General features: G+C 31.6%; 15 protein-coding genes, 1 long non-coding RNA gene, 1 other non-coding gene and 2 pseudogenes across 33 annotated transcripts in view; 11 read left to right on the top strand and 8 right to left on the bottom strand.

The window, feature by feature from the left end:
- LOC123200043 (RING-box protein 1a) overlaps positions 1–5,011 on the top strand; it is a 6,909-nt gene extending 1,898 nt beyond the window's left edge. The window contains exons 4-5 of the mRNA XM_044615129.1: positions 4,608–4,679; positions 4,779–5,011. Of these exons, the coding sequence (XP_044471064.1) occupies positions 4,608–4,679; positions 4,779–4,816 (110 nt within the window). The 3' untranslated portion in view covers positions 4,817–5,011. The remainder of the gene's footprint in view (positions 1–4,607; positions 4,680–4,778) is intronic.
- Positions 5,012–5,491: 480 nt separating this feature from the next.
- On the bottom strand, positions 5,492–5,573 carry TRNAS-GCU. The gene has a single exon. It is a non-coding gene; the product is annotated as a tRNA-Ser (tRNA).
- A 16,145-nt stretch (positions 5,574–21,718) lies between these two features.
- Positions 21,719–24,905, top strand: LOC123200670 (subtilisin-like protease SBT1.8). Its single transcript, XM_044615993.1, has 2 exons — positions 21,719–23,467; positions 23,966–24,905. Exons 1-2 carry the CDS (start codon positions 21,808–21,810, stop codon positions 24,622–24,624), a joined length of 2,319 nt encoding a protein of 772 aa, XP_044471928.1. The 5' UTR covers positions 21,719–21,807; the 3' UTR covers positions 24,625–24,905.
- Positions 24,906–25,082: 177 nt separating this feature from the next.
- On the bottom strand, positions 25,083–27,804 carry LOC123200672 (guanine nucleotide-binding protein subunit gamma 3-like). The gene is made up of 5 exons (XM_044615994.1): positions 27,150–27,804; positions 26,231–26,283; positions 26,082–26,126; positions 25,957–26,001; positions 25,083–25,855 (listed from the first exon to the last, which is right to left on the bottom strand). Exons 1-5 carry the CDS (start codon positions 27,294–27,296, stop codon positions 25,195–25,197), a joined length of 951 nt encoding a protein of 316 aa, XP_044471929.1. The 5' UTR covers positions 27,297–27,804; the 3' UTR covers positions 25,083–25,194.
- Positions 27,805–44,263: 16,459 nt separating this feature from the next.
- On the top strand, positions 44,264–46,151 carry LOC123200974 (protein LURP-one-related 6-like). The gene is made up of 3 exons (XM_044616405.1): positions 44,264–44,607; positions 45,332–45,580; positions 45,748–46,151. The coding sequence occupies exons 1-3, from the start codon at positions 44,374–44,376 to the stop codon at positions 45,925–45,927; spliced, it is 663 nt and encodes a 220-aa protein (XP_044472340.1). The 5' UTR covers positions 44,264–44,373; the 3' UTR covers positions 45,928–46,151.
- A 7,356-nt stretch (positions 46,152–53,507) lies between these two features.
- On the top strand, positions 53,508–55,261 carry LOC123201084 (protein LURP-one-related 6-like). Its single transcript, XM_044616535.1, has 3 exons — positions 53,508–53,853; positions 54,481–54,729; positions 54,886–55,261. Exons 1-3 carry the CDS (start codon positions 53,620–53,622, stop codon positions 55,063–55,065), a joined length of 663 nt encoding a protein of 220 aa, XP_044472470.1. The 5' UTR covers positions 53,508–53,619; the 3' UTR covers positions 55,066–55,261.
- Positions 55,262–55,946: 685 nt separating this feature from the next.
- LOC123199898 lies at positions 55,947–56,603 on the bottom strand. The gene is made up of 2 exons (XR_006498461.1): positions 56,334–56,603; positions 55,947–56,130 (listed from the first exon to the last, which is right to left on the bottom strand). It is a non-coding gene; the product is annotated as an uncharacterized LOC123199898 (long non-coding RNA).
- A 934-nt stretch (positions 56,604–57,537) lies between these two features.
- LOC123200361 lies at positions 57,538–58,353 on the bottom strand. Its single transcript, XM_044615532.1, has one exon. The coding sequence runs from the start codon at positions 58,156–58,158 to the stop codon at positions 57,721–57,723; it is 438 nt and encodes a 145-aa protein (XP_044471467.1). The 5' UTR covers positions 58,159–58,353; the 3' UTR covers positions 57,538–57,720.
- A 2,482-nt stretch (positions 58,354–60,835) lies between these two features.
- On the top strand, positions 60,836–63,889 carry LOC123200141 (protein STRICTOSIDINE SYNTHASE-LIKE 5-like). The gene is made up of 6 exons (XM_044615282.1): positions 60,836–61,125; positions 61,207–61,419; positions 61,651–61,718; positions 62,892–63,128; positions 63,212–63,344; positions 63,429–63,889. Exons 1-6 carry the CDS (start codon positions 60,931–60,933, stop codon positions 63,699–63,701), a joined length of 1,119 nt encoding a protein of 372 aa, XP_044471217.1. The 5' UTR covers positions 60,836–60,930; the 3' UTR covers positions 63,702–63,889.
- Positions 63,890–64,530: 641 nt separating this feature from the next.
- On the bottom strand, positions 64,531–67,628 carry LOC123200874 (annotated as a pseudogene).
- Positions 67,629–69,316: 1,688 nt separating this feature from the next.
- LOC123200736 (protein trichome birefringence-like 16) lies at positions 69,317–74,219 on the top strand. 4 transcript variants are annotated; one of them, XM_044616093.1, is made up of 6 exons: positions 69,321–69,588; positions 69,795–69,894; positions 70,103–70,327; positions 71,367–71,573; positions 72,167–72,362; positions 73,205–74,219. In XM_044616093.1, the coding sequence occupies exons 3-6, from the start codon at positions 70,174–70,176 to the stop codon at positions 74,028–74,030; spliced, it is 1,383 nt and encodes a 460-aa protein (XP_044472028.1). In that variant the 5' UTR covers positions 69,321–69,588; positions 69,795–69,894; positions 70,103–70,173; the 3' UTR covers positions 74,031–74,219. The 4 variants fall into 4 exon arrangements, with proteins under 4 accessions (XP_044472027.1, XP_044472028.1, XP_044472025.1 ...); XM_044616090.1 differs by having other exon boundaries at positions 70,117–70,327; XM_044616092.1 differs by lacking the exon at positions 69,795–69,894 and having other exon boundaries at positions 69,317–69,588.
- Positions 74,220–77,643: 3,424 nt separating this feature from the next.
- On the top strand, positions 77,644–84,389 carry LOC123200722 (von Willebrand factor A domain-containing protein DDB_G0292028). 7 transcript variants are annotated; one of them, XM_044616070.1, is made up of 15 exons: positions 77,644–77,794; positions 77,938–78,312; positions 78,418–78,573; positions 78,663–78,875; positions 78,964–79,053; positions 79,236–79,352; positions 79,450–79,719; positions 80,030–80,186; positions 80,430–80,507; positions 80,760–80,860; positions 81,167–81,337; positions 82,189–82,263; positions 82,712–82,816; positions 83,420–83,821; positions 84,023–84,389. In XM_044616070.1, the coding sequence occupies exons 2-14, from the start codon at positions 78,022–78,024 to the stop codon at positions 83,765–83,767; spliced, it is 2,172 nt and encodes a 723-aa protein (XP_044472005.1). In that variant the 5' UTR covers positions 77,644–77,794; positions 77,938–78,021; the 3' UTR covers positions 83,768–83,821; positions 84,023–84,389. The 7 variants fall into 7 exon arrangements, with proteins under 7 accessions (XP_044472005.1, XP_044472007.1, XP_044472004.1 ...); XM_044616072.1 differs by having other exon boundaries at positions 77,938–78,146; positions 78,431–78,573; XM_044616069.1 differs by lacking the exon at positions 77,644–77,794 and having other exon boundaries at positions 77,801–78,312; positions 83,974–84,389.
- A 10,884-nt stretch (positions 84,390–95,273) lies between these two features.
- On the top strand, positions 95,274–96,156 carry LOC123200875 (protein DEEPER ROOTING 1-like). The gene is made up of 3 exons (XM_044616256.1): positions 95,274–95,349; positions 95,468–95,892; positions 95,983–96,156. Exons 1-3 carry the CDS (start codon positions 95,274–95,276, stop codon positions 96,154–96,156), a joined length of 675 nt encoding a protein of 224 aa, XP_044472191.1.
- A 4,064-nt stretch (positions 96,157–100,220) lies between these two features.
- On the top strand, positions 100,221–103,233 carry LOC123200165 (sm-like protein LSM1B). Its single transcript, XM_044615312.1, has 5 exons — positions 100,221–100,524; positions 101,592–101,660; positions 101,751–101,866; positions 101,959–102,021; positions 102,700–103,233. Exons 1-5 carry the CDS (start codon positions 100,464–100,466, stop codon positions 102,775–102,777), a joined length of 387 nt encoding a protein of 128 aa, XP_044471247.1. The 5' UTR covers positions 100,221–100,463; the 3' UTR covers positions 102,778–103,233.
- A 1,512-nt stretch (positions 103,234–104,745) lies between these two features.
- Positions 104,746–111,545, bottom strand: LOC123199966. Of its 2 annotated transcripts, none has more exons than XM_044615027.1 (3): positions 111,320–111,545; positions 110,147–110,268; positions 104,746–105,287 (listed from the first exon to the last, which is right to left on the bottom strand). In XM_044615027.1, the coding sequence occupies exons 1-3, from the start codon at positions 111,441–111,443 to the stop codon at positions 104,964–104,966; spliced, it is 570 nt and encodes a 189-aa protein (XP_044470962.1). In that variant the 5' UTR covers positions 111,444–111,545; the 3' UTR covers positions 104,746–104,963. The 2 variants fall into 2 exon arrangements, with proteins under 2 accessions (XP_044470962.1, XP_044470961.1); XM_044615026.1 differs by lacking the exons at positions 110,147–110,268; positions 111,320–111,545 and adding exons at positions 106,023–106,144; positions 107,197–107,508.
- A 1,920-nt stretch (positions 111,546–113,465) lies between these two features.
- Positions 113,466–117,149, bottom strand: LOC123200195 (ubiquinone biosynthesis protein COQ9, mitochondrial-like). Of its 6 annotated transcripts, none has more exons than XR_006498518.1 (5): positions 115,729–117,149; positions 115,545–115,647; positions 114,679–115,219; positions 113,947–114,012; positions 113,466–113,868 (listed from the first exon to the last, which is right to left on the bottom strand). XR_006498518.1 is itself a non-coding variant. In XM_044615344.1 (4 exons), the coding sequence occupies exons 1-3, from the start codon at positions 115,854–115,856 to the stop codon at positions 114,826–114,828; spliced, it is 495 nt and encodes a 164-aa protein (XP_044471279.1). In that variant the 5' UTR covers positions 115,857–117,147; the 3' UTR covers positions 113,466–114,012; positions 114,679–114,825. The 6 variants fall into 6 exon arrangements, 3 of the variants coding, with proteins under 3 accessions (XP_044471279.1, XP_044471278.1, XP_044471276.1); XR_006498517.1 differs by having other exon boundaries at positions 113,466–113,623; positions 113,740–114,012; positions 114,667–115,219; positions 115,729–117,148; XR_006498516.1 differs by having other exon boundaries at positions 114,667–115,219; positions 115,729–117,147.
- Positions 117,150–117,891: 742 nt separating this feature from the next.
- On the top strand, positions 117,892–122,084 carry LOC123200876 (annotated as a pseudogene).
- Positions 122,085–125,866: 3,782 nt separating this feature from the next.
- LOC123201023 (protein TIFY 10A-like) lies at positions 125,867–128,107 on the top strand. Of its 2 annotated transcripts, XM_044616470.1 has the most exons (6): positions 125,867–126,241; positions 126,687–126,867; positions 126,947–127,133; positions 127,176–127,263; positions 127,357–127,414; positions 127,709–128,107. In XM_044616470.1, the coding sequence occupies exons 1-6, from the start codon at positions 126,118–126,120 to the stop codon at positions 127,812–127,814; spliced, it is 744 nt and encodes a 247-aa protein (XP_044472405.1). In that variant the 5' UTR covers positions 125,867–126,117; the 3' UTR covers positions 127,815–128,107. The 2 variants fall into 2 exon arrangements, with proteins under 2 accessions (XP_044472405.1, XP_044472403.1); XM_044616468.1 differs by having other exon boundaries at positions 125,870–126,241; positions 126,947–127,263.
- A 10,794-nt stretch (positions 128,108–138,901) lies between these two features.
- LOC123200934 (FCS-Like Zinc finger 13-like) lies at positions 138,902–140,049 on the bottom strand. Its single transcript, XM_044616322.1, has 2 exons — positions 139,452–140,049; positions 138,902–139,363 (listed from the first exon to the last, which is right to left on the bottom strand). The coding sequence occupies exons 1-2, from the start codon at positions 139,988–139,990 to the stop codon at positions 139,204–139,206; spliced, it is 699 nt and encodes a 232-aa protein (XP_044472257.1). The 5' UTR covers positions 139,991–140,049; the 3' UTR covers positions 138,902–139,203.
- Between the last annotated feature and the right edge of the window lie 3,419 nt (positions 140,050–143,468).

Raw genomic sequence — 143,468 nt, forward strand, 5'->3', positions numbered from 1 at the left:
GGGGACCTGGAACAGAAGTTGTAGCCATAGCTAACCTACACAGGAAACAAATAGTTAGAAAAACACACATCCTTCCTCCTTCATAACACTTAAGAGCACCATCACCATCACTTGAAGATGCAGTTCAGAAAATACCAAGACTGAGCAATTTGATAATTTTCCACAAATTTAGTGATTTTTGAAAGGTCCAAAGCCTTATCCCAAGCAGTGAATTTAACCACAATCGACAAATTTCTGCTTTCATTAGAGAAGGTCCTTTTATTTTGTATATGGGAAATGGAGGCGCCCAAATAGATTTTATTGAGAGTGTACTTCAAATTTTTTGAATTCCAAGAGAAGACCAAGTGGCGGATGTAGTCCTTCGAAGGTCTCAAATCATACCCAAATTACTAGGTGAGAGGATTTGTTTCCACACTTTAGAGGTTTCAACACAAGCAAAGAATAAATGGTCTTAGGATTCGGTGGTGCTCTTATAGAAACAACATCTATCATCAATTGGAATGCTATAGCTACAGAGTTTATCTTTTGTTTGGAGCCTTCCTTTGATAGCAAGCCAAGTAATAAAAGCATGTCTCGGGATGTTTCTTTTATACCACACAATGGAGGACCAATCAACATGGGCAGCCTTCATTCTCATCTCATTTCAAGCGGAATTAACGCTAAAGCAACCGGCCTTATTGGGGGTCCAAATGACTTGGTCCTCACCACCTCTAGGGCAAGGGAGAGGGTGATTTTTAATGTCCATAATAGCCCAAGAGTTAGAAGGAGGCTGCTCCCAAATCCCATCGTCAATGATCTCTTTAACTTTTGCATTTTCGGGGAGACCTGAATCATTAATAATACCATTGCCATATCTTTCAACAAGAGGGCCCTTAGGGTGCCAATTGTCAAACCATAAAGAGATGTTATCCGCATTGCTAACCTTGAAGGAAATAAGACTTTTGGCCTCACCTCTAAGCTTTAGGATACTCCTTTAGCTCCAAGAACAATTTTGAGGGATTTTCACCTCCCAAAAGGAATTGTCTTTTAGGAGATTAGTTTTGGCCCAATCAATCCATAAAGAATCGTATTTCACCTGAGAAAGATTCCACATGTCTAAGCATGGTCGCTTTGTTCCAATCCTTGGATCTCATAATGCCAATGCCCTTCTCTTGGGTAGGGAGACAAACATCCTCCCAAGCAACTTTAGCTTTATGGTTAGAAAGTTTTTCTCCCAATCAAAGCTTACCTTCAATCTCTTTATGGATTCATGAGGGGAGGATAAAAATAGGAGACTAGTAGATTTGAATACTCTGAAGAACAAACCTGATAAGCACAAACGTCCCTACATAAGAGAGGAATCTACTTTTCCATGAGAGAATACGACCAAGGATCTTGTCAATAAGAGGTTTGCAATCCCCTTTTCCTTAGCTTGGTAGTAATAAGAGGAACACCCAAATACTTAATAGGAGGCAATCAATATCAAACCCCATAGTTCTAGCTAAATTTCTTTTTCCCTCATTGCAAGTACTTGTAAAGAAAATTTGACTTTTGGTGTCTTTATCATCAACGCGGGACCAATGAGAGAAAATATCAAGAGTATTCTTTAACAAGGCAAACGAAGCCTCATTTGCCTTACATAACAATATTAAGTCGTCAGTAAAACATAAGTGACTTATTCTCTTCTTCTTGCATTTAGAGTGAAACAAGAAAGAAGGGTGAGCAACCACGTGCTCAAGTAAGCTCGAAAGGACTTCCATGACAAGGATAAATAAATAAGGAGAAAGAGGATCACCTTGGCGAAGCCCACTGTTACGACTAAAAAAACTAGCTATCTCACCATTAAAAGAGCATAGTCAATAATGTTAGGCAGGAAAGGTTTAATTTTGTTTGCCAAGATTTTTGTGATGCATTTGTATATGGTATTGCAAAAAGAAATAGGGCGAAAATCATTGCAAGAAGAGGGATTGGTACATTTGGGGACAAGAGCAATGGAGGTGCAATTAATCTCTCTCAAGAGCTTGCTTGAGGAAAAGAAACTTTTTATAACGCTAACCACATCCTCATGCATAATGCTCCAAGCTCTTTTAAAGAAGAAAGCATCGAACCCATTATGACCAGGGGACTTATCATTGGGCAAGCTAAAGATGGTCTTCTCAATTTCCTCCTTGGAGACTTCCTTAGTAAGATCCAAGGCCTTTTCATTAGAAATTTTCTTTTTGGTGATTCTTTCCATACCAGAGAAGTCCCCCTTGTTCATTTGGCCATTAGATAGACTCTTGAAGTAATTAATAAGAATAGCCTCGATATTTGAAGGGTCTCTGACAAAGGTCGCATCTGAGTCTTGAATATACGAGATAGTGTTAATATTACACCTACCATTCACACACTTTAAGAAATACTTGGAATTACCATCACCTTCCTCTAGCCCCTTAATTATAGACTTTTGTGGCTAAGCTTTCCTCCACCTTGCTTAAGGAGATAAGTTTACCCATCAAGTCTCTTTCCATGGCCCCCAAAGCGTCATTATTTGGGTTACGGCTTAGGCGACTTTGGGCACTAGCAAGCTCCTCCCTTGACGCCTTTGCCCTCTCTAAAATATTTCAAACTCTTTTTTGTTGAGATTTCATAACTCCACCTTGAGCTTTTTGAGTTTAGAAACCAACCAAAACATAGGATGACCATTAACCTCTATTTCCTACACCCTTTCCACCAAGGGAAGGAAATCCTCATGGTCTGCCCAAAAGTTGAAGAACTTGAAAGGAATTTTCCGGGCAGCTTTAGTATCCCCACCAAAAACAATGCAAGGACAGTGATCTGATAAATTAGGCTCACCAAAGTAGGCATTTGCATGAGGGAAGGAACTAATCCAAGCATCATTAGCAAGGGCCCTGTCCAACTTATGACAGATCCTCCTATGCCCATTGCTTCTATTGCTCTAAGTGAAGAAGTTTCCATTATAATTTAGGTCCTCCAAGTTTGCCTCACTACACATGTTATTGAGGTCATTACTATAAGAGTTATCCATGTTATTGACACCCAACTTCTCATACGAATTCCGAGTCGCATTAAAATCACCCATCACAATCCATGGGTGGTTTGAAAAAGTCCCTACTGCACCCACAATGTCGGTCCAAGCTTGCTTTTGGTTGATAGGATTGTTGGAAGCATAAACAAAAGAGCACTTGAAAGACTTATTAGAAGACTTCAAGTGAATATCACAGAAAGTAATTTGATTTGTAATCTTCCAGACTATCAAATTAACTTTTTCCGGATTCCACATAATCCAAATTCTACCACCGTCACAAACAACATAATTATGGGCAAAACTCCATTTTTTGTCAAACAAGCTAGCTATCAAGTCAAAATTAACACTTTTGACTCTAGTTTCCAAAACTCTTTTATACTTCAAAACTTTCTAAGTGTTGTGTCATTTCATCTTTTACTCTAAAATTTAATTTACTAGTACTTTGTCATGGATCCTTCTTCATCTGGTATGTGTTTGGCAATGTTATTCAGTGAATTTTTTTCCTTTTTGAAGTCCACAAAGCATGGATACATTAACTTCTTAGCCCTATAATTAAGCATGTTTTGTCTTGCAATATGATGTCCCTTCCTGATTCGCCCTGTTCTGGTTCCTTAACTTATGCAAACTACATCAACTTGGTAGTTAGGATTTTCGTTTGGTATATAAATGTTTAGTTTTTTGCGTGTCCTACTTGTGTTGCCATTGGTAATGTGTGTGAGCATGTGCCTGTGTATGCTTCTGTATATGGTGTGCATATGCATGTGTTCTTGTGCACTTGCATATGATTTCTCTCTTGTAGTAGATAAAATTTCTCGTCTTGTTCATCTAGATTTGAGGCCTTGGCTCATGCAAACTACAGTGACAATAGGGAGGGTTAAGTGTTTCGATTATCAATAGAAGTTTGAGATCTTCAGGTCTTTCATGTCCAGTGTGAATTTTCTGTTGGTTGCATCCCTATGATAATATGATGTTACATTATATATTTTGTTCAAATTGAGGCAGTTGCACTGATGTGCAGTCGTACAGAGTTGAAGTATCAATGAGTGATTCTGAGCATTACATTACCAAGCATGTAGTGGCCACAACTAATAAGTTGTGGCAGATCTCTTTTACTTTTCAAAAGTTATGGATGGGGACAGTAATTTCATGAGATTCCATTACCTTTTATCAGTTTTCTTTTACTTTAAATGCAATTTCCTAACAAACTTTACTATGGTTATGTCTGCACTCTGCTACCAAATAGACCATTTTAATATGGGTGTAAAGTGCTCCAAAACAATCAGATATACCATGTTCGGCTTTTGACAAATGCCTATCAAAATGCATAGCTGTTTTAGCATCACCTTATTTCTTTCTAGATTTTTCTTGTTGGTAAATCTTATTTTATGTATGTATGTAGAACTGTACTTAAACAGGTTGGAAATGAAATAGAATCATGTATTTACCCTTTGACCATGGTTTGGGTCTTTGGTCATTACCTTATTTCTATGAACAATGGGCATTTTCCATTGTTCATTGACATAAGTAAATTATATTGGTTGTTACTTCATCCACTTAATGATCCCGTTACAATTTGAATAACATTGGATTGTATCTGTAGGGGTTTGCAATCATGCCTTCCACTTTCACTGCATCAGTCGATGGCTTAAGACTCGACAAGTTTGCCCACTAGGTATGCTTATTTTTCCTCTTTCTTTTTGTTGTTTATTGAAATTTTTGGTTGTAGTTTATGCATTCTCACTTGTTCTATATGGTTGGCTTGTTCATGTAGATAATAGTGAGTGGGAGTTCCAGAAGTATGGGCACTAGAGCCTTTGAAGCTATGTAGTGCATATTAGAAATAGAGAAATGGGGTCACTGCGTACCCTTTTGCCCCATTGACTTGCTGTCCCTAATGAGATGATGCTTTTATGATTTATAAGATTGTTGGATTTGACTTGGTTGTGAATGATATATTCTGGTAATTGCAGTTACATTAAAATGGAGCCATATCTTCTTCTGTGATTTCCTGTTTTGTACCCTCTTGATGATGTGTGTAATGTATACTGGATTTATATGACACAATATCTGTGTATCCATTTTATGCACTCAAACCCTCGTCTTACAAAAAACAACACCCAGTTTTCAACTGAAGGGTAAGCCAAGAAGCAATGGACAACGTGTTACTTTGAGAAAATAATACCTCTCTTGTTGAAAATTCTTCAAAAATTACGTATTTATACATGAATCTGAAGCATACAACTGTAAAAGATAATCATTCCTGACGATCTTGATCGGAATTAACACTAGAATCTTCCATAATCGTTGATGGAGTCACGATTTTCATCATCAGAGAGATTGAGGAGATAGATGAAAAATGTCTCAGGCAAGTGGGGTGGGGGAGTCAAGAAGCTTCGCTTCTGATTTTGATGAAAGTAAAATATTGAGATAAAACGACCACGTTTCTTCCCGTCAAATATGGTTTTCTAAAAGGAAAAACAAAGTCGTCGGCTGAGAGATTCGAACTCTCGCGGGGAAACCCCATGTGCTTAGCAGGCACACGCCTTAACCACTCGGCCAAAGCGACTAATTACAGGTGGCTCACGTCTTCTAAGTTAGAGATTAAACAATAAAATTAATTCTTTCCCTAGATTAAAAAATAATTCTGTCCCTAGATTAATCTTTATATTTTTAAAAGCCAAAGCACTTCTTCCCTCCCAAAGTTTACTTTTTTTTAAATTCTCATAAACCTAAACATTAACTTATCTGTTAATTTTAATTGTTATTATCAAAAGTAAAATTATTATTTAAATAAATAATAATTTATCTTAATTTTTTATTTTAATAAAAAAAAATTTAAATAATAATTTTATCTTTAATAATAATAATCAAAATTAATAGATGAATGAATATTTAAATTTTTAAAGATTAATAGTGAAAATTTAAAAAATGAGTAACTTTACATCATAATAAGTCTTTGGCCTTTTTTTATTAAGTAATTCTAGGAAATAAATAATAGGCATTTCCACTGGGAAGTCTTCGGCAGGTGTTTGTTACATGTGCATTTGACTAGAATGATTTCATGTTTGTTCCCATTGAAGTTCAATAAACAGGGCATTGCGGACAGGTCAGCCCCACTAATAGAGTGAGGCCGAAGGACTTATTCCCACCCAAGGCAAAATAAAATCTTAATTCATACCCCTCAATTTTTTAAAATTTAAATAACGATCAATTACCTAATTTTTATTAAATTTTTTTGTTAAAATTAAAGATAAAACTATTATTTTATTAAAAATATTAAAAATATATAATTTTATCTCATTTTCTCTGTATATTTTGAAAATTAATATTTTATCCATCTTAACTTTTTTAGTTTTGAAAAGAAAATTTTTTCTCCCTAAATCTCTAAGTTTCATTCTTTTTCTCTAGCAACAATCTAGCTACAACAGTTCATCTCCAACAGTCGTCTCTGTTGAGGAAAAGACGACGTTTTTTTGCCAACAGAAACAAAAGGATGACTATTAGAGATGAGTCATTGTAACTAGATTGTCACTAGAGATGAGTCGCTATAGGAAGATTGTCATCGGAGAGAAAGAATGAAACTTAAGGATTTATGAGAAAAAATATTACTTTTCAAAATTAGAAAACTTGGTCATAGTGACTATTTACTTATACTAGTGTATGGTTTCTAAATTATAGAATAAAAAATAAAATTAATTCTTTTCCCACATTAACCTTAATATTTTTAAAGGCCAAAGGACTTATACCCTCCCAAAGTTTACTTTTTTTCAAGTTCTCCTATATTAACTTTTAAAAATCTAAATATTAATTTATTTATTAGTTTTGATTATTACTATTATGGGTAAAATTATTATTTTAAAATTTTATTTAAAAAATAATAATTTATCTTTATTTTCTATCTTAGTTTTGAAAATAGTCTGTGCAATAAAAATCTATGGTGGAGGTGAAAAAATATTTTTTTTAAATTAAGTTAGAGGAAAAATTGTTAATTTTTAAAATTAAGGTAAAAAATAAAGATAAATTATATTTTTTTAAATAAAATTTTAAAATGATAATTTTATTTTTAATAATAATAATCAAAATTAATATATAAATAAGTATTTAAGTTTTTAAAAGTTAATAATTAACTTTCCACAATAAGTCTTTGGCCTTTTTTAATTAAGTAATTCCAAGAAATAAATAATAGGCATTTCCACTGGGAAGTCTTTGGCAAGCGTTGGTTACATGTGCATTTGAGTAGAATGATTTCATGTTTGATCCCATCGAAGTTCAATAGACAGGGCATTGTGGCCAGGTCAGCCCAACTAATATAGTGAGGCCGAAAGACTTATCCCCACTCAAGATAAAAGTAAAGGCCAAAGGACTATTTCCCACCCAAGGTATGCTACAATCTTAAATTTTCTCCTTTTAACTTTGATAACCCCAAACACCTATCTATGAACAATTAAAATTAATGATAGTAAGAGTAAAATCGTTATTTTTTCTATAATATTAAAAATAAACTAAAGTATAATTACTTTTTACCCCCTTAAACTTTAAAAACTAAAAGTTTCATCCAGCTTAAATTTAAAAAAATGACAGTTTTACCATAGAGTTTCATTTTGAAATCTCTAACATCATCTCCGGCTCCATTGTCGGTAGCCTCTCTCTTTTGAAGCATCCTCTTCCTCTGACGGTCTCTCTCCTCCCATTTGAACATCTGATCGACGTCCTCCTAGACGAAGACAAAGACGGTCATCTTCCCCAATGAAATTCTTCATCTTCCACCACTTCTTCAATGTCGATTGGGCATCCAAATGGGAGGAGAGAGACAACCGGAAGGAGAGGATACTTCGGGAGGGAGAGGCTGCCGACAATGGAGTCGAAGATGACGTTGAAGATTTCAAAAAGAAACCGTATGGTGAAACTGCCATTTTTCAAAACTTAGGCGGGGGGAATTTTTAGTTTTTAAAGTTTAGGGAGGTAAAAAGAGATAAAATTTCAAGGGAAAGCGTTCCGTTAATTTTAATTGCTTCTGGGTGGGTGTTTGAAATTATCAAAGTTAAAGGGGAGAAACTTAGGAATGCAGCATATCCGTTAATATACTGCATTTATTACCTTGGGTGGGAAATAGTCCTTTGGCCTAAAGTAAAGTCTTAAGTTCATATCCGTTAATTTTTAAAAATTCAAATATTCATTTATTATCTAATTTTTATTAGAATTTTTTGTTAAGATCAAAGATAAAACTATTATTTTATTAAAAAAATTAAAAAATATAATTTTATCTCATTCTCTTATATTTTGAAAATTAATATTTTACTCATCTCAGTTTTTTCAATTTTGAAAAGTAATATTTTCCTTCCCAAATCTCTAAATTTCGTTCTTTCTCTCTGACAACAATCTAGCTATGATGGTTAATCTCTCTGTTGACAGAGAAACGAAAAGATGAAGAAACGTTGTCTTTTCATCATGGAGACAAAGAAATGATGTTTCTTCGTTGGCAAAAACAAAGCGATAGCTATTAGACATAAGCCACTACAGTTGGATGGTCACTGGAGATGAGTCGTTGTAATGAGATTGTGATCGGAGAGGAAGAACGAAACTTAAAGATTTGAAGAAGAAAATATTATTTTTAAAACTAAAAAAGTTAAGATTGAAATAACATATTAATTTTTAAAACTTAAAAGGTAAAAATATGATAAAAATATAATTTTATAAATATTTTAAATAAAATAATAATTTTATTTTTAATTTGAGTTAAAATTAGATAATAAATAAATACTTAAACTTTTTTAAAATTAATAAATATAAATTTAAGTTTTTGTCTGTATCTTGAATGGGAATAAGTATTTTCGCCATTTAGTAATCTTATGGGACTTGGTGCCAGGTACATCCAAATATAAAGAAAATTTCCATTACCAATAGTTTTGTCGGGTGATGTCCCATTCATACGCAAACAACACACAAAACGGGGAGCCAGCTTTCCTTTTTGTAATTTTCTTTTTTAAATGGGAATCCCAGTTGGATTGGTTCAATGCTTAAATTTCAGTTTTATAAGATGTATCATAATTAATACGATATAATAGATATATTATATGATATAACATATATTTTATAATATGATATATATTATCAATAAAATCGATGTATTTTTTAGAAAAAATAATGATAAAGTAAAGATGTATGTAAAAATTTTTAAATTTTTAAAGGTATTTATGATATTTTTTAAAATGATTACATATCAATTATATTTTTTTATTTTTTAAATATTATATCATATAATATAATACGATACTTAATATATAATATATAAAATTAGCTTTCTAATGCACTACAAGATATATAATTTGATTATGATACCTCTGATACAAAGTCAAGTCTATTAATTCCAATCGGGCAATTAATTAAAATAAGTAAAATTTTAAGCGTTTATACGTTTTTACGTCACTCTAGAAAAGTTTTATGAAAATAAGCAAACCATATTTTTTTTACCCTTTTTACCCTTATGTTGAAAAACTAAGTAAAAATATTTTTTTCTGAGAATGTGCGTTGGTTTATGGTGGTTACGATGGTAGCTAGAGATTTTACAGTGAAACCCTAAATATATCGAATTATGTATATGAATGTTTTTGAATGTTTCGAACGCTTAAAATGATGTAGTTTCGATGTTAATGGATGTCTGAAAGTGTAGCCGTTGAGAGACAAAAACGCAAAAAGTGAACAGTATCACACAAACTACGTAAATTTACAGTGCCGTGCAAATCGCGTAAACATTGTTCACACTGCGTTAACACTGTTCACATCGCGTAAACACTGTTCAACTGCACAAACTGCTTGCAAAATTGCGCAAAAATACTGTTCACAGACTATGATATCTACTTTTGCGTGATATGAACAGTGTTTGCGCGATTTGCGCAGTTTGCGCGACACTGTAAATTTGCACAGTTTGCGTGACACTGTAAATTTGCGCGCTTTTGTCTCTCAACGGCTACACTTCCAGACATCTATTAACATCGAAACTACATCATTTTAAGCGTTCGAAATATTCAAAAACATTTATATACATAATTCAACATATTTAGAGTTTCAGTGTAAAATCCCTAGCTCCCATCGTAATCACCATAAATTGACGCATATTCTCAGAAAAAATATTTTTATTTGGTTTTTCAACATAAGGGTAAAAATGGTAAAAAAAATACGGTTTACTTATTTTGATAAAACTTTTCTAGGGTGAGCTAAAAACGTATAAACGCTTAAAATTTCGCTTATTTTAATTAATTTCCCATTCCAATCTCATATTTCTTATTTTCTCATTCATATAAATGTTTTTGTTTATTCCCATTTATAGAACGATTTACATTTGAAGTCTTTTTGCTTTCTATGACAATTATTTTCAACAAAGTGGTTGGAAATACATGTTATTCTTCATTTTAATTATTTTCAAATATCATATTAAATTGAGCTTATTGGTCAAATTATATATATATATATATATATATATATATATATATATATAATAATATATAATATATATATATATATATATATATATATATGGTATATTTTATATTTTATCTTTTTGTTTTCACACTCACTTACTACCATACTATGCATCAATTTCAAACTTAATCATTTCAAGCATTTGATTAAACAAATTAAAGCACATATGCATGTGATGAAAGAGAAGGGCTATATAAACAATTTTTATATATAATTTTATGTATAAATAATAATGTATTATTATATAATTAGATAATTAAAAATTAAAATTAAAATAACATCTAATTACATAATGATATATTATTATTTATACATAAAATTGTATATATAATTTTATTGATAATAAAATATCATAATTGATCCTCTATCACAAGTCTAGTATTAGAGTACAAATCAAGTGGTGTAAAGCTCTGGGTGTAAGAGAGTCATAATGAGACTTGACTCCCTCACACCACTTATACACCCAATCTCTTTATGGAATGTAGTGGAGAAAATTCAAGGAACTAGCTTGCCTACAAAAGTTCATGAGTTATCTACATCAGCAGTTAGGAAGCTACCTTAGTATTTCCTTCTTTACTTTACAAGAGTCCTTGTAAGGTGCATTAATTGTTCTTCTTATGCATATTCTTAGCATGCTCTCTTTGCTTTACAAGAACATTTTCTATGTCCTCTTAAATAGCGATAAAACAATAAAGAAGAATGACCAACTTGAGAAAAAGTTAGAGGTAAAAAAACTGTTGAAAATATAGTCGACAAAATACAACAGGCTCAAAAGTGAGTTGGAAGGGACAAAAAGAGAATTGGAATGATGTCGGATGGACATAGGGTCTTTACAACTTAAGAAGCTCAAGCTCATGGCCACTATAAATGCCATGAAGACGTGGATGTGGATTCCTTGAAAATAAGGTTGTCTAGTCCAAGTTTAATGAAAGGCTAGAGAGAAGGATTGAAGAATATGGAATGAGTCACATGTGGTGTGCTACACAAGGAAGAAAGTGAAACAAAAATAAGAGCTTGATGGGAGATTCCAAGAGATACAAGGGCAACTTGCTGCTATCATTGAAGAATTGGTTGATAGTATAATAGACCAAGAGAAAAACATGGTTTATGTTATTTGGTCTCACCATTTAGATATTATAAAACCCTATTTCAAAAGTGCCACCCTTTGAATAAAAATGCTACTACACTTGACTTAGAAGGTATGATATCTCATATTAATTAACGTGGAAATTAAACTCTTATTCAAACGATTGAAATACTCTTCATCTATTAATGATCAACAAAAGTGTTAAAAGATGTCCTTGATTATAAAATACCCAAACATAAAGAACATAAAGTGTGTAGTTAAAAAAAAAAATTTTTGAAGTCAATTCGCTGAATAGTTCAATTTCTAGAGATATATACATTAAGGGTTACTCTACTTGTGGTAATTTTTACCACTGGACTTAATATGTCATCATAGTTTATCTTAGAGGTCTGTTAAATCCCTTTAACAAATAGTTTGGCTTTTAACTTTTGTACAGTACCATGAGCTTTGAACTTGGTTTTAAATATCCATTTGTTATCCACCACATGCATATTATTAGTTATTGGTACTAAAGTCCAAGTGTTATTTTTTAATAGAGCATTATATTCTTCTGTCATAGCTTGAACCCATAAGAGGTCTTGAAGGGCATCTTTTATAGATTTTGATTTATAGGTGTGATAATAGACAAGGTAGAAAAGAATCTCAGAGTAAGAAGAGAATTAGTCTTTGATATATAATCATAAGGTAAACATTTTGAGTAAATTCGATAACACAGTCACCAGAGAATAATTGTTTAAATGTGTCTTGGATTGTAATATGACGTAAGAATGATAAAGATTTACTTGATACTCTGTCATTTGGAGGGAGTGCAACCTCCAAATGGACAATAAAGAATGAGTTGTTAGAATTTATTATGTCTTTTTTACCAGAGAATACTGTTTGTTGAAGACTCCAACTGTTGTGATTGAAAGTAATAACCTTGAATAAAATTGGGATTTGACTTGAATGGAAACTTTAATTCATGAACATTTACACTGATGGTTATATATATACAACCAATAGGACTTAGAGATTTATATCTTTTATGCCCTAAGTTGTATCCAACAAAAACATATTTCTATGTGTAAAAGTTAGATTTGTGTTTATTGTAGGGTCACAAGTGAGGATATTATGCACACGTGAAAGTTTTTTAAAACTCATAGTTTAGCTTTTGATTAAACAAAATATGAAAGTCAACACACGCTAGAGATGGTTAAATGTAATGTCATCACTTTACATAATACGTCCATCTTGCATGAAATACAACGTAGTCCACTTGGTCAAAAATATTATGATTATACTCGACTCTAACAAACTAAATGTTTTATCTAATGACAGACGTATAGTTATAATCTAATAGTTTAAATTTTTCCTTATCAAATGGAGATACATCATTCTCGTCATATTGACGTAGAAACTTGTGTATACATTTTACATAACTCTATGTGTTTAGCTAGCTAGCTAGCTTGAATTATCTTTACACCTTAATGTGAGTTGTTTGTGTGCTCAATATAGTGTACCGAGTTGCTAATTGCTAAGTTACCATGCTTACCAAATAAGAACCACAGGGTAGTGGTAGTTAGACATTAAACAAAGTATATTATCGAGGGATACTTTTAAGGCACAAGAAGATGCGATACCATATATATACACGTAAAATTGTAAATAAAATAAATAATTTACTCAAATTAAATTATTATTTTTAAAATTAAACTAATTATAATAAACAGGATAAATCTTAATTTTAATGATTAATTTCATAATTATTAAATTAAATAAATTAAAATTTTAAATTTCATATATTATAAAAAATTTAAATTTAAATTTCTATATATATAAAATTTTCTACTTTCCTCTGTCGGATTGTCCCCACTAATTTTAGTTGAAATGAATAAACTAGTTGAAGCACTGTGAGGTGGCAGCCATCTTCAATAAATGATGAGAACAAAATAAAGCCTAGCAATGATGCTCTTTTCCAAAAGAAAGAACCGTGTCAGCCCATCCATCATTAAAACCCCACTTTTCGGGTCAAAAGAAGAAGCAAAATTCAATTTTTGGGATATCGAAGGCAGATCGCTTTCACATGCCTTGAAATGCGTTAAATAGGAGAAACCGCGTGGCGTGGGGTTTCGATTTGATTAGATTATACATCGTGAAAAAAGAAAAAAGCATGCGGTTTCCAGAGTTTTTGTTGGCTCAATTGGCGCCATCATCTGCGCTGCTGCCCAACTTGCCTCTTTTATTAATATTTTTTAAATAAATAAATCGCTTCTATTTTTATAATTCAGTCCGACTGGTTTTTATTATAATAACTAAATCATTTGTTATATTATATATTAAAATTATAATATATATATATATTATGTTATACAATATATTTATTTATTATATTAATTTATTATATTATATTATATATTATATTATATTATATTTCAAAATACATATTATATGTTATAAGATATTTATAATATCACATATGATGGAAGTGGGCTGATTGATTTTGCGGATTCTTCGTTAAAAAATGAGTTGTCTAAATCATTTATGGGTTTCTAAATTAAATAAATAAATTTATATTAATAATTTAATATGTCCATAATTTAATAAAAAGAGGAAGAAGAAAAAGTAAAAAATGGAACATGATGGGAAACAGAGGAGATTCCACTTTGGCTGGATAAGGCTGCATTGGGTTGGTGAAATATTTTTATTATTATATTATTATTTAATAAAAAATATGTCTAAATAATTATTATATTTAATTATATATAACAAAAAATATCAATATATTATTTTATTTATATATTTTGGTACATCATTATTATAAAAATATATTTTATATTATTTATTATATTAATTAAAGATAAAGATATTATTTTTGTAAAAAATTAACAAGCACTCAAAATAAAGATAATAATATGATTATTTTTTTATATTATTATTGATAATAAAAATATCAAAATTATTTTATTATTGATAAATCAAATAAAATAATCTTAATAATAAAAAATATATTATTAGCATAATTTTATTTACTCCAAACCAGTCCCCTTAAAAAGTAGTTTGGTTTCTTTATAAAAAGATTATTTTGATAATCTATCTTTTATTATTTACATTACTTTGTTTGACTTTTCAGTTATAAAAAATTATGGTACTCTTATATTAACAATAGTGATATGACAAATAATATAAAATATACTCTGATTACTGTCGTTATTCTAAATATTAAAAAATTATCAAAATAATCTTGATTTTATTATCATTTTATTTTTATTTATTAATTTTATTAGAATTAAAATACATTTTTTTAATTAATATAATAAATAATATGGTATATATTTTAAAAAATTATATGTAAAATAATATTTAAACATTTTTAATATTTTTAATTAAATATAATATTTATTTATATTTATCTCATTTTATTAAATATAATAATATTTTTATCAATAATTATCAATATATTGTATTTCTAAAGTAATTTTTTAATTACGATTATAGAAGATTTCCCAACCTTGATGCCCCTAGGTATTATGTTATGTTGCATCAGTCAAAAGCCAGAACCGTCACAAATATCTAGCCGTTACCGTACTAGTCTTTCTCTCCACCACCGCCTTGATTGTCGTGTTTTTTTCAAGTTACTTAAATGCCATTCTTAATTCATATAACCGTTGCTACTAACCCACCCTAAAATCAAACTGTAGCCGCCAATTACCTGGAGTAAACGCAAAGTCGTGCACTTGCGCTCATCTTGACTTTTAAAAACCCTAATTTAGAACGTTCTACAAAAAACTCTCAATTTCAATTCATTAACTTTAAATTAATGATATTGTATTGTTCTTCGGTGCATTCATCAGGATTAGATTTAAATTAAATTAAAATTGAATTTATTTGAACTCAAATTTAATTTAATACTATAATAAAAATTAAAAAAATGTAAAAATAATATTATTTTAATATATATTAATTAAAATAATATCATTTTAATTAATATGTATCAATTTTTTTGTACTCGAATTTAGCTCTAATATTGATTACATTTTTGTAAGTATGAATCAAATTTCATTAATATGCGTAATTAAAACCCGATATGTTAAAAATGCAAACGAGTCGAATCTTGTTTAGCTCGAACACATATATATAGAGCTCAAGCTCATCAAATCAATGGAATCTCGATTCGAGATCGACTCAAAAAAAAAAGATTTTAACCTCTAAAACCTTTAATAGTTTATATTTTTATCAATTATTTTTATTTAAAGCTAAAAAAAGATTTAAAGATGCAAGTGTAAAATATGAAACTTTTATGGGTTTACTAACATGTTACTCGAATCAAGCTATATGCTTGCAAACTTATCGAGCTAGTTAACGTCAAGCTTGATCTTGACTAGTTTACAGCCCTAAGTATGTGTATAATATATACTAGAGTTCCTAACAAATTACAATGTGTCATGGTTGGGGGTCTTTCTGACACTATACCATGTGTAATATTCAAAGATCTTATTGAATTTTTACAATATGTAATGCATGGAGATTTATTCATATTTTACCATGTGCAAAGTGTCAAGGATTTTATTAAAATCATATAATGTGTAATGCAAGGAGAGCTTAATTGATTTTTACTATGTGCAATGTGCAAGGTTTTATTGATATTTTCTGCATCACATGCCATCTGCGATATGTGTAAATCCTCTGGTAAAACTGAACATTTAACAAAGTTTAGTTTTCTTTTTAAATTCATAAATAATTTATTTATATATTATAAATTACAATTGCACGATTCATCAAAATGTTACATGTTGTTCTTTTGGTTGGATAAAGAGGGCAATGGACTAGAACAAATAGTTACATAGTGAATTATATTAGACAAAAAATAAATGTAATAATAATTCAACTGAAACATAATACATGAGGGTTTAGAGTAACTGTTGACATGAACTATAGAGTAACTACCGACATATTAACTATAGGTAAAATTATATTCATATAACCCTGAAACAAAAAAATACTATCAATGGGATGTTATACAACATATACGATGATAATGTATCATTCTAGTTTTCAATATAAACTTTTCAATCAACAAGATATAAATAGGAAATTAAATACCTTTATGAATGATGTTAATGGTGTGTAAGGGCAACAAAGTTGAAATGTTTTGAGTATTTTCAACCTCGACGTAGATATACTCAGCATTCATGTTTTAGAGATCAAATCATATCATAGAAAGAAACAAAAGGTGTTGTAACCCAAAGACTATTACACATTGAAATGGATATGAAGCATTAGCTTAAGTATTTTTTTAATGTTGATAGGTTGTTTTATAAGAGTGTTTCAAGGTTATATTCATCTAATGATTTATGTTGACAGTACATTATTAAAGAATAGATATCTCAGAAAATAATTAATTAATATAGCTAAAGATATAATAATCAGATTTATCTATTAATTTTTGATATGAGAGATAGAAAGAAAAATGAACTATGAACGTCATTCATTTACAAATTTCGTGGTTGCATTGCCCATGCACTTGATTTGACAATTATTTCATATCAACAACTTGTTATTATAGGTGTGATCACAATGCGTGCCATAACTGTTATCCATAGAAGACAATTTATGTATTGGAAAACAACTAAAATGTAACATCCCTCCCTAGAAGTACTACCCATCGAAGGAGAAATGTTACGAATTAATATTCGGAGCGTCTATTTTTTTTCTTTTTAAAAATACTTTAAAATAAACGCATCATTAAAAGTGTTTAGGAAATATTCCAAGAAAACTGAAAATCTGAAAGCGAACAAAAGATGTATATACTCATATGAAAACTCATCTGAAAGTATCTGAAAACAGAGAGTAATCATGTGCAACTGTACCATAATCTCAAAAAGTCAAAAGTCGACAAGAACATGCCACTGTATGCATGTAATATAAACCAGAGATAACCTGCCCCAGTCGGATCTACCTACGCTGACCTGACCCTGTCTCGAAGTTACCTCGATCACCTGTACCTGCAATCAGGAAAGAAAAAGGAGTAAGTGATAAGAACACTCAGTAAAGGGAAAGAATCAAGTAAACTATTTTTTTTTCCTGTTCTAACTCACTTTTGAGACTCAACCTCACATCCTAACCTCTATAAAAGATTGAGGGGGTAATTTAGTTCACTCTTTACTATTTGGGTCATACTTTGTCCCATCTGGTGTCTATTTGATACTTTCTGGAAGCTAACTATAGGGATTTGACATTTTTCTAAGCTTAAGCTCTTTTTCTTACACTACACTATTTCTAAATCTGAATTGAGCTCTACTGCGAGCAGACCCTACTGGGGGTCTATGTCCTACTACGAACGTGTCCTACTGTGGACGTACCCTACTATGGACGTGTCCTACTGCGGACGTGTCCTACTGCGGACATGCCTTACTGCAGGCGGTGTAGTGTAAAGTGCCCCCTCATAGTTTATAGCATGCATGCGAGTCTTATATCTTACTAATTTTGCTTCCATCTAAATTTATTCATAACTCACTAGACATTACTCTTGGGACAACCCTTGAATCTTGAGTCCCAACCTTTTCTTGCTTTTTTTTTTTTCTCTTTTTTTTTTTTCCTTTCTTTTCTTTCTTTTCCTTTCCAAACTGTGAAATACTGTTCACACCATGTTCATTTGACAGGGCAGCCTTCTTTTTCATACAATTTCACAGTCCAAATAGTTCCTAATTCATACAAGCTATATATAGTTGAAAAGAGGATTCAAAGAGTTTTCTAACAAGCTATAATAGCTCTCATAATTCATTAAATCAGGCATTCAAAACAGCAGATAAAGTCAGTGGCAAAAACTGCCTCCTCTGTTTATTTGATAAAGCAGTCCTTGTGGTTCATGCAGTATTTAACAATCCAAATGATCCCCAATTCATACAAACTATATATCACTGAAAAGATAATTCAAAGAGCTTTCCAACAAGATATAATAACACTCATAAATCCTTATATAAGACAGTCAAAATGTGAGATGAAAGCAGTGGCAAAACTGCCTCCTCTGTTTATTTGGTAAAGCAGTCCTTTTGGTTTATACAATATTTAGCAGTCCAAATGATCTCTAATTCATACAAACTATATATAGTTGGAAAGAGGATTCAAAGAGCTTTCCAACAAGCTATAATATCACTCATAATTCCTCAAATAAGGCAGTCAAAACATGAGACGAACTCAGTGGTAAAAACTGTAAATATTATGTAACTTTCTGCTAGGAACAAAATTACATACATAGACATCCCAAATGGCAAAACAATATTCCTCAATATCAAAATCATCATTTATAACATAGATCCAAGGAACCAAAAGCCTAAAACATGTCACATATCAAGGATGATATCCCTTACCTTGTTTCAAGCCAAATCTTTGCAAGTTGACTTCCTCCTCTTTGTTTTGCTTCCTTTATCACCAAGACCACTTTAAAGCAATACCAAAACACACTAACATATTCACATAACATGCATATAAACATAGATGAAAGAGAAAGGAAGGAGATCTTTGGTTACCAAAACTTCAAAGTGCTTTCTTTTCTTTTCTTATCTTCCAAACTCCCTCAAATCCTTCCTTTTTCTTCAAGAAAGCAAAGAAAAAACATGAAGAATGGTGGCTGCTGGAATATGGACGGAAATGATGGAAAAGTCTTCTCTTTCTCTTTATATATAAAACCTTATCTCTTTCTCTTTTTCTCTTTGTCTTTTTCCTTTTCTTTCCTTTTCTTTTCTTTTCTTTTCTTTTTCTTTTTCTTTAGGCATATATATATATAAACACACATATACATGTAAAACAAATATATGTACTTAAAATGAGAAATATCTCTACATAGAGTCAAAAGACATAAATACCCCTGAAACATACCTGAGGGTATTACATAAAACCTATAGAATTATTAATTTTTGTGATGCAACAAGGACAATTTATAATGTGAGACCCAACTATTTATTTTCAAAACATAAATGTTAAAAGGTGGGTAAAGACATATTTTTGTGGTGTTAGATATAATATCATAATAACAAATATTGTCAAATCATTCAATACATTAATTAAGAATATTTATGGTTTGTCGATGAGTATACTTGTTGAATTCATCAAAGGTACTTTATAAAAAACAATTTCATAATAGATAAGACGATGCATTTAAACATATATCAAAATCTCATTTTAAGAGTTTAATTTGATTTATTTAGTATCGTTCTCTCCTCGTGCTTTAGCATCAAAGATGAACATTAAGTTATCATATTTATTTTTAAAATAATAAAACTATACATATTTACTTTAAATACATTAATCACCTGTCATATGATTAGGTGGTTATAAATTAAAGATAAAATAATATTTAATCATATAATAACATACATAAGTTTGTATCTATTTGTATATTTAAACTAAATACGAATTGTATTACTCTTTTTAAAATTAATAAAACTATATGTATCAATTTTAGATATATAAATGTATATACACTTATATGTATTCTCATATAATTAGATGACTTTAAATTAATAATAAAATAATACTCAATCATATAATGACACGTATGAATATATATATATATCTAAAATAATTATATATAATATTACCCTTTTAAAATTTGTTTCTTATATTTAGTGTGTCATTGAAGTTGGAAGTCAATAGTACACATCCACTTGATGGCTGAATCAAAAGCTAATTGTTAAAACAAACTCGAACAGGTTGTACCAAACATCAACACCATTTATTCGAAACTAAGACTTATTATTGCAGTTCCTTATGATAACCTCTAGTTCCAGTGATTATAATGCAAAGAATATGATTATTTCTAAGTTGCCCGCTTGAAAATAAACAATTTGAATTGATAACCTCATTAATAATATGCCTAAGCACTTGAGAAGGAATGCCATGATAATGTTGGCGTGCCCAAAGTAGTTGATGACTAATAATTCAGTCGGTAGATGAAGCAGTGGTGGCTAATTATAATATCCCATAGGCCAAAGGACTATTTTCCACTCAAAGTTTGGTAAAAAGATAGGAGCAATACTATGTGTACCCACTTTGAGTACACAAATGTATACACACTCATATGTGTCATCATATGATTAGTTATTGTTTTATTCTTAATTCAAAATCATCCAATCACATTATGACACATATAAATGTGTACATATTTGTGTATCCAAAGTGGGTACACATAGTTTTATTGAAAAGATAAATACGTAATTATGTATACAAAGTTTAATTTATTATTACGCACTAAATAATTTTCAGTTAAAGTTAAGAGATAAAATAGTTATTTTATCAATAATATTAAAATAAATAAAATATATATCATTTTTCATTTTATTTAGAAAACTAAAAATTTCTTTTCAAGATTAAATTTTGAAAAATTCACTTTTCTCCCTGGGATTTCAATTTTCCAGCGAAACTTCTCTCTCTCCACCAATCGGCATTGTTCGACCATCTCTCTCCCTTCTTCAGGCCTCGATTTTCACTTGAGAAGATGAGTCATTGTCTGGATGAAGTTGAATTATCTTCGTTCGAATGAATTGATGAGACCATCAATTTGGCTTCATAGATTGGAATCGATGGCCACATTTGAAACCATGGGTTAGGAGAAGACTAGAAGGTGACGAAAATGCGACGAGTTACAACTGGTTCGACGGAATGTGATGAAAACGTGATGGTTTTTGATTGGTCGTTGGGTGAAGTTTCTTTGCATGTCAGAGTCGTTGGTAATGACAAAAGGAGAAGGGAGGATGGAGATGGTGGCCATTATCATCGGCATCACCAGAGAAGAAAAAATCTGGGAATTTGGAAGTAAAAAGATTACTTTTTAAAATTAAGATTATAATAAAATCTCTATTTTTAAAACTAAAAATTAAAAAATTAATTTATATATATTTTTTTTAATAATATTATTAAAATAATAATTTTGTCTATATATTTAGAGTGATTTTAAGAAAATTAAAAAACGGGTGAATATAAGTTTTTATACTTTCACAAATATGTTTTTGTCTTTTTATCAAACCATTGGGTGGGAAATCGTCCTTTGGCCTATCACAGAAGAAAAAGCCAGCGGCTCCAGCGCATCATCCACAACGCCGTCAACGCAAAAGCCGTCAAGCTGACGGCGTTACTTTAAGGTAAAAGGGTATAAAAGGGGAGAAGAGAACCTAATTTGATAAAGAGGAATGTTTACAAATAAGAGGTTGTTGACCGTCACAACCACAAGCGACTGTCTTTCTTTCTACTTCACACCTAAATGATCTCAAATACTCCTTCGTCATCTCTCAGCAGATCCATGGCTTCCATCTCTTCTTTTTTCTTCCTCCTGACTATTTTTCTGCAATGCTTCACACTCTCAGTCTCTTCCAAACAAACCTACATAGTCCACATGAGGCCCCAGGACAAGCCCTCCTCTTTCCTCACTCACCGTGACTGGTATTCATCTAGTCTTCAATCTCTTTCTTCCACTTCGGATTCTCTTCTTTATACCTATACTGATGCCTACCACGGTTTCGCTGCCTCTCTCGATCCTGCTCAAGCCGAGGCGCTCCGCCAATCTGACTCCGTGCTCGGCGTTTACGAAGACACTCTTTACACTCTTCATACCACTCGCTCCCCTAAGTTTCTTGGCCTCAACTCTGAGTTTGGGCTGTGGGAGGGGCATAGCAATCAGGATCTTGGCCATGCCTCACGTGACGTTATTATCGGCGTGCTTGATACTGGTGTTTGGCCGCAGTCTAAAAGCTTCGACGATTCTCAGATGCCACAAGTTCCGAGCAAATGGCGCGGTCAGTGTGAATTGGGCCCTGATTTTAGCCCTAATCTTTGCAACAAGAAGCTCATTGGTGCTCGTTTCTTCTCAAAAGGCTACCACATGGCTTCCAGTGGTAGTTTCTTGAGAAAATCCGAAGAATCGGAGTCTCCTCGTGATTACGACGGTCATGGAACTCACACGGCGAGTACTGCCGCGGGTTCACACGTTGCCAATGCCAGTCTACTCGGTTACGCCAGCGGGACGGCGCGCGGAATGGCCAGTCACGCGCGTGTGGCCACGTACAAAGTTTGCTGGAAAACCGGATGCTTTGGATCGGACATTTTGGCGGGTATGGATCGGGCCATACAAGATGGTGTGGATGTTCTTTCACTCTCTCTGGGTGGTGGATCCGCTCCGTATTATAGAGATACCATTGCTATTGGAGCATTCACAGCAATGGAAAAGGGCATTTTCGTGTCGTGTTCTGCTGGAAACAGTGGGCCCACTAAAGCCACGCTTGCAAACGTGGCCCCGTGGATCATGACCGTCGGTGCTGGAACATTAGATCGTGATTTTCCTGCTTATGTATTTCTGGGAGACAACAGTAAGGTTACTGGTGTCTCGCTTTACAGTGGAAAAGGAATGGGAAATAAACCGGTTTCGTTGGTTTACAATGAAGGCTCAAACGGTTCAGCCAACTTGTGCTTGCCCGGTTCACTCGAACCAGAATTCGTACGTGGGAAAGTAGTCATTTGTGATAGGGGGATAAACGCACGTGTGGAGAAAGGAGCCGTTGTACGTGACGCTGGTGGAATTGGAATGATACTGGCGAACACGGCTGCAAGCGGTGAAGAACTGGTGGCTGACAGTCACTTGCTACCAGCTGTAGCGGTGGGTAAAAAGGCGGGTGATAAGATCAGGGAGTACGCCAAATCAGCAAATCCAAAGGCACTTCTTACGTTTGGTGGGACGGTGTTGAACGTGAGACCGTCACCAGTGGTGGCAGCGTTTAGTTCAAGAGGGCCTAACACAGTAACTCCGCAAATATTAAAACCTGATTTGATTGGGCCTGGAGTCAACATTTTGGCTGCTTGGTCAGAAGCGAATGGCCCCACTGAGTTGGAGAAGGACACAAGAAGAACACAGTTTAATATAATGTCAGGTATGTCCTATTGCTCAACGGCTATCTTCTTACTCGTTATATTATAATTCACAACACATAATAATTGTATGATTCATCATTTTCTCATTTTAGCAGCAGCACACATCAATTATAGTAGATACAGATGGAGTCTGAGTTTAAATATTTTTTAGTTTAAATTTGATTTAAATAAAAATAATTTAATTTATGTTTATTGAGCTAATTGTAAAGGATGTTTGAGTTTAATTCGAATTGAGTCATAAGCTAAATTTGAATGAAATCAAGTTATTTACTGAACTCGTAAGTTAAAATGAGATCAGCTCTTTCTAATTTGAATTCGGTTTAATTTTAAAACAAGTGAAATCCTCTAATTTGAATTGAATCGAGTTAATTTCACCCTGATTCAGATTTAATCTTATTTGTAATATATAATTAAATATTATTTTATTTTTAATTCAAATTTATATAATCATTTATATTGTAAAAAATAAATTTGTTAATTTTTTTTGGGACAATTAGGTACATCTATGTCTTGCCCACACATTAGTGGATTAGCTGCTTTGCTGAAAGCGGCCCACCCAGATTGGAGCCCAAGTGCCATCAAATCGGCTCTTATGACGACTGCATATGTTATAGACAACACCAACTCTCCTCTTCGTGATGCTTCAGATGGTGAATTCTCAAACCCATGGGCTCATGGGTCGGGCCACGTTGACCCACAAAAAGCCCTTTCTCCAGGCCTTGTTTATGATATTTCAACTGCAGAGTACGTTGCATTCTTGTGCTCTTTGAACTACACAACTTTACAAATCCAAGCCGTCGTCAAACACCCTGTCTCCTGTTTGATTAAATTCAATGACCCTGGCGAGCTGAACTACCCCTCATTCTCAGTCTTGTTCGGAAACAAGAGGGTTGTTCGATACACTCGGGAGTTGACAAACGTTGAACCTGCAATGTCGATGTACAATGTGACTGTCACCACCCCGGCCAATGTGGGGGTTACTGTGAGGCCCAGAACACTTTTATTTAGGGCTCAAGGGGAGAAGAAGAGATACACAGTTACCTTTGTGGCGAAGAAAGATTTTAGTCCGATGGGGAGCTCTGGATTTGGTTCAATTGTGTGGGGAAATGCTCAACATACAGTTAGGAGCCCAGTTTCTTTTTCGTGGACACGGTGAGCTAATAATAAGTTCGGCCTCAAATACCTTCAAATAGTTGAAAAAAAATCCTGGGGATTGCAGTCGAGAGGTGCTTGTAAAATTATTTGAACGAAATGACCACTTTCTTTGAGATATTGCTTTCAGATTATGAAAACTACTTGATAATTTGTAGTTTAGTGGAAATTATGAGACCCAAGTGAGCTCATAAGCTTAGTTTATTGAGACCGAATGATTGTTTTTAAAGACATACAGCCTGTAGAAACTGTTTTGCAGACAAGATAGAACTGTTGTGACAAGTAGAAACCATGAACCATTCAAATATTGCCTGCAATTTCAATTATTCACATCAACAAATTATTGAGTTGTAGGTCCAGGGAATTGCATTATGAATGATGAAGAGTTGGATTATCAAGTCTAATTTGGATGGCCCATTTTTTCATGTAAATTTCTACATTCAATCAGAGGAACCGTAAAAATTGGACAGTAAAAGCAATGAAATGTATATTAAAAAAACCCTTATGATGATAATGTAGTTGTATTATAAGCAGATTAGCAAGGTGACAGCTGAAAGTTCCCTAATGATATATGCTAGAAGAATAGACATGGATTACAACTGCAGCAGGTCTTTTTACAACTGCAACAACTGCGTACCTTTGAACATTTTGGGAACTTGAGGCATGAGCATTTCCATTGGCAACAAGAGCAATCTAGGCAACATGAGCAGTCCGGTAAACATGAGAAACTTGAGCAACAAGAGCATTCCGGACAACAGGACAAGCACTTTGGGCAACCTGAACAGTTTGGGCAACATGAACAGTCTGGGCAACATGAACGGTCTGGGCAACATGAACAGCCTGGGAAACAACAAGAAGAGCATTTTGGCCAACATGAACATTCTGAGCAAGTGAAGCAGTCTGGGCAACAAGTGGTGCAGTTTGGGCAACGTATGCAGTCCAAGCAGCGAGAGAACCAGTTTGGACAACAAGGGGAGCAGTTTCGGCAACAAGAGCAATCCGGGCACTTAGGGAACCCACAGACAGAACAATTTCTGCTGCATGAGGTCTTTCCACAACTGCATGATTTCGGACAAGAGAAACATCTACACTTTGGGAGTGAACAGCAAGCAAATGGATTACAACTACAAGGATTGCAGCAATAGCATCGTGGCAATTTTAGACAAATAGAGCACCCAGAATAACAGCAACAGCACATCCAAGAAATCCAAGAGAAGTTAAAACACAGCCTTCCACTGTACAAGAATGAAAGTCGGATCAACATTTAAAGCAGTTAATTTTCAATGCACTCCAGTTCGATGCAAAATCAAATGACATAAAGAAGATTAAATTGTACCAAAGCCACTTCCAGAAGCGCCATGACTTGTGATTCTTCTGGCTTCTGCTTGAAAGGGAGAACTATTAGAATTTTGATCTCCTAATGAAATGTTAAAAAGATAGTGAAAGTGATTTCAATCTTACAGAGGTATAAAAGGATCTGCATTTGCGACCGTAAAATCAACAACCCTGAGAGTTTTCAATTGCATCTTATTACAACTTGGATTAAAATAAATGAAAGATAAACAAATAAATTAGATAGCAATGCAAGGCATTTGCAAGACTGAACATACTCTTTGCAGCATCTGGAAGCTGGTTGAAGGCCTTCAACTGATTTTAACTCCTCCTGCTCAAAAGTAAATCGTTAATAGAATTTTTCTATATCAGAAGAAATATTTAAATGATTTCAACTATTGGGCTGCTATCTCTAAATGCAGGTTTTTCCATATAAATTGGCAAAACCCAAATCTTTGCCAAAAGTTCAGGAAGTATAGAAAATCCCAGATTACTGCTGGAAATCAGCAAGTCCTTGAAGTGGTTCAAAATGAAACAAGATTCCCGAAATCATCAGGACAGTAGTTTTGAGTCACTGAGTTAAAAACATTGCATGACGTTAGACGGGTTTTCTAAATTGAAAAAAAGATTTGCCAAAGCAACAGTGATAGACAAGTCTACAGTCAATATGTTGCATAAAAAAGGAAGCTCTGCAGTCTGAGGGAGATCCAGCAAGAGTCCATTAGGTGCTGGCTAGGTGGACACAGTAGTCGATCCTATTGATCCGCTTCCATTTTCGTAGTAAAATCAGCAAACAATTAGAATTCTGTGCCATGATAAGCCTATTGTCAATGACCGCTTATTATGGAAAGCTAGCTACCAAAAATGTACAGAAAAGCTTGAAAAAAGACCATAGAATTGATCAATCTCTTCAGCTAAATCGACACATGCATCTGTTTTAGCTCTTCTTCTCAACTACACGCTTAAATTTAATGTTCATAGTAATCAGAGTCCTGCTTATAGCTTGCAAAACGACTAGTGAAAAAGCTCACTAAATAAAATAGTTAAACAGAGTAGTAAGGCAAGAAGAAAAGGAAGCAAAAAAATTTACAGCGAATGAAACTTGCAACATTTGAAGTTTTTATTTTCCATTTTCAATCCATAAGTAGTGTTTATTCAATAATTATAACTGGGAAAATACTACAGGCTTAAACCCACCTGAAGAAAACCAATCTCTCTCTCAAGAACCTGAACCCGGGCCATTTCCCGGCGCTTCCCATACAAATCAGGATATTCCGGCGGGGATTTGGGACGCGGTGGGGGCAGCGAAGGTACTGAAGAAGCAGAGCCAGGATGAGCCGCCATTAACTAGAAACTTTAATTACCAGTGGGTGCACCTGAAAACGTTCTGTATTCTTCCGTCACCTAGCCAAAAATAGAAGAAAAAGAAAAAAAAAGGCCATTTGAAAGAGAAAAGAAAGAAAAAACCATAGTAAAAAACAAGTAAGAGCAGGCAAGCAAGGGACAAAGAAGAAGGGCGCAAGTAATTTTAGGTGTGAATGAAAATAAGGAAAGACTGTGTTATGGAAATGGCAGAGGCCAGTAATTAGTGGGTCTGACAAGGATAATTACTAACGCAGAAGAAAAGAGTCCTCCCTCCTCCTGCTGCTGCAGCAGAAGCTGAAACAAAAGCAGAGTGACTAGTAAGTAACAGTAGTGATGCATGAAAGTAGATGTCAAACATTTACAGTCTATGATTTTTAACATTATTAAGAATAAATGTTGATTTAAGGGTGATAATAAGAACAGAAGGAGAAATTGTTCAATCAGAGACAGTGTGAGAGAGTTTAAAGATCTGATCTTTCTCGAGACACAACCTTTGTGCATGGTAATAATGATGGTAATAAGAGTGGTAAAGACGGCTGTGAAAAAGGCTGCTCGTTTTTGTACGAACCCATTTGGCAAAAAAAAAAATAAAAATAAAAAAAATACAGAGCTCCGTTTGATTGAGGGTTATTTTTTGAGGAAGAGTTTATATTATATATACGATAGAACTACGAAAGGACCAAGTGGGAAGAAGAAACTGTAACATAAAGGTCAAAGGGCTTTTTCCATCCGAAGTATACTATATTATCAAGTTTTTTAATTTAATTTAAAAAATTTTATTTACCTATTTATAAATAATTAAATTAATTAATTTTAATAATAAAATTATAATATTAAAAATAAATTAAAATATTATTTTTTATTTTAAAATTTTAAAATTGATAATTTTTATTTCCTCTTTTCGAGTTTAGTTTTGATATTCAACCATTCTTTTCAACATTATTATTGTGGTTTTTTCTTTCTTATGGTTTCTTTTCCTTTGACAGTTTATCTTAACAAAATTTTAACCTTTCTTTTGTGTGTGATATCATATAAAAAGACAAATCTTCTTCCTCAACAACAAATATGAGATCGATTATTAATTTTGTCTTCTTCTAGGAAGACAAGTCATCTTGTCTTGTCTCATTTTCATCTTGTTTTTCTAGACGACTTCATACGACATTAGAGAGGTTAAGATTTCATTGAGATAAATCGCTAAAGAAAGAGGAATTGTAAAAGGGAAAGACGATTGATGATGAGATTAAAGAGAGTGGTTGGATATTGAAAAAAACTTTAGGGGGTAATGCGATTTTTTAAAACTTAACTAAGAAAAAAATTGTTAGTTTTTACGATTTAAAAAAAAAATAAGATAAAAATTTTTAAAGATTAGAGTTTTATTAACTTTAACTGTATATAAATGAGTCTATAAGATTTTTAAAATTAAAAAATGAGAATTTGGCAGTGTCATATAATTTTTGGAATGGTGGGGAGGAACCCACATAAAATAGTAAATTACAATTTCCCATGCTCTAAAACACTTTTCCAGGCTTAAATTATATGTAAATAAAATTAATTTTATATTTAATAATTAAAAAATAAAAAAATAATAATTTTTTATAAATTCAATCTATATATTTTTAATATGTTTATTTAACTGTTAAAAATACTAAAACTTACCATTCAATTTTTTAAAATTGCAAATACTTAAATACTTTTAAACTTTTTTAATTTAAAAATATTTAAATATATTTTATATATCTCATTATTTTGAATATTCTATTGTGCCCCTAAAAGTTTGTAATATAATTTTATATCCCAAATTTATTGTGTTCAATTTAATTTTTTAGAGGTATATTTTTTTTTTTTTTATTATTAATAGGTATATTGAAATTAAAAAAATTCAAACACCATAAACTTTTTTTTTTAATTTTCAAAAAACCTTGAAAATATTTTATTAACATGTCTTATATTTTTTAAATTATAGTTTACCCCTTAATACTTTTACTAATATAATTACTATTATCATTTTTTTTTATCATTTTTGTCTTGAAACCAAGTAGAGAGTAAGAAGGGAGCTTGGATAAAAGAAAAGAAAAATAAATAAATTCTTATGTAATTTAGGTAATTAGCAAATTTATTTTTATTAAATTAAGATTATATAATAATTTTAAAAATTAAAATAATAAAATAATAATTTTATTTTCTAATATTTTTTTTATTAATAGAGTTTGTTTCAAGTGGGAAAGTGTTGTTTCTACCACTTAGGGGTTTAACAGGTTTTAAACAAAACCTTGGGTGGGAACAAGTTATTTACTCAACGTACAGTAAAACAAAGTTAGCGTATGTGTATGTGTATGTCGTCTCTGTCTTCCTTTGTGTGTGAATATGTGTGTGCATTATTTGCGTTGTGTGTGTTTTGGCGGTGGGTGGGTGGATAGATGGCAGAGACAGAGGCAGAGGCAGAGGCAGTGGCAGAGGGCAGACTGCAGAGAGCGGAAAGCACGATGAAGTACCTCAGATCGCACGTGACTTGTGCGTAGGAAAGAGAAAGAAGATCTGAAATTGTGTGTCTCTCAGACTTGGATTCTTTAAACCAAATAGAAAATACCCGACTTTGAGAAGAAAAATATTGCACCGCAGATGGCACAATCTGGGTAATTTTCTCATGAACCATCTTTCCAATCTATATTCATAACTTGTCCTGTTCCATATAAATCTCTGGTAATACAAAGGGTTGTTTCGTTGAGGAAATATTTTATTATAAAAATTAAGATATTATTTTAAAAATAGGATAATTTGATGATTCCTAAATATAAATTATTATTATATTTAATAAAATTTGATAAATATAGATAGATATAAATAATTATTTTGTTTATTTAGATAACAAAAAATATTAATATATTATTTTATCTAAATATTCTTATTTTAATTAAAAATATTTATTTATATTATTTATTATGTTAGTTAAAAATATAAGTATTTTTATCTTAAAAAATTAACAAATAAAAGTATAATTATAATAAAATTAAGATTACCTTGAAAATATTTTAATACTTAAGATGAAACTGATAATTAGATTATTATCACCCATGGTAATAGAAGATTACCGAAATCTCTTATTACTTATAAATCGAATAAAATAATGTAAGTAATAAATAATAAATTACATGAGTAATATTTAATCCCTTCAACCAAGCGCCTTCAAAAGGTATATGTAAATGTACCCATCAAATTCAAGTCTCTAGTTCTTTAATACACATAATTTGATTCAAACTATAAAATAAGACCAAATTGTTTAAAAATTATAATTTTATTTGATTTAGTTTGTAAAATGGGTTGACTTGAATTGATAAATTTTTGAAAAATAATTTTTTAGTTTGGATTACAATTTGAGCAATTTTTAAACCGAATCAAATCGTAAACCATATTACTTTAAAATGCATATATAAATAATTAAATATACAACTTATTTTTTATATTTATTTTATTTTTTACATAAATATAATATATATATTTTTATATATTTATATTATATTTTAAAAAATTATAATTTAATTAATTTTATTAAATAATATATATTTAATTATGAATAATTTTAATATATTTAAATAATAATTTAAATTAAAATAAATCATTTTTTAAATTTAATTTGACTTCATCTGAAATCTAACATCTATAGATTACTTGGCTTGGAGGTTGAATATATGGATTGGATTATGCCTGTCGTGTTGTAATGTAAAATAGATTGGTTGGAGGTCATTTAACATATTATGACGTTGATTGATGGAAATTGATTGGTAAGAGCAGGAAAGGGACGGCTGAGACTTTCGATAAAAGCTTTCTTAACTATTCTACTTTTTGCACTTTACTATTATTGTCTGCAGATTATGGTATCAGCTTTCTTCTCCTTGTGTTTCTAAATTTTCCCAATGGGATGCTTTCTTTTTTGTTGTCAATGCAGCCTTATGTGCAAAGGGTTTTGCAACTTTCAATATGATTAGCTCATACAGTTGGTGCTGCCTCCTACATTTACCAAAATGGTTGCATGTATAATATTTAAATATTCCTAGTCATTATTTAACAAAATAAAACTCATGCTAAAAATCCAAACCAATAGAAAGAAAATTAGATTTGAACTTAGGATCTTTGACTTTTTTTTGACTTTAGTAGAACGAAAATTCTCCGATAAAAATTAGAACTACGACAAAAAATATGTTTATAATAAAAAACAGGATATATGTGTTCTCTTTTCACCTCGTTTAGCTCTTATCCCATCTCTTCCTCTTATTCATTCTCGTCCCCATCCTTATCCCCATTAATTTATATTAATATCTTTATTTAAAATATTAACATATTTTTATAGTTTTATATTATTTATATTATTTAAATTTATTTATGTATATTAAGGTGATTAGTTATATATTATTTTTAATATTTGAAATAGTGAGTTGATTTTAGTTTTAGTTAATTTTATTATTATATATGTTTATATTGTGCTTACATAATATGAGGAGGTGATTTTTTCTTACGAATATAGAGATAAATAGGAGATTTTTTCTCATGGGTAAGAGATAAAATGAGATTTTTCCCCTCAAATAAAAGATAAAGAATTATTGTTATTTTCATAACAGAGATAGACTGGAGATTGATATCTCCTTTAGAGATAGAGACATAAATAAAAAATAAGGTATTTAGATCTATCCTTTCTTATTGCCATCCTTATAATTAATGTTATACAATCATCCAATTACTCTATTACACCAAACTTGGATGAAACAATATCGTTTAAGTGGAAAGTTTACTTGTGCACTCTGTACCAACTCTGGGTAATAAAAATGTATGAGGTGAAAGAATAGAAAAGTTATTTTTTCTGTTCTTCTTTCTTTACCTTTCTTCAAATCGGATCTCTCTTTCGAAAATGCAACTCTTTATCTTCCTTCGCTCCTCTATTAGATTTGGACACTCCTCTTCTAAATCTATGTTACAAAATCTTTTATTAAATCCAATCATCACACAAATAGAAAATAAAACATTAAAACTTCTTGTAACCCTGACCCACGATAGTTTGCATTTCACTTGCTTCCTTCCCCAAGTGTTGTAGCCTATTTCCAAAATGTCCGAACCTAACAAGTCTCCATATAGGGCACCACCGGCGCTTTTCCTGCCCAAAACCTAACACATCTCCAATGTAACCACTTCACCCCATGCAAGTCCATCATTCATTCACACAATTTCACCAACCCTCGCCCCAATTTATGTAAAAATTAGAACACCATCAATTTCTCAAAACTTGTTGACAGTCACAACCCAAAATAGCCACAATAGCTTCATTTTACTCCTTTTCTTCTCCCAAGTGTTGCATCGTATTAGCTCAATTATTGTCAAATTGTCCAAACCTAACAAGTGTACCTAAGGAACCCCGGATTCTTTCTTTTCCCAAAACTCGACACATCTCAATCACGACCACTCTACGCCATACAACCCCACTATTCATTCAAGAATTCCACCAACAACTCCCTACCCCAATATTTGTTAAAAATAGGGACACTACCAATTTTTTATATTTAAAAAATAAAAGGAAGAAGGCAATGTTATAGGTGGAGGAGGAGTTGACCGAAAGGTTTGGATGTGTTATAGGTGGCAGGCTTGTGTTTTGATAGAGGAAACAGTGAAAAAAAAAATCCTTTATGGATGGAGATAGCTTCGACCTTATGGTGGAGACATTTTTGGAAACCGTTGGCATAGGTAAAGTGATCATTGCAAAGAAATCTTAGTGGTGGCATGGCCATTGATGGCGACCACGGTGGGCATAGGTAAGGAGTTTGTTATATTAATTTCGGTCTTTTTTAAATTAAAAAAAAACTAATTTAGAAGTTGTGATTCATTAACTTAACAAGATCATGTACACGAGAGGCATTGGCGGTTCAATGTTGGGTGATGGAAATGTAAGGGTTGGTATTAAAGGCTCAAGATTGAGCGACAACGGTTAGAGTTGGGTGAGGCAAATGAGGAAGAAGGCAATGGAGGCTTGAGCTTGGCTAATAGGGATGGTGATGGTGATGGTAGTAATGAATGAGATGAAGATGAAAAAGGTTTAAGTTCATGGTTTTTGAGAAATAATTAGGGTTGGTAGTTTAATAATTTTATTAAAAATGGCAATCCAATCATTTAGATAAAAACAAATATTTTTTATCAAATGAAATAGATAATAAGTGGAGTTATTAATTAAAATGGTCATTTTTTAATTTTAAGTGATTAATTTTTTATTAAATATAAATATAATTATTTTTTAATTTTATTTTATTTTTAAAAGGAGAAAATTTTAAGATTTGAGATTAGTTGGACAGGTTGATTAGCCGGCCATAGTTGGTTGGCTAAACTGGACTAACCAATTATCTTATCTATCAATTTTTTATGTTTAACTAATCGACCAATCACCTAACCAACTTTCATATTGTCATTCACACAATTCACCAACCTTCGTCTCAATTTATTTTTTTGAGAAATAATTAGGGTTAGTAGTTTAATAATTTTATTAAAAATGACAAACCAATCATTTAAATAAAAACAAATATTTTTCATCAAATGAAATAGATAATAAGTGGGGTTATTAATTAAAATACTTATTTTTTATATTTATATAATATTTTTTATTATATAAATATAATTACTTTTTAATTTGACTTTATCTTTAAAATATAAAATTATAAGATTTTGGATTAACTAGATGAATTGGCTAACCGGTCATGGTTGGCTAGCGAACTACTCAACCAACTATATTTTAAAAATAAATTGGTTGATTAAGTGTTTAGTCAATTAGCTAACCCCATGATTAATCAATTTTTTAAAAATAAATTAATTGATTGGCTGCTTGGTTGACCAGCTAATTACTTGACCAACCTTCCCATCGTGAAAATTGTTAAAAAATTTCATATTTTTATCTCACATCTCAACCTTAACTGGATAAGTAGATGAATTTTATATCTGGATTGAGTGAGTTTATGTTTGACTAGATGAGTACAAAGTCTAAAGATATTTTAGATATTTTATGTTTTAAGCTATATATATAAAATAAGAAAAAAAGACTATATATGTATACTAGAGAAAAAAAATAAACTATCCTAATTAATATGAGTAAACAAATAGTGAATTACATTTATCTTACCCAAGGTTAAGTCTTAAAACACTTTTTAATCTTTCGTTATCATAAATAATATTCTTCACTAAAAAATTAAGTGAAAATATCAAATTTTCACCAAAATCAAACGCTATTAATGAAATTATAGTAGTAAAAAGTAAAATTATTATTTTATCTCTACTATTTTATTTTTAAAAACTATCATATAACCTTAAATTAATAAAAATTAAAAATATTTTTTAAATATTTAAATTATATAATAAATCACTTATTTTTCTTTTCTTTCACTCTTATCATTTCTTTATCTTTCTTTTATAGATATGATGCATTTGTGTATGATCGTATATTAGAGAATAAATTGTAATTTTTAAAAATATCAAATGTCTTTATAAAATTTTTTAAAGGGTTGTTGAAAATTTTAAAAAAGTTTGAGGGTTTTTTAAAAATTTTTGATATATCATTTTGAATCTAATAGTTTAAAAAATGATAGTTGCACCCGAAGAATTGAATAAAATTCAACATAATTTTTTAAGAGGTTAAATTATCATATTTAAAACGTTTAAATATGATAAAAATTATATATTTTTTTTTATAATTAAGAGATATTAAAATTATTATTTTATTTTTGCGCTCTAATTTTTTAACAAAATTTAACTTTAGATGAAAAAAATATTATTTATGTAAATTAAAGATAAAAAGGTGTTTTTATACCAAATCTTGGATAGGAAAAACTTATATACTAAATAAATGACAAGTGTCAAATAAATTTCAAATTTTAGGATAAAAAATCGTGATTTCATAAAAGTTCAGGGATGCCTTGTACAAGTTAAAATAAAAAACCGAATAAGTGGCGGAGTTCAATTATATTGAAGTCTCTAATTTGGTTATTATTAACCTTGTGATTGGGTGCACGTAATTGACCAGTCAGTCATCATAAAATATATAAAAAAATTAATTATTTTAATTTGAAATACCATTTTAGATAGATTAATTATATCATTATTAACCTAAACAAATTGTTTAATTTGGATGATAAAAAAGAAATTATATATATATAAAAGATATAAATTTAAATTTTTTTGATTTAATATCAAAATCAAAATTTTGATTTATCTGATTTAATAATTATAAAATAAATTACCAAATTTGAGATTTATTTTACTTAATATAATTGAGTCAATTTAAAAAATAATAATTTAAAAATTTATCTTATTTGATATAATTAATTTAATTTAAAAAATAATTATATAAAATTTATTTTATTTAATATAATTAATTATATTTAAAAAATAATTATTTAAATATTAATAACATCATTAATATAATAATTATATGGAATACGGGTCTCACGCAATTCATTATTTTTCAATAAGTTATTGGTCAGGTTAACATACGCGCTCTCGAGTAGCGTGGTACGATTCCCTATATACAATTGGCCCCACTAGTGATGGGGTCCCATGACCCTGTAGGATCGGGGTCCGCTTTGAGAAGAGTCATCTCTACTGCGATGTATTCCCGCTCTTTCTAAAGTAACAACGGTTATAATTTAATATTAAAAAAAATGAAAAATGAAAACACAAGGAGGTTGAAAGTGACGTGTCAATAGTGGAGTAAGATAGCCATTCAAGATAATACAAAATTAACGTGAGCCAGTGTGCGTGTTTTACCCGTGGCAATCATTAAACCTCCCCTTGCTTTAGTAGATACGCACCCAGCTTTCAAAAATTGGTGTTAACTTTGACTTGAATAGGGCATTTTGGTCATTTACGAAATAATGTATATATCATTGAATCAAACAAACCTAACCAAATTCTAACTAGCTTTTTGATTCTCTCCAATATTTTAAGGTATTTTTGTAGCCTTTATAGTGGAATTTGATTGAGTCTTGGCAGGATGAATTTATATCTGACTTTATGTTCAGTGATAGAATTAAAATCAGATGTTTAATTTGATTTTAATATGTCAATATGATATATTTTATTTTTGTTTTTTCATAAGGGGTTCTTAGTGTTCAAGTTTGTTTTATGAAATTTGAGACAGAAGAATATTAAAACTTTCTCTAAAACTTTTGAATTTATATTTTAATGAGCAATTTTTCTTTTTAATCAAATGAATCCAAAAAATTTGAAAAATGGTTCTATTATACCCCTTTACCCTAACTTTGTTAGATTACGTAAAATATTAACAGAGATTATTAGGTGTTAGCACTACTTTGTTGAGAAAGAGGGATGAGTTGAATCACTTGCATCTTCGATTGCTTGATTTGAGCAGTTAGGTCCAGATTGAGTGGGAGCAAACCAATAGGCTTGATACATGGGTGAACAATTAGGGGTTTCACTCTTGAAAGTGGTCCAGTAGAATGACACATTGATGGTTAAGTTGGCCGCAACTAAGAATGAGGTTAAGGATAAGGCCAAACATCTTTTATATGAAGTCTTATGTGCTATTTGGCTTCGGTTCCTCGACTACGACTTTGCCTTCTTTAGGAGACGTTACATTGAGTAAACCTGAGAATGGAGGCAAATTTAGGCTACTAATGAGGCTAGCCATACTTAGCAAGAGGGAGTTGGACATGCATGGCTTATACTCATTGGATGAGTCCATAAGTTCGTTCCAAGGGAAATTGCTCTTTAGAAGGTCTCAAGAGTAGCATGTGGTCCTTATCCACTCATGTGGCAATTAGTGCTCACTCAATATTGACTCCTCAAGCTATATATATATATATATATTGTTGTCACTCATCGTTTCACTTATTTAAGAAATTTGAAATGATATATATTTTATTGAATAGTAAATCTATTTGAGAGTGGACAAATGTAATAAGGAAATATAAGAATATTTTATGTCACCTTATCATCACTATATCAACTTAAGAATTTTGAATTGGCATACTTAAGTGGACAACAACTTTGGACAAGAGTAAATAAAGACTTTACACATGGTAAAAAAGGTTTGAGCATGCATATGTTGCATTCTCATATTCCAAACAAGAGACTTAAATAAATCCAAGCTAAGGCTAATGTTATACAAAATAGTGGATAACAATAAGAGGGGGTTTTATATACTCTTCCAAACGTAAATAAACTTGGTGAAGGTCCACTATTGAGAAGAGAGTATTTAGTCATTGCATTGATTGTGTAAATAGAGGAATGCCACTAAACGAAACTCTTCTTGCTAATTAATCTTATGAGTTGGTTGTTGAAGTCTTGTCTATAAAATCTTCTAGGTATCCTTTTCTAATGTGGTCTTTAATCGCGCTTAGGAGATTGCAATAGTGGTTGGTGTAATGTTCAACGTCATTGTGGTTGTGGCAAATTCTTTTAGGATGTCATTTCAAATGGTCTCCTCTTCTTGCTTTTGTAAAGCAAGAATATCCTAACACTTTTGAAGGTTACATGTAACACTTTTCTCCAAACATATAACTCTAAAAGGAATATAAATCCGAAAATATATGTTAACTTAAAACTTTCCTAATACAAGTCTACTTTAACAAAAATTGATACAATCATAAAATTATGATAACTATAATTCGAAATACGTGCAAAATGTGTCACTCTATAAATACTAAAAAACACATTATCTATACTCATACATCATGAAATCTGAAATCGGGTTTAGAATACATCATGCTATAATAACTACAATTCAATCCCAAATGTGCATAACTAAATACAAATATGTCTCATCTAAAAGCATAAGAATAATAAAATATTTATAAAATGAACAAAACATGAATGACCCATTTTCATGATACTACTTATTGATTGGACTATTGTATCTCTTACAAGCCCTATTACTAACCTCTCATACTTGCAAAACAACACAAGAGAACACGTGAGAGTGAAATCACTTAGTTTATAGATGACCTATTGAGACATCACAATCATAATAAAACAGATTTTAACGTTCCTCTACTATTCTTGTGTTCTTGACATATATGATATCTAGACTCAGATATTTTCCAACATTTTTTATGCCTATTCAAACTAAACTATGACATCTTATATGCTCTTCCTTAAAAGATCTTATCATTTAGGATAATTAATCCTCGACAAATGGTATAAATTAGACACCTATCTCCCGATTGAGATATTTTAAATATCTCATGAAACATATCTTGAAACGACATCCTAAATGTCTAATTAATACTATTCCATATAATACATTACCAATCAGGATTATGACCAACTAAACATTGATACCTTGACCACATGAGGAATAACTGGTCATATTCCCTTCTTTCCATGTATGCATGGCTTTTGAATGTTGCTTACCATAAAGACATACATGAAGCATCTTGCTAATTGTGTGAGAAATAATCTGATGCAATTTTCGTTTCCATACACTTGTGAATGATATGAACTACAAGACTCCTTGGTGTTGAGTGTATAAAACATCTCATAAGTGTTTACTTATAACCTATTGTAATACCCTTAAGTACATTTCAGGGGCATTTATGCCTTTGGGCCCCACTTTAATACATTTCCAATTTTAAATATTTATGTTCAAGTGTATGTATATGTGTGTGTATATATATATAAAATTGTCCTTTGTCTTTTTGTAGTTTTTGTTTTATATATATATATATATATATATATATATATATATATATATATATTATATATATATATATATATATATATATATATATATGTATGTATGTATGTATATATGTATGTATAAGAGATAAGCCAAAAATGTATGCATATATATAAAGAGATAAAAGATAAAAGGAGGATTTTTATGCGTTTTGCATCTCCTTCTCACGTCCCTTCCAGAAACTCAACGAGAAGGTAGCATTCTTCTTGCTTCTTCTTTGTTTTTAAAGGAAAGTGGATGATTTGAAAAGGAGAGGAAACACTTTGGAGGCCTTGGTAACCACAAACTCTCATTCTTTTTCCTTTACCTATGTTTATATATTGGAGTATGTTATATGAATATGTTAGTGTATTTTGGTACTTATTTAAGGTGGTTCTTGGTGAGAAAATAAGTAAGGTAAAGAGGAGGGAGCAAGTTTGGCAAGTGTTGACTTTAAGTAAGGTAAGTGGAATCATTTTTGGTTTCTTATAAATTGCTAAATAAACTCTATGTTTCATGTTTTATGCCTTTAGTTCCTTCACTTTATGTTATAAATGATGATATTATGTTATATAGATGCATCAATCATAGGTTATGACAAGGAACATAGTGATACATATATAGATATGAATAGACATATATACTTGACTGAGTTGAGTTAAATGACGTGGTTGAGGAGTTTTGAAGTTAAGACATGTTGTTTTGCTATTTGAGGTATCTATGTGTATGATTTTGTTCATGGTAGGGAATTGGGAAATATTTACAGTTTTACCAATGATTTCGTCTCACATTTTGATTGTCTTATCTGATTAATCATAAGTGCTATTATAGCTTATTGGAAAGCTATTTGAATTCTTTTTTCAATGATATATAGTTTGTATGATTTAGAGACTATATGAACCATTAAATTGCTTGAACAAAAAGATTGGCCTACCAAATAAATAGTAATTACAGTTTTTGAAAGGAAAAAAAGATGATTTGGAGATCGTTTAAACCGTTAAATTGCTTGAACAAAAAGATTGGCCTACTAAATGAACAGTAATTATAGTTTTTGGAAGGAAAGAAAGAAAGAAAGAAAGGGAAGAGACAAAGAAAGGAAGAAAAGAAAGAAAGGAAAGGAAAGAAAGGAGAGAAAAAGACAAAAAAAAGAAAAAAGAAAAGAAAGAAAGGAAATTTGGGACTTAGGATTCAGGGGTCATCCTAAGAGTATGGTTTGGTGGGTTATAGATACTCAATAGTATCCCACGTACCTAAAGAGAAAGAAAGGTCCTAAGCACAAGTTTCAGTTTTAGATAGAAGCAAAATCAGTAAAAGATAATGCATGCATACTATGAATTATGAGGGGGCACTTTACACTACACTGTTTACAGTATGACACGTTCACAGTAAGACATGTCTGTAATAGGACATAGACCTGCAATAATGTCTGTTCGCAATAAAATATGCTCATAGTAGAGTACAATTCAGATCTTGGGATGGTGTAATAAGAAAAAAAAGAGCTTGAGTCTAGAAAAATGTCAAATCCCTATAGTTAGCTTTCAAAATGTATCAGATGGATACCAGATGAGACAAATGTGACCCAAATAGTAAAAGATGAGTCAAATTATTCCCTCGATTCCCTGAGGAGATTATTACATGAGATTGAGTCCTGTAAGTAGCTAAGAACAGGAAAAGAGATAATTTACTTATTTCTTTCCTTTTATTGAGTGTTTTTATGATTGTAGGTATATGTGATCAGGGTTGCTACAAGGTAGGGTCGAGTCAGTGAGGATAAATCTAAGCTGGAGTAGTCTATTTATGTTTTATGTTACATGCATATAGTCGTATGATATTATTGACTTCTGACCTTCTTCAGATATAGTTTTCTAATAGTTGTATAGTTGTATCTAGGGGTATGTATATGATTACTCCATGTGTTCAGACACTTTCAAATGAGTTTTTATATATGATAGATACATCTTTTGTTTGCTTCCAGATTTTCAGTTTTCACAGAACAATTTTTGAACTCTTTTAGTAACAAGTTTATTTTAAAGTTTTTTTCCTTACACTCTTAGATATTAATTAGTAACATTTTTCTTCCGGAGGGTAGTACTTCTGGAAAGAGATGTTACACTTATATGCTTTCACATGGGTTTATGAGCTAGAGATCACACAATAATGACTCCAAACCCGAGTCAAAGATTGCATAATATTGACACTTGAATTCTTTATCCTATGTCGCTTTGCACACAATAATCGCTTTTATTGATTACTTAGTTATTTCTCATTCATTCACGACTTTTCTAGAATTTAGTTTGAATATACTTTATTTAGGTTTTCTATAGTCTTCCACATGGTTGAGCAGTTTTCCTTTATTACTCACCTTAAACTATCCTTATTAAAGTTGTTCTAACTGATCCCCTCTTTTAGCACATAACATAAGGGTAAAACTATAATTTATGTTCAATGTACCTATGTGACTGTCCATACACACCCTTTCAACATTTTTGCTTATGCATGGGTGTGTACCTCTAATGGTCATGATTGTGCATCCTTTTATAGCTAATGATTGTGATAATGAAGCCTTAAACATTCATGCTGAGTAGAATGCACACCTATTCATGAGTGACGCATGATCTTATGTAAAAGTAAAGAATGAACACGTCTAATATAGATGGATACTCGTTCATAGAGTTATCCCAAGAGATATTTAGGGATTACAAAGGTAGGTTGAAGTACTGATATACCTAAGAGATAGAATAAAAATTGAGATATGTTTCTAGAATGTTGTTTTGAAAGGCATCTGTGATATATATGATGCACTCATAAAGATGTGTTATACCCATAGGAAGGATGCGCCATTTTTTGTATGCACACATAGAGATGTGTGCACTTATAAAGATGTGCTATAATAGAAAGAATCTATAGAGTGGCATACTTAGAGTGATGACTAGACAAATTCATATTTGTTATGAATTGTGATAGCTTGAGAAATTGAGTCACATGGTAATGGTGCCAAACTTTGCCTAAACTTATCTCGATCAACTTAGAGATGAGAAAGAAGAAAAAAAAATGATGTGTTTGAAAAAGCAATGGTGCTTGCATCTATAAAAAGTGTCATTACTAAAGAAGGATTAGGATATAATCAATATGCTAGTTAATTCTCATAATATTAGCATATAATCTAGCATGTATGAAAAAAAGGGAACAACAAAATTGACCATGCATACATAACTATGTGTTAATTCTCAGTCAATTGGAGATTTCACACGTACTATGTAGAGTTTGCATATCCAATTGTGTGTGCCATGCACGAAAATTTTCAATTACCCCTCTTTATGGCAAAATTTCAGTAATCTCCATCATGCATGAATCACCTATCTATAACTAATATAACATAAAAATTTAATCAGCCCAACATGTGCAAAATTTCAATAATTCCCATCATGTGCATCACACATGCCTATAATTCACATATGAACAAATTTTAGCTTCCTTTACCATATGTGACTCGCAACACTATAACTAATTGGATGTAAAATTTTAGATAAAGTTACACATGGTAAATATCATTTAGCTGTACATCCATTTGTTCCCACCATGCATGACTTGCATACTAGATGCGAATCACAAATGGTGAACATTTCTTTAAAAATCAATGAATTTTATGCCGGATTTCTCTTTTACTCAATTCTAACCCTCTTCAATCATAGTAACATTCACACAATTCAAAAAGCCACAATGAATAAAATCTATTTTACAAATAAATCCTACAACCCAAAAGCTTGAAGCTCATAACTGTATCAATATCTTTTTGATTATTGATTCAAACACAAATAAACCTTTACACTCTAAGCAATCAAAGATGAAAACAAATGATGTCTTAAACTTTTTCCCTTTTTTGTCTGAAAATTTGTTGAAATGGTCTTAATCGACAATTAAACTCTTGCATGTTCGACGATAATTCAATATACAGGGAAATATGTTAAATTGAGTTAAGAACATTTTATAGAAGGAGTAATTTCATCTAACCATAGCCTGTAGATTGCAAATGATATAACCCTTGATTGAAAATCATTTTTGTGTAACACCTATTTTAATTAATTACACTATAAGTAAATCCATATTTAATGCATTTTCCCGTGTAAGCTAACATTATTGAGTTTTAGTGATAAAGATGCAAATATCATTTCGTGTTTTATCCCACAAAAGATAAGATCACCATTATTGCATGGCAATTGCCCTTTTCACATTAGCTTCATGCTTTCCGGACGGTCTAGACCGACAATTCATTTATGGGCTTGGGCTTAAGGGTTGCCCTTGTTGCTCTAGTTTTTATTTTATGTTACTAGAACCTGATCCAGCTTGTTAGAGCAGTAAACCCTACAGCATAATGACCAAATCCATAATCACTATATCGGATTCATCAAAGATTCGCATTACATGGTTGCTGCTTTAGTTTTAATATTATTTGTTTAGTTTCGACTAATTTCTCTTTTAAACTTTATATAAAATTAGATGTATGATAGTATATAGTTGAGTGATACGATTATTTATTTATTCACAATAAAATTTAATTTTAAAATATCTTCAAAAAAAAATTAAATTATTATTTTTTTATATTTAGAATCTCTTCATTTGTCACTTAAACTAACACCGGGCTTTAACATATTTTTTACAACATCTTAAGCAGAGATTAGTTGCCACGCAGAGTGATAAACATAGAGAATATTTTGTTGTAGGAAAGCCAGATGACTTTGGTTAACTTTTGAGTGACACAAACGCTAGTTGTAGTCAAATTGAAGAAGATGCCAATATGCCATTGCTCCCTCCCAAAGTAAATTATAATTAGATAAATATACATCCATTTATTAGTATTATGTTAAAAACAATAAAATTCTACGTATCTATTTTAATTATATGAATAAATATATATTATCATACAATTAAATAATTTTAAATTAAAAATAAAATAACACTTAATCATTTAATCACACGCATAATATTGTTTTCTAGAAAATATTCTCTTCCTGGTCATCACCTGCCAAATTTTTCCAAAAGCTCGAATGCCCTTTAGACTTTCATACTTCCTTCTTCCACCAACTTTGTCCATGCATCTTCATCTCCAGCCATAAAGGGCGCGTGTATTTACAATCAACATCTTCAACAAGTAATTCACCAAAATGCTTACATATTCTTCCACGTTCAGTGTTTTATTTATTTTTTCAATATTTAGTCAAAGCCGGCCAAATCTTTGAACCGAAGTAACATAGAACAATAATTGAGCAAAGCCCTTTATATATTGTTTAAACTGAGCAATGAAAAGCTTATAAAACAGACGCTAGGGTTTATTAACATAAAAGAGCTTCTTAACTAAAGATGACAGCGAAAGCGAATATCATGCCTATCATTAGCAAGATATACTGCTCTTCTTCTCAGGCAGTGCTTGTCGTGAGGAAGAGGCCTCATGCCGTTAACGGCGGAGGATTTGTGGTGACAAATTGCAGCCAAAAGGTTGTTTTCAAAATTGAAGGCTGTGGAGTTCTTGGCACTAAGGGAGAACTCCTTGTCAGAGATGGTGATGGAGATCCTCTGGTTCTCATCCGCCGGAAGGTATTATCTCGTTTCTCTAATTTATTTCAAGTTAATTAATTTATGCAGGCATGCATGGATATTTAGATAACTTACATTATTATTTTCATATATATATATATATATAGAACGTAAATGGGTTGCATGCATATAATTCCCTTAGAGAGAGCGATAAATATTGTTGAATGAAATATATTTTGATCTTATTTGATCTGAATATAATTTAATTATATTCTGATTTGATCTTAATCAATATGATTTTAATTTAATCTGATTTGATATGATTCTCATTTATTTTATATTATTTTTTTCTATTTTATTGAATTTAGATTCTATTTCATAACTCTATTCACAATTCTACAAAAATATTGGTTTTTTTTTTTTGGAAAAAAATTACGCTGATTTGTTCATTGCATGTTTATCCAAGCCAATGTTTTTTGGGAAAAAATGAAAAAATCTTAAAGAATAACTTGAGACAGACGAGCTTGGGAAAAACCCACACGATAAATTCATCTAAAACGCAGAGGACAATTATTACAAGTAAGTTTCCTTGCTTCTGATAAATGCTTCCAAGTATTTTTCTTCTCCTTTAGTTCAATGCATACTCGAAAAGTCAAATTAATTAAGCAAAGATAAGCACGTCTATACGCTTTAACAGTCATACTGATAAGGTGAAGATAAATAGGCACACAGAGTTAGATTCTATTGTTATGTTTGAAGCATCTCAATTATGTCTCTTTTTCAGGGAGGTCTGGTTCAGGCCTTAAGCATTCATAGGAAGTGGAAGGGTTACGCTTATAACTATGAAGGATTTCAAAAATCAGTTTTCAGCTTAAAGGGACCCAACTCATCATGCCTGGTGAGGAGCAATGCCATAAGGATCTCCACTGAAACCTGCAGCGACAGCAACAAAGCCTGGGACTATGAGATCAAAGGCTATTTCCCAGACAAGGATTGTACCATTGTTGATTCCAAAGGGAACATTATCGCTCAGGTAAATAATATTATAAGTGATTGGAAGATATATTATCAGTAAAGTCAATGAGGATGACTGGAATCTTGACAAAATTGTATAATTATTGATGCAATTGATATGCCAAAGTTTTTGCTTTATTCCTTTTTCTTTTGTGGTGATTATTGATTTTGGTGATTACATGACAGATTGGAGTGAAGAAAGAGATAGAGGAATTGATGACAAACAAGGATCTGTATCACATAGAGGTGAAGCCAGGAATCGATCAAGCTTTTGTTGTTGGCATAGTTGCCACTCTAGATTACATATATGGCGAATCTACTAGGTGCCAATCAATTCCGAATATAATGAATAAGGAGATTAATTAATCAGATTATGGTTTCTCCCACATAGTGTTAATTATATGAGAGAATTAGGTTATAGATTAAGATTCTCTTATCTGTTGCTGCTACTAATTGTTAATTGTGTGTGCTTGATTTCTTTTCCTTTGTTTAGTGACTACGTAACCTTTGTGGTTTGCAAATGCACATGACTCTTGAAAAAGCTGTTTATAATTATTGCTTAATGAGTACTTAAGTTTGATTGTGCATCACATTATCTCTGAGATTTAATAATATTATGGTTTTTATACGATTTTTTGAAGTGGATATCATATCTAATTAATTAGCTACAATAATATTTTAAGGTTTTTACTTACATTTATTTACATTAGCAGGGGTAGCAATAAGCTAGACCATGTCGAGCAACCCATCGGGCTCGCATGCCAAGCCAAGCAGAGACCTGTTACTTGATAGATTCTTGTATTGAGTCGATTCAACTTAGGGTTCAGGGCACGACCTTAGTAGATTGACCTGCGTTCTTTTGCAAATTGACCTACTAAATTATAATTTTTTAGCAAATCATGTCGGATTGACTCATGGGCTTTATCTCACAACTCGGGGTATAACCTGCTAAGCTTGTGAGTCTAGCATAACCTTTTTTTTTTTTCTATTGTGTTGATGCAGACCATACCAAATTATATTGAGTCAGACTTGGCTTATTCAACCCATTTGACACATTTAGTTAAAAAAAAAAAAACATTGAGAGTTTTAATATTGTAAAAAAGAACTTTTCTGTCTAAAAATTTTGTAAACCTAATATTATTCTTTTTTTTTTAACAAAATAATATTTAGATTAAAAAAGTTCCAAGAAAATACACAAATATTTTGGTCCAAACTAGATTTCACAATTTCTCTGTGTTACATAGCAAAATTCTTTCTTTGCCAAACTTATGAAATAATGCTTAAAAAGCAATAAGTCATTGTAAGGAGATGAACCACTTTAAAAGTGACAAGCTACATAGATGGTGACCAACTAAATCCTTTACACATGGATTAACCAAGCATGCGGATAAATGACCTTTTACCTAGAGGCAACAACCTATCAAAGGATATTATTCATCTCTTATCATGTGTCCAGAATTTGAAAGTTATTACTTCCAACCAAAATGGGATTGCATACTTATCCATTTTCCATATGAAATGGAAATGAAATTAAATTCAAATTTATTAATGAATGTCACATTTAACAAATGTAACCGTACATGTCTATCTTATAAATATAAAAAATTATATAAGGGTCAAGAGGGACAAATTAGATTCTGTTACTGAAAAAATTATACTAGAACAATAGAGAGTGAATAAAGGGGAAAATCAATGTTATTTATTCAATAACTAAAACACTTTTAAAAAATAAGACCCAAAAAAAGAGCCACTAAATTAAAATGTGCAAAGGTCATTAACTTGAATATGCAGTAGTGGGCCACCAACTTGAATGTGCAGAATTGGTTCCTAAAGTCTATGCACAAATAGAACATGGGCAACAAATACTTACATACTAGGACACACAACACAATTAAAGTAAATTAGTATTAAATAATCCCTGATTTAAACTAATGTTTATAATATTAGTTTAATGGCAACATAAAGAAACCCTCCCCTAAATTGAACTTTCAATTATGCAAACTCCAAGTAACTTTCTAAGCTTATGAAATGCAACCAACTTAAATGGCTGTGTAAATATGTCAACAACTTGATCCTTAGTTTTTTAGTAAACAATATCAATAGTTTCTTCTTTTGTTAGATCTCATAGAAAGTGAAACATTATATTGATATGTTTGTTTCTCCCATGTAGGACATGATTCTTTAATAGTTTTATAGTTGAGTTGTTGTGACAGTATATGAAAGTGGGCCCTTCTTGTTTGAAATGAACCTCCTCAAGGATCTTTGAAGGCTAGATTGTTTGACAAACACATGTTGTTGTAGCTATAAACTTAACTTCTATTGTTAACAAAGTTACAATTGCTTGCTTTATTGATGACCATGAGATTGCCCTTGATCCCATCATAAAGATGTAACCAGATGTGTTTTTTCTATCATCCAAATCTCTAATATAGTCACTATCTGTAAAGCCAAACAAATATGATTTCTTACCACTCTTGTACATCAATCCATAATTAGTCGTTCCTTGTAAGTATCTGAAAATTCACTTTGTAGCCAAGAGGTGCATCTCTATTGGACACTCAATGAATCTACTAATGAGACTTACAACATGCATTATATCATGTCTTGTTGCAGTTAAATACATCAAGTTCTTCACTATTTGCTTATAAAGAGTATTGTCCACCTTTCTTCCCTCAGGATCTTTTATAAGTTTTATACTTGTTTTTGTCAATGGGTTACAGTCCTTCATTTGAAACCTATCTAAGATTTCTTACATATACTTTTTATGAGAAATAAAGATGTTAGCCGTAGATTGAATAACTTTTATACTAAGTAAATAATGAATCATTCCAAAATTAGATATATCAAATTTAACCATCATAAACTTCTTAAATTCATCAAACATGGCTTCATCATTTCTAGTGTCAATTAAATCATCTACATATAAGCAAACTATAAGCATCTTCCTATCATCTTCCAATTTTATGAGAAGTGTATGTTCATAAGTTCATATGTGAAAACCTTTCTTTAAAAATTAAGCTTCAATACGATTATACCAAGCCCATGGGGCTTGTTTTAGTCCATACAAAGCTTTTTTCCATTTATACTCTTTATACTCTTCACTAAGCTTAACATAACTAGGAGGTCGATTACTAAATACCTATTCCTTGAAGTCTCCATATAAGAAGGTTGACTTTATATATAATTAAAAGATAGGTCATGAGTTTTTGTGTAGCCAACATAATCACCAATCTGATTATATCATGCCTAACAATTGGGACAAAAATTTCTTTGTAATCAATGTCGTACTCTTGCTCGTAGCCTTTAGAGACTAACTGTGCCTTGTACTTATCAACTTCCCCATTCTCCTTCAATTTTGTCTTATAGACCCATTTCACGTCAATAATGTTTTATCCTTTTGGAAGTTTAGTTAATTCCCATGTTTTGTTTTGTTCAATGGCTGCAATTTCATTGTCTATCACTTTTCTCCACTTCAATTGTTTGATAGCTTATTCAAATGTTACATGATGACAATATGAAAACAAAGCAAAATATATAAGAGAATCCTTAGATTGATCACTTCTTGTTACCTCGAAGTCACTCATCTATACAGGTATTTTTCTTATTAGACGTGGCTTTTCTATTGCCACCACAAGTGAGTTTTAAGGGATTGACTCATTTTGAATAAACTATGGTTATTGTGAAACCTTCACAAGTTGTAGTCCTTTATCTTTTTCTTCATCAAAGTCTATAGGAATGTGTTGCTTAGCTCTTTCATTCCACAGCCACAAATTTTCTTCACCAAAAATTCTTTGGAACTTTGCTCCTCACTAACAGACTTCTCACCATGTTTAGGATTGTACAATTCTTTTTTTTGCATACTCCATTTTGTTGATGGGCGTAACCTGTTATCAATTGTCGTTTAATGCCATGTTTTTCACAAAAAAAAGAAAATTCATGTGAATTGTACTCCCTGCCACAATCTGTATACAACAATTGTATTGAACCTCTCACTTCTTTCTCATCTATTGCTTTGTAGCTTGTGAAAAATATTAGAGCTTTAGTGTAATATCTTCAGGTACGTTCTAGGGGCATTTACGTCTTTTAATCATGTTTCGAGAATATATATATATTCACATGTATGTGTTTATATATATATATATATATATATATATATATATATATAAAGAAATATTAAAAAAAATAATAAAGAAAAGGAAAAGAGATAAAGATCATATAAGAGAGAAAAGTCAAAAACAAAAAGGCAATTCCACTTTTCCATCATCTTCTCCGCCCTTCCAGAAAAAATAGCCCCTTCATGCTTGTTTTCTTCATTTTTAGAAGGAAAGTGAATGATTTAAAGAGTTTGAAAGAAGAGTAAGGAAAGAAAAGAAGAAGAAACACTTTTGAAACTCGGTAACCAAAAGATCTCTTTCTTTTTCTCTTTTTCTATGTTTATATATATATTGAATGCATGTTATATGAATATGTTAGTATGTTTTGGTGTTGATTTAAAGTGATTTTGGTGATAAAAGAAACAAAACAAGAAGGAGTGAACCAACTTGCAAAGATTGACTTGAAACAAGATAAGGGGTATCATCCTTGATATGTTGCATGTTTTAGGCTTTTGGTTCTTTGGATCTATGTTATAAATGATGATTTTGAAGTTGAGAAATGTTGTTTTGCCATTTGGGGTGTCTATGTGTGTGATTTTGTTGATGGCAGAGGGTTAGATAATATTTACAGTTTTACCACTGATTTCGTCTCATGTTTTGGCTATCTTATCTAATGAATTATGAGTGCTATTATAGCTTGTTGGAAAGCTCTTTGAATCCTCTTTCCAATGATATATAGCTTGTATGAATTAGAGACTGTTTGGACTGTTAAATTGCTTGAATAAAAAAACTGTCTTACCAAATAAATAGTGAAGACAATTTTTTGCCACTGACTTCATCCTACGTTTTGGCTGTCTTATCTGATGAATCATGAGTGCTATTATAGCTTTTTGGAAAGCTCTTTGAATTATTTTTCCAATGATATATAGCTTGTATGAATTAAAGATCATTTGAACTGTTAAATATTGTATGAATCAAAAGGACTGTTTTACCAAATAAATAGTGAAGACAGTTTTTTGCCATTGATTTCATCTCACGTTTTGGTTGCCTTATCTAATGAATTATAAGTGCTATTATAGTTTTTTGGAAAGCTCTTTGAATCCTCTTTTCAACGATATATAGCTTGTATGAATTAGAGACCATTTGGGCTGTAAAATTGTATGAAAAAGAAGGTTGTCCTATCAAATGAATAGAATTTCACAGTTTTTGGGAAAGAAAGAAAAGGAGAAAAAGGAAAGAAAGAAAGAAAGAAAGGAAAGGAAAGGAAAGGAAAGGAAAGGAAAGGAAAGAAAGGAGAGAAAAAGAAAAGCAAGAAAAGGAATTTGGGGCTCAAGATTTATGGGTCATCCTAAGAGTATGGTCTGGTGAGTTATGAATAGATTTAGATGAAAACAAGATTAGTAAGATATAAGATACACATGTATGTTATAAACTATGAGGGGGCACTTTACACTATACTGCTCGTAGTAGGGCACGTTCGTAGTAGGACATAGACCCCCAGTAGGGTTTGCTTGCAGTAGAGCTCAATTCAGATTTAGAAATGATGTAGTAAGACAAAGAAAGAAAGCTCGAGCTTATAAAAGTGTCAAATCTCTATAGTTAACTTCTAGAAAGTATCAAATAGACACCATATGGGATAAACTATGACCCCAAATAGTAAAGAATAAACTAGATTATCTCCTCGCTTGATTATAAAGTTTATGATGTGAGATTGAGTCCCGAGAGTGAGTTAGAACAGGAAATGAGATAGTTTACTTAATTTTTTCCCTTACTGAGTGTTCTTATCTCTCACTTCCTTTTCTTTCATGATTGCAGGTATTGGTGATCGAGGTAACTGCGAGGCAGGGTCAGGTCAGCAAAGATAGATTCGATTGGAATATGTTATCTCTGGTTTATATTATATGCATATAGTCGCATGTTCTTATTGACCTTTGACTTTTTGAGATGATTGTACAATTGTATATGATTACTCCCTGTTTTTAAATACTTTCAGATGAGTTTTCATATGAGTATATACATCTTTTGTTCGCTTCCAGATTTTTAGTTTTCTTAGAATAATTTCTAAACACTTTTAGTGATGTGTTCATTTTAAAATATTTTAAAAGAAAAAAAATAGACGCTCTAGATATTAATTCGTAATATTTCTCTTTCGGTAGATAGTACTTCTAGGGAAGGATGTTACATTTAGACTTGTCTTGTAAAAAATAGACCCAAATTTTTGTACTAAAATCATCAATGAAAGTAATGATATATCATTTACCTCTATTCGAAGTAGGAATGATTGGTTGGCAAACGTTAGAATGTACAATATCCAACAACTTTTCACTTTTGAGTTATTCCTTTTGGACATCGATAACACTGGACATGAGACTTGTCTCTTGACTTTGAGTTGTGAGTACTCGTCTGAGATCTGTTGCGTTCACTTTCTTTTCTTTGAGAATCTGATTGTTGTTGCTAATTTTTGTGATCCTTTAATCCTTTGCCTTTGCTCCTCTCCATTTTATTTGAAGCCAAAAACTGATGGTTGGTAGAAATTTGCAATGCTTGTTCATTCTCATCTTGCTGATTGAGTTTCTATTCATGAATCAATAAGGAACTTTGCAGTTCAACAAGTGAAAGTTCATCAATATTCTTTGACTCTTCTATAGTATAAACAACAAAATTAAATTTAGGTGTCATGGATCATAGTATTTTCTCAAAAATGGTGACATCTTCTAACTTGTATCCATGGATCTGCATTTTGTTGGCAATTGACATGACTTGTGAGAAGTAATCTGTAAACGACTCACCATACTTCATTCGAAACGTTTCAAACTCCGTTTGAAGTGCTTAAAGTTTTTGCCTCTTTGCTTTTGCCAACCCTTGATACTTTTTCTTTATAAAATCCCAAATCTGCTTGAAAGTATCTTTGTAAAGAATTGTCTCCAAGATTGAATGATTGATAGCTTGAAACAAAAATTTTTTTGGCTTAAGATCTTTTAACTTTAGTCCATCTACTTTTGTATTTATTGTGCCAACTACTGGCTCAGGTATTCCATCGGAAACGATTTGCCAATACTTTTTAGATCTCAAAAAATTCTCTATCAATATGCTCTAATGATCGTAATGGCCATCGAAGGAGGGAATTGCAACTTGTACGTAATTTTTAGATGCCGTTGATAATATCTTGCTGTAAGAAAAAAGCTACTGTTCTCTTTTTAGGATGACTCTCATACCAATGTTACTTAAAAAATATATATACAGGAACAATAGAGTGTGAATAAAGGGGAAAATCAATGCTATTTATTCAACACTAAAACACCTTTTAAATAGGTTGTACAATAAAAAATATGACTAAAAAAAAACAGCCACTAAATTAAAATGTGCAGAAGCCATTAACTTGAATGTGCAGTGGTGGGCCAATAACATGAATGTGCAGAATTGATACCTAAAGTCTTTGCACAAACAGAATATGGGCAACATATTCTTACCTACCAGGACACTCTATACTCTTACAGGTAAATTATTATTCAAAAGATCATTCATGGAACCTTTTTATATTACTTATTGATACTCTTGACACTTTTTTTTTTTTGGGATTGATTGTGTGAACATAGGCTTCTAAGCAACGGGCTGAAACATGTTGAAATCTCCTTAAATTTAATTCTTTCGCACAATCATTCACTTGTGGATATTTTCATCTACCCGCGAAAGAGCTAATCTTCCTGCTGTTATCAAACTTGATGCATGCATCTTCATCTCCAGCTATATAACACATGCGCCCACGGACTCTTGTTATTCGTTGATAAGTAATTCACCAAAATGCTTTACATATTCTTCCACGTTCAGTATTTTATTTTGTCAAAGTTGGCCAAACCTTTGATCCCAAGAAACATAGAATAATAACTGAGCAAAGCCCTTTATATATTGTTTAAACTGAACAATGTAGAGATTATAAAATAGACGCTGGGATTCTTAACTAAAGATGACTGCGAAAGCGAATATCATGCCTATCATCAACAAGATATACTGCTCTTCTTCTCAGGTGGTGCTCGTCGTGAGGGAGAGGCCTCATGCCGTTAACGGCGGAGGATTTGTGGTAACAAATTGCAGCCAAAAGGTTGTGTTCAAAATTGAAGGCTGTGGAGTTCTTGGTACTAAAGGAGAACTCCTTGTAAGAGATGGTGATGGAGATCCTCTGGTTCTCATCCGCCGAAAGGTATTATCTCGTTTCTCTGATTTATTTCAAATTAATTCATGGAGGCATCCATGGATATTTATGTACATACAAATTCAAGTTCCCTTAATTATGTAGATTTGTAGCTGATGAAATGAATGGTGTGCTTTATTCGAAATCTTTCTTCAGATAACGTGCATTGTTGTTTTCTTTCTATATATATATATATATATATATATATATATATATAGTATTGAAGAATTTATAGGAGGTAAATGGGTTGAATTAGAGAGAGATCAATATCTGGGTTGTTTTTTGGTAAAAAAATTATGCTGATTCATTTGATTATGTTCATCCGTTCCAATGTTTTTGGGGAAAAATGAAAGGGAAGTATCTTAAAACAGACGAGCTTGGGAAAACCCCACGTGATAAATTCATCTAAAACGCAGAGAACAATTACTACAAGTAAGTTTCCTTGTTTCTGATAAATGCTTCCAAGTATTTTTCTTCTCTTTTAGTTCAATGCATACTCGAAAATTCAAATTAATAAGGAAAGAGAAGCACGTATATATGCTTTTACAGTCACACTGATAAGGTAAAGATAAATAGGCACACACAGTTAGATTCTATTGTTATGTTTGAAGCAACTCAATTATGTCTCTTTTTCAGGGAGGTCTGGCTCAGGCCTTAAGCACTCATAGGAAATGGAAGGGTTACGCTTATAATTATGAAGGATTTCACAAATCAGTTTTCAGCTTAAAGGAACCCAACTCATCATGCCTGGTGAGGAGCAATGCCACAAGGATCTCCACTGAAACCTGCAGCTCAAGCAACAAAGCCTGGGACTTTAAGATCAAAGGCTATTTCCCAGACAGAGATTGCAGCATTGTTGATTCCAAAGGGAACATTATTGCTCAGGTAAATAATGTTATCAGTGAAGTCAATTAGGCTGACTGGAATCTTGACAAAATTGTATAATCATTGATGCGATAAGCCAAAGTTTTTGCTTTATTCTTTTTTCTTTTGTGGGTGGAAGCTACATGGTGATTATTGATTTTGGTGATTACATGACAGATTGGAATGAAGAAAGAGATAGAGGAATTGACGGCAAACAAGGATCTGTATCACATAGAGGTGAAGCCAGGAATCGATCAAGCTTTTGTTGTTGGCATAGTTGCCACTCTAGATTACATATATGGCGAATCTACTAGGTGCCAATCAATTCCGAATATAATGAATAAGGAGATCAATTAATCAGATTATGGTTTCTCCCACACTGTTAATTATATGAGAGATTCTCCTATCTGTTGATGCTACTAATTGTTAATTGTGCATGCTTAATTTCTTTTCCTTTGTTTAATGACTATATAACCTTCTTGATTTAACAATGTACATGACTCTTGAAAAAGCTGTTTATAATTATTGCTTAATGAGTACTTAAGTTTGATTATGCATCACATTATCTCTGGGATTGAATAATATTAGGGTATTTAAATATTTTAATTTATTCTCTCACTTAACAGAGATGATGATTTGTTTTAAAGTGGATATCTAATTAATTAGATACAATAGTATTTTAGGATTTTTACTGTTATCTATTGAAGTCAACGTGGCAGGGGGCAGGGGTGCCAAGCCGGTCTTGGTATGGCCTATTGCGCCTATGTGCTTGGTAGAGCCAAGGTCCATCACATGACAAACTTAAAGAACTGAGAGATGGCTTAGGGCCCTAGATTCATGCCCCGATGGGTCTTTAGTAGGCCTGTCCACATGCTTTTACGAGCTAACTCACTAAATTATAAATTTTTAATATTTTAATATTTAATATATTTATTTTTTTAATATTTATTAGTCAATCGTATTGGATCAATCCGCAAACTTTATCTCACTGCCTAAAGTATAGCCTACTAAACCTGTATGCTTGCTACGATCTAATTTTTTCATGTTGGATCGATGTGAGCCATGTCAAATCTCTTTGAATCCTCTAATATACAAGCAAAAATATTGAGGACTTTAATATTGTAAAAGATCTTTTTTTGTATAAAAGGTTCATAAACTTAAGATTATTCATTTTGTTGAGAAATGATTTTCAAATGAAAAAGTTCCTATAAAATACTCAAATATATTCCTCTCCAAACTAAATTTGTTGATTTCTATTTGTTATATAGATAAGGGATACAAATGTTATATTCATATAGCTGAAGGGTATTGTGAAGACAACGGGTCACTATGGGTGACTGTGATTTGTGAAGGATGAAATGGCCCCTGCGGTGTATAATTATTGACTGATATTTTCTTCTTCTTCTTCTGTTTTTCCATTCCCTATAATATCTTAAAATCATCAGTCCGGTTAATGTAGTATTCAAATTATCATCCTTTACAGGACATTTAGTTCAGGGAATTCATTTTGGATGTTGAAAAAGATGCACATTAGAAATTTACAGTGAGAATAGACCTTCCCAGGAAGTTAAAATACACAAGGAAAAGAACAGAAAAACTAAACAACTAAGTTTGACAATTGATACTGTGGAGGGCCAGCCCTATCACCTGGTCAGCTTTTAATTAAACCTTGTATCATAGCTTTGATACTTTTTGTAGCAGTTAAATGAGATGACAAACTCCGTGTTTTAGAGATTGCAGCTTGAAAAGCCAAAACCCAGTTTCTATGGAAACAAACAAGACAAGACAACCGACATCTTCAGCTTAAGCAATTGATTTTGTTTTCCGCTATGCCTTTCTTGGTTGCGGGGCAGCCATTTATGGTTCTTCAATTTTCTATTAAGGAAAGAAATAGATTCTTCAGTTTGATAATCCCTTCCTGTAAATATGACGATGTTACATCATTTATCTAAAATTATAAAATTATTATTTCAATAAATAGAAAAGGAATTACCTCTTTATATATATATGTGTGAGGTGGCAGTGGAAATGCTTCGTTGCAAGTTTATTTATTTTAACGAGAATTTTTATTGGTATCAATTATATTAAATAATATAAAATTTAAATTTAGTTATCAATTTTATAATTATTAAATTAAATAAATTAAAAATATGTGACCAACTTTTTAATTATTAAATTAGATAAATTAAAATTTTAATTTTTAATCTTAATATATTATTAAAAAAAACTTAAATTCTGTAATACATAAGTCTCGCCTGTGTATCAAGTTACAACGTAGAAGAATGAAAAACATGACAGAAAACGCCAATCCAAATCCTGACAGATCCAGCAAACAAAACAATCTCAGCTTTTTTGTCAGAACGGGGTCAGATATTTTCTAGAGTTCCAGACAAGGCAAGTAACGACGTCCAGAAACTTCGCCATAAACGCCAAATTTTACAGTTCTAAGCTCTTGTCTTTCTTGTTATATTTGCACATGGCCTCTCTGTCTTTATCAGAGACCATGCGTAATTGAATTGGTTTCTTATATTACCACCACCACGACCGCCGATGCCGATGCCGATATCCCAGTTTTCTTCTCATCTTTTCGGGAATTTCTCGGCCATTTTCATTATATCTATAATTGCAAAATTTCTATTTAATTTTGATGATAATTATCACTTGCTACCTTCCAAATAAGCATTAAACAGCTGGAAATTTCTTTATCAACCATTCTTTCCATAAATGCAGCCAAGGCATTGATTACTTTAGCTAAGTGGGTTGAACCAGCTTTATCACTACTGTTAATGCTCCCAGTCAACACAAATTTGCAGAATTCAAGGTAAAAGCTATCAGAAAGAGTCAATAATTGAATAAATTATTTACGGTATAGAGAGAGATAAAACCATATTATAATCAGTTTCCGGGTCAAATCTCAAGTTCCAAATAGCTATACAAAAATTCTAAATAGCAAAACGCAGTTACTCTGTTATTTGATTATGTCATATTTACCGTTGAACTGGAATCAGCCATTCAACGAGACAGAGATGGAAAGCAACTCTCTGATCTAACCAGTGAGGAGCCCTTAACCCTTTCAATATCTGGGAAAATAATGCTGGAGTTAGAGCGACGAGGGCGAGGGGAATCCAAGCTCCTTCTCAATATTCTTCCCAAAACAGAGATGGGGTTCTCGGTTTCACTCGGCGGAGATGACGATCTAAACTCCTTGCAAAAACTAATGTGCCGGTCCAGCGCTTCTTCGGTGGAGATCAGCCTATCTGATCGGAGCACCTCTTCCTTCACGGCCTCGGCGCAGAGCCCGCACAGCCAGTGGCCTCTGTAGCGCTCACGCACGCGCAAAATGTACGCCGGCGTGCAGTCCTCCGTGAAGCCACAGGAGTCGCATTTCACTGCCTCGACTTCCAGCGGCGAGACTTGCTGAGTTTGTTTGGTTGCTGGTGACTGTGCCATTGGTTAAAACAGAGCATTGATGAACGAAGATTTTGAGCACTCTGTTTTAGACAGGCTAAAACGGAGTATTATGAGACAAAGAAGAAGAAGAATGAAGAAGAGAGATTTATACTGAAGCGGATGATTGGCGAGGGATTAGTACTTTCCCGAAAAGCCAAAAAGTTTCCGAGTTAGGGGCTTGGTCATGCAATATTATTTAATTTATAACCAAATTTTCAGTATTATATAATAATATTCCTTTACACTGAAAAGCTATTATGGGGTTTCCAAATTATTTCACCCCGATTTTGCCGAAATCTCACCCCCAAAATATATATATATATATATGAACTATGATTTGCATATTTATATTTGTATGTGAATTTGGGCATGCAACAATATGTCAATCCGATTTCAAATTATTTCATCGAAGTTTCTATTAAAATCTCAAAATAATGATATATCATTGAAGAATCATATGATACATTATCGTTAGTATCGATTATTTGTTATAAGGCTTTGAAATAAAAAATCAAAATTTTTAGTGTAGATTCTTGGGAGTGATCATATATAATCAAAGTTTTAATAGAAGATATTACTAAAAATTAATTTTAATGGGTAATTTTATGTATAATAAAATTATACATATTTATATAAGTATATAAATAAATATATATTTAATATCTATTATTATTATATGATTAAATTATTTTAAATTAAAAATTAAATAAAATCTAATTATATAATAAAACATATAAATTAATATTAGTGGCAATAAAATTGAGTTAATATTTAAACCTTGATTTTCAGAACATTTGTTGAAACAATAAAACTATGTGTACCCACTTTGGGTACACAAATATATACATATTTATATGTGTCATCATGTGATTGGATAATTTTGAATTAAGAATAAAATAATAACCAATCATATAATGACACATATGAGTGTGTATACATTTATGTACCCAAAGTAGATACACATAGTATTACTCTTATTGAAAAAGGCACGTGGCAGCGGGTGCATGGGGGTATTGTAAGACAAAGGTGAGAATAATGAAGGAGCTTTTGCTTAATGGGTAAGGTAGGTGAAGAGCCAATGAAAATTTGTGGGGTTGATAAAATGATATCACCACAAAGGACAAGTTTAGCTAGTAAACTCAAATCAATTTATCAAAATACCAATTATTAAAGTAATTAATATTTTTTTAAATAAAAAAATTAATAAAATCGATAAAATATTAAAATTTTTACAAAAAAAAAATCTTGGGCTTAGCCTTTACCAAAGAGTGTATGGGTTATTGTGTCGATACTATGTGTCCTTATGTAAAATTAAAAATAATATATGTCATTGCACCAACACATTCCTCATTTTGGGAAAGGCCAAAAATATGCAACATATTTTTTTAGGCTAATAATTGTTTTGTTGTTTTAAATATGATGTAATTTGTATTTTTTAAATTGCATGTTTGTTCATGTTATGTTTAATATGAAGCAAACTGCTAAATGTATGGGTTATTTTGTTTTTCTCATATTTATGTTGGAACTGTGTGGGTGTTGTATCTTTTTTATTTATTTATATTATACTGTTTTTTCTCTTATTTGTATTAGAATCGTATGGGTTAATGTTTCGTCATGTTAGTGTTTCTCTTTTTGTTCTCTTCACACTCGATAGAGGTAGATCTCGGTTTTAAAGGCTTTAGGTTGTACAAAGTGAATCAAGTCTAGGATTCAAATTATCGATTTCAAGTTCAACGGAATAACTGAATTTAAGTATACTATGTCTACTTAAAGGGTCAAAATGTAATAACGCAAATATGGATGGATTAGAATGAAATTATTGCATTGTTGATATTATCCAATTTGGATAAATATAGGTTAAAAATGAATATGTGTCAAGTCAAATGAACATTCGCTCATGGTCAATGAACGATTATCATATATCTAGAAATTTGGATAGTCACAATTTTCAGTTGATATAATATGATTCGTATTAACAGTCGTGCATGTTATATGAACAATCATTTCTCGTCTTTTATATGACTGAACGAATTTTTAACCTTTATAACTTTTGTTATTTTTAACAACTGTACACATAACCTGTTCATTAAGATTCTATTAGACCATATTACGTTTTTCTATCGCCTCTAACATCGTGTGCCTCGTGTGGATATCAAAGGAGTCATCCTATACTTGGATTGAGTCAGTTCTCGTTACAGTCACACTAGACAAAGACTTTGGAGCCACCAACAGGAGTTTTTATATTCTTAATCCCCTGTGATTGTTTATGTTAAAGCATGAATACACTTTGAGTCCCATAAAATGAATCCTAGAATCGGTTATAGTTGAATGAATGTTGTATTAAATTTTTAAAATATATTTCCAGTGCACCTGCTTTTAATCAATATGATGCTTTAATTGAACATACTTGCATGAAGTTTGTTGTTTATTAATAGTATAGGTTTAACCTTCCAAGGAGTATTTTAGTAGCAAAGGAGTAAAGATAACATAAGAATAAGTGTTCAAAAATCTCATTCGACAATTTTCCAAGGCTATCACTAGACCTTGAGTTTCCCCGCTCAGAGTGACTGAATTATATTGCGTGAATCCCAATGAGGGTGTTTTGTCAGTATTCATAATGCTGACATTTGCAGCTTTGTTTTGATGTATACAACTTTCTGCAACTTGGAACCAATGATTGATCATTCAATCCAAACTTTTTCTCCTCCACAATAACATTATCCTATACTATCTTCCCTACCACATCAATAACTCAATCTGATTCAACCCTTTATGGCTCCAAAAATTGATCAAGTGACCTCTGCTAAGGCAGCAAAACGCTGCTTACCAGCATGTTCAGCCTTTCTACTAGCTTCTTTAATCGCTTTTGCAGTCCAAATCTTCTTCTTCTCGCCAATATCTCCTGACTTGCTTCATCTTCCCCCAGTATCTTCAGCGTCTCATCTGCCTACAAATAACTATTTACAGGTAACCTTAAGCTTGTGTTTAGTTTATTAAAACTGCATGTGGTGCTATTGTGTTGCTACAATTAAGTAGTCATTGCTGTAGAGTGTGATTAAACTTGGAGAGGGAGTAGTTAGAGGTCCAGAAGATGTTTGGGTGGACGCAAAGGGTGTGTTATATACAGCAACTAGAGATGGTTGGATAAAAAGATTGCATAAAAATGGAACATGGCAGGACTGGAAAAAGATAGACAGTGATGTTTTACTTGGAATCACAACAACAAAGGAAAATGAGCTTATTGTTTGCGATGCTGAAATGGTGAGACAATTCTCAATCTTACCACTCATTAAATTACCTTGTAAAGCAATGTTATTTATATACATTTTTTAAGTATATAATTAGATATATAGATAATGTATTATCGTATCATTAGGATTAAAAGATATGATAACAAATCATCTATCTATCTAATTATATACTAAAAAATATATATATATAATTTTATGTTGTCCTGTCGAGTGACAAAGCCCTCATGTGCAAATTCTTTAGGGTTTGCTTAAGGTTAATGATGATGGGGTTACTGTTCTAGCATCACACTTCAACGGATCCCAAATAAGGTAAGAGTCAGTAATAAAAAATAATGCTTTTGAGAGAGATCGATCATTGATAAATAGGAATGTAAATCGAAAATATGATTATTTTGTAAAATTGATTCATATGAATTCTAGCAAATATATTCAAACATAATCTAATTAATCTAATCAATCTAATATCAATAATGATTCATCATACACATAATGATTTATAAGATATTGAAATTAAAAGTTTTAAGGATTTTGATAAATTTGTTGTCACATAGTTAATACAAAATCAACTTTGAATATGATCGATTATGAATCTGGTGAAACTGGTATTTCTTCCTCATATATCCCAAAATAACGATATTTTGATGGATGATATACCACGTATATTAAGAAAGAAAATCTACCCTCTTATATAGTAGTTTAGTAGGCTCTTATGTGAACGGTCTAATAAACTCAATAGTCTACACTTGTGTTGTAATAATCCAGATTATTCTATGAAGTGTATAGAGGCATTCAACAAAATTAATCACAATATGCTCGTAATACTTAATTTACTGGAATATACATTTATCCAAATTTTATTAAATTAAAACAATATCAATGTTTACCCACATTCTTGAAATTTTCTAACATGTTGTTGACCTAGTGTTGTTTTTCGACCCACTTGGTGTATGAAATTTATCTTGATGAGGGACAAATTAATGAAACCTTATGAAGCCATTTTGGAATGAGTCGCTACTCGAAAGTGATAGCACATCTTGTTGGCATTATGGCCAGTGGCTTCAGAAAATGACATATGAACAAGCGTGCTTGATCATTAAAGATAGTGCAAGATATGCCATTTCTGTCTTTATGCGACACTGAAACTTCGTTGGGCAATCTTGGCATGGAGAAGGGATGTGGTACCAAATGTGGAAGCTAAAAATCAATAGCTTTTGTAAAGGAATCTTTCTTTTTCTCGTTGACACTGATAGTAACCTGACATTATAGATCATAGTTTTGTAGTTTATGGAAGTAAATGGATGACTGTTGTAGTCCAACTCTTTGTTCATTTTTGGATTTGAAAGGCGGGCCATAAAAAATTTTTGACTTTTATATAGATCTATACATATTCAAGAACTTGGTTTTTACAGTTTACTGGAAGATTGTACTTTGATATGTATTTTGACTAGAACATTTACTTAATGTTATGGAAAATCTACCCAGGTTTGCGGATGAAGTGATTGCAGCATCAGATGGCAGTTTATATTTCAGTGTAGCAAGCACCAAATTTGGACTCCATGATTGGCATCTAGACGTGCTTGAGGCGAAACCTCATGGGCAACTGCTCAAGTATGACCCCGTATCGAATGAGACATCAATGTTGCTAGATGGTTTGGGGTTTACTAACGGGGTTGCCCTCTCAAAAGATGAAGACTATTTGGTGTTCTGTGAAACATGGAAGTAAGTGTTTGCAAAATTGCCAAATAGATGTTAGATTGTTACTTGCATTTGTCAACATGTTAACTCTCTTTCTGTGGGATCAGATTCAGGTGCCGGAAGTATTGGCTTAAGGGCGAGACGAAAGGGGAGACTGATGCTTTCATTGAAAACCTTCCTGGTGGACCTGATAACATCAATCTTGCCCCAGATGGCTCTTTCTGGATAGCTTTGCTTCAGGTATTTCAATCTGAATTCTCAAGCAGTTTTCAATTAACTTGCAATCTGCGGCTATTCAGATTACAATTTGAATTAATGGTGCAGTTGCATTCTGAGAGGCTGGAATTTGTGCACACCTCTAAGGCAACCAAACATTTTCTAGCAGCATTTCCAAAACTGTTCAGACTGATCAACGCCGTCTACAAGAAAGCATCGGTAGTGAATGTGGCTACCAATGGCAAGATTATCAGGAAGTTTGACGATCCTGATGGAAAGGTGTTGAGCTTTGTGACCAATGCTCTGGAGTTTGATAATCATCTCTACTTGGGTAGCCTCAACTCCAACTTCATTGGAAAATTACCCCTAAAAACAGAGTAATTGTTTTTAAGTTTTAGTGTGAAAGGAAAATAATGCTGTACCACAGACATAAGCTGATGAATTAAACAATCTTGTATATGATTGTAACTGATCTCAGTGGCTTCAGAAAATGACATGAACAATCGAGTGATCATTAAATTAGAAATATATATGGGGTATCTCAATCTGAACTCTAAATCAATTTTCTATTCTGTGGAGCATGCTGTTCAAGATCTTTGGTTAGTATAGTTACACTCTGAGAGGCTGAAATCTGTGCACACTTCAAAGGCATCCAAAATTCTCCTATCAGCATTTCAAAGCTGATCAGACTGACTATTCCCCCACACATGAAAAGCATTGTTTGTGAATGTGGCAGTTGATGGCAAGAAAATCGGAAAGTTTGACAATCCTAACAGAAAGGCGATGAATTGTGACTAACAATATCGAGTTTGAAGATCATCTCTACATGGGCAGCATCAATTCCAGCTTCAGCAGAAAATTGCTCAATGTTTGCAAGTCTAAGGAAAACATGTTGTACCACAGACATGAACAAATAAATAATCTGTCAATCGTTGTTTATTGTATATGGTTTGTAAAATATTCTTGTGTCACAACAAACATAAACGAAGAAATATTCGGCTTCTCAATGTTCTCATTTTATATAGTTTACAAGGCTGTAATGTCTTCAGCATTGAATAAATAGAAGTAGGGTGTTTAATATCTTGTATTCTTTGGTCCCCAGGACTGAATTATTAACCAGATAGCGAGAGAAGCAAAGAAACCATTGTACTGAATTGCTAAGCTCCAGAAGACAAAGAAAAGCCAGAAATACGCAATTCGAATCGAAAGAGACGACTAATCAGATTAGCACAGCGGGTCATTCATAATGACATCATAAGCATCCCACATTTCGTTCTATCTGTGCTTCTTGCTAGAAGTAGCACTCAAGATTTGTCCCGAAAGAAACACGACAGTAGTTGCTCTGATAAAATAAACAAATACAACCATGGCAACCTGTAAGAGTTGTAACTAGACTAAATAATTTCAAAGCTCCATATAGCAACATGAGATAACATTAGTCTGAAGCAGCACAGCTTCGACCTCTAACTGACTTCTGAGTCTCTCTCATTCTGCAAGAACAACATGATAGCAGATTTTCTTTCAGCAGCAGCTATTGCGTTTTAATTAGTCACGCTCACAAATGGCAGTCAAATGTTCATCAATTTCTTCAGTTAACAATGCTTGGAAAACTTGATCATCTGATCTCACAACTCCAACCTGCCGTAAAATAGAAAAAATATGTATCAACAATTATTGATAACTATTTTATTAAAAGTTCACCAATCCCAACAATATGGACCAACATAGGGGAATTACTCAGACCTCAATCTCAGTAGCCTTGAAATCTTCTTGGAGAGCAGATTGCAGAGCAGAGATGGCAGTCTGCATAGTAGAAATTTGCAGCATTAGGCCCTCAATATAAAAAGCTAACAATTTAAGCTCAAAAGAAGCAAAATGCCCATCTGAACTGAATCCATGTAATATCATCTGCAAAGCTGTCAGAAAATAAAACCAAATAATAAGAGTTTCCATTCCCACTTATGTGCCTAAGGTCACAATTGTTCTATGGCAATCGAACAGTACCAACAGATAAGCAGTTGTTGTGCCGGCCATATTCAGATCTTACTACTAGGTTGCATTGAAATAATCTCATCTGGATTCATATTTCGATAATTTCAGGTAAAACTTGCAATATTATTCTTCTGATATTTAACCATCTCTACTACCTTTCAAAACTAAGCCAAAACAAAACTGAAAAGAACTTAATGATTGACAAACACTACAAAGCACCAGTAAGAATACAGGATCATAAGATAAAATATACGAACTGACTTGAGGTCAATGCCAATATTCCAAGGATGCAAAGGAACCAATCATTTTTTACTTAATCTCCTATTATCACATTTCTCTATTTTTTATCACATAATAATTGTCTCCTATCCTTTGTAAAATCACCCCAAACAGCGCCCTTCCTCCGTCCCTCCCTTTTCCTTTACTTATCTAAAATATGACAGGAATCATGCAATGTTTTTTTAGCAACTAACATCTGCATCTTGCAAACACATCGACAAGATAAAACATGTACCTGCACTGTTTCATCATAAGAAACAGCGGGATCATTTTTCATTTTCTTCTCCAAGAAATTTATTGCCTCTTGTTCTTTCAACCCAGCACTTGTCACCTGCAACATATAGTCAATTTAAGCGTTTTTGTTTTTTACTTGAGAAAAGGCATTACCAAAATGCATAACACAAAATTCGCAATGAGGATTCATACGAGAAATCCTTAAAAATCCTAAATAAACGATCTTTTGTGTCAATGCCATGTAATTTATGTCCAACAAACAAGCTCCTAGAAAAACTGAATTGGGTCCTTAGTTGGAATATAATACATGGCAGCACTGTATTAGAAAAACATTGGATCATAATCCCCCTCAGATTTTAGCCTTGAACACCTTGTTAGGCATACTTTAAGTCCATGATAACCATTGTAATACCTATGATGATGACGAGTATCAGGGGTTGACCTAGGAATTAATTTTAGAGGGGGCAAATTCAAAATAATGTAATTTAAAATAGGGAAAAAAATAAATAAGAGGGTAAAATCCAGGAACAATAATACAAGTACTGGGGTGATTAAAGCAAAAAATCTAAATAAATTAATGAAAAAAATCGACTCATTAAGTAGGTCTGCCCTCAACTCATATAACATATAACTTTACTACAAAAGCATAATGAAACCAAACAGTTCAAGACCACTTTGAAGGCCGAATATTGAGAATGAGAAATTGTAGTCCTTGCGGAATGCATTCGGAATGAATTGCGTTAATCAATTATCAAGGATTAGTGATGATAGTTAGAAGAACAATTTGCTAACTACCTTGTGACCATAAAAATGTCCAGCCGGATCACACTTGTAAAGTTGAGGTCCTTTCTCTTCATCAATACCCAAAACCATAGCAACTTTGCAACAGAAGACAAGAAAAACATTCAGGAAAGAAAAGGTAGTGTTAGCAACAATCAGTCTTAGAAACTACAGCAATTCTGAATATGAATAATAATAAAAACAAAAATAAAAAGATCATAAGAAATTTTGTCTAATGTGACTGTAGACTTACTGACACCAAGAGGTCTCATATAAGCATGTTGCATACAAATTCGTGACTTGTCTGCAATCCTATATGCACAAAGGATGATATTGGGTAAGTAACACGATTTCACTTGTCACAAAACAGGAAAAAAGAAAAATTACAGTTTGACTAAGGTGGCATTTAGCAAATACGATTAGTAGAGACATCAAGCAGCTATACCATCTGGCCAATACATCCACAGGCATTTCATATCCATATCTGAAACGAAATTCAGCAGCTTCATTCCTTGCTTGTTAGACCAAGGACCTTGCATCGGCTAGAAATTGACAGACACAATTAGTAGAGAATCCCTCCTGAAATACTTCCACAATTTCAAAGAAAACTTTTTGAGAATATAATCCGAAGAAACCAATCAAAACCAAAGATGATCAAATTATTCAAAAGCAAACTGTGTAGAAAGTTAGCGTCAATCCCAGAACATAAAAATGGAGTGATGGATAAATGGTGAAAAGTTAATAGTTTATTACACCACTAATTTCCATGACTATGCAAAGTAATACGGAATCATACATAATTTAAGCAGTAATGTCAGGCCACATCATCTTAGTATTTGGATCTCTGTTTTTAAAGAGACAATGGAATGTGCAGCCAATTCAACCCTCCCACGTTAGAAAGGAATAAATAACAGAGCTCAAGTTATATAAAAAAGGGGGATAAGATCACATGGAATCCAACTAGTGGCCCTCGATATAAAATATTAAACTGACAATCCAAATATATCATACACTGATCGGCATTTTCGATCATTGTATTTTATGTGCATACCAGTCAAGAAACATACATATAAAATAGGCCAAAGGACTATTTCCCACCCAAACTATGTTGAATTTTCAAAGTTTCCTCCGTTAATTTTGAAAATCTTATTTCTCTACCTATGACCGTTTAAATTTATTAATTTTAAGGGTAAAATCATCATTTTATATTTAATATTAAAAATAAATTTAAATATGATTTCATTCCCCCCTAAATTCAAAAAACTAACTTTCATGTATCATATCAAGTATCATATATCAAGTATCATATCATATGCTATGACTTTTAAAAAATAAAATAATAAATTATCAATAAAATAATTAAAAAATCTAATTGACATGTCATCATTTTGAAAAATATCATAAACACTATTAAAAATTCAAAATTTCTCACATACACCTCTACAACATCAATATGTATCATATTATAAAATATGTATATTATATTATATTAATTTGATATATCTTATGATACATATCATTGTATACTTATATCAAATTATATTATACTATACGAACTATATGTCATAAGAAACTAATAACAATGTATGCATAATATATTATATCTAGATAGTAATATAATTATATAATTAATTTAACACTATTATTTAACTAATTTAGATTAAAATATTAAATTTGTTTATTAGGAGTGTTTAGTCAAAGATAGAAAATTTTTAAATCTTTATAACCTCAAAACTTATTATAAGATGTAAAAGTCAAAGTTATGGTCAAATAATGTATTTTTCCGATCTTATCATGACGTGTTTATATTCTTCCGTACAAGTAATTGTTATAAAATTGGTTAAATTAATTAATATTTTAAAAATATAATAAAATTATTTGTATATTTTTATATATAATTTAAATATATAAAAATAATTTTAAATTAAAAATAAAATAATATTTAATCAAATGATAATACATTATTTATACATCTAAATTATATATAAAAATATATACCTATAATATTATTAAAAAATACTATAATATCTTTCTTTTACATAAAATTCAGATCAAAGACCCCAAAAAACACAAAAAATGTAAATATTATTCTAAATATGAAGTTTTAATATTTTTCATCAAAAGAATTTTTTGTAACCCTATTAATAGATTCTGATAGAATATTAATTTATTAAATATATATATATATATATGTAATATTACTAAAAAAAAAACTATAAATCTTTTTTTTATATAAGATTGAGGTCAAAGGCCCAAATAAATACAGAAAATATAAATATTATTCTAAATCTGAAGTTTCAATATTTTTTGTAACTGTATTAGTAGATTCTGATAGAATATTAATTTATTAAATAAATTTAGACATTTAACCAATAATTTTTTTTGTTTTTTAAAATATATATATAAATTTTACTTGACAATTCTTATAAGACATGCCAACTAATCAATAAAACATGTATAATTTTTTATATAAATAATAAATTATTATTATTTAATTAAATATTATTTTATTATTAATTATATAATTATTAAATTATATAATAATATATTATTATTATTTATATATAAAATGGTGCACAAAAATGGACAAAAGAGTGAACCGCAGGCGCTGGAGACCGTATCAGCATAACTATTTAGGGAAATTAAAAAAAAAAAAAGCGCTTTTCGTCACCAGATGTCAAAATAATTGACTAAACAACAGTTGTCCATCTTCACTTGTCGGTCGCCCAGGCTTTTATTCCTTTCCCCTAATTTCCATGAATTTTGATTTTTCCATCTTTCTTCCGCCGCCTTCATTACACATTCCATTCATTCTCCATAACCATCGGGGTCTCTCTCTGCTTTCACATTCCTCAAAGCTGAAACGGCGCCATCAGACGCCGTTTCAGTTGTTAACTCATCATCTGCCTCTCCCTTTGTCTTTCAAAACCGCGTTTCCAGATATTCGTGAGGAGCTTCTTGTTAATTACAAGCAAATTTGCAGGTATTTCTCACATAAACTGAAGCTTTGTTTGATTTTCTTCTTAGCTTTGTGTATTAAACTCTTGCATTAGATCAGCACCGTCAGATCTATTTTACTATCACATCAAGATTACCGAACCTTAGTATTATAATATGAGATTTGTTTGGTTTTATTTAGTAATTTGTGAACTTAACTAATTCCTTTTTTTATTCTGTGTTATGTGTTAGTTTTAACGGGGAGATCTATGTTATAGCTCTAACAAAATTGATCCGGAAAGTGTTAATTGTTATGCGTTACTTAAAATGATGTCATAGATAATCCAAACAGGTGAGAGTAATTTCTGTACCGAAAGTGTTTTTGGTTTTTTTTTTTTTTTTAAGTTAGGTGTATTGATGTTGTAAATTGGTCTTACTCTCTTGAATCAGCCTACACGTTTGTTAATTTTGACAGTGATTACTTATGGCTAGTTCAGCTTTTGTAACTAGAGTTGATGATGTGTTGTTTTTGAGATGCGATTCTGTTTGTTTGTTTTGAGATTGTAAACTACAGGTAGGAGGAAGCCGAGTAGTTTTTGATGAGATTTGGACTACTTGAAGTTTTTAAAGGATGAAAGGAAGCTTCTTTAAATTCAGGGGTAAAGAACTTTCTCTTGTTCTTATTGTTCTTGTGTCCACAACCATTTTTCTATGGGCATGGGACAGAACCCCGCTTCTAAGTGCCTTTCTCCCACCCAAAAATCAGTTGCTGCAGCTATATGCAGGTGCCTCTCTAAGGCCTTTTTTCTTAAGCATAATTATTTAATTTTTCATTTCCTGTTTTTCTGTCAATATAATGATGACCACTTGTTCCATTTAGTTTTAAATTTGAAGGATTTGAAGAGGGAGGTGAAGAATTCACTTTTATTACTGTATATAGGAATAGAGTCTCCTTCTGGTTATAGGAACAAAACATTTTTTGATGTGTTTGTTGCCAAAATATGTGAGAATGAGAACAGTAACATGTGTGTTGGAATGAAGAGGCATCCCATAAAGTTTTTTAAAGCTAAATTTTTGGTTAAATTTTCAAATAAAAAAACCTGGAAATAATACATTGAATGCACCTTTTTTTTTTTTAATGGGGAACCCTTATATGAGCTGGACCGCCCTTTTGGGTTGAACCGACCATATTAAGCAAGTGAAACCTCAAGTCCAATAACCATTTTCATAATTACTACATTAGGTGAGTCAAGAGGTTAATGTTGATATGCTACTAGCAGGTTTCAAACCCATGCCCTCTTGATTACTTGGGTACTCTCACTTTCGCCACTTATGTTACCTCTTGTGGCCATTGAATGCAACTGTTTTCCCATTAGGCTTAGAATCTTTTTTTTTTTTTTATTTGCCCTTCATATTTGGTTCATATGTTCTATTGGATTCTTTTATAACAAGATTGCTACCTTTATAATCAGTGAACAAAGATATAGTGGCATTTGTAGAAAATGAGACTTTAAATTATCAAACTGAGTCTTTTGGCAGTACAAACTCATCCTCAAAAGAAAGGTTAAATATTTTTCTATTTCCTATTATCAGGATAAAGAAACTTCATGGTGAGTTACATTACTGTCATGGTTATCAGATCACATGGATAGAGGATTATCAAGCTCCTTTGATTTCTTCTTATGAAATTGCTACACTGAACTAATTCCTTATCCATCAATGTCTTATTTATTGATTTGTATGTTGCTGGCATCTTACATTCATTTGTGCATGTATGAATTCATGGTATATCCAAAAATTAACATTTATTATGGTGGTGTGCAGACAATCCCTTAAGTGTGGCAGAAGGATTACCAAAACATGAGCAACGTCCGAAACCAGAAAAAAGCAGCAATGCCAATAATTCCACTATCCTGAAAGAAGTAATAGGAGATGACAAAATAACTTTAGGGGAAAAAGATTTGAAACAAAGAGAACAAAGTCTGGATGTAATAACTCCTGTAAACTCTATAAATACAAGCAAGGCAAAAGGTGAAAAGAATCTGGAAAACTTTTGTTTTATGATTTTTTCTTGCATGCTTTATGATTTTGGAAAACCTATTGGAGTTTTATCAAAATTATATTTTTGCTAGAAGAAATTGTTATTCCTAATTCCTTTGATCATTGACTATTTAATTGATGAGCTAACTATAACTTAAGGTAGGTAGATATTTTGTGCCTGAAAATACAATATTGATCGGTTTTTGAAGACAAGTCTTTAAAATTGTAAATGAGATTTGCCTGTTCTGCTAACAATCTTAAATGTCTGAGGTCAACCTATTGCATGCCCTCTGGGACAGTACAGTAAAATAATAGTGTGCAAAGAATTGATTGACATACTTACATATTGGCTTTGATATACATATTACCTAGCTATGTTGTCAGATTTACTGTTGGTTTTAGAAATATCATAAAATCTTGATTTGTGCATTTCTAATGCCATTTTAGTTGTTGCCTTGGAGAAGTATTGGATTAGCCCAAGTGTTAGTTTCCATATGCTTCTTTGTTATATCTGTTGATAATTATAAATGAGCGGTGTATTTTAATTATTCTATTAAATGATATAGTTTTTTTTCTTACTCCAGCCTGTAATTATGCAAAGGGAAAATGGGTTGTAGATAATACTCGACCTTTATATTCTGGGTTCAGTTGTAAGCGATGGCTATCAGAAATGTGGGCCTGTCGATTGATGCAACGCACAGACTTTACTTATGAGAATATACGTTGGCAGCCGAAGGATTGTCCAATGGAAGAATTTGAAGCAGCCAAGTTCTTAAGGAGGTGACTTTGTAATTCTGCTTGCAACCTTTTTATGAATTTATCAAGTTTTAATTATGATTAGTGTTATATTTACAAATTTGTTTAATTTCTTGTTCATCCACTGAATTAGCTATTCATGTTTTTTAATCCTGTGGACTATAGAATGGTGTGTTTAAGTGACATGATAGTGCTAAACATTTGTTGTTGCTTTAGTTGGCTTGAGTAGTTGGTGTAAAGTTTTTATGGGCAGTAATTCTCCCTTTATACTGAAGGAGATGTCGGACAAATATGCGTGGATGTGGACTTCTCAAGCTCATTTTGGTGTTTTGGACATATATTCTGTCTTTTTAAGGATTTGAAATTCTAATCCTTCTCAAAAGCAGAAGGCCTGAGTAATTATTAGATGTGCCTTGCTTTATGATGAATCTCAATTCTTTCCCTAGGATTGCAGGTCTGAGTAATAGTCACGTGGTAATGGTGTCTGTTGAGCCTGGGTTGTCTGCTGGGCTGTGAGAATATGAAACTTGCATGTCGATAGGTTATACTAATCAACCTGAGTTGAATGGCTGTTAGGATGGAGCATGCAATGATACTTGGACGCCCAAATTTTTTTATTCCTGTATTCCACGTATTCAAGATAGTATCTTCGGAATCCCAGCACTTGCGGAACGGGGTTTTAGATGTTGTTTATATGATGGCATTTGACCTTGATTAATGCAATTATGACTCCTCTCTTTCTGTTCAGTACTTTTGTTTTTTCTGATTCATTAGCATACATAACGATTAATTAATCCTTTGCTTTGCTTTAATATGTGTAGTTTTGGTTTAAATTAATTATGTGATAATTGTATTATGCATTCCAGGATGCAAGATAAAACTATAGCTTTTATTGGAGATTCATTGGGTCGACAACAGTTCCAGTCTCTGATGTGCATGGTCTCAGTTGGCGAGAACAGCTCTGACGTTCAAGATGTAGGAAAGAAATATGGGCTTGTCAAAGCTCGTGGGGCTATTCGCCCTGATGGGTGGGCTTATCGTTTTCCTAGCACAAACACTACAATCCTATATTACTGGTCGGCTTGTTTGTGTGACCTTGAACCTCTTAACTTTACTAACCCTACCGAGTACGCCATGCATCTTGATCGGCCACCAAGATTCTTGCATGATTATCTTCACAAATTTGACGTACTAGTGCTCAACACAGGGCACCATTGGAATCGAGGTAAGATCCGGGGTAACCGGTGGGTAATGCACGTGGGGGGTGTGCCAAACACAGATAGGAAGATGGCAGAGATTGCAAGTGCTAAGAACTTCACAATCCACAGTATTGTTAGTTGGGTGAACTCGCAGCTGCCTCAACATCCTCACCTAAAAGCCTTTTATCGGAGCATCTCACCCAGGCATTTTGTTAATGGGGACTGGAACACGGGAGGAAGCTGCAACAATACCACCCCGATGTCTATAGGTAAAGAGGTACTACAAGATGAGTCCAGTGATTATAGCGCTGGCAGTGCAGTGAAGGGGACCGGAGTTAAGCTCTTGGACATAACAGCTTTATCCCAATTGAGAGACGAGGGTCACATATCCAGGTACACTATTAGAGCCTCAACAGGAGTGCAGGATTGCTTGCACTGGTGTCTACCTGGTGTTCCTGATACATGGAATGAAATCCTATTTGCGCAAATTTAGTCCTATGTTCTGGGCACTTGGAATTTTCGTCGTGCGCATTAAAATGGTAAATAAAATAGAGTTCTAGATTTTTAGTAATCATTTTTACTGCTTATCTGTGAGGTTTGTAACAATTTATTCTCAAATGATACTTAGCAAATTACTAAGTGAATTTGAATTGGGGAATATAGATATTAGTATTTTACGATATACACGATGTATATCTTATGATACAAGTAAAAAATAAATGTATCATAGGGTGTATTATTATATATGTATTTTATAATATAATATATATTATAAATATAGGAAGATATATTTTTTAAAAAATTATAATATAATATGGTATATATAAAAAAATTCATATTTTTAAGAATATTTATGATAATTTTAAAATGATGTAGCATTAATTAAAATTTTTTATTATTTTATTTTTTATAAATTGTATTATATGGTATAATATTTAATATATAATATAAAAAATTAGATTTTTAATAAGCCTATTCGGATTATCGGATTATGGCATTAGCATAAAGGATAACATCATTTAGCCACCCAATCTGAACTACCGAAAAATCATCTCCCCTCTCTAGGAGTAACGTGATCTTATGTAATTTTATTAGACCCCCAAAACGCTACGAAAATAATATCATTAAACTCCATTGTGAAGAACCCAACCCTAGCAGTAAACGTCATTTACGAGTAGGTGTGATCGTGTTTACCGGGTGAGTCACGCCTATTGACAGGTTCTTCATTATTTTCTTGTCAAATATACCTTTTTCTATCGAAGTACACACCCTAAAGCATAACATTCATCAACTACAATTCCTAAACTTATATTCCAAATGGAAAAACATAACTCAAATCTCTCATTAGTAAATACGAAAATAAAAAAAATGATATAAAAATTTTATGAATATAATATGATAAATAATAAAAAATATGTTTATAAAAAACGATTATAAAATTTAGATATGAAAAAAATACGAAATGTCGATATTTGGGTTTAATACGATATATCATTAATAATATATTTTTAAAAATACGATAATACTAAACATAATTTTAACACTTTTTATAGATTTTCTAGTTAACAATTCAAATATAAAATATTTAATTGACTATTTAATCTAATATAATATAATAAACAATCAAAATGCAATCATTATAAAAAATTATTGAGAAAAATTAGAGATTTTAATGATAAAAAATTGTATTTTTATTTTATATAATTATGATATTATGATAATTAATTAAAAATATAAGAAATATTTTCGTATTTTAGAAAATTCATAAAAAAGGAAAAATAAATAAAAGTGCACTTTCAAAGGTGCAAAGTATTTTTCAAACAAAACAGTATAATTCAACAATAACAATGTCTCACTGTTTGTCCTTTAACCTTTTATATTTACAAACCAAGGAATAATTCTACATTGAACTTTGCCTTAACCTCTAGGCCAAATGACTTATTCCCACCCACTAGACCTGGCCATGGTTCGTGAACCGTCAGTTTCGGTTCAAAACTGCTGGTTCACAGTTCGAAAATATAAGGACCCTGAACCGAAACAGTAATAGGACAGTTCATCCATGGTACGGAACCGACAGTTCCGGTTCATGGCCCGATATTGAACCATCAATTCTAATACATGATCTTGATTTAATTTTTAAATTATTAATTATAATAATTAAAAATTAAAAGAAAGACTTAGACTTAATTTTTCAATTAAGCTTCTTACATATTTTCTTAGGGTCTATAAGTTGATTTTCGTTCACATTTGATATATGTAAATATTGACCAAATCTCTTTTTATTGGAAGAATTTTCACTACTTGTTATTTTTTGATAATAAATAAAATTAATTATATAAATAAATTATTTGATTAATTATAAAAGATAATAAAAAAGTAAATAAAATTAATTATATAAATAAATTATATAATTAATTAGGAAAGATAATACAAAAATAATAAATAAAATTAATTATAGAAATAAATTCTATAATTAATTATGAATTGTATAATAAAAATAGAAATTAGAATTAATAAAAAATTAAGAAAAAATTTAATTAAATTTAAGAGAATTTGATTGAATTGAAAGATTGAGAGAGTATTAAGAGTTGAAAGAATAAGAATGAGAGTTTGAAGGATTGAGAGTGAGAGTAATAGTGCGATTGAAATTTGAGAGAATAAAATTTGAATTGGTATATATATAGAAAAAAAAAATTTTGAAAAAAATTAAAAAATAGGGGGGTAAAATAATTTAAAAAATTGCAGGGACCGTTTCTATGAAAAATTTGTAGGGGACAATTTCACTGAAAATTGTAGTGGACCGGTCCCCTGCAGTTTTTCTTCAAACTTCAACAAGCCAACGGTTCAAGGGAATCGTTGGCTGTTTAAATAAAATTAAAAAAATTTCAAATTTTTTTCGGTTAGCACAGTAAACCGTCGGTTCATAAACCAGTGTGAATTGGCAGTTTTACGGTTCCAATTTATGTAAACCGGAACCGAACCATAAAACCGGGGTTTCGATTTCGATTCAGTCCGGTTCCGGTTTTGGTTTTATCCTGGCCAGTTTCGGTCCGGTTCACAGGCCAAACCGGCCCGTGGCCAGGTCTACCACCCACCCAAAGATTGCTTCTTTTTTTTTTTAATTAAATTTTTTTTTTATTATTCAAAGATGGTTAAGTGTATTAATTTTTAAAGTAAAAGTAATTTTAGTTTATTTTTACTATTATAGATAAAATAATAATTTTGTTTTTAAAACTAACATATACAACTGTTTATAGATGAATAAAATGGTTTTTTAAAATTAAATGGTAAGAACTTGAGAAATGAATAATTTTTGGGTAAGAACAAGTCCTTCCGCCTAACTTTTGATTGCAACTACTCATTTTTAACTTAACATTGATAGAGAATTGGCAAACTAAATATACAATCAAAAAGCTTCTGTTTTTTCAAACAAATAAATCTTGTTTAATCAAACCAAGCAGATGAAATTCTAATCTAATGATCGATTTCTTAATCATGATTTTAGATAAATTAAGAGTTTAATTTTAAAATATTACTGAAAGATATTTGAAAATTACTTTTATACTTCAAATCTTGTTATTTTATTATTCAAAATATTATTAAAAATCATAATTATCAGTATTATATAATATATAATATATATTTTACGATACAAATATAAAATGATATCTATTATAAAGTATAAATTAATATAATATAATAAATATATCATACAATATAATATGATACATATTATCAATATAGATCGATATATTTTTTAGTAAAAATAATAATAGAGTGAAAATATATATGAAAAATTTTAAAAATATATATAATATTTTTTTAAAATGATAATATATAAATTAGAATTTTTTATTATTTTATTTTTAAAAAATTATATTATACAATATAATATCTAATATATAATATAAAAAATTAAATTTTTAATATGCGGTTTAACTATTATGTTCGAAACCGCGATGCCTTTCTTCTTTACTTACCTTGTTTGTTTTGCTTTCTCATTTATCAAATTCCAATCCTCTGTCGGCTTGGCACCATCGAAAACGTTAAAATAACAGTCCGTTGAGCAAGGGCAGATCTTCTGACACGCGGATCGGGTCACAGCGGTCCATCACACAACAGATTGTGATCCTAGACAGAAAGCCGAACATTCAACGTTGCCTAGGCCTCTGAATCTAAATCACGCTGATGACTCAGCTGTATCCGAGCGGCTCACAGAACAACGCAATAGTAAAATAATTTGCCTGTTAAATAGCTGTAAGAACTGATGATTCTTTTCTTCCATTCTTTATTTCCATGAACGTCAAACCCCAAAAATTTACATGAATATTAGTCTTTACGTTGGGAAAATTTTTACTTTTGAGTTTTGACACATTCCAATGGCCGATGATTTTGCGAAGGCGGTGGAGGATGGGCTTAAGCTTTCGAAGCGACTGTACTACGGGAAGGACCGAGCGGTGTCTCCCCCCAGAGTTCCGACGTCGATGGAGGTACCAGGATCGGTGGACATGTACATGCCCAAGGCGCCGATGTTGTACGCGGTCATATCCGATCCGAAGTTCGTGGACAATCCGGATATTCCGAGCTACCAGCCACACGTGCATGGCAGGTGCGATCCTCCGGCTTTGATTCCTTTACAAATGAATAAAGTCGAGTTGGATGTGGATTGTTATCTGGATACGGCCTTTGTTCGGGTTTCCGGATCCTGGAGAGTCCATTGTGTTATGGGCAGTAAGAGCTGCGATTGCCGAATTGCTATCCCCATGGGCGAGGAGGTGGACTTTATGAAAATAAAGAAAATGGATTTGTTTTTTTTTTTTTTTAAATTTTTGTTTTGTTTTAGTGTCAAGAAGACAAATAATATATCATTTGGCTAACAGGGTTCAATCTTAGGTGTTGAGGTAGAGGTTTCTATGAAATCGTATTGTACTCGATTGGTTCCATTGGAAGACAACAAGGATGGTGTGGAAAAGGCAGCCAGACCTGAAAATGGAGGCTTTTTGAAGCCTCATATTTTCACCTTAACAATACCACAGGTAATTGCTACTCCGTTTGCTTAACTAGATTTAACTTATTTCAGTTTTTTTTTTTTTTCTAACTTTTATTAGTTTATTTCATTTCTCAGATTGATGGGGGTTCCTTCCTTTCAGTAAAACTTCATTGGTCCCAGAAATTGTCTTATTGTGATGGAGAATTTTCGTTAAATGTGCCGTTTAAGTTTCCTGAGTATGTCACTCCTGCTATAAGGAAGACTTCGAAAAAGGAAAAGATACTGTTGAATGTGAATGCTGGTACAGGAAGTGAGGTCTTGTGCAAGACAACTAGTCATCCTTTAAAGGTACATACTTGTCAAGCGTTTTCCTGATTTTTCATTTTTTATCTCAACTATCTTTACTAGAGTTTATCTTTTGTTATCAACTTTCCAGCAATTAAGGCGCGAAGCAGGACAGCTTGGGTTTTCTTATGAATCAGAAGTTCTTAAATGGTCAAATACTGACTTCAGTTTCTCATACACTGTAAGACTCATCCATTTTTACTCGCATTGTAAATTTATATAGTGTAAGAGTCCTTACATAAGTTTTCTTTTGGAAGTGAATATATAGTATACTAGAATTAGATGGACAACTTTGAAAGGTTACCTTTAATCGTTATTTGTATAATTACTTAATCATTGTATCTTGCCTACTTGATATATTAGGTTTCTCCCAGTCACATGATTGGTGGCATACTTTTGCAATCTCCACCTGTGCATGACGTTGACCAAAGAGAGATGTTCTGCATCTATTTTTATCCAGGAAGCCAGAAAAGTAGAAAGGTAAGTTTTAGAGCTTTTGATAAGTGATTATTCTTTTTATTTGTTTCTTTTATGATTTGTTCAGTTACACCTTTCCTCATCGTACTCAATTTAATAGGTGTTCAGAAAGGATGTTATATTTATGGTTGATATAAGTGGAAGTATGCTAGGAAAACCACTTGAGGATACAAAGAATGCATTATCTGCTGCCCTGTCTAAGCTTGATCCAAAAGATTTGTTTAACATTATAGCTTTTAATGGGGAGACACATCTATTTTCAACGTCAATGGAGTTGGCTACAAAGGAGGCAGTTGAAAGGGCAACTCAGTGGATTGGAGTAAACTTTATTGCAGAGGGGGGTACAGATATACTTCGTCCCCTAACTAAGGTCTCTTTTCATTCACATTTAGTTTTGGTTTTAGTTTTATTAAATTATATTTACCTACTAAAATATAAAAAAAAAAATGTGCTATAGCCTTTTAAAGAAGTTATGTTGTTGTTACTTAATAAGACAAAAGATTGATGGGTAACTGGCACTAATCATCTACGTGCTGTGATAGTTCTGCTCCCCATGGTCTATGCATATATGTTCGTTTTGTAAATATTTTGATGTTGGTTATACTGTTTCAAGTAGATATGATCTTTCTGTATTAACTTTCATTCAAAGTTATGGGTGTGCGGTTCCATTTTTCTTTCAGGCTATAGATATGCTATCTAATACTCATGGTTCAATCCCTACCATCTTCCTTGTTACTGATGGGGCTGTTGAAAATGAGAGACACATTTGTGATATGATGAAAAGTCACCTCACAAATGGAGGGTCAATTTGTCCACATATATACACTTTTGGAATTGGTAATGCTTTCTACTAATATCTACCGTTTACTGGCATGTTAATTTCTCCGAAGCGTTCTTTTTTCTACTCCATGAAGAAGTAAAAAGAAGGGCTTTATGTTGTTGATGGTTTTATTAATTATTTTTTACAAATTCATATCATTTGTGATGATGTATAATTGTTTTTGTATCTGGGCTTGTATGTTTCCATGGTAAGATAAGTATAGAGCACCTACAGTTAACTTATTGTGTGAAAATTTTCAGGTTTATACTGTAACCATTATTTCCTACATCTGCTTGCAAAGATAAGCAGAGGACACTATGGCGTAGCATATGATTTAGGTCAGTTCTGCACTTCAAAGTTGTCAAAAAGAAAAAAAAAAATATAGATTCATTTACCAATTGAGTAACTGAGCTTTTAGCCCTTATGCTTACAGCTGTGCCGATGACCTATTGTTACCAACATTCAATAATTATATTAACAGTTATTTGTACAACTAAAAACTGGACTTAGATAACAATAACTTTGTGAAAATTTTTGCTTTACTTTCGTATTGCTGAGCATCTGACTTGCATGAATTTTCTGATGGTCAGATTCAGTGGAGCTTGGTTTGCAAAAATTGTTCACTAAAGGTTTATCTACAGTTCTTGCAAATATAACCATTGACATGTCAGAAGATCTTGATGAGTTTGAGGTAAAGTTCTTTTATTTAGGTTTTGCTTAGCATTTTTAGATATTTTTGTTGTCTCATATTGTTCCATGAATTTTCTTTTCATATCATTAATAGATTCCTCTGTTTAGACTCTAGAATATAATTTGTTGATTCCGGTTACTTTCACTTGCTTTCAGTCATAATAGTCTAACATTTTTGCATATTGATCATGGTAGCAATAGTATATTTTATGTTGCAAGTGTGTGTTATCCTATTGTATTATTGACTTTAGTTTTGTTATTTGGCACGTTCCATACTTATGAAGGCTTTTTGCTATTTTTGTTATAGATGAATCCTTCTTGTATTCCAGATTGTCCGTATGAAACTCCATTGACTCTATGTGGGAGGTACCGGGGAAATTTTCCTGATAATCTTAAAGCCAAAGGTCTTCTCGGAGATTTGAGTGATTTTGTTATAGAATTGAAGACACAACATGCAAAGGACATACCTCTTGACAAAGTAAGGCACTGACTTTTAGTTTACATTTTATAAAAATTTTGATGTCATACCCTGTGCTGCTCCTCTAAAGTTTCCTTTTTCTCTCTTTTTTAGTCTTTGGTTGCTGCAAGATTTAATGTATTGTGCTCTTGATATCTATCTTTGATTCTGCCTCAAGGATCTTTACCTGCTATGGGTATCAAGCTAAGGCTTATTGTATTCTTGTATTCCTGTTATCCATTCAGACAATTCACCTTTTAAAATCCTGTATCTATTAACTCCTGGGTTATGATTCAATATGTATTCTCTAATTCAAATAAATTGTGATGTAGGAGGAGGAGAGAAATAAGAGATAGAGATAGAAAGTAGGTAAAAGAGAAAGAAATTTGGAACTGAAAAGAGGGACTTTTAGGAGAGGGGAATTTGAGTTTTTTTATTAATCATCAAAATCATAATAACAAATTAGATCTAAGGCTTATTTATGGGCTTGAAATCATACTCCTACTAGAATAAGAAATCACTCTTCTAATAGACTAAAAAAACCTATGTAAACATTAACTAATATAAAATGCGAAAATATATAGAATCGTAGAATCTATCAGAGTCTAACAAATGTACTCCTAAAGTCTTTCCTAGTAGGAGGGAGATCTCCATCATTATATTTGTCTACAGTGTTTTCAATTGTGTGCTTTTTATTTGCTTAATATACACTTTGTATAAGCTACCAAGGCTTAGTTCATCTTTTCACACAATCCCTATATTAGGTTATGTTTAACCTGTATATAAAATTTCTAAATGTTACATACATGCAGAATCTCTATAATATTGCACCCTGTTTTGGGTAAATTTACAATTTTCCTCTTCTGTATCAGGTATTTGCAAAGCAACAAATTGATCTACTCACAGCTCAAGCATGGTTGTCAGAAGACAAACAGCTGGAGGGGAAGGTCTGTTGCATTCCAATTTCAATGAAGCATTCAGTTTGTATTTTACTATGTTTATATCTTTCTGTTACATTCCAGTTTTAATGAAACTTTCAATTTTGCATTTTGTTATGTTTATATCTTCCTGTGGATTACATTGAATGTGAGAAATGGAACAAAGTGTATTTTCTTTTTTGAAGTTTATGGAATAAAAATAAATAAATGACATCTGTATTCGTTCTAATTCCAAATTAATTTATATCAAAGGTTTATGATAAGTAGAAATCAGTTTTTCCAAAAACTGTTTTTCTGGTCTGATGTTCCAAAAATTTATTTGTTATGTATAAGTGGACTATCTTCTTGAGACTTTCTACAAGCTGCTTTAATGGGAAGTCTACTTTCACATATTGTAACCCTGTATACATTTTCTTGCAATAGGGAGTTGATGTTGTTATTCCCTTTCCATTGGCAGGTAGCTAAAATGAGTGTACAGACTGGCATTATTTCGGAGTATACCTCTATGATCATACTAGAGACTGGTGATGGAAAGAGAACAGAATCACCAAGCATAAAGATGGTAAACATTGATGTTAGATTCTGCTCAGTACATGTCTTAGTAACTGAAGCCTGTGCCCTTTGACTTGCATTCTGTTTGGATTTGATAGTATTATTTGTTAATTATTATTATTATCTAATCATATTATAGTTCTTACATGGATCTATCTAATTACTCAGAAGGGTTGTTGAAACTAACTGACCAAGTATAAAACTTTCTTGGTAACTTTTTGAATCGTTATTTTTTTCAATCACTGTATACCTCGTACCCTGCACTTACCCTCCAAATGGTAAAAAGGCACTTGGATCCTTCTGGCTGATCAGTTGCCATATGCAAACTATTTTCTTGTTTAAATCAAGTCTTGGAATTTTTAGCAGCCATGTGGCAGTGGCAAAATTTCACATTAAATTTGTTCTTATGTCTTGAAATGCAAAATCCATTTTGCAGATTCATTATTGAGTGAGAAAGATTGAAAAATGATACGAAAATTTGCATTATCCATTTATTTTCACAAAAATATTTGTAGGATATAGTTAACATACACTTGTGCCTCATTATAGTACAAGTATTTTTATCCTTATAAACCATGTTCTAATAATAAGTTCGATTGATAAACTTAAGCAGGGATCAGAGAGCACTAGTGGTCAAAAGATGGTAGATTCTGCAGTTTCAAAAACAATATCCCTACAGAGCCTCCACATTGGCTTCGGCGATTTGATTGCAACAACTGAAAACATTCCTCCGTGTAAAGAAGAGACAAAATTACCAGAGGCTGCAGAGATATTTGTGAAGGCGGCATCCAACTGTTGCAGCAGCATGTGCAACAAGTGTTGTTGCTTGTGTTGCATCCAGTGCTGCTCCAAGCTAAATGACCGATGTGTAATTGTTTTGACACAAATCTGCACTGCACTAGCATGTTTCGGCTGTCTTGAATGTTGCTCATTCATATGTTGCTCTGGAAGTGAAGGGTGATGAAACTGAACCCAAAAGATTCCTCTTAATCACCTGCATGCTAGTTCTTTAAAGGTACAAAAAAATTAATTATATGAAGTCATACAGTCATAGCAGAGAACCTTTGCATGTTGAAATTCTGCAGCATTTCAAAGATATGAGGAGAATTTTCCTCATACAGTCATCATCATCATATTCTTAACTAATTATTTTCCACTAAACTTCAGCAGAATTTTCAGTTCCAGTTAGATTTATCTTCCATATGTTCCTTGTTAGGCCTCATGTCTATGTTTGCTGCAAGAGAGAAAAACAAATTTAAGGCAAAGGAATGAAAAAGCAATAGTAGTAGAAGGCTGGAAAATACAAGTGGCAGTTACAGTAGAAGGGTAGCAGGACCAGAGAGAGTTGGAGAGGAACGTGGCAAGCAGAGATAGGCCTTACGGTTATGGAGAGAATAAAGGCTGGAAATGAATGAGAAGAATCAAGAAGGATTTAGAAAAGAAAAAGGGTAGGAGGAGAGAGTCGGGCTCTCGATTGCCTAGCAATAGACTGAGACTGTATTGCACTGTTTCATTGTATTGTAATTCACTGTTACATTGTAATGGATGTTGGAATATATAAATTGAGTTTGCTTGAATATCCAGTCCTATTGCTTATTGTTGCAGTATAATTCTTGGTTGTGTGTTGAGTGAGTGTAGTTGATTGTAAGGTGGGTTATTGCTGGAACAGTTTAACAAATTGTTTGGTGAACCTTAGGAGGAATCTAGGTACTTATCAACCTGATATTAGAGCATATGATGATAATGGAGTTTAGAGTGGATATACTAGAAAGAGATCTTGAATTGTCAAAAGGAAGGTTGGATGGAGTGGTCGAGTGGATGTGAATTCTAGGATGGAAAACATGGAGATGAGTGGTGAAATGAGGAGGTATGGGGGACGGAGGAAAAACACCAATGGACCAACGGTTGTTGCCATCACATTCATTTTCAGCAAGGGAGTTTACTGACCTCCACCAAATAGAAAGGAAGAACATGCCATCGGTGAGGAGATAGTAAAAAGATAGATCATAGACAAAGAAAACCAAAAGGATTTCGACAGGATATCTGTCAGTCATTTGGAGTAACCTATCTTCATTGGCGATGACCCGATATAATGGGTTTTTTTGCACCGAACAATACTCTATGATCACCATTTGTTGAAGCAAGAAAGGTAGATAGTTGCCATTGTGTATGGAGGGGGTACAGTGAATTGGCTGCAATGAAGGGAGTCCCAACAGCCTTTCATCGATTGGAATGATTTGAAGTAGAGTTTGCTTCTATATTTTGATTGTCACAAAATGGTTCACCATTTGAGTTGTTATTGCTTCCACAGACTAAGATGGTGATCAATTTTATATGTTATTTTGAATTACTATTGGCACCATTAAATGCCGTCTCAGGGGAGATTTCACTGGGAGCTTTTCTGAACATATTACGAGAGAAAAATCAAGGCTGAGGTAAAACTCTTCCGTCCCTAGAAATCTAGATAACGTCTTGGAATGAGCCCAAAAAGTTGAAAGAGAATAACTAGGTTGTCGATGCAAGACCGGGATCCATGCCAAACTGTTATTACCCAAAAGCCCAAAGTCACAGCTCAACCCATTTCCCTTAATATATCTACACCCAAAGGACAAGCACGACGCACAGCAGCCCAACCCACGTCCCTTCAAACATACAATCCATAAAGTAGCCTAGCCCACATGTCCAACCAAGTTTGAATCCAGCTAGAAACTGTCCAAGCCCGAAACCCATATAACTGACAGACCCAACCCAAAGCTCGCCCAACTTTAATAATCCGAATCAACCCAATTATTATAACTCGAACTCACAAAATAGATTCTCACCAAAACTCCAATTTTGCCAATTCCAATAAGCTATTGATTAGGGGTATGCATAACTTCATTCAAATCATAAAATTGATTGAATCATTTAAAAATTATGATTTGGTTTATAAAATGATTTGGTTGATATTGATAAATTTTTAAAAAATAATTTTCTGTTTGGGTTATGGTTTGAATGATTTCCAAACTGAACCAAACTGTAAACTGTATTTCTTAAAATATATATATGTTACCATATTTAACAAACTTTTTTTAATAAGCAATTAGATGTATAATTTGCTTTTTCATGTTTATTTTATCATTTACTTTACATATATATTGTATATATTTTTCATATGCATTTTACATGTTAATATTTTATTCAAAAAAAATTATAATTTTATTAAATAATATATATTTAGAAGTGAATGATTTTAATAAGTTTAAACTATATCAAAACTGAATAAAATTGTATTTTTTCAATTTAGTTTGAAACTAAAATAGTTTAGTTTGGTTTGAAAATTCTTCAAATCATTTTTTTTTTTAATTTCGTATAAAAAAGCTTTCAAATAGCACCAAACCAAACCATATTCACCCTTTCTCTCTACTAGCTCTAGAACATTAACTTCCAGTTGAAAGAAAAATTTTAACGATTATTCGATGAATAATTTCATTCAAAACAGGAAAAGGTTTGAGCATTAGATATAACAAGAACTATGAACCAAATCAGCAATTTAAATTCTAGTAACTTTGGAAATTGATAGCATCTGAGGACAATGGAGGAGTGGAAATGGAGGAAGAGAGAGGAAAAGTTGTGGCAACCAATGAGAAGGAAATGGAGTTAAGCTTAAACTTTAGTTCATAAAAAATGTTGTTGTTCGCCGAAAAGGTGGAAAATAGGATTATGGTAATCCTATTGGACAATAGGGTGAACACATAACTTTATCTTAAACAACATAGTTTGGGGAATTTCAGCATCACTAGTAAGATTCACAATTACTTTCAGGGATGATAGGTAAGGACTGAACGAGTTTGGATATCTTACGAAAATTTGAAGAATCAATTCCTAGAAATAAGAATGAAACACTTGGAATTGACTTTGTAGATTCCAAATGGATTTTGAAACCTACTTAGAATTTGTACTATATCACGTGACATAAGACGTTTTGGTTCTTTTGGGTAGTTAAACACAAATACACAATAATAGAGTTATGACATTTTATATTTGTTAAATATTTGCAAAGTTACCACTTCATGAAATCAAGTATAGCGAATTCATTGGATTAGATTAAGTTAATCATCCACAAAGCATAAAACCAAAAGTGTATATATATATGTGTGTGTGTGTGTGTGTATACACATATACATACATACATATATATATATGTATATATGTATATGTGTATGTATATGTACATATATATATGTATATATGTATGTATATATATGTATATGTATATATGTGTAGGTATGTATGTATATATTTAACATGTATGTATATATATGTATATATGTATATGTATATATGTGTATGTATGTATATATACAAGTTTCATGTATATATGTATATATGTATATGTATGTATGTATGTATGTATGTATGTATGTATATATATGAAACCTGTATAATATGTTGATCCTTAAACTTGAAACTTATCGGACTAATCCATCAAAAGGACTTCATATATATGGTAACCTTAGTGTATATGAAATATATTTTCAAGTGGATAATGATCCTTAAACTTGAGATAACTAGAATGTTTCATATACCAGTCAATCTACGAGAACAGGAAAAAAATAATACAAGAATTATGTGTGTATAATATGACAAATGGTAAAAAGTACGATTGTAAAAATGTGCTTATAAAATTTGATTACAAGAGAAATACAGATGTCTATATGTGGATTTAATACGACACAAACTCAATAATATGTTTAAAAAAAATAACAGTATCAATTCTAATTTTAAAACTTTTCGCGATATATCAAGATAAAATTAACATAACATTTCAAATTGAATTATTTAGTTGGTTAGTTAACTTAACATAACACAATACACAATCCATTTTTAAATTATAGTACCAATACTTTCAAACACAATACATAACTAAAATTCAATTATAGTCTCTCAAATAGATAACACAATTAATTAAATATGACAACAGTTGATTTTTCCATTATACATGAAGATATTTAATAAAAATAGATTATTTATATCTAACTTTTATCTTTAATAATTGAAAAAAAACACTTTACAAGTAAATGTTAATTAAAAAACCCTAAATTCTATGTTTAAAAAATCTAGAGAAATTTTAAAACATCTGTAAAATTTTTATTTTGTCTTATATCATTTGCCTTAATTGAAAGGAACTTCAAGTTCTAATGATTGTGTTACAATAAAAGGATAATTTAGACATGTATATTTTTTCCCCATTTATGGATTAAGACTGGCCTCTAATGTCAATTGATAAGGGAGTAGGATGGCAAAGCCATATGGTTGAGAGTTAAAAAAAAATTATTAGTATTAGTTAAGTTCAAGTTTTCTTTACAATCAAAATAATGAAAGTCAAAATTTATTATTACAAGACAATTACAATATAAATGTAACAAAGTAATAGGTTTCTTTTCTTGATTGGAGAACCAATATAAATTGTCCTTTTCAAGTATCGACAAATTAAAAAATAAAATGATGAATTGATAGTGAGAAACATAAATTGAAAAGAAAAAAAAAATATGGGATTGTAAGTGATTTTCGGTTTTGAAAGAGACAGAACACAACTTGTTATTGTTTGGATTGGGTTTATATATTTTATGTAAAATAATGTTGTTTTATTCTTTGTTGAAAAAAAAAAAAAGAAAAAATATGGCAACATATAATATAGACATTTAATATAAGTTTAATATGATAAGTATATAAAATACACATTTTATACTTTTTTTTTGGTTCAAAGATACGATTGAATATGTTTAAAATGGTAAAATAAGTCAAACGCGGATAATTTACGTATAATACGCGAATTTATTAAGTAGGGTTTGACCCTAACGTAGCCTTTTCAAGAGGTATTAATACGTTAGCAATTAGTTATATCGAGAAATGTTATGAAACTATAATGAATTAATAAAATATTCATCACTTTTAGATTGAGATAAAAATATTTCGTAATACTATTTAATGGATGACTATAATCAATGAAATCTATTACCAAAGTGCAAATTAGGGTCGATACTCGAATTCAATGAAACTCAGTCGTTGCTTCAAAAGTCAAGTCAAAAAGTCAGTGGAATTGAGATAAACACTATTTTTTTTGTCTCAATCTTGATGAGATATCAAAATGATATGAAGGAATTTGATTGCACATTAATTATATCATTAAAAAGTTACATCAGTTAACATTGATTCTTGGTATGTTAGTGGTCGTAATGTCTTACTAAAGATTGTTTATGCCCTGGAAATACAAGAGATGATAATTATAAATTAATAATAAATTTTATTCATTGTCATTATATTAGGAAATTTATAAGTCACCCACATAGGGCTTAAAATATTGGGATTTAACGCACAAAAAGTGGATCACCTTGGCTTATCCCAAGTTAGTGAATTTTGATCTCTAATAATATATTTGAAATATTTAGAAATAAATATTACAACACATATATAGCCCCAATTAATATAAATTAAATAATTGAACCAATATATGCGAATACCCGATAGACTTGAGATGGAGTATATAACGAGGCTGCATGGTCAAATGTATCTTGAGAGCCAAACATATGAACGTCATGTATCAACTTGTACGGGATGTGTTTGCAAATGTTGATATTTTCATCAAGAAGATTAGTACAATAGATAATCCAATTGTCATGCATACTACCAAGTCTTTGTATGTTAATTAGTAAAGGCTAAAGGACTTACTCCCACTTAAAATATGTTGTTTTCTCAAGTTTTTTTCTATTAATTTTGAAAATCTTATTTACTCACCCATGACTATTTAAATCTGTTAGTTTTAAGGACAAAATTGTTATTTTATATTTAATATTAAAAATAAACTTAAATTTGATTTCATTTTTCCTCCCAAAATCCTAAAAACCAACCATTTCCCGAAACCTAAGTTTTCAAAAATTGGATTTTTTCCCTAGGGTTTTCAAACTTTCAGATTCAATTTTTCTAACAATGATCGGCTATCTCCAGACACTGTTTATTCCTCTCTGACGTGTCCTCCTTTCAGTCATGCTTTTTCTGACTCCGTGAGACGTTGTCGTCGATAAAGACAACTCATCTTTATCTTTAACGAACACGAGTAGTCTTCGTCGATGTGGCATCAGAAGGAGCACTGTCGGAAGGAGGACGCACCAAAGAGGAAGAGAAGGTGCCTAGAGATTATCGGTTGTCGCTAGAAAAATTGGATCTGAAAGTTTGAAAACCCTAAGGGGAAAATTAGTAGTTTTTTGGGTTTAAGAGGGAAAATGATATAACTAACGAACTTAGTTAATTTTAATTGTCTGTGAGTGGATAAATGAGAATTTTTAAGTTAATAAGGGAAAACTTGAGAAATCAGCATACTTTGGGTGGGAATAAGTCCTTTGGCCATTAGTAAATTAAAACATTGTTAGACACAGTTGATATTTAGTGATGAGACATGCCCTCAGGGGCTTTTGTAAAAGAAGTGAGGAATTATGTTGATGATTGAAGTTTATTTGGCTTGTGTTGCAAATTCATGTCAAGGTAGAGATTATTAGACATGGTGAAAAGAATTTAGGAATAGATGCTTTGGATAAAGAATCAGAAGTTTCAGTAACAAAATAGGAGTTCCATCAAATTGAACGTTCATCCTAGGTATTGTAATAATTAAAACAAAGTCATTCTACTAATTGTTCGATAGTCATTCTAAAAATGTTTTGGTTCCAATATCAGAATATGTGCTCTATCAAATGAAACAGTTATTTTATCGTAGATATAAATTTGTGCGGTTCATGATTTTAAAAAGTTCAAGGAAAAGAAAGACTTATTTGAGGAGCTAGTATTTAAAATTATACACTTAATATCTAAAAGGGTTATCGATCTCTTGCATTCTCCTCACAATTAAACTTCACTATTATGAGTTTATCCATTATATGTCCATGGTTTTTCTTAATTTGGGTGTTTATGTGAAATTTTTTTGGTTCCTTTTCTTCATATCCTATTTGTGGATTATTTGTTTTCGTTAGAAATTGTTTGAGTTTCTCTGTGATGGATCCCAAAAGACTTCTTTTATTTATTGGCTTGTAACTGATGAAAAGGGCCCAACCTCGGAGGTAGAATACTTCCATATTTGTCATGATATTTTACTTGAAGTTTGGCAGCATATGATACCGTTTACATTTTGGGAAAGTATCACTATTTAATTAGATTACATAAACTTCTTATTTAAAGAAAACTTCTTCTCGTAGGCAGGAACCCTCGTCCATTGCCTTGCCTTACGTCTTTAGTGTTTAAACTTGCATCTCGAGGGAACTTGAGGAGCCCTAATGGCATGAGAGTTACCTTATACTTGGAAAACTCCACAACCCATATGGGAAAATGTTTTTTCCTTGGATTACTGCACCTGAGGAATGACTGTTCATTATTTATCCTCCCCGATCTAATTATATATATTTATATATTTAAAATATGTACATACAGTATTACTTTTTATATTATATTAACAATAAAATCATGTGTATCTATTTTGGATACATAAATACACACATACTTATATACATTATCATATAATTAAATAATTTTAAATTAAAAATAAAATAATATATAATTATATAATAATACATATAAATATATATATATATTTATATATTTAAATTAAATACGTATAGTATTATTTTTATATTAAAAGAACAATTTGATCAGTAAAACATAAATTATTGGTTACAGGTATGACTCTACATGAATATCTAAGCCTGATAACGTTTTTAAAATGTTTCTTGGTCTTTTCCATGCATTTCACTTATTGGTAAAAACTACTGTTTCTTTACCATAGTCTGCACATGGGGAAATGTTTTTTTTGTCTATTTCGTAAATTTCACTAATGTGGTAAAACAATTACTGTTTATGAACTCTTTATAGACCTAATGTTTATTCTTTGCAGTTTTTAAAAGAATATACAAATTTTTTTGTTATTGTTAAGTTATTTTTGTTGCCTTTTTGAGTGAATGATCTACTAATTTCCGATTGATTAAATACATTTCCCAGTTGGGTATAAGATTATGATTGAGTCTAATACATTTAACAAAATTTAGGACCACAAGGGTTGTGAGGGTTGTATATCAATTGTTGTGCACTTAGACTTCCTACGAGAAACTATTACGTAGTGAGTTATTAGTTATCAATAAAATTATATGCATAGTTTTTATGTATAAATAATGATATATCATCATGTAATTAAGTATTGTTTTATTTTTAATTTTCAATCATCCAATCACATGATGACACGTTATTATTTATACACAAAATTATACATATAATATTACTGTATTAGTTGTGCAAGTATCATGTAAAGACTAAATATGTTATCTATACATAGGTCAACTTAGAATGCAGATAAGATTCCTTCTATCTAGAAATAGTTGAAAGAATTAGTGCTATTAATTTCAATCGTTTCCGCAATCTCCTAATTTTATGGGATAGCACAATTAACAAATTAATTTTGTAAATCTAGATTCAATATATAAAAATATGAGTGTATATACCTTCAATTACGTAATTATTTTGTAGTTTTTTTCTCTTACTCTATAAATAACAAGATCGTATAAAGATAAAAGGACAATAATTTAGATTCTCATACTATCATTATACTAAATTACTTCTAAAAAAGTTAAAAATGTAAAAGTAGATATAAACTTTCGATCAATATACATAGTGATCAAAATGATATCGTTTTTAATCGATTTATATTAAAAATTAAACTTATTTTGAGTCATGCTCTTTTTCAAACTCGAATAACACTAGTTGAAAGAATCGTTGAGTTTGTCTGAGGTCCCATTTGCCTAGCTTTATAGGCAGTCGCTCAATTTCAAATTTGAAGTTTTTAAGGTTGAACTAATATAATAACGAATCACGAATACTATAATATGAATTAAGAAAATCAAGACTGCATTTACTGTTGCATATTCTTCTGGCATCGTGAGAGTGTAAGACTGTTTAGTAACATGAGAGACAGGTGCATAGGGATGTGAAGATTGTACTTCTTCAATAACTTAAGGTTGAGGACGTAGAGATTAGAAGGCCATGAAATTGGAAACTAGGACCGGTCTCTTAGAGACACGTGTTGGTCGGATAAGCTCATGAGAAACCATCAAATTGTCCGTCGACGTGTGGTCAGATATACCCTCAATTTGTATAGTTTTTGTGTGATCGTGAATGAACATCTTCACGTGGTGTCGCATGCATGGCAGCCCGTTGAGAGACACTTGGATACCTCCGCCCAAGCCATCCTTGTCCAGAGATAATTTGAGTGATAATAAAAAAATTTATTCATAAAAATGTGAATTCAAATCTTTTTTGATAATATTTTAAGTATAGTCTATTGACATATTTGGTTTAATGATTGTAGAGTCGGATATTAGACTTAAAAGTTTCTAAGATTTATTATGCATAAACTGAATAAATAAATTAATCCTAAATCTGTAAAATTTATATATAAAGTATAAAATACTAAATTAAATATTTTATAGTTATAAGAATATTTAGAACTTCATACAATTTAAATCTATAAAATTGTTAAGATTACCTTTCAAGATTTTCTCTTGATATAGCTTGGTTTTTCACTCCAGAAATCTTTCTAAATGACAGTTTTCGATGAGACAAATTATACTATAAGTATACTGCATCATATTTTAAAGTGGGATATATCCAATATATAATAGGTTAATTGACTCTTTCATCAAAGATTTAATAAATCACAAGACCCACACTAATATTGTCCACCTATATCATAACTTTTAAGTATATTGAATTTATCTGTAAACTATCATTTGATTATTCAATTATCCAGTTATCCAGTTTTATTTAATAAAAATTATAATTAATGTTAACCTACATTAAAAAATTTCTAATAGAGTTTTACCAGTTCGATGGATTCTTCATTTGAAAAAAAAAACCTTCCTATTGGATTGTGCTACTTGAAAACCTCGAAATTATATAAGATCAAATTTCATGATCACTAACGTAGGGATTTGCATGGTAACATGCTAAAAGATCTTAAAGATTCTCCAACCAATAAGCTATTGCTTTTGTTTGCATTTTTACCTCCGCCCCTTCTAGTTTTAACTTAGTACTAGATTTCTTGAACTTATGCATGACGACTGTCAATCTTCAACTCTACGCACAATATCACCTCGAACTTATAATTTATAAATAGATTCAAAGCAGATGATTACTTCATTTCCTTTGGTTTCCGAGGGATCGCTCATACGTAAAACAATATTATTGCTGTATCTTATGTTGAATCTTCAGTAACTTAGTAGAAAAAACATTTAAATATCAGTGAATAAGGAATGAAGATAGATGAAATAAATTTATACAGAGGGTTGAGTGGGGAAGGTAGGGTAACATGCTCTTGTTGCTCCTTGGCCTTTCTTACTGTTTCGTTGTCGTTTGGGCAGTCAAACCCTGCTATTTTTGTTACGCTCAAAATATGTGCTTATGTATATAAAAGATAGGTGAAAGCAAGAGTCAAATATAGGTGAAAGCAAGAGTCAAATATTACTGCATGCACCTCTTGCATTCCAAGAGATATATTTTGGAAAATTGCGTAACAACTGGCTACATAGTCCTAATAAAATCCAAATAACCGAGAAAGAAAGTTGACCACAAAAGTGGCGTTTTAAGGTGGTTTGGTTCATTATTTTGTAGGTTACATCTACAAGAACGGTGTTAATAACTTTAAGAAAACATTTTGGTAAAGTATAAATATAAATTACAAGAGAAGTGTTTTGAGTAAGGCTCATTTTAATATTGAAGTTTCAAAAAGAATTACTAAATTTTAAGAGTCTCTTTGCTGAGCTTCGAGCATGGGAAGAGAAAGTAAGACTCTCCTTTCCATATACTTTTTTATTATTCATAATGTATTTGATTAAACTTGCTTAAATTGATAAAATTATGTGTGTCCATTTTCAGTACATAAATAAATATATATTTGATATATGTTATCATACGATTAAATGATTTTAAATTAAAAAAATATAATACTTAATTATATAATAATATATAAATATATGTATTTGTATAGTTACAACTACTCCCGTGTGAAAGAAAAAGATATAGTAGTAGAGAAAAGGTGACAAATAGAAAAGAGAGAGAAAACAAGGCGGCAAAGTCACTGTTGGGAACTTAAACCAGCAGCTTCCACCACCTTGTGAATGGAATTTCTCCTTACCCCCTTCCCCTATTTAACTCCTATTGCAGCTCAGCTTTCACTGGCTTACAGAGATCTGTGAAGTATAAACTAACACTTGATCATCTCTGTTGGTCCATATACTCACCATCTCTATCTGTTTCCACTTGTTTTAATTGAATAGATCACTCTAGCTCCTCATAATATCATCAATTGAAGGTAAGGAGAAAGAAAGATGTTTTAGTGTCAGTAAGTGAAACATGAGGTTTATTAAGAGGGGGTGACATATCTGATTTGATTGCAGATGTTCAACTGGATACAAAAGAAGCTCAATGGGCGACGTGTAGGCAAGAAACAAGACTCGGTTTCATCGGCTAATCGTAAGCACTGTTCTTTGGCCTTATTTCTTTTCCTGAATATATAAGCTGAAACCATGCATGATTATTGATATTTTTGTTCATCTACTGTTAATGATGTTTGTTTCTGGCATATATATAGTCTACAAACAGCAAGAGCCACGCAAAGAAGAATTTATCGACTGGTATAAAGGATTGCTAACAATTGGGACAATTGGAAATGAAAACTTACTACCCGATCTTCAACAAAATCCTTCTTTGTCTCAAGATCTTACCCTTGAAGAAGAGGGAAAACTTCAAAATGAATTGAACTTGTCAGAAGGTGACCCTGAGGATCTTTCGTTGGATGACATTCTCGACCATTCAAGCTCGGCAGTTGAAGATCAATCGACCATTCTAGCAAGTGTAGTCTGCAGCAAAGGGAAAGATATTTGCAATGACAATACTAAAAGGGCAATTGGGAAAAAGTCATTAGCTTTTCTGGTTAAGAAGGTGATTGCTTGCAGAGGTGGGTTTGCGCCTAGCCATAGTTTAAGAGATCCCGTCTCAGAATCACGAATGGAAAAGGTATAGAAATTTATACATACCTTTTGAATTACACACTCAAGCATCCTTCAAATGAACACGCAGTTGTTGAATTTTATGAGTTGTTTACAGATATTGAGGGCAATTCTCCACAAGAAAATATATCCCCAAAGCTCCAGTGCAACATTGTCTACTAAAAAGTACTTGGAAAACAGAGGGCTTAACCTCAAGTCTGCCGAAGAGGATGAGAAGCCGGCCAAGGGAAGTAAATGGGTTAAGACAGATTCTGAATGTAAGTTCCTTTGAAGTATCTATAAAAGAACATTTACATTATTATAAAATTTGAAATACTTTCATGGTTGTGAAATTTTGATTTACTTGGTACAGTAGTTATGAATCCGGTTATTGTACTCCAAGTTATCTATACAACAAATACATGTCCCGGTTATAAAAAGGAAAAACAATTAATGTAATTTGTATCTATTTTCAATTGCAGATATTGTTTTGGAGATATAATTAATCAACTTCTGGGGCCGGCTGTGAAGATTCTTAAATGAGAACACATAAGCTGCTGCTACCTCAATAATGGCTCATTTTTGTGTTTATTATTAGGTATAAACAGAAATGGTTAAACTCTGTATGTGAATGCCAGTTCAGGGAACTTTCTTGTTGTGTATCAATTGACTCCAGCCTTAAGTGCAGGGATCAAAGTTTCCTGTTTCATTGGTGATGGGTTGATTCTAGTTTTAAGTGTTTATTGCAAAAAAAAAAAAGTTTCAATTTTTATTTTATGTGTCCACTGAATCTGCCATGTTGTCAGTGGCAAAACTTAAGATCTCATGGTAGTTTTAGTCCACTCAACCTCTTAACATTGTGAATTAGCTTGGCTACAATAAAAGCCCAAACTATGGAAGTTTAAGTCCAATATGTTGTTAGGCCCAATTTGTTTCTTTTTTGTTTGTACAAAATATGAGCAATACTATATATATATACTATTTAAATAAACAAATTATATGTCATCATATAATTAAATAATTTTTAACTTTATTTTAAAATTATTGAATCACATGATAACACATAATTTATATACCAAAAATATATATGTATAATTTTATTAAAAAACTATTAGAGGTTATTTATTACAACTCCCTTTTGTCTTTCAATTCTGAATTTGGGATAAATGTGATGGAAGATTTCGAGTTGATGTTGTGAGTTGAGATTTGCAAGTATAAAGTAGTTTTCATCGCACTAAAATAGAAACTAAGGATAACAAAATATTTTTTCCCTAAAGATATCATAAAGAGTAATATTATATGTACAAACGAATCTTATTAATTTATCTATACAATTTGATGTAATCAGATATAATTAAATGATTTTGAAGTAAGAGAAAAATTAAACCATCACATCTTCACATATAGACATATCAGTTTGTATATGTAAGTTGGTAAAATTTGTTTATAAATATAATTTTATTCTATCATATATAATTCTTCATTTTCATTTAAATAATAAATTCTCACTGTCAACATCCCTGTTTAATAATTTGAATCAAGACTTCAAAAATAATTGCTAACATCTTTAATCATATGAAAAAAATAAAAACTTGTGAAGAAATATGTATAGGGAGTTAGTGACAAGTAAAGATTGAATTCACCATTTTTTTTTTTTTAGGTAATATGTATCGGTTGGATGAGTAAATTCAAAGTCTGATAATCAGACTCATAACCATTACACTAAATAAGTTAAAGTTCTAGGTAATTCATGCAAATTTTGATTTTCCTAATTTTCGTGTAAAACCTATCTAAGATGGCAAACAAGTTAGAATTTCCAAGAACTAGTCTAGTTCTAACAAACATTAACATGTGAGATACTATCAACATCAAATCACAAAATGTTTATTAATTTTAATAAATCATAATATTAATGAATTTCTTTAGAATGCAAATCTTCAAATCACATAGTTGACATAGAATCCTAATTATGAATGACAATTCTACCCTTTTAATCGGATTTTTCCCTGTATGAAGCTGAATTCTCCAAAATAAGCGAGGATGAGGGCAAAAAAAAAAAAAAATTCCCACCAGCGAAAACGGAGATAAATATCTTTGTGTCGCATCCAACACTTGTTGCACTCATTTTTTAATCAGTATCTATACTTAAGGTTATCTAAATAATTTGATTTATCTTGTTGAGGTGAAGTTTAATCAAGGGAAGAGTGTCACAGTGATTTATCTTGTTCATCAAGAAATCACAATCCAGTGCATTATATCTTGGATGAAATCAAAACCCAAGTGGCAACTACGCCTGCACTATGTTTAAGTTGTTCATGTTGATGCTTTTTATTTTAATTTTTCCTTTTTAAAGAAAAAAGAAAGAAATTTTATTGAAGCAAAAACATTAAAACATAATGAAGAGATACATGAAACAGTATAAACAGAGGAAAGTCAACTGGTAAATTCTGTAAAAGGAAGAAAGGTGAATTCCATAAAGGAAAGTTGCAAAGACAAGTGGCAATAGTTATCGGGTAGGGATGGCGCGAGGTAAGAAAGTTAGAAGGCCAAAAGATTTGTTCCCACCCAAAGAATAGCAAAATCCAAAAGTTGCATCTTTCAATTTTTTAAAATTCAAACACTTGTTTATAAGTAATTTTTTATTAAAAATTTTAATTAAAGTTAATAGTAAAATTGTTATTTAGCAAAAAAATTAAATTTGTATCACATTTTTCCTTCTCAATTTAAAAATATTATAATTTCTCCTCAAATTTTTCTTCAAAGTATAAAAAATGGTTATTTCTTTCCTAGGGCTTTTTCTCTTCTGATGACTCACTCTTTTCAATCATCAATCGACGTTTTTTCTTTCTTTTTTTTCATTGATCGTATCTCTTTACTCTAATTTCGTATGCAGTAAAGACAACGATCCCTATCTCTAATAAAAGATGAAAAGAGATGACCGATCGAAAGAAAAGAAAAAGGAAAGGCCGGCCAAAGGGCAAAAAGAAATCCTCACTAAAGATAACCTTAATTTTGTTGATATTTAACTAAGTCAATTTTATTCAAATTGACATTTAACTTAATTTAAATTAAATTCAAATTAAAGTTTTAATTTAAAAGTTTATTTCTAATTTAATTTTAATACTTTTCCAACATATTATATGTTTAGATGGTAATATTATTTATTTTATTAATAATATTATTTATCCAATTAATAATTTTTTAAAATATTTTCAACTTAAACTAACTGTAGAATAACAGGCAATTAGGCAACAAGAAATTCAACCCCAGGCCGGTTGTCATTTCTTGTAATATTATCCCATCAAGTTAAGATTTGTGCCACGTGTCGAGATCTAATAGACTGCTTTAAGTGTTAAACATAACTAAATATGACGCGATCTAGGCTATGCACAAACTCCACTAATTTAATCTCAATCAATCAGTCCCTCGCTGCCAACTACATTAGATTATGGGGAGTGTTTTCTTCTGGCAAAATTTTATTATCAAAATCGCGAAATTATCTATAAAAATAAATAATTATTATATTTAATTAAAAATAATAAAAAATATTAATAAATTATTTTATTTAAATATTTATAGATATAATTATTTAAAAATATTTTTTATATTATTTATTATATTAATTAAAAATATCTTATTTTTAATTAAAAAATAATAAAATAATAAAATAATTATAATAAAATCTAGATACTTTAATAATTTTTTAATACCTAAATTAAAAGTGATAATCGGATTACATTTATATTATCTGTCACATCACTTTTTGATAATAAAATATTATTATAATTTTAATATAAATAATAAAAGATAAATTATCAAAATAATTTTTATTGATTGAAACCAATCGATCCCTTGATGACTCACTTCACTATTTTATTATTAATACTAATATTTCTACTATTTTTGGTTTGGTTAATAAATACAAAACTAAAAAAAATTATTAATTTTTACCTTTTTAAATATTATCTCATTTTTATTTATTTTCAAAAAAAATTTTTTTTATAATTGAAGATCTAATCTATCCATATTAATTAAACAGATAAATTCGGGATAAAAATGATTGAATATAAAATCATTGTAAAAAAATTCTAATATTTTATCAATTTTATTAACTTTAGACCTAAAAAATTATCTTTAAAGTATACAATAAAAAAAAAAATTTCTCATTAAAACATTGTTATTTTATTAGTATTAAATATTATTTCATTTCATGCTTTGGCAAACTAATTCTTTGTAAAAAGGGTGAAGGTATTTATAAAAATTTTAAAAATTTTCAATGAAGCATACATACATATATATATATATATATGTATGTATGTATGTATGTATGTATTACAGAGATTGTTTGGCGATGGCTTTTAGTCAAAAAGATGTAAACCTAACTCAAATATAGCGTGCCAAATTGGCCAGCAGATTTTTCCGTATATTTGGCTTTTGTTTTGCTCCTATTTTTGTGGCACCTGTTTAGAGAAAGATTTAGATTTGGTGGGCACTTTTGTTTTTTTTAAATAATTTCTTGGACGGTTGATTGAAAGCGAATGCCACTGGTATTAGTTTGGAAGAAAGTCGTAGTATTTGCTTCACAAAACACTCAATTCAATGTCGTGGGCTAGTCCAGAAGACATTCTTCTCTCAACTTCTCTCGCTACCTATCTTGACAGTAATCTCTCTCTCGCTCTTTATATATTTTTTGTATTTTTTCAGATTGAACTGGGATGTCAATTTATTGCAATCCGGTTGTTTGATGTTTTTTGAGTTTCTTGATTTATAATTCTGTTTACTTTACTGTTTGATTTACTTTTCTTTTCTTTAAAAAAGGAGGTTGATTTTTAGTTGTTTTTATTATCTTGTTAACTTAGAAACAAGTAAAACTAGCAGGAAATTGATGTAATTTGTTCTTGAACTAATCAAAGCTGATGTTGCTACTAATTGAGGTTGATGTGGAATAGAATTAAAAGAATTAATGGGATATATGTTGCCTTTTTCCACCACTGTGGTCTGATTTAATTTTTTTTTTCTGGATTATCAACATCATAATATTATGGGGATTTAAGATTGAGAGTTGGCTGATTGTTTAGGCTAGTAGTTTGCTTCCCCAAAGGTAGCCTGTTTGATTTCTCCAAGACCTACCTTGTGTAAAATCAAGGTCACTGCTTTATAATGGTTGTGTATTTCATTGAATCTGTTTTAGTACTAGAGTTCACCGAGTGAATTCGGAATTTTCTTGTTTTGATAAGAAAATGCTTCCTGTAGAGCATCCAATTGCAATTTGACCTTCCTGTTGTAGGGAAATGTTTGAATTGTCAAACTGAAGCATGATACAATATATCATTGCTTTCATTAAAAAAAGGAAGGAAGAGTATTAGGCAACAGGATGGTGTTGGATGCGTTTGTTGTCTCCCTGGAAACTTGTGTATGTTTGGTGGTCTTTGTTTGTTGCATTGTTGTTCTGTCAGAAGTGGAACTGAAGTTCAATGTATGAGCATTTCTTTTTACTAGTGCATGCAAATTTCTTTATATCTTCCGAACTGTCTTTCTTGAGTTTTCTTAGGAGCTCTCATATTGATACAAACTTCTACTTGTAATGTCTTGCCTTAATCAATGGAAATAGTCTCACACTCTCACTAACCTATATGTAGAATTATGTCTGACATATACATTAAGAGATTGTAGGACAGTCAGTTCATTGCATATTATAGGCTCCTTACCCTTTTATATGCTTTGCAGAAAAAATTCTTGTCCTGCTGCGTGATGGTCGGAAGCTCTTGGGGCTGCTCCGTTCCTTTGATCAATTTGGTAGTAATCCATTGCATTCTGGGTGCAAATTTTGCGGTCTTAGTCTTTCGAAGTTTTGTTGCTGATGGAAATTCTTTTTTCTGTTTACAGCGAATGTTGTTCTTGAAGGTGCTTGTGATCGAACTATTGTTGGAGATCTTTACTGTGACATCCCCTTAGGTCTATATGTAATCCGTGGGGAAAATGTTGTTTTAATTGGAGAGCTGGTATATGCTTTGCTATAGTTTTATGAGACTTGATTGTTTCCAATTTCTACTCCATAATTTATGTTTCTTAGTTTTTACTACTCATCATGTAGGATTTAGAAAAGGAGGAGCTTCCCCCGCATATGACTCGTGTATCAACAGCAGAAATAAAAAGAGTAAGTACCATGACTGTGGTGTTGATCTTTGCTTATGCTGTACTTTTTGTATATTGGAATGTTTATACTGTGGGCGTATAGTTGAAGTTATTGAGTGAGGCTGCCATCTTAGGCTCCCACCTCAAGGTGGGTTAGTGGCAAGAAGCTTCTTAATGACATGGAGTAATATGTTACATTCAGGATGAAACATAGGCTACATATACATACGTGTATGTGATTTTTTCCAGAAAAGAAAATCAGGCAATGGTGCCTAAAATGAATTAGTTTGGTTACTTTGGTGCATCACTAATATTGATGAATGGATCTGCAGAATGATATAGATTATATTTGAGAACTGCCCCTCTTTTCTGTAAAAGGTTTTACTATCCTGGTAATCTGAATTGGATATCTAAGCTCTGTCCTTAATATATTGGTCGGCCTTCAGAGATATTCTATTGAGTTAGGCTGCTAGAGAATTAAACCTCATTACTATGCTTATGCCCCAAAGTTCCATTTGTTAACAGACTAATATTCTTTGAAACCTTGTGCTTTGCCTATAAGGGATTCTTTAATTTACTGTCTTATTATGTTTTTCCTTCGGATTGTCTCAAAATATGAAAGCTGTTCACTGCATTAATATGTCATGTATTTTGTTTTGTGTGACATGAGTTACTGAAATCCATTGTCTCCTCTCTTCAGGCTCAGAAAGCAGAAGGGGATGCTACAGCTTTAAAAGGCTCCATGAGAAAAAGAATGGAGTTCCTTGATTTTGATTAACAGATCCTTTTCTTTTTGTTACAAGTTCATACCTTGTCTGCAAATATTAGTGCAGTGGTAACCCTAAAGATATCGAAAGAGGGTAAAAAAAGCAGAACTTATTCCTGCTTCTTGTCTTGCTGGAGATTAGTGGAAGGGGAAAAAAACAGTAATTCCTTAGACCTCTGTAGCATGTGGCTTAAATTGATACGTTTAGCACACAGAACTGGGTTCTTAGTTTTAGTAAGGTTTTTGATTTTTTTCCTTAGTTTTATCAGAATTATGTTTATCTCCCCATTTATTCTCTTTTTACTCACTCTTCCAGTATCTGGTTCTCATTTGAACAAATTGTTGTTGCTTTGGTGCCGCATTTTGTAATGGCACTGTGTCTTTCTATTCGTTTGTAATGTGGTTATGTTATTTAAAATTACATGCAAAGATTCTTTTAATAACGGTTAAAATCCGTGTATTGGTGTTTGTATGTGTGTTTTTTTTTTTTTTTTTGACTGGGAGGAACTCTGCCCGACAAACTCCTGGGGCACGGGTAAGTCAAGGTCTAGTTTTGTTGCGGTTCTTCCTTATTCAGGCCCAAGCTAGTTGGTCCAAAATCTTTCACTCATGTTATTTGAACTCTGGTTATTCATAAGGAGATTCTTTTACTTCACTACTCAAGCTAATCGTTGGGGTCAATATTGGTGTTTTTAGTTCATGCAAAAAATGAAATATTATTAAAAAGATAGATTAGTAAGTAAAAATTAGTTATGTATTTAATTAAATTAATTTCTATAAATAATTATTGTGTTTGATTAGTAATAATAAAAAATATTTTTTTTTTATTTAAATGTTTTAAATATATTCAACTAAGTAAAAAATATCAAGATAAAGGAAACTGTAATAAATCAAAAATGAGAAACTAAGTGAGAAAACAATGAGAGAAAAATTGTAGTAACTCAAAATGCTAGGCCATTCCAGGTTGAATGAGAGTTTGGTGTTTTTTGTTTCAATTGATATTAATAGCTTTTCATCTTGTTAGATGTAATAACTTTTCATCTCGAAATTGACAATTTCTCATCTTGCTTGAACCATTTTTTAAATCTAAATAGAATCAGTTGTTTTTCATCTTGACTGAATCAACTTCTAGATCCAACGTAATTAACAAAATCGACAAAATTAATTTCAACTCTCATCTTGACACTAACTAGTGTTTTTTCATTGAGCATTTTAACGTCTTTTACCAAAACATTTTATTCTTAGCCATTTCTACAATCTCAATGTCTTTCACCCAAGATTTTGGCCTTTTTCACTGGAAGATTTGGGTGATTGATGGTGGTAAAAGGATAATTTTAATTTAGAATGACAACATTTTGATTTTCATGATTATTTAAATGAGCATAAAATAGTTAAGATAAAGTTTAAAGTCACTAATAATTTTAATTAAAAATAAAGACATTTTTATCTTAAAATTTTAATAAATAAAAGTAAAATTATAACAAAATTAATATTACCTTTCATACCACCTAAAGTATAAGTGATAATCAACTTTAATATTACTTATAAAGATAACCGGAATTTTGTATTATTTAATAAACCAAATAAAATAAAATCACTAATAAAACATCAATTACTAAAGTGTTCATAAATTAGTTGCAACCTTACTCTCACTAGGAGTTTTACAAAGTATTATTTGAAGGAGATGTGCAAGGAATGTACAGAATTGAATAGGTAAGGATTTTGGCTCTTCCATGAGGCTTTGTATCAGGGACCCTTTGTCTTGTGATTTGAATGAGAATGCAGATTCACATGATTTAATGAATTGCAGTTATTATTCAGAACATAAAAATAGGTGCAGGGTTGTTGCACAAAAGTATAAACATTCGAAGTTCCTCATTGTAACCATAACCATCCCTTTATGGAGGAGAACTTCAGATACTAAAACAATGAGTTGCTTAAAGTTACTGCAGGTTTCATTTGCTAAAGGGGAATGATGAATTTGAGGTTTCATAAGCTTCCACTAATTTTATTTTTCAAAGTAAAAATTAAACAAAGTCTAGCATGTAGTAGACTAGTTGATTTCCAGAGATACAAGTAAAACTTTGGAGGTCTGTAGTTTTAATAATACTTAAGCACTCAAGATTCCTGAAGCCACAAGCATTATTGGGGCATTACAAGCCTGAAATTCACAGATCAACGCAGAGTCAACCTTCTCTTTACTCCTCAAAGGTAAGCAGAGAGATGAGCTGCTCATGCTTGGGAAAACGAGATATAAGATCAGCGCGCTTTGCTAACTCAAAGTCCTCAAACTGAAAGGCAGGTGCACAAGTGCAGCCGACGAGGGAATAGTGGCTCTCAGCATCCCTTGGTTCACCTTTGCTCACCACCCCATCTGAGGAAATCTGAAAATCCTTTGTTGGAAAAGCACCAAACCATACATTTGGAGGCACTGCATACTGTGGTTGCTGATTGCTTCCAACAAGATCATTTCCAAGACATGTTAATTTAATTTGTCCATCTTTATCATCCAGTTCAATTACCTGAAGGAAAATATATAATGTCAGAAAGATAGACAAGGTCAAACAAAACAGAAACATTGGCAAGAGGAAAACTGTTCTGCAAATCACAAAGTCTCTTCTCTGCAAAGGTCATTTTGTACTCACTATGTGTTTGCACAGGTTCAACCTATGAACTTTGTCAATTTCTGTCATTGTTTTAAGCTTAAGAATTACATTTCAAATAATCACTGGCTTCAGGTAAGAAAAAGAAAATTCAAAACGAATTTTTTATCCATATATTTATTGTTTAAAAAGGAAATCTCCAATCAGTTCTTACATAAAAAGAAATTGCAATAGTCATGCTGCACTGTTTATATTAAATATATTGTTCTTTTGTATATTTATTGTCCGTGGAATCCAAAGGTAGCTTTGGCAAATAGATATTCAATTAACACAAGACCAAATTCAATTTAGGGGCTACAAGGTTGAGACAAAAGTAATCATGCCATTCAGTAGCCACACTGAAAGCTAGTTTATAACAAAGGCTCATTCTTCATAGGGCTTGTACAGCCAGGCTATTTGGAAATGAGGCACTAAATTATAAATACGTCAAATAAAAATTATTTTGTCATGGAAACTAGGCTAGATAAGGCCAATGAGAGCACAACATGACCAGCGATCACAGAGAAATTTATTTTGTGATGGAAACCATGCTTAACAAGGACAATGAATATAAACTATTTCTAGCTATCAAAGTACAGCCAGTATTATTCTTACTGTAAGAGGCTCTCCCACATAAAAATGCCAAGTCTCTGCACATGGTATCCGGTGAAGGCGTGACACACTGCCTGATGGCAGGAGGAAATATATATTTGTGCTGACAGGACGACCAACTTTATCTGTGAAAACATTAAGTCTTATTATTCAATTGGATTACAATTAAAAATCATATTGTTTCTAAGAAAAACAGGCACCCAACCAAAAACCCCATTAAGATAAATAACTTAATTGTATTCCAACACTATATATAGTAGAATACAGGCATTATTATAAATAAATTTATTTATTGAATAGATTCAAACTACCAAATCAAATGCATCTACATCCAACCAACTTTAAATCAATCAAAATACATTGGAAATAACATTCAAGAACAGCAGCATTTTATGAACGTTTTATCAATGAAATCACGGAAATACAAGGAAAATTCTATCAAGTTGTACTTTAATCCATAATTTTGAAGAAATATCAGCAAATTTGAATGTACAGAATCAAATGATTAACTCTACGAAGCTGTAAACCTTAATTTCAACATAAAGGAAAATATAAGTTCCTCAAAATTTAAAATAAGATTTCAGTCAGTCTGTTATTTACTAGCTATACCGACCTAAAATGCACCCACCAATGACATGTAACTTTTGAAAAATTATAAATGACTAGGATACCACCCCAGCTTTTGACTTCAGAATCTATTGTGAGAAACTATGTATTCAAAAGCCAGTACAGAATCAGTATATGTATAATCAATGAATTACATACAACCTTTTATCAAAAGAAAATTTAAAAACAAATTTCACGCAGGCTTACTTTGAAAATGATTTCCTAAGCACAGAAGACAAATAGCACATAAAAGAGGTCAACTTCCAACGATACAAAGAATATACAATCAAGGATTACTGCGTAACTCTTCCAGTAATGTTAGAGGGGAGTCCTTGGATCAGAATAACTCGAAACATGATCCAAGGGCTGCCAATCCTCTGTCTATATAGAAGATAAGATAGTAGAACCCTAGGAATTAAACAAAAACTATTCCAAAACGAGTTAAAAAAAATCTATACCCAGATTAGTAAACCAGATATTTACTGGATTTGTCATATTATCATTTATGCCAAAAGAAAACAAGTCAAAAGTGAAAGAATAAAAGAAAGATTAAATTCATGAGAAGACTTACACCGAGGAGGCAGTTGAGATTTGGAGAGAATAACAGAAGAATCTCTAAACGTTTCTGCGTAAAACCCACCTTCTGGGTGAGGTTTAAGGTTCAGTTTTGCAGCAATCTCTGACGCGGTAGCCATGGTAACGTTCGCTTTCTTCTCCTTCAACAACTTACATTCATTGTTTCTCCCTCCAGATCTAGTGTTAGACTTAAGAAGTTGAGTTGGTGACGGTGACGAATGATGGAGCCCACTGGTTTGAATTGAGCCCACTGGTTTGACCATTGACAAATCATTTTCTTTTCATTTCAATAATCTGATGCCATTCGAAGACAATTAGAATGACTTTGTGGTTTTGTATAATCAGTCATAAAAATAGTCAATAAACCTAACCCTTCTGTTGAAATTCAATCAAATAGCCAATTAGTTGATATTCTCGTCTAAACAGTTTCAAATCAGGATTTTTCAAGACAAATTGGACGTGTGTAACATTTATGTTACGAGATATTAACAAAATTAGTAAAATATTGCTCTAGATTTAAATTTTTATTACTTCTATGAAACCTTCTAAATATTATGATTTCAATCAATCAATCATTCGATATTGTTTTAAACTGATAGGTAGATATTACACATGTTTAACTTATTTAAAGAACTTGAAAGACTCTATTTGATACTGTTTTGATGAGAGTATCAATTACCTGATCTTTCAATCGAATTTTAGACAACTTCAAATTTTTTCTATCTAGCTTCTTTTTAATGAAAATCTATCATTTTAACATGCTTTGTACCATCATGTTAAATTGGATTAGGGAAATATTAAAAAAAAAAAAGTCTCTGCTACCTAAGATTTACCCTAAGTTTCTTATAAAATCTACGCGGCCAAAGGACTTATTCCCACTCAATGCGTTTTCAAAGTTTTATCTATGATATTTTAAAAATTCAAATATTTATTTATAAGTTGTTAATTTTAACCAAAATAAGAGATAAAATCATCATTTTATAACTAAACTCTAAAATCTAAGAATTTAATGATTCCCCCCCCCCCCCCCAATAGTTTAAACAACAAAGATTTTTTTCCTATCCAAAAATTTGAATCTGCCATGTTGTCAGTGGCAAAACTTAAGATCTCATGGTAGTTTTAGTCCACTCAACCACTTAACATTGTGAATTAGCTTGGCTACAATAAAAGCCCAAACTATGGAAGTTTAAGTCCAATATGTTGTTAGGCCCAATTTGTTTCTTTTTTATTTGTACAAAATATGAGCAATGCTACATATATATGTATATATATATATGTATATATGTATATGTATATATATGTATATATGTATATATATATATATATACACTATTTAGATAAACAGATTATATGTCATCATATGATTAAGTAATTTTTAAATTTATTTTAAAATTATTAAATCACATGATAACACATAATTTATATACCAAAAATATGTATGTATAATTTTATTAAAAAACTATTAGAGGTTATTTATTACAACTCCCTTTTGTCTTTCAATTCTGAATTTGGGATAAATGTGATGGAAGATTTCGAGTTGATGTTGTGAGTTGAGATTTGCAAGTATAAAGTAGTTTTCATCTCACTAAAATAGAAACTAAGGATAACAAAATATTTTTTCCCTAAAGATATCATAAAGAGTAATATTATATGTACAAACAAATCTTATTAATTTATCTATACAATTTGATGTAGTCAGATATAATTAAATGATTTTGAAGTAAGAGAAAAAATAAACCATCACATCTTCACATATAGACATATCAGTTTGTATATATATGTTTGTAAGATTTGTTTATAAATATAATTTATTCTATCACATATAATTCTTCATTTTCATTTAAATAATATATTCTCACCCTCAACATCCCTGTTTAATAATTTGAACCAAGACTTCAAAAATAATTGCTAACATCTTTAATCATATGAAAAAAATAAAAATTTGTGAAGAAATATGTACAGGGAGTCAGTGACAAGTGACGATTGAATTCACCAAATTTTTTTTTTTGGTAATATGTATTGGTTGGATGAGTAAATTCAAAGTCCGATAATCAAACTCATAGCCACTACACTAGATAAGTTAAAGTTTCAGGTAATTCATGCAAATTTTGATTTTTGTAATTTTTGTGTAAAACCTATCTAAGATGGCAAACAACTTAGAATTTTCAAGAACTAATCTAGTTCTAACAAACGTTAACATGTGAGATACTATCAACATCAAATCACAAAATGTTTATTAATTTTAATAAATCATAATAATAATGAATTTCTTTAGAATGCAAATCTTCAAATCACATAGTTGCCATAGAATCCTAATTGGGAATGACAATTCTACCCTTTTAATCGGATTTTTCCCTATGAACTTTGTCAATTTCTGTCATTGTTTTAAGCTTAAGAATTACATTTCAAATAATCACTGGCTTCAGGTAAACAAAAGAAAATTCAAAACGAATTTTTTATCCATGTATTTATTGTTTAAAAAGGAAATCTCCAATCAGTTCTTACATGAAAAGAAATTGCAAAAGTCATGCTGCACTGTTTATATTAAATGTATTGTTCTTTTGTATATTTATTGTCCGTGGAATCCAAAGGTAGCTTTGGCAAATAGATATTCAATTAACGCAAGACCAAATTCAATTTAGGGGCTACAAGGTTGAGACAAAACTAATCATGCCATTCAGTAGCCACACTGAAAGCCAGTTTATAACAAAGGACCATTCTTCATAGGGCTTGTACAGCCAGGCTATTTGGAAATGAGGCACTAAATTATATATACGTCAAATAAAAAATATTTTGTTATGGAAACTAGGCTAGATAAGGCCAATGAAAGCACAACATGACCAGCGATCACAGAGAAATTTATTTTGTGATGGAAACCATGCTTAACAGGGACAATGAATATAAACTATTTCTAGCTATCAAAGTACAGCCAGTATTATTCTTACTGTAAGAGGCTCTCCCGCATAAAAATGCCAAGTCTCTGCACATGGTATCCGGTGAAGGCGTGACACACTGCCTGATGGTAGGAGGAAATATATATTTGTGCTGACAGGACGATCAACTTTATCTGTGAAAACATTAAGTCTTATTATTCAATTGGATTACAATTAAAAATCATATTGTTTCTAAGGAAAACAGGCACTCAACCAAAAACCCCATTAAGATAAATAACTTAATTGTATTCCAACACTATATATAGTAGAATACAGGCATTATTATAAATAAATTTATTTATTGAATAGATTCAAACTACCAAATCAAATGCATCTACATCCAACCAACTTTAAATCAATCAAAATACATTGGAAATAACATTCAAGAACAGCAGCATTTTATGAACGTTTTATCAATGAAATCACGGAAATACAAGGAAAATTCTATCAAGTTGTACTTTAATCCATAATTTTGAAGAAATATCAGCAAATTTGAATGTACAGAATCAAATGATTAACTCTACGAAGCTGTAAACCTTAATTTCAACATAAAGGAAAATATAAGTTCCTCAAAATTTAAAATAAGATTTCAGTCAGTCTGTTATTTACTAGCTATACCGACCTAAAATGCACCCACCAATGACATGTAACTTTTGAAAAATTATAAATGACTAGGATACCACCCCAGCTTTTGACTTCAGAATCTATTGTGAGAAACTATGTATTCAAAAGCCAGTACAGAATCAGTATATGTATAATCAATGAATTACATACAACCTTTTATCAAAAGAAAATTTAAAAACAAATTTCACGCAGGCTTACTTTGAAAATGATTTCTTAAGCACAGAAGACAAATAGCACATAAAAGAGGTCAACTTCCAACGATACAAAGAATATACAATCAAGGATTACTGCGTAACTCTTCCAGTAATGTTAGAGGGGAGTCCTTGGATCAGAATAACTCGAAACATGATCCAAGGGCTGCCAATCCTCTGTCTATATAGAAGATAAGATAGTAGAACCCTAGGAATTAAACAAAAACTATTCCAAAACGAGTTAAAAAAATCTATACCCAGATTAGTAAACCAGATATTTACTGGATTTGTCATATTATCATTTATGCCAAAAGAAAACAAGTCAAAAGTGAAAGAATAAAGGAAAGATTAAATTCATGAGAAGACTTACACCGAGGAGGCAGTTGAGATTTGGAAAGAATAACAGAAGAATCTCTAAACGTTTCTGCGTAAAACCCACCTTCTGGGTGAGGTTTAAGGTTCAGTTTTGCAGCAATCTCTGACGCGGTAGCCATGGTAACGTTCGCTTTCTTCTCCTTCAACAACTTACATTCATTGTTTCTCCCTCCAGATCTAGTGTTAGACTTAAGAAGTTGAGTAGGTGACGGTGACGAATGATGGAGCCCACTGGTTTGACCATTGACAAATCATTTTCTTTTCATTTCAATAATCTGATGCCATTCGAAGACAATTAGAATGACAAGTTCATAGGTTACCTAATCTTTCAATCGAATCTTAGACAACTTCAAATTTTTTCTATCTAGCTTCTTTTCAATGAAAATCTATCATTTTAACATGCTTTGTACCATCATGTTAAATTGGATTAGGGAAATATTAAAAAAAAAAAGTCTCTGCTACCTAAGATTTACCCTAAGTTTCTTATAAAATCTACGCGGCCAAAGGACTTATTCCCACTCAATGCGTTTTCAAAGTTTTATCTATGATATTTTAAAAATTCAAATACCTATTTATAAATTGTTAATTTTAACCAAAATAAGAGATAAAATCATCATTTTATAACTAAACTCTAAAATCTAAGAATTTAATGATTCCCCCCCCCCCCCCCCCCCCCCCCCCCCCCCCCATAGTTTAAAAAACAAACATTTTTTTCCTATCCAAAAATTTGAAAATTTCACTTTTCCTCCTAAAGTTTTTTCTTCATTTTCCAACAATGGGAATCAAAAACCACAATCGATTAGCCATCTCAGCATCTTCTTCTTCGATTGTTGACCTTCCCATGGAAACAAGTTCGTCTAACAAGGACAAACTGTCTTCTTTTGACAAAGAGACGAAGAACTCTTTGTCTGATGAATCTACTCAGGTGGGAAGGCCGATGACCCAAGGAAAAGATAATGGGTGGTCGACCAACAATGGTAGTGGATTCCCGTTGCAAAAGAATGAAGAAAAAACTTTAGAGGGAAAATGAATTTTTCAATCTTGTGAGTGAAAAAAATTATTAGTTTTTCAAACTACTGGAGAGAGAGGGGGGAATGATATAAACGCCTAGGGGAGAATGTTTTATTATTGAAATTTAAATACTACCTTAAAGATGTATTACTGAATATAAATTTATTATTATATTTGATAAAATTAGTATATATAAATAATTATTGTGTTTGACTAGAAGTAATAAAAAAATAAGAATATATTATTTTATTTATTATATGAAAGATTGATAGGTATACAAAATATTTTTTATATTATTTATTATTTTAATTAAAAATTGAGGTGATTTTGTCCTAAAAATTTAATAAGTAAAGATAAAAAAACAATAATAATTAAGATTATCATGATAATCTTTTAATATCTCAGGTAAAGGTGAGGGGTAATTAGATTACCTCATATATTATCCTGTAATTTTTTATTACTTTGTAAACCAAACAAAGTAATAAAAGTAATAAAAGATAAATTATTAAGAGAATTTTTAAATCTCCCAATCAGACAGACCCTTAAAGTTTTAGGGTTTAATAATAAAATAACGATTTTATCTTCTATAACTAATATTTTTGATTAAAGTCAATAACTTATAAGTGGACGTTTAAATTTTTGAAACTTTGTGAGTGAGACATTGAAAACGCATCAAAACTTGGGTGGTAATAAGTCCTTTAGGCCAATCCACGCTCCCAAAGTCTTTCCATTACTTCCCAATCTCTCACCGCTCTATTTATAGGACAACTTAATTTGAGAACTCCATACAGTGCATCATCACCAACAAACCCAACCTACATTTATAAGAAAGGTGTTTGTTAATATGCGATCATATTAAAATTACCCATAAAAGATGATGAATGTACCTTCACCAAGCATAAAATCCATGATCATGCTCTGGAAATTTGGTGCAACTGATTGAGAAGGAAACGGTTGGTTGGTTACCAATTGCATACTTTTAATTTTTTTAATCACTTAATTATATGGTGATATATTATTTATTTATCTAATTATATACTAAAATACATGTACACAAAATATTACTCAAAAGCATTACGGATTTAGTTCAAATGAGAAATATAAATAATAAAGTGACAATCATGAGAGCATGAGTAGAACTTTTACTGGAAGTTCGATTATGATAATTTAATCCAGTTATATTGTCCATAAAGAATACAAACATTGTTGGGCGGCCTACAGATCGGCCAGAAAAAAATTAGGTTCAACCATGCAACAGCTACAGTGCTTTACGGTCTTCAGCCGCCGCCTGAATGGCAAACGACAGAATATGGAAGGAAATAGTCAATGCAAATTGAGCAATCAAAATACTGTCAACACAAACAAAGCATCTCCTAATTTGAATTCCCCATCAGAAGCATTTACCTCGAGAAAGAACAATGGTTTCACCACAAGAGAGCAAAGTCTGGTACCTGTGAAATAACTTAAATCATAGAAACCATCAAAGTTCATCTCTGAAAAATTAGCACCAACAGCTTCTGCCAAATATGTTGCCTGCAAAATATTTCACACAATAATTCAAAATTACTAATCAATATCTTATCAAAAGGCCATTATGGAGTAATATGGAACCTGGAACAGGAAGGAAGAGACATTAAATCTTGAATAGCCTTCTTCAGATCAAAAGCATCTTTCACTCTACCATCCAAAAATATCCATGTGTCACAAAAATCCGGCAGAAAATGACAAATTACTAGATGAGAAACAATCAGGGTTTTACTTGGGAATTTTTTTCTTTTTTCTGTGTGAATGCCATAGTTGACGGAGCCCCTTGATAAGTCTTGATTATACACATATTTATGTCCTTTTTTATAGGTTTGCTACTTCAATTTGAAAAAGAAGGTCTCTCTAAGGGCTTAAAATGTATCCTCTTTTGTTTTCTTGTAGGGGAAAGCAAAAAAGACAAATTAAAGTTTTTGCCTTAAAGAATCTTGATAATTAAAGCAGAGAGCAAAGAGAGAATGAGAAGAAAGGAGATTCCGTAATTTGGGAAGTAAAGGAGACTACAGCTAGCTAATTCATGGCTTTGTAGTATCTTTGTTTATTTATAGTTAAAGATTGTTTGATTTCATGTTAAGTATGTATTACGATCATAACGTTATTTGAAGTCCAGCCAACTTTTAATAGATCTGTTTCATGTGATTGAGGTCAAGAGGTGATGTTGCATGAGTACTCAATAGTCATAGGCACAATTGGAAAAAAGTCAAGCAAAGATGACATCTCATTAAGTTTCAGCTCGTATACTGCAAAAATAAAAAAAATTAAATTTAAAAAAAAAAAAAAAAAGCAAACCTGGGGTACTACCGGTCAGCATGTAAATCTCAGTTGTTGAGTATAGTCCTCCAAGGATAGTGCGCTTGACATACCAATCTATATCAGAGGCCTCATCACCAGGAGCATGCCAAATCCCATCAACCAACATTGCTCACTGCTTAAAACTTGTGGAAACATTCAAGGGTTGGGCCTGGAGAGGGGAATAGCAGATCTACAAGGAGTTAAAACTCCACCTAAAGCTAGCACTTTTACCAAAAAAAGGGGCAAAATAATTGGTACTTGGATGCTAAGAGCTTGTGGCCACTTTGAAATGTAGGGTGCTTGCATTTCCAGACTAATTTTGATGAGCTTGGAGATGCACTGACTTGGAATCAAGTTCTGTAAATCCTCTCCTGAATCAATTCTATCGATAAGCCTTTGTAGCCAATCATCCATGAAATACTGAACAGGTAGATAGATAAAAAGAAGTCACTTTTAAAGTAAAATGACTTTTTGAGCTGAAACCGGGCAGTGCAACTAAGCATGTTTGATTGAAATCACTGCATGTCTAGACTGATCAATGAAACAGTACCTTCAAGATCAAAAACATAAATGCATTAGAATCTAAAGTTTTATATCGATTCAATGACACGGCTAAGAACGTGCTCAAAAGTAGCCTACAGATATGAAACCAATAAACCATTAAAGCTCAATTAAGTCCAACGCTTAAGAATTATGATAACTCCCAAAAGCCCCACCCCTTTTTTCCAAATTTTTATGTCTAGCAAAAGCATGGCAATCAAATTAGCATCAAATTATATAAAAAATCACTACCAAAAATTACATAGCATTTCAACAGAATCCAAAATTGCAGAAAATTTTCATAAATTAAGGCGGAATAGATGAAAAAAAAAAACCTCAACAAGTGCAGCTTCTTTTCTAGGGAAAGATCCAATGATGGCAGGAGAAACGCCGACTACTCTTGCTCCTGCAATCATAGCCGCTTCAGTCCATCCCAACCTGTACGTTATACACATTCTTAATATATATATCTCGAATTATTATTCGGAGAATTAAATTTGAAACATTAGAAACACAGACGACGTGTGGCAGGGAGGCCTCAAGTAGTCGCGCTTGCTCGTCTTGGTAGTCGACAGCTGGTCTCTGCCACTTAAATCGTCGAGCTTCCTCCGCCACAGACAAATACGAAGTAGAAGAATCAGAAACATTAGGGATTCGAAGGCTTGGAGGTTGATTAGGGACTGAATGAGAATCAACTGAAGTAGTTAAGAAAGGGTAAGAGCTAATGATCTTCCGAGGATTCGGGAGCAACCCCATATGGACTTTGCTAATATTACCCGAGGTGGCACCGTATACAAGGCTCTTCGCCGCCGTTCTGTACATTCTTTTCGCACCGGTTTGGTGTGACGGTGAGATGGGGACGAGGAAAATCTTAACAGTTTATTGGGTTAGCCATTTATTGTTATTCCGCGTGTCCGTGCATCTGCCACCAACTTGTCAAGAAAGCGTTGGAGGATTAAATCAGAAATAGATATCAACAAGATGTAACATCAGTTTTCTCTCTCCTGTCAGTCCAAAACATCAGCGCCTCCCTTCCCATTGTTCGGAAATTGACTCAGAAATTTTCCTCTAGAATTTCAAGAATGAAAATTCCCAAACAATAAACATCGGACTTGGGAGAAACGTGCCTGTATTCAATGAACTCGTGGGTTTTGTACGCAAACAATGCCTCTGTCGCATTAGAGGATGAAAGGCCTAATCAGTCAGCAGTGGCCTATAATTTTCTTTGAGAAGAACAATGCTGGACTTGGGATTCCCAGGCGGAAGTTCATGAGATGAAAACTCTGAATGAATGAAACCCGTTCCGCTTTCAATGCCCTTGACTATCTTCAGTCGGGTATGCCAATTCAATTTAACTTGACTAATCATTACCTCTATGAATGTTAAGACTTATGTTTGTCTCGTTTTTTTGGGTGATGTCATTAGGAGACTGAGGTCCAAGTGCTATAGATTAGCTTCGTTCCAGTAGAAGCTTGTACTCCACTTCATGATGTCGTCTTGATATGAGTTATTTTGAAGAAACTGAGAGTTATTACCACGGACATGTGACAAGCTTTGCATGCCAAAGATTATTCTCGTCATGACATGCAGATCATGCGTTCCTCTCCTCGCACAAGATTCTTTTCTCTATACTATGGATGGCCGCCTTCGCTTCCGTCTTCTTTTGGCTGCGAAAGTTTATTGTCGTAGGCTTTTCTTTTTTCAGATGGGGAGTGTCTGCCACGCCGATCCCTTCTTTTAGACATGTGGTATTTTATTTAACAGATTTCGGGGGAGTGGGAGACGGAGTTACTTTAAATACAGAGGCTTTTGGGAGGGCGGTTTCTGCCATTTCTAAACTTGGTAAGAGAGGTGGTGCGCAGATTAATATGCCTCCTGGAAAATGGCTTACGGCGCCGTTTAATCTAACTAGCCAGACGACTCTTTTTCTTGCTGAGGATGCTGAGATTCTTGGCATCCAGGTCGGTGATTATTTTTATTTCTAAGATTCTTTTTTATTATTCATTTTCACTATATTTCCAAGTTTGTATCTCATTTTTGTATTTTAATCCACTAGGGCTATGCATCATGTGTCTCATAATTACTTAATCTCTACAATATTTGCATTTTTTTTTTTAATTTAATGACTAGATTATAGCAAAGGGACAATGGATCAGATGCCATAGCCTTGCCAAATTTGTTATTGAACTTCAAAAACGGAAAACGATTTTGGGGCCTTCGGTTTGAGGTAATTTATAATCACGTTAATATTATATATTTTATTATTGATATTATTTTATTTAATTTATAAAATAATCTTTTATTATGACTTGATAATTAATATAAAATCTGATTATCATATCTAATTTAGGTATTATAAAATTATTAAAATAATTGTTATAATTTTACCATTACTCATTAAATGTTTAGGATAGAACTGTTGTTATATTCAATTAAAATAAAAACTAAATCTAAAACTCTATTATGACTATTTTACCCGGGTGTGTACAAGTTTTAGGAGAAAAATACCTTTATATTTAATTAAAATTACAAGCCACCTAACCCACTATCCATACCACCATCAACCACCGCCTACCACCATCTACAAACACCAACACCACTACACTGCCACCACCCCCCTTCTTTTCCACCACCTACATTGCTCCCTAACTATTGAAACTTTGGATCTTGACAATTTCATCTATGATCAAAGAAGTAGTCGTTGACAAATCAGGAAACAATCGCCTCCAGATTGAATGGCTCCCTTATGACATTGCTCTTATGGCATTGATCGAGGGTGGAGAGAAGGCCCTAGTCATCACTGCACATGCCATCGATCATTTAGAGCACTGGGGTAGTTGTCAGACTCATTCAACCCCCACCTTTTGATTCATTGTAGTTTTCCATTTGCCATTTCTCCTCTAGCTCCCTCACTTTTGATTGTTACAATTTTCCCTTTGTCTCCGCACTTTTATTTTAGTTTAATATATTCAAACGTATTTAAATAAAATAATACTTAAAATTCTTTTATTAGTATTAAGTTGTCAATCAGAAATAAGAATTATTTATATATGTCAATTTTATTATATATTATTAATTTATACTTAATAATTTTTTAAATAATTTATCTTAATAAAAAAAATTTATTATTAATAATAAAAAATTATTCAAACCAACACGTACTAAATATGTTTTATTGTTAATGTGTTATCAAACCCTATGCTGCTGAAGATATTTTTGTCCTTGCATCTGTTGTGGTTTAATTGATAATTTTTTTGCATATATTTTGCATAAATCATACAGTACAGCTGGAATCCTGACAGACTGTCATGACCATGAAATATCATGATGTCATAGTTGTCACTGAGTTCTTGCTTGTAGAACTGTTCCTCTTAGCAATTGAATTAGCTCCCTTTTATCTCTTTCCCTTGTCCATGTGTTGTTGACTTGAGATCTTGGTTATGTTGGTTTCCTTATCTTTTGTAGTTTTTAAACAGAATGAGAAGTATTGGCCACTAATGCGTCCATTACCTTCATATGGTTATGGGAGAGAACATCCTGGACCACGTTATGAGAGTTCAATCCATGGTCAAAATTTTAAAGATGTAGTCAAATCTCTTCATCTTTCTGACTAAATTTTTGTTAGGAGTTACCTTTTCTGGTGTTCAGTGTTAACATTTGAAGGTAGCTTTTATATATATATATGTAGTGAATGAGGATAGAGGGTGGATTATAAGATACCATGTTCCTGCAGCACCTTGCCATATGTCTTTGAATGTCATTAGACATGCTACTTCCCAGTGGTGTGGCTCCCAAAGTCTGCACAAAACTTGTTAAATTTAAAAACTGGGAATTACCTTACAATAACAGAGGAGTAACCAAAATGGAAGGCTAGCATCTTAGCTATTACTGAAAGTCATAGCTTGTTGTGAATGAAGTCATTTGCTTTCCTGAAAGTTAAACCTGGAGTAGTATTTTGAAGGTTAGTGGGTTCGGCACACCAATGTGATCTTAATTGTAATTAATTGAGGCTTGCTCCTTCATAGTGGGTTTGTTGCTTCTGAATTTGTTTAATCTAGTTTTTGTTTTCTCTGACTGACAAGGCATAATGGTATCATCAATGGGCAGGGACAAACATGGTGGAAGAAATATCGCCAAAAGCTTCTCAATCACACCAGGGGTCCACTTGTGCAGATAATGTGGTCAAGTGACATTTTGATATCTAATATAAACCAGAGAAGGTGAAATGAACTATAAGGCATCTAAGTGATGGTGACAAAGAGTACTGGATGGGTTGATGAATGGGGGAATGAATGCAAGCTTTCTGTGAGATCATGAATCTAGGTCATGTTATCTAGCGTCTTGCTAGTGGTGCCTGGCTATGTTAGTTTGCACAGCTGTTGAAAATGATAATGATATTGTGGAATTCATTTTATTTTGCAAATTTGCACAATTGCACTTATGTTGCATCTTTTAATCATCTGTTTCCCTTTATTAAATGTTGTATAATTGTTTTGCATATAATATTTATTTTTGCAAAATGACAATCAGCTAGTTGATTTACTACAGTGGTTCAAGTCTATAAATTTACTTAAGTATAGATGAAGAAATTCTAGTTTTTTTAAGATTTATTTTATTTATTTATTTATTTTTTTAAGTAAGGGGCACATTATTGTCTACAGAGATGTCAATGGGCCGAGCCGGGCCAACTCCGGCTTGGCCCATTGGGCTAATGGGCCGTGCCGGCCTAAGGCCCAAACAACAATGGGCCTTCAGGCCGGGTCAACCCATTGAAATATAAAGGCCCGGCCCATATAATAACAGGCTTTAATCGGGCCGAACCGGGTTGGGCTTTAATCGGGCCATGTCGGCCCATTTAATCAATTTTTTTAAAAAAATTTTAATTAACATTTTTTAACATAAATTTTTTTCAATTATTAAAACCGATAACAGTATCCCGAATATTTTATTTATAATCTCTCACTTGTGACAGAAGAATACCATAGTTATATAATGAAAAATATTATAAATTGATAAAATAGTACAAATAAATTAATTTATATACGGTATAAATTACAAAACATAAATAAAATATGTCTACTATTTAATATTTATCTACTCATCTTCTATATTTAAATCTATGAATTCTTTAAAAATAAATAATTATTATTTGTGAATTTAGATATTTTATAATATTTTGTAATTATAAAATAAAAATAAAAATGAAATTGTAAATATAAAGAATTATTATTTACGAATTTAGATATTTTTTGAAAGAGAGTTAATAAGATTGAAAATATAATGAAATAATTGAAAGTGGGTGATTAAAAGATTTATAAATAAAATAAAAATAAAGAAAAATAAAATAGATTTATTTTTTTTAAAAAAATTTTAAATTATGCAAACGCTTCTGCTTGGTAGAAGCATAAATTTGCTTTCTGCCGCAAGGCAGCAGAAGCAATATGCCGCCCAAGGAAAAAAAAAAATTATAAACAGTACCGGGCCGGGTTAGTCCATAGGCCTAATATTAAAACCCTAAGCCCGGCCCGGTAGGCCTATGGGTCCGGCCCAGGCTTTATCATACCCGAGCTTTTTTTTCATGTTTCGGGCCAAGCCTCCATTTGGCCTGGCCAATTGACGTGTCTAATTGTCTATGATACAATTTGTGGCTCTGTTACTAGTTACAATTTAACTCTGAGGAGTTCTGAATCCTGGTAACCACATGGGCATGGAATCTTTGTTCTGTAGTGAAAGTATTGAACAACTTAAGTGACATTGCCAACTAGATGTAGCAAAGCTAGGAAAAGGATTTTGTGTCTTGCCCATTTGGCTCTCTAGGGTTATGCTAGATGCTGTATTTCAGAAACTGAAGTAGTATCAACCTTCAGGAATTGGCAAAATGGGTTCAATGTATGTTGAACATTACTCAATAAACTAGATTGTTTTCCCTAGACACCATGGCGCACACATAAAAAACTAGTCCATGCAAAACTGAACTCAAAATGTTATTTCAGTTGATCTATTGCCTTGCAGCTAGCCTGGTATGTGGTAGTTGCATGTCCCTGTTCTTTGTATCACCTTGGCTGAACCATGCAACAGTGCAGGTGTATCCATAGGCAGTGAGGTGTCCGGTGGTGTATCAATGTCACTGTGGAGAACCTCCTTGTCTGGAGTTCACGGCGTGCAGTTCGGATCAAGACTGCCCCCGGAAGAGGTGGGTATGTTCGACAGATAACCTACCGAAATCAGACATTTGACGATGTCAGAGTTGGGATAGTAATCAAGACAGACTACAATGAGCACCCTGATGAAGGTTATGACCCAAAAGCTCTTCCCATCCTTAGGGATATAACCTTCACCGGAGTCCATGGTCAAGGAGTGCGTGTGCCTGTGCGTATTCATGGAAGTGATGTAATTCCAGCGAGAAACATTACTTTCCGAGATATGTCGGTGGGAATAACTTACAAGAAGAAGCATATATTCCAATGTGCCTTCGTTCAAGGTCGTGTAATAGGAACCGTTTTCCCCGCCTCTTGTGAGAACCTTGATCTATATGATGAGAAAGAACGGCTGTTCTGCCTCCCAGAATATGACAGACATAGATTATGATTTTTGAGGTGGAACGTTCAAATCTTCAGTGCCTTATTAACGGGTGACATAAATTACTTCTTTTTTCCCACTCAGCTTCCGACCGTCTAAAAGTCTAAATCACATCATCAAGAGCTGTTCTTGCAATTCATAGCTTTGTTAATGAGCAAAAGAACAATGAATGGAAGAGTGTTTTTGGGTTTTCACTTGTCAAAAATTACGTGCTACATACTCTTAAGGATTAGTTTAAATAACAAAAGAAAAGTTTTCATATATAATTAAGTATAGGTTTAAATTTTTTTCGATAACATATTAAGATTAAATTTTTGACTTATCTAATTTAGTGGTTATAAAATAGTTATTAAATCTTAAGTTTATCCTACTTAGTATAATTGATTTCGTTCTAATGTAATGATTCGTATATTTCTTTACTCTTGCTTTTCAGTGAATGACATATGACCAAGGCTATGCTCCACAATTTAGAAGTCAAAATCAAATAATTGGATATTACTTTATTTTTAATTTAAAATTAATAAATTATGTAATTATATATATCCAATATATATTTAATTATGAATATAAAATAAATACGTATAATTTATTATTTATTATATAAACCAACTAAGATTTCTAGGCTTGAAGAAGGGTTAGGGTGCAGGGTTGAAAGGGAAACGAAAGAATTTCCATCATAAAGCCGTGGTGCAAAAACCCTGACTGCAAAGTAAAGAAGTTGCGGAAATGGAATCGGCACAATTCCTGTGCTTTTATCTTTTCCAATCACATCATGCATACATTAAATTACTGTAATATAGGAAATGTTGACCAGTAAAACTCACTGGCTCAAAACACAGGAATGTGAACAAGTGGAGGCATAAGATACCATATGTCTGTTTCTTATCTTTATAGATGCCTGGAATGTTGATTGAATCAAATAGACATCGGATATTTTACAGAGATCATGCTAACCAAGCTTTGATGTTCTTCCGTCAATCACAAAAATAAATATATCTTCCATTCATTTTTTTTTATATTTTTTTTTATTATATATATATTTTTAAACTCTTATTTATTAAATTATTTTTAAAAATTTAATTTAAAAAAATAGATTATAAAGATAAAAAAAGATAAAGATAAAAAAAATTTTACGAAGATAAAAAAGAAATGAGAAAAAGAATTCCCTTATAAAAAAGTAATGAGAATTTTTCGTCATTCTCATATTAAGGATAAAACGAAAACGAGATAAATACAAGAATTAAGGTATTTGATTCTTATCCACTCTTTTACCATTTATATTTATGATGTTAGAGATAAGGATGATTCCATCCCACCCAAGCTATCCTTTTATGTCAAAACCTATTCATCTACTTGAAAAGATATGTTTGGTCATTTTTATTTGACATGTCTTTATTCACATATATAGCAATGGTAGGCATGATTAATCTTCTCAATTATGTTCATGCCTATTCTATATCTATTATCCTAAGCAATAATTAAGGTCAACATACATTTATTTACACAAAGTATAGTGAGTTGAAAATAGAACCCTTTGGTTTGAAATATAAGGTTCCATCTATTTTTTAACTTAATTATAAAAGATGACAACTAAAGGGCATTTATGGCTTTTCCCATTTTATATACATATTTCTTTAATAAATTTTAAAACACGTTTAATTAAAATAATAATAATAACAACAACAACAAATGAATTCAAATAAATCCTAAATACAAATTAATATCCCTTACCAAAATTCTTCTTCATCAAAATCAAACCAACTTCATCTTTCACTTTCACACAACCTAATGTGTATGAAGATTTTGTTGCAACTTAAAGATTTAAATTATCGGGTAACAAAATAATCTTACAATTATAATCGTCATTATCATAGACATACTTTTAATTGGTGACAAAAAAATGTATCAATAATTTGACATTAGAAAGAGACGCATATTGAAAATATATACATACTGTCAATTTCTATCATACCATTCATTAAATGCTTATGAGAAAAAAAAAACATAGTCTAGAATCTGAAATCGGTTAATCTCAGTCAGAGTATCCTTCTTAGAACTCCTTGTGGAAGATATCAAGAATGATATTACTCTTTGTTCATTGGGCATTAGGCATCAATAGATGGTTTGGGATAGGAGGTGGCCAATGAAATTTACCAGGAGTACTCATAACCTCTTGAGGTACATTAATGTTAACCAAATTTGCATGTTAAAAAATACTTATACCTTTTATACCATCTTTGACACTGATTTTTTCCTTGAACACAAGTTTCTTAAGGAGAATATCATCCATTTCATCACCACATTCAAAATCACCCTAAGACAAAACTTTTTCTTTATCTCTATGTACCTAATCTATTGTAGTTAATAATATATCGATATTGTGAGTATTTGTTTAAACCTATCAAATAAATTCAACACTAAAAAATAATACACAATCATCAAACAAATAAAAATTTAAGTTAATGTTCATATGAATTCATGGATGTAAGAACTTCTTGCCTTGATTTCGAAATCATAATGTTGGAATTTGAATGAGACTTTGAAGAGAGAATTTTTAAATTTGTTGGGTTTGATTATTATGTTGGTATGTATAAAACAATGGAGTTTATATAAACGCAGAAGAATGTGGTGTGGTGTTTAAATTTGAGTCTTGGTTATATTCATATAACTGTTAAAAAGTTGGTCAACCATTTTAAATTTAGTCATTTTAATTAATAATTATATTTTTTGTCTTATTTTTATTTATCTAAAAGTTAGAATAATACTATATATATAAATAAATTATATAAATTTATTTATATGAACTGAAATATTAATATTTGATTAAATGATTTTAAAGTGAGAGAACAAATAAATAATCATATCACATCACCTATGTAATACCCCTAGGAAATGTAAAGGGCAATTTGGTCATTCCCCATTTTGATATTACATTTTTATTTCTCAAATTTTTGGTTTTAAATTGTGGTAAGCGTTCGTATTCAGAATTGTGTATGTCCGAGTGCAAACTCCAAAAATATTTGTTTACAGTGCATTTATTGTGATATTTATATTATATAAAAAGGTATAAATATCACAATAATAGAAAAGGATATAAATATCATAATAAATAGTAGACATGATCTTTTCCAAATTCGCATTTGGCCACATACAATCTTTAAATACAAGCACCAATCACAATTTAAAACCAAAAATATGAGAAATAAAAATATAGAATCGATTAATGAAAAAATACCTAAATTACCTTTTACATTTCTTAGAAATATTATAACCTAATAACAACTATTACTTTAGTTTGTATAAATAAATTTAAATAATTTTTTTTACCCACCATCCTATTATAAAAATTGTGTGGATGAGTAGATTAAATGGGCCAACAAAAAGGCATAAGAAAGTTACCGTGGATTGGAAAGCAGGGTATCCCCAACTCCAACCCTCACGGGTTGCTGTTGCTTCATGAAAGAGAATCCCCACGCGGAATTTGAAATGGACAAAACGGTTCCACGTGTCTAATGACGGTTGGTGCAGGGAACGTGCAGTTGCCGCTAGCTTCTTTGTTCTGAAAAGAAATGGAAAAGAGCCGTGGAGTTGTGCCTTGGGACCCACTGTGGTGAAACATGTAGAATGGCACCGTTGTGTTCTAACACCTTTTAACTTGAATAGTCCCTCTGTTTGGTAACAGGGATATTGTTGTTCTCATTCCAAACCAGGGCAAATGTAACTGGCAAAAATTGAATTAAATTAGGATGTATTAGAGACGATTTGAATTTAATTTTGTACCGTTATATATTGAATATTAAGTCTCTTAAATTTATTTATTTCTAAATTTAATGAGGCAATCAATAGTGGATAATTACAGATGAGATTATGGCAGATTAGTGTAAACGAGGTTAAGTTTATAAGCTTATGCAGAGAACAAGATATCCATGCAAACAAACATCGGCAAAAAGGTTCAAGGGTAAAATAGTAAATCCATTAAAAAGTGTGTGATCGGGAACGCGAAGACCTCCGTTCAGAAACGCAAAGAACACGTGTTTGAAATCTCAGACAAACGAGCCAATAAAAAATCTGAAGCCCTCGAAAGCTGCAAAGAAGAAGCTAAAAAAGCCCCCATATATTCCTCGTGCTTTAAATCTTGGCCAATCAACAGATCAGTGAAACTTCTCTCTCTGTTCATCCCTTTCTGTTTAAATATTATGTCAATTACATCGTCAAGTTAAGAAATGCAGAGCCTCGGACCTCGCGCATCATCTTCAGTAGTTATTTCCATTTTATTCTGATTTTAGCTTTGTTTCTAGCGGTGTTTGTGAGATTTAGTTGCTGGAAAACATGGCGAGCTCCTCTGAGAAATCAAGTTTCTCTCAGAAATGCAGTCTTCTGAGTCAGTACCTGAAGAAGGGAGGTAGTTTTGGAGATCTTAGCCTAGGATTGTCATGCACCATTGAGGCAAATGGTAAGCACGTGTTCTTTTCCTTCAAAGAAATAAATTAAATGGCTAATCCGAATGAATATTTTTTTGTGCTATTTTTAGATGAAAAATCATTTAAGATATTTTGATCAGAGTTTTTTGATAGCCTCAGTTCGTCTATCAACTCTGAAATGGTGACGTGTTTGCTGCTGATAAGCAGATTAATCTGTAATTCAATGTCTATATATTTCTTACGTTATAGTTGTAACAGCTGTGGTTTTCCATATTTAGATCTGTAAAATGATTTTAATCACGTTGGTAAAATAGCAAATCGTCTATTAAGCCTTATTTTCTGCAACCTAATTATTGATTCTTGAACTTTTGACGGTTTAATCTCCAGATCCAAATTCATTCTTATAATATCCTCTTGAGTAATCTCAAAACCAGAGCACAGATGTAATGTTTGGTCTGATTAATGTGAAATTTGCAGGGACACCTGAGGTTCCTCGGAGGCCGGCGGCTACAACTATGAATTTATTTCCAATTATTGAGAAATCCGGTGATGATTTGCCTCAAAATATATCGACCGCCCCTGCAAACCGGGAATCAATGAACCGCTTTCCTCAACAAACCGGTTTTGCTGCTAAGAAAGATACTCCAGTAGATTCAAGGTGAGTTGAGATACTATACAGGGACTCTTAATGTTAAAATTTTCTACTAATTTTGTTACTTTGTTTTTCCGTGTATCAGTTTTAATAAGATTGTTGCTGCGGAGCCTCAAATTGCACAAATGACTATATTCTATGGCGGACAAGTGATTGTGTTCAATGATTTTCCAGCTGAAAGAGCCAACGAAATCATGCTCTTAGCAAGCAAGGGAAGCTCACAGGGTCACTCTACCACGGCTCTTAATCCTTTGGCTTCTAAGTTGTTGGCCAAAACTCCTAGTGAATCAACCTCTGCGGTTACTACTATGGCGAAAAATCCAACCGAACCAAGTTGTTCTGTTCCTTCGGCCTCCAATTTAATTCCAGAGCATGTTCAACCAGAGCCTAGAGCTGTTACTTGTAATATTTTTGTTCAGTTTGAAAGATGAAATATTATGAAACCTAGTATGATTATACGTGTTTCTAATGAAGGGTTTTCTTCTTTTTCCTCAGATCTACCAATTGCTAGGAGAAATTCACTCCACAGGTTCCTGCAGAAGAGAAAAGACAGGTAGGTTTTCAGAAACATTGTCAAGGATTAGGAAGTTTATATTGAGAAAATTGCTTCATTTGTTCCTGTGTATCTAGTTGCATATGTACCCAAGTACCAAACTAGTCTTTGAATTGCCTTTTGATTTAGGAATTGAGTGTTCCAAAATGAGAAATTTTTCCCTTGAATCTTTGTATCAGTAAGTGAAAACAAAGCAAACAAACATATACGTTGATCAAATCAACACTTTCTTGCCGTAATATCATAAGATAATTCAGAAATTGATTTGCTAATATTTACTCTGTCTACTGACAGGATCACTGCCAGAGTACCTTACCAACCAATTAAACCAGCGGCGCTTCCAAACAAGGCTGCTGAAAGTAAGTCATGGCTCGGCCTAGCTGCCCAATCCCCACAATAAATTGTAACAACTATGTACTTTTTTTTTTCCAGTACTAATATATCAGCATCAGCTGGTCATCCTTTTTTGGCAGGTTGAGCCTGCTTTCTTCATTTTTTTTTTTTTAAATTTGCTCCAAATTTGTATTTGGCTACTTTTAGGAAGGGTTCTTCTGAGCTTACCATATTTTAACTAGAGTTTAGTATATGCTAGTTGTAATGAATAAGTGTATGTTACTGTTATTTTCACCCTTGGATGTCTATGGTCAAAGAATTAAAGGGGCCAAAAAATTGGTCAACTTTGGTGGTGTTGAAGATATTTTTATTATTGGAGTGATGATGAAACTGAAAATACTGTCATGTGGTTAATTGACGGTATTGGAAAATTAGAACATCTGTTGAATTAATCAGTTGCCTGTCGCCGCCCCTACCAACTCAGCTATCCTTTATCAATTTAAGGCCAAATACCCATGTCCCACCCAAGGTTTGGAGAAATCTGTAAAATTTTTTAAGCTTCCACTGGCATTCAGTGCCTTTAATAATTCTGATTAGTTTTAGTTTAAAGGCCAAAAGTCCATTCTAAAAAGGTTGAGTTGATTGTCAAATTTTTGCGTGATAAGTTCTGAAAATTTAAATATCTTTACGATAATTATTAAATTTAAAAATATAATTATTATTTAATTAATAAAATTAAAAAATATTATCTCTTTATTTCATCTTACTTTTTAAAACTTATAATACCTCTTTTAATTTAAATTTTAAAAAATTATATTTTTTCTCTTAAGATTTATTCTACTTTTTTTAAGCAACTTCTCTGATTATTGTAATTCTCTCCCATAATGTTCCCCCTCTCAATGCCAAAGTAAGATGAAGGAGACACCTTCCAGTCGTCCATTTTTTGGAAGAAGACAAAGTTGACTCGTGAATCAGTCTAGTCACTCATGCTTCCATCTTTGATGGGAGGGGTCTTTGTCGTGATCGACTTTTTGTCTTCTTCATCTCACTTTGGCTCTTTAGTTGAAGCCCCTCATGCTTCCATCTTTGACAATTTCGACTGTGTTGGTATTTCGTCTAGAGTCCCTCACTTCGTCTAATGGGTGGGTATTTAACGGATTTTATTAATTTTAGTTGTTAATAAGTGTGTATTTAAATTTTTGAAATTTAACGATGAGAGTTTGATAGTAAACCATACCTTAGGTGGGAATAAGTTTTTTGCCCTAATATAAATTATTGCATTATCTTTTATTAATATAAAGGTGAAAATACTCTCATCACTTAATACAAATTCTAAATATCAGTGTTTTTTATTTTATTAAAATTACAAAAATTCTAGTATCAAAATTTGAAAATTTAATTTATTAATCTATCTTTTAATAATAATTAATTTATTATTTTTTCTTCAAATGATTATAATTATAGTTTATTTTTAAAATTTTTTTTCTTAAATTTCTTTTATATTCCTTCTCCCATCATTTTCAATTCTTCATCACTAAATAGCGATCATCTTTTTTCTCCTCCTATCATCTTCACCGATAAAACCACTATCAATTATCATAGTTTTTCTCTCTTTTTATTTTTACCATTAATTGTTAGTCATTTTTTTTCTCCCCTCATCTTCATCACCAATACCACCAACTATCATTTTCCTCCGGTCATCTTCATTGGCAACACCACCAATCCTTCTCCTCTAGTCTTCTTCAATATCAACACCATTTGTCATTTTTCTCCTCCAGTTATCTTCACCATTATCCATCCTTCTCCCATAATTTTCACCACCAATATTTGATATTTCAATTATTTGGGAAAATCTCCAAATAATCCTATATTTATATTTACTTTTATTGAAAAAAACATGAATAGAATTAATAAGAGTAAGAAGAGATTGATATTTATTAAAAAGAAATTCACAGGAGAAGAAAAGGGAAAAGACGATAATGGGAAAAAAATGGAAGACAAAAAAAAAAAGAGGAAGAAATGATAATGGGAAATGACTAGGAGAAAGGAGAAGAGAAAGATTGACATTTATTAAAAATAAATGAGTAAGAGAAGAAGAGTGAAGAAACTATAATGGAAAATGAGTGAAAAAGAAAAAAGGAAAAGAGAGAATTTTATTTATTGAAAATAATTAGTAGTAGAATAAAATAGGGAAGTAACGGGAAACAAACGAGATAAAAAAGAGAAAGAGAGAAATTGATATTTATTTTAAATAAACGATTGAAAAAGATTTATTTTAAATAAACGTGTGAAAAAGATGAAGATATTATATTGGGAAAATGGAAAAAAGTAAATTTGTTGATAAGGGAAAATTATTCAATTTAAAAATTTTAATATTTGTTTCCTAGTTTATGTTAAAATTACTTTTTTATCTTTCGTATGATATAATTCACTAACAAATATGGATAATAGGTAGAAAGCCCTTCGATTGGTCTGGCATGATTCAAAAATTTTTTAAATTAAAAATATATGAAAAATAATATTTATGAACAGGCTAAAAAGCTTACGGACGCATGACCCACTATGTTGTGAACTCTGCCTTGGGCATTCAAATTACATGGGCTGAAACGACTTGATAGGACCCGTATTTCTACAAGTCTTGGTCCACACAACCCATGGAACAATGGGTATGCCAATTTGGGCTTGACACAGCTCAACATAACCCATTGACGAAAAAAATATAATTTTGCTGCTCTATTGGTACACATTTGGGTCTTGAAATTAAAAAAAAAAAAAGAAATTTAGTAAAAAATATATATATATTATGTATATTTATAATAAATTTTAATTTTAATTTTAATAATAATATATTATTATATAATTTAATGTTGTTATATTTTTATTTAAAATCATTTAATCATATAATAATATATGTCATATTTTTTCAATAATTAATTTGATGTTAAATATAAATATATTTAATTTTATTAATAGAGAAAGATGAAAACTGTTTTCCACTCTTTTCTTGTATGAACAACAGTTTCTCACTTAGAAATTCAAAAATTTTGGTGAAAAATTGCCATTAACTTTAACAAACTATGGAAATAATCAAAATTCATTCATTTCCTTCGTCTTAAACTCAATTCCTCCGTTAATCAAAACTCTGTAACTCCGGCAAAACTCTTGATTTTATTTCCCAACTTCTTACCCTCGTCTCAATTCCAACAACTATAAATGTGTTCAAACTAATTACAATACCATCTTAGGCACCCCAATATCGTCGTCACACGATGGTTGTAGCACAAGCTGTCTTCTCCCAGTGAGTTTTATTTTTGATGCAACAAATCATGGAGTATTTGGAGCAACTAAATTTGAATTTTAAAATCTAATTACTGAGTCTTTTTTCGTTTATTTCCTGCATAAATTCATCTAACTAAATGGGTTTATTTATTTTAATTTTCAAAAGTTTGAATCCTTAGGGTTGAAACTGATACCTAGCATCGGATCAAATTATTGAAATCTAAAATTCAGATGATCATACATGTGAGTGTATATATATGTTGTTTTCAACTCTTTCATCCTTTCAGTTTTTTGTTGTTTTACATATGCTGTTTGATTCGTTTACTGTTTTCTTTTATTTTCATTTTCATATAATAACTGAGAGTCTGTTTTTATTTGTTAGATGGATAAATTTGAAGTATAATAACTAAACTTATAATTACTATACCAAATAAATTAAAGTTTTATAAACGTGACGGAGACTTACACCCAGATCTTTGTCTTAAAAATTTTAATATTCTATTTATTTTACTAATTTTTGGGATAATGAAATTTTATACTTGATTTGTGTGAAATATAGGTATGTTGGAAACATTCACCCACAGGTTACAGAGATCCTACTTAAAAGGTTTTCTCAAATACTGGTCACCTTGAAGGATGCAAGCTCGATAGGAAAGATGAGGTTGTCTTTCACTGTGAAAATGTTCGTGATTCTTCATGGCCATTCTGTCCTTCAATTCTATCATAACACATACCAATTTTTTCTTGTGATATAATATGTAGCTGTTGGACATGTATGATTTTTAAATTTCCAGTCTAATTTAGTTAGAATCCCAATAAATGTGTCCTGTTTTTATATTGCAGGAAAGTGGTTTGGAAGTAGACAGATTTAGTGCAACTGGGATACTAAAGGTGCTAATGATAATAAACAAAATTAGACTCCAAGCTTAGCCTATTTGGTGAAAGGTTGACAGTCATTTGCAAAGCTCTAGGGTTTAAATTATTTTAGTAAGATGTATCTTAATAAAGTTTATCTTTTGATTTACACAATCCGTAGTTATAGAGCTAGGATTCGAATGATCTTAATGTAATATACTATAATAAAATTTATTTCTTGATTTAAGCAATCTGTGTTTATCTCTCAATTTACACGATCTTTAGTTGTGGATCTAGGATTCGAATAATTTCAATATGATATATCATAATAAAATCTCCTCCTTAATTTACACCATCAGTAATTACAGATCTAAGAAACTGTGGGCTCCTGACCTTCGCCACATGGTTTCCAGGATTAAAAAAAAACAAAAAACAAAGAAAGTTAGGACCCCAAAAGTGTCCGAGTTGGAAAATGGAACTTCCGGTGAGTTCTTGTGTGAATTGATAGCCACAAGCACTTCCGGTTGAAGATCTTGTGGAATGGTGCAACCATCTGGAAAACGTGCTTCTTCTTTTCATTGTTATTTATGAATTTATAATCCATGTTTGCTTGATGATGGTAAGTGAATGATTTTCTCTCAAGGCTCAAGAAGCATTATGTTGAGTGCTATAGATGTATATAGGGCTAGATTTGAAGCAAGTTTATTCGAACTCAAAATGAGTTTTACTTGAACAAACTTGAATACAAACATGAGATAATAAGCTCGAACCCAAATCCGAACAGGTGTTTAGCTCAGTTTGCACGGCTCGGTTTTATTAATGAATAAACTCTAAAACGACGTCATATAACCGAGTCTGTCAAGCTTGAGATGCGAGCTCAAAACCCATCAAAGCGAACCTGAGCTAGAATATATAACTGAAGCTAAATGCGAGCCGATTACAAATACTAAAATTATGAAGTGATCTTAATACTAACACTTGTTCAACGAGTTTAGCGAGAGCGAGCTTGAGTCTAAGTTTGAGCTTTGACTCATTGAAAATGAGTCAAGCCTTGTTTAAGCTCGATTTAGCTCGTATTCAACCCTTATTATATTGTATGTTATTGGTTAAAAGATTTAATTATTGTGTTGTGCCATGACATTTTGTAGCAACTTTTTTAGTTTTAAATCACGAAAGATGCTTTATGTCGAAACTATTCTCTTCTAGTTATTTGTATTTCAACTTATGCATGCATACATACACACACACACACATACATTTATATGCATGCTTGTATGCATGTACACATGGATTGAAACAATCTAACTTCTGAGATTGTGTGATTCGATCAGCCTCTGAGTTTATTATTGTTACTAATGTGATTGAATTCTTTTGCCTGAACCAAGCATCTGTTGTTTTCTTTTATGTATGCCTGAGATGTGATTTTTTTCTTGTCTTGTTATTATGTTTGAGCTTGAGCATGTATACTTACATACTTATGTATATGTTTTTTAGGAGAAGATACAAATCGAATTGAACCGAACCTGAACACCTCTTGTCATGTGTTCGATTCGAATAAAAAATGGGATGACTAGAGTTTTATAGCCAAAGTTAAGGGTAACTAGATTTTGATTCGGTCCCTAAATTCAAAGTTCGAAGCATGGCTCGATTTCATAGCTCAAATTGTGGCTCGGAGTCATTATTCATGTTCGCTGCTCATTAATAAAATAATATTGTTTTATTCAATAATGAGCAAACGAAATTGTGTTGATAATTGTTTGACATGATTTGAATCGAATTATCGATATAACTCACAAGTCAAATAAAGGTAAACTCTCTCTAGTTCGAGTTTGATTTGGTTTAAAAATGAATCGACTCTTTTAATTTAAACTCAATTCGAGTTTGATCAAAATAAATTTGAGTCAATCCGAATTTTGAGACTGAGCTAACTTGGTTCGGGAAGATGCTCAAACTGAGGGTAATGATGATGCTCCCAAAAACAATTCTCATTATACTTAGATAGGTTCAGGGAGTCAGGCTAGCCCACTAGAAAAAGGCACCATCCATTGGGGCACAACCCACAATTTTGCAAATTTTACCAAGCATGTGGACTGTGTTGAGGGCTTTAGAGTTCAGCTCACGGACCTGCAAAACAATTAAAATTTAAAAATACATATATACATATAATATAATAGTCAACTCGTTAAAGCACATAGGTTACAGCTAAAAGTTTATGAAGGCATGACTCAGAGGCCCCAAGCCTTGTCATGCGGTGGGCTAGCACAGCCTGTGAACATTGTGGGCTGCGTCAAAGTCGACCCAAAACGGCCACGGTCATGTCTAATTATACCCCTGGCTATGCTGACAATCTTGCTCTGAGGAAAAAATATATTGCTTAAGCTAAATACCTCGTTAATTCTTTCCTTGATGTAACTATACATAAGTTTGAATATCCAGCTTGAACTTTTGAAGTGTCCCAATAGAAGAAATATTCTTTAAATTTATTGTGCTAGGCATACAAGCCAATTAGGATTTATTCACAGAGCCATGTCAGATTTATCAAACCAGGAACCAGATTGAAATATTTTGACAGATAAATATGTCATTGCACTCAGATGACAGACTGATAGAATCCAAGTTTCTGAACCAGTAGTTTCCATGATAAAAGCAAACCAGTAGAACATCATTTGTTTGCAGGACTTGAGCTGTTTTTTGGTGACTTGAATAAGAATCCTGAGAGGAATATTCATTATTGCATGAACCTATCTGGCAAAAAATAGAAGTAGCTGGAGCCAATATGGCATGTCAAATGGCTGCAAGGAGCCTAGCAGTCTGTGTGTATGGTTTTATCTTGAGATACAATCAATAATTAAGTCATTCTGTCTTCAACCATGGCGCTCATTCTGCTCTTGTTTCTACTTTGAGTTATAATTTACAGGTTAGTTGATCTCCACTGACATTTCCATGCCTTTTTCCTGGAGCAAATGATGATGTTCAGGTGCAACGAGATAAGGGTATCGAGTTTGTAAGATACTCCACACTTGCTGAAGCAGCTCTGGCTATTCAGACAGGGAATGCTCGGATTCTGTGTGGGAAACTGTAACACCCAGGTCCAATAACCCGGCCCACTGTTAAGATATTGTCCACTTTGGACACACAGTCCATCATGGGTTTGCTTTTGGGTTTTGCAACCCAAAACGCGTCTTAACAGTTAAGGAGCTCACAGGTTATTTAACCAATCCAATTCTCCCACCACTAACCAATGTGGGATCCATAGACAGAGCACACACAGACCCAGCATCTCTCCCGTGCTTTGTCGATGTGGGATTCGCCTAGGGGTATCACATACACCCCCCCTTACGGGACTCAGCGTCCTCGCTGAGGTTTGCCCCACCATCGTTCAAGAGGACACGCGGAGCTGCTCTGATACCATTTGTAACACCCCAGGTCCAATAACCCAGCCCACTGTTAAGATATTGTCCACTTTGGACACACAGTCCATCATGGGTTTGCTTTTGGGCTTTGCAACCCAAAACGCGTCTTAACAGTTAAGGAGCTCACAGGTTATTTAACCAATCCAATTCTCTCACCACTAACCAATGTGGGATCCATAGACAGAGTACACACAGACCCAGCATCTCTCCCGTGCTTTGTCGATGTGGGATTCGCCTAGGGGTATCACAGAAACCGATTAAGTTACTATTTTATTGAACATCTTTTGAATGTGGAAGCTGTTGGCTTGTTTGATGATTTAGAAATTGAGGGGATGTCAACAGTTCAAGTAGTTGCAATATGTTAGGCCACCTATCACCTGAGTGTAATGCAAGAAAAATAAAGGCAAGAGTAGGAAATATATCATATTGTGTATGGAAATTTTTTTTTTTAATATTATATATTGAGTATCGTATCGTATGATACGACTTTTAAAATATAAAATAATAAAACAATAAAAAAATATAATTAAAATGGCATTAATTTGTAAAATATTATAGATACCTTTAAAAATTTTAAAATTTTTGTATACATTTACATCATATCATTATTTTTCTTAAAAAAGTATATCAATTTATATCAATAATTTATATCATTTCATACGATATATTAACTGTATCGTATTAATTCAATGTATCTCATCTTGCACATCGTTTTATACATATATTATATTGTATCATAAGATATTAATAATTATGATGATGAGACTCAACAAGCAGCTATATAAGCAGTCTGGGAGAGGCAAAGACGGCAGGAATGAATGAATCAAATCTGGGAAACCGGGGGGCTTTAGCCTAGTGGAGGATTCCGGCACCTCTGTTGCTGGCTTTCCTTATTTTTCTTTCAGTTTATTCTTTTGCTGTGTTCTTTTTATTTCTATTTGTTAGTATTTGGACCAATTGTGGCTAGATTTTGAGAATTGTTTCCGAATATCTGAATAAATTCTTGTTGGTTCCTTGATTGATGGTTGGTGAAGACTGTGTGATTGTATAGGCATTTATAGAACCCTGACACAACACCAACGATTTTACTTAAATTGTGTGATCTAAGCCTTACCACAGCTTTAGTTGATTCCATGTCGTTTGTCAGTTGATTTTATTCGATATGAACACAAATAAAATAGATCTCTGCGATGTTCAAATCTGAATTTGCAGTTTTCCAACAGTAGCTGACATCTTCTTCCCACCTTCTAATCTAATAGCCATATCAAGATCTCTTTTGTGAAGTGGGCTTGGTGATCAATCAGAGCCAATTCAGAGTTTCATGATGTTCTTTATAGTTTTAGAAACGCCAAAGGACTATACTCAAGTTTTACCCTAATATCAAAAATATATGAACGACCGGTAAAAAACCCAAACATTCTCCTATGGATTAATTTCTATTAAAATCTTTTGTTAGAATTAAAGATAAAATCGTCATATTTTGATGTAAGCTTTCTGGTAAAATAGTTAATGTTTCAATTGTTAATGATTATAAAACCATTGATTCTCCGGACATAGATTGTTCTAAAGCATTTTGATTAAAGTGAGTGAATTAATTTTGCCTCCAGGACACTGGTTGTATGGGTAGGTCTTTGATTAAAGTCAGTGAGTTAAATTTGCCTCCAGAGACTGGATGGGACACATGAGGGACTGAGTGGATGTGAGCCAACGGAGGAAAGCTAAACAACATGGAACCTCACCAATACGGTTAGTGACCTCAAATGGCCCATGAAAATGAGAGGCTAACCTTTCATTAGGGCGGTTTGGCAAAGAGTGGAACAAGCATGGTTGAAGCTCCTAAAATGCTTGATGGCCTACAAATACCCTTGACTTTATGATAATTAAAGAAACGAAAGGATATTATTGGATTTGGATACCGACTTAATCTTGATATGATAATATTTTTAATTAGTCATAATCATCTGTCAAATAGTATTATAAAATGTCTTCTTTTATATTTAAGAGTAATAAATGTTGTGTCTATCTATTATAATTTTGATACAGTTTTCAATATAGTTAATTACTATAATAACACTAACAAAACGTTAAGTTAGAGTTGTCGTCAAATTAGATCGATTGGTACATAAAATGCTTTGGCGATCTCAAGTTTAAGGATTAAATTCATCTTCGTCCACTAGAGAATTTGTTTAATAGACATTAAAGTTACCAACTATGTGAAATATTTTGATTGGTCAATTTAGTAACCATATAGTCAACATACAACCATGTGTTACACTAGCTTATCACAAACAAACTCGATACATGAGATCTGGGTCTATCTTTCAATAAGAATGTTCAATATGATGATTACCCTATTGTATTATTTATGTCCTTAATTAGGATAACGATGAGGTTACGGGAATTTTTAAATTGAGCACCATTTATATATGTTTATATGGTTTTGCTGTCAATTGTCTTTTAATTATTGAAGATTGGTAATACTTTTTGTGGTGCAGGAATAACAATGTGGGAATATCTGAAATTCCATGGATGGATATGCGTTGGCTTGATTTAACCATTTTTGGTTTTATGCGATTTCTTCTGCCAAATGCTTCTGCTGTCTCTCTCTTTGCCATTGTCATAAATTGTTGCCCTAATTTATCTGGGGAGCAAAATTTTGGTAATATGTGTGGCCTTAAAGTCCCCACCAGGTTCAGTGCATCATTTCTACTTGGCTAATGATCAATTATCTCCCCAACTGTTGCACGTCTCTTCTGATATCCCTCTGGTCTTAAAATTGTTACCAGAACTTCCATTTTCTTCTCTCAAGAGAGATTGGTAAATAAGCCATATGTTTCGACAAGTTCTATATATCCTTTCATTTTATGTTTTGTTTAATATCAATGTAGGCAATATGCCTACCTAATTATGTTCCATAAGTTTGAAATAGATTCAATCATGGCTAGCCAGCAATATTTTCATCTTTATTGGGAAGATATAAAAACAATAGTTGAAGTTTATGTATATTATCACGCCCAAGGTTGGTAAGTTTGACAGAGGTTTGGACACACATGATTAATAGACGTGTTTAAGAGTGAGTGTATATCATTGCTGGTTTTGTAAGTGTGTTATTACTTGCTGGGTGCGCTCCAACCACTAGGTATACACAACATAGCTAAGGGATACATTTATGGGAGACTATATTATCCTTACATAAACTAATCAAAAACTAGAGTTGCCTTCTGATGGGTCTAAGTCCGAACAAAACAAGTGAACCATAATACTGAGGTCTGCAAGGCTGATTCTCGACAAAACAGTGTCATGGACGGATTGGAAATTTTAGCCTCTGACAATATGGATTGGTAAAATTTATTTAGTTTCTGAAGATAGTAAAAAACGACTGCTAGATGCAAGAATTCACAACTCTATTATTAGGATTTAATTATTTATAGACTCAGTCAAACCCAGTTATACTTTTCAACACAGCACCTAATTACAACATCCAAATCAAGGACAAAAAACTTAATCTCTGTGAATTAATGGATATACATTGAGAAGAAGACTCACATCTACTATGAAGCTTTACATCTAGGCAAAAAGATACTCACTCCCACAAGGCAAACAAACAAAGACGAGAACAAAGTTATATGTTATTCAACAAGACAAAATTTTCAGTAACTAAATTCGTTACAAATGGCTTCCAGAAACAATTTGTTCTTGCTTCTTCTTTAACCCATCTACCCGCCAGGCCTCTGATAATTTCCATAAACAAGATAAATAAAAAAACTCCAGTTCATATCAAACTTTATTATCTCATTACAACATCATCTCTACTGCTACTACCGGAGCTGGAATTCTTCTTGTTCTTTTTTTGGTTAATATTAGAGAGCCGAGTAATTCTCATATATATATATATGTAGTGTAAAGAGTCTAAATTGCAAGAATTCCAGTAGAGAAGATGTGATCTCTTGTGTAAGGGGAACTTGACATATCTGCAGACCTAGAAACCTCCGATCTGCACTGTTCTTTTCTCTCATCCATCATTATTTGTCTCGATCGGCACTCACTGCTACAAAATGCCTTCTCTCCTCTGTAAATTCATCAACTTCATGTTATTAAACATCATCATCATAACCGAGTACAGAATCAATCGTGAATAAAAGAAAAATTCCAAGTACCTGTACATGTATATGTCTTTGCCATGGAGTTTTTTCCTGCACAAATTACAAGAACTCATAAAGTCTGAAGTGGGGTAAACTGAAATCTCTTCCACAACAACTCTCGCCGGCGATTCCTCAATTATTCTACCATCTCCGCCGCTTCTTTTCCGTTCACCGCCGTCGTAGTAAACCTTCGTGAAGGACTTATTTGGTTCGTAACAAGTCACATAAGTATAATCCTCCAAGCTCTCCATCTCCACATCACATCTATCACAAGCTCTGCCTGATGAACTCACCGGAATCGGACTCGATTTATTCAAACCTGCTGGGCTAAACACAGCACCCCCATCGCCATTACTACTGCACTTATCCAGTGCAGCAACAATTCCCAATCCAACCCCACCTACATCATAACATTTTACACCTCTTGGCGACTGAATTTTCAAGTCTAACGGGCCTCTCGGACTGGAACCCATATCCAAAAAACTGGTACGGTTGCGAGAAACCAGTAAAGCCGAGAGCTTTCCGATGACCGGACGGGGTCTGTTGCCCAACATGGCTGAAGAATTTTGATGTAGCAAGAGAAGAAAGAGGAGAGATGTCAATAAATCTCTGCAAATTGCTGAGGGGGGGCTTTAATTTATGAAAGAGCTGGAGTGGGTGGACCTAGCTCATTGGCTTGGAGTTTGGAATTTTTTTTATAATTTTATTTATAAATAATAATTTATCATTATAAAATAAAGTGATTAAAATTTAAAAATAATAAGATATTTAATTATATTATAATATATTATTATTTAAATATAAAATTATTTTTAAAAATTATATAGGTAATTTTATTAATATGATTATAATTAAAATTTTAATTATTTAATAATAATATTAAAATATTTTTTTGTGAGTAGGGTAGCTTTTATATTGTCTTTTTCTAATGATGAAGACTCGCTGCTAATTTTACTTAAAAAATAGATTCCTTTAATAGTAGATACGTGGCACTTTTCTTCCTACTCTCGATTATTACTCAATTGCCCGACCCCACTTTTGAATGTCCTGTCGTTTACCGGGCCCACCTTTTTATCGTTATTCTCTCAGTTGTCAAATGAAATGTAGAAAAAGAAAGGATAGGAGAAATAATGTGGTTCCTTCCATTTATATTAATATTATAATTATTTATTTTAAATATATAAATATATGTTCAAATAATTTAATTATATAATAATATATATAAATGGATTCTTATTTAAAGTGAGTTTATTTAAATTTGAAATGACTTTTATTCAAATAAGTTTAAACATAAATCAATAAAATTATATGTACTTATTTTTTATATATAATTTATATATACAGATGAGGTGTTATTATATAATTAGATATTTTTTTATCATATGATGACACATATTTTAAAATCATGATGATATATCACTGTGTACATGAATTGTATATCAAAAATAGGTACATATAACATTGTTTAACATAAATATAAGATAATGAGTTTAAGCCTAAACCTAAATATAAGTTTGAAAGTACAAAAAAACAAGTCTGAACCTAAACCCAAACAGGTATCTTGTTTCGCTCACGAGTCGAGCATAGCTCAATTTTATTAATAACTAAACTCTAAAATGATGTCATACAATTGAGTCTGTCAAACTTGAGATGCGAGTCTAAAGCCAAGCAGAGCGAACCCAAACTAGAACACACAAATCCAAGTTAAGTATTGTTCGATCATGAACGTTAAAATTATGAAGCGAGTTAAATACAACACGTGTTTAGAGAGCTCAACAAGCCCAAGTCTCGACTCATTGAGAATGAGTTTAACCCTGTTTACATTTAGTTCGACTCATATTCATATATATGTATATATTTATATACTCAAAAAGAATATATATAATATTATTGTTATATTTTTATTTATTTCTATTTTTTAATAAAAATAACAATAATTAAGATAAATTATTGAATCAATAAAATTATACTGATAAACAATAAATACAAATTTATATATAAATGAAAATATATTATTATTTAATTAAATATTATTTTATTTTAATTAAATAATAATATATAATTATTTTCGGTATAAATATATAATTTTTCTTTAAAAGAAATTATAAATTTATTTTTTTAATTTTCACAACACACATTTTCATTTTTCACGTATTATGATAACTTTGGTATTGTTAAAAGCACATAATTCCTTTTTTCTAGAGTATCGCATGCACATGATAAAAAAATCTAGATATTTTTAGAAGGCCAAATATCTATTTCCTATTTGATGAGATTATAGATCCTCACATTTTAATTTTAAAAAAAACCAATTTCTCATTTATTTGTTAAAGTCAAGATTAATTTTAACAATTAAAAAATATTTATACTATTTTTGTCAAATATTATAATAAAAATATAATTATTTATCATTTTATTCTATGTATTTAAAATATTATAATAATGTTAATATTGATTTGAATTCTGAATAATATCATGAGGTGTAAATGTTATTTTATAAAATTTTACTACAGATAAATAGATATGTTCTCTCTATTACGTTTAAGAAATTACATATTTAACCCATATATTTAAAAAATATTTTAGTCCCCCAATAGTTGTAATAGGACATTTATACTCCTAAATTATTATACTTTATTCAGTTATTTGAAAATGTAAATATAATTTTTAAAACTATTAAAAGATATATTGAAATTTTAAAATTTTTAAAAACACCTTTAAATTTCTTTCATGTCAAAAAACTTTCTTAAAATTTTATTAATATCTCTAATATTTTTAAAAATTAAAGTTTACCCTTAAATATATGATTATACGTCACTGCACTCTTATCGATTTATCTATATTTGTACTAGTAAACATTTTATCATTTTTAATTAAAATTAATATAATTAGGATAAAATAACATTAAATAAAATTTTAATAAAAATATATATACACACTTTTGAAACATAATTTATATATATAAACGATATGTCATCATGTAAATAAATGATTTTGAATTAAAAATAAAATAACATTTAATCACATAATAATAGATCATTGTGTACCCAAATTATATACCAAAAAGTATTCATATATATAGCATTGCTCATAAAATTTTGAGGATAAAGTGTTGTATAATTTAAGTAATTTTTTGTCTTTTTAGTAATTTTATATAAAATTTAACATATTTCTATTAAAAAAAAACACTTAACGAATAGGTGAGAAATTGACTTTTTGAATCTTAAATGCAGGAAATTTTTCATTCGGGCCTTTTAAAAGTTAAAATTGGAATACAATCTACTTCTTAAGATTTAATGAAACCTACAAGAAGATGTCAAACCATAATTCTGTTATTTATTCTTGGCCAAAGGACTATTTCTGATTTCTCAAGTTTTTTTTTTTGTTAACTTTGAAAATTTTATTTACCCATCTATAGACTGTTAAAATTAACTAAGTCTATTAGTCATATCATTTTTTTCCTTAAACCCTAAGGGGGCATTTGGTTGGCATCTTTTAAGATTACCTTGGTAATCTATCTTTTATTCTCTTGTTTGGTCTATCAGTAATAAAATATTACAGTAATCTTCTATTACCAATATTGACGTGACAGGTAATATAAATGGTAATCTGATTACCACCTTCATCTTAGGTATTTAAAGATTACTGAGATAATCTTGAGTTTATTATAATTATATTATTATTTATTAATTTTTTGAGATAAAAATAAATTTATTTTTAATTAATATGACAAATAATAAAAAATATTTAAAATAATTATATTTGAGAGCATTTAAGTAAAATAATTTACTAGTAATCTTTTATTACCTTTAACCAAACACAATAATTATTTATACCTATCAAATTTTATCAAACATAGTAATCATTTATACCCAGTAATCTTCTAAGTAATCTATCTTTAAGGTAATCTTTCTATTTTGGTAATAAAACATTACCCAAACCAAACGCCCCCTAAAAATTAACAATTTTCCCCCAACTTAAGTTTTCAAAAACTGTATTTTTCTCCTAAGATTTTCAAACTTTTAGAGCCAA

Source organism: Mangifera indica, chromosome 17 (genome assembly GCF_011075055.1).
Source record: "Mangifera indica cultivar Alphonso chromosome 17, CATAS_Mindica_2.1, whole genome shotgun sequence".
NCBI lineage: Eukaryota > Viridiplantae > Streptophyta > Magnoliopsida > Sapindales > Anacardiaceae > Mangifera > Mangifera indica.

Coding starts and splice junctions, on each gene's coding strand:
- LOC123200670 (XM_044615993.1), top strand. CDS start 21,808: ATGATCTCAAATACTCCTTCGTCATCTCTCAGCAGATCCATGGCTTCC. Junction 23,468..23,965: donor ACAGTTTAATATAATGTCAG/GTATGTCCTATT, acceptor TGGGACAATTAG/GTACATCTATGTCTTGCCCA.
- LOC123200165 (XM_044615312.1), top strand. CDS start 100,464: ATGTCGTGGGCTAGTCCAGAAGACATTCTTCTCTCAACTTCTCTCGCT. Junction 101,661..101,750: donor CCGTTCCTTTGATCAATTTG/GTAGTAATCCAT, acceptor TTCTGTTTACAG/CGAATGTTGTTCTTGAAGGT. Junction 101,867..101,958: donor TTGTTTTAATTGGAGAGCTG/GTATATGCTTTG, acceptor CTCATCATGTAG/GATTTAGAAAAGGAGGAGCT.
- LOC123200195 (XM_044615344.1), bottom strand. CDS start 115,856: ATGTTTCTGATTCTTCTACTTCGTATTTGTCTGTGGCGGAGGAAGCTC. Junction 115,648..115,728: donor AGGCCTCCCTGCCACACGTC/GTCTGTGTTTCT, acceptor TATAACGTACAG/GTTGGGATGGACTGAAGCGG. Junction 115,090..115,544: donor AAGAAGCTGCACTTGTTGAG/GTTTTTTTTTTT, acceptor CTACCTGTTCAG/TATTTCATGGATGATTGGCT.
- LOC123200141 (XM_044615282.1), top strand. CDS start 60,931: ATGGCTCCAAAAATTGATCAAGTGACCTCTGCTAAGGCAGCAAAACGC. Junction 61,420..61,650: donor TTGTTTGCGATGCTGAAATG/GTGAGACAATTC, acceptor CAAATTCTTTAG/GGTTTGCTTAAGGTTAATGA. Junction 63,129..63,211: donor GTGTTCTGTGAAACATGGAA/GTAAGTGTTTGC, acceptor CTGTGGGATCAG/ATTCAGGTGCCGGAAGTATT.
- LOC123199966 (XM_044615026.1), bottom strand. CDS start 107,464: ATGGTCAAACCAGTGGGCTCAATTCAAACCAGTGGGCTCCATCATTCG. Junction 106,145..107,196: donor ATCTCAACTGCCTCCTCGGT/GTAAGTCTTCTC, acceptor ATGTTTTCACAG/ATAAAGTTGGTCGTCCTGTC. Junction 105,288..106,022: donor ATGTGGGAGAGCCTCTTACA/GTAAGAATAATA, acceptor ATTTTCCTTCAG/GTAATTGAACTGGATGATAA.
- LOC123200736 (XM_044616092.1), top strand. CDS start 70,174: ATGAAAGGAAGCTTCTTTAAATTCAGGGGTAAAGAACTTTCTCTTGTT. Junction 70,328..71,366: donor GTTGCTGCAGCTATATGCAG/GTGCCTCTCTAA, acceptor GGTGGTGTGCAG/ACAATCCCTTAAGTGTGGCA. Junction 72,363..73,204: donor GCAGCCAAGTTCTTAAGGAG/GTGACTTTGTAA, acceptor TATGCATTCCAG/GATGCAAGATAAAACTATAG.
- LOC123200672 (XM_044615994.1), bottom strand. CDS start 27,296: ATGGCGGCTCATCCTGGCTCTGCTTCTTCAGTACCTTCGCTGCCCCCA. Junction 26,284..27,149: donor GAGAGATTGGTTTTCTTCAG/GTGGGTTTAAGC, acceptor ACTTTTGAGCAG/GAGGAGTTAAAATCAGTTGA. Junction 25,856..25,956: donor CGCTTCTGGAAGTGGCTTTG/GTACAATTTAAT, acceptor ATTCTTGTACAG/TGGAAGGCTGTGTTTTAACT.
- LOC123200875 (XM_044616256.1), top strand. CDS start 95,274: ATGTTCAACTGGATACAAAAGAAGCTCAATGGGCGACGTGTAGGCAAG. Junction 95,350..95,467: donor CTCGGTTTCATCGGCTAATC/GTAAGCACTGTT, acceptor GCATATATATAG/TCTACAAACAGCAAGAGCCA. Junction 95,893..95,982: donor CAGAATCACGAATGGAAAAG/GTATAGAAATTT, acceptor AGTTGTTTACAG/ATATTGAGGGCAATTCTCCA.
- LOC123200934 (XM_044616322.1), bottom strand. CDS start 139,990: ATGTTGGGCAACAGACCCCGTCCGGTCATCGGAAAGCTCTCGGCTTTA. Junction 139,364..139,451: donor AAAGACATATACATGTACAG/GTACTTGGAATT, acceptor ATGAATTTACAG/AGGAGAGAAGGCATTTTGTA.
- LOC123200974 (XM_044616405.1), top strand. CDS start 44,374: ATGACAGCGAAAGCGAATATCATGCCTATCATTAGCAAGATATACTGC. Junction 44,608..45,331: donor TGGTTCTCATCCGCCGGAAG/GTATTATCTCGT, acceptor TCTCTTTTTCAG/GGAGGTCTGGTTCAGGCCTT. Junction 45,581..45,747: donor AAGGGAACATTATCGCTCAG/GTAAATAATATT, acceptor ATTACATGACAG/ATTGGAGTGAAGAAAGAGAT.
- LOC123200361 (XM_044615532.1), bottom strand. CDS start 58,158: ATGGCACAGTCACCAGCAACCAAACAAACTCAGCAAGTCTCGCCGCTG.
- LOC123201084 (XM_044616535.1), top strand. CDS start 53,620: ATGACTGCGAAAGCGAATATCATGCCTATCATCAACAAGATATACTGC. Junction 53,854..54,480: donor TGGTTCTCATCCGCCGAAAG/GTATTATCTCGT, acceptor TCTCTTTTTCAG/GGAGGTCTGGCTCAGGCCTT. Junction 54,730..54,885: donor AAGGGAACATTATTGCTCAG/GTAAATAATGTT, acceptor ATTACATGACAG/ATTGGAATGAAGAAAGAGAT.
- LOC123200722 (XM_044616069.1), top strand. CDS start 77,917: ATGGCCGATGATTTTGCGAAGGCGGTGGAGGATGGGCTTAAGCTTTCG. Junction 78,574..78,662: donor TCACCTTAACAATACCACAG/GTAATTGCTACT, acceptor TTCATTTCTCAG/ATTGATGGGGGTTCCTTCCT. Junction 79,054..79,235: donor ACTTCAGTTTCTCATACACT/GTAAGACTCATC, acceptor TTGATATATTAG/GTTTCTCCCAGTCACATGAT.
- LOC123201023 (XM_044616468.1), top strand. CDS start 126,118: ATGGCGAGCTCCTCTGAGAAATCAAGTTTCTCTCAGAAATGCAGTCTT. Junction 126,868..126,946: donor GATACTCCAGTAGATTCAAG/GTGAGTTGAGAT, acceptor TCCGTGTATCAG/TTTTAATAAGATTGTTGCTG. Junction 127,415..127,708: donor CTGCAGAAGAGAAAAGACAG/GTAGGTTTTCAG, acceptor GTCTACTGACAG/GATCACTGCCAGAGTACCTT.